Genomic DNA, 144,179 nt, shown 5'->3' with positions numbered 1-144,179 from the left:
AATGCATGAAACCAATGAAACAGTTATGTTCATTGTCTGAAAATGCACTGTTAATCTTAAATCTAAGGCAACACTATTCATTATTTTTATCTGTTCAGCAAATGACACTACTATGTAAAAATGTTAAATTTCATTTTGAATATATACATCCTTTATACCCTTATATGTGTGTGTGCATGCTGGCATTTCTGGGACTGTTTACTATGGCCTATTACTGCATAGTATGTTATGGATCTACACAGTACTTTTGGAATATGCACTATGGGCAGTATTCTGTATTTGCAGGACTGATCTCATAAATAGTTCCTTTTCAGCTGTTTTCCACAATAATGCTGTAGCTATAAGAACCACAAAAACCCTTAAGAAAAACTTAAGAGAGGAAAAAAATAAGGTCTAAAAACTTGTAAAAATTTTATTCCAAGACTGTCAAAGGAAGAAGCGAAATACATGATTTTAAGCACTTGCCTTTCCTCAAGAATGTGTAAAGAAGTTTTACAAGTTACTTCTGCTTGCCCAGAAGTTGCTCCCATAACTGCTCTCCAGAAGTTATGTGCTTGGAGTAATGATTCAGATGCCAAGTTTATTCACCTGGCATTTATCAAATAAAATCTCATCCAACATTTAGACAATCACTTTCAAGACTATCCATTTAAAGTTAGGTATCTACATCTGTGTTTAGATACCCACGTAAAACTGACAAGATTTTCAGAGCTTACTGTCCATGGGCAATGCAGATGCTCAGCACTCTTCAAAATCTACATCTCTGTTATTGCTCTGAATATCAGCCATTAATTCAAATGTTGGTTTCAGAGGATAAGGAAGCTCTCAAGCATGTAAGAAAGGGATGGAGTGATTAATGGGAAAGCAGAGGATGCTCTTGTCCCATTCAAGGTTACTCCATCCCTTTATTTTCCTCCAATTTTCATATAAATGGCCATCTTCTGCCCTTTCTTTTGGTTCATATCCCTAAGGGGATTACTTTTATAGAAGTATCTTTTTTTTTTAACTGCAACAACTTGACCTCCTTTAGCTCATCTTCAGGGTCCTACCAATTTGTTTGTCTTCCTCAAAAATCCACTTTTTTCCTGGTGTTCTCAGGAAACCACAGTGAAACCTCTTACTATGAATTCCAACATCTGCCTAGTGTCCTCAGACAGTCAGATGAAGTTTGGAGAATATTTACGATAAGGTGGTGCAGGAGTACAGGTAAATCTGTACTGCTATAAATAAGGGCTCTGTCATCATCTCCTTCCACTCTCACTCTGCAGAAGTCTGTGCTGAACGTATGAGAGAAACAGATCTTTGTTCAGAGAATTTAGTAGTGTTAACTTATCGGTAAAAAAAGCCAGATGCATCAGTCACCAGCCCAGCGTACAAGGACAGAGGAAAAGTCTCCAATTGGGGAAAACTTTAAAGGAAGTGATTTGTCTGAAAGAAGATTTGGAAGAGAAGAACAGAGATTGTCTATGCATGAAAGCAGGGCACAAGTTCATTGAGTGAAGACCTGTGTGCAGCTCCATTTTGTATTCCAGGGGTACAGTGACCATATCAAACAGATATCAGACAGAATGAATTTTGCTTAATATTAGGCACTCCTCTGAGCACTGTGAAGTAAGGAGCTTAGCTGACCTAGTCATCTGCCTTCCTTAGTCAATGGACAAAGACAGGCACCCTCAGGGTGATTCACATTGCATAGCATCCCTCTTCATTGCTAGAGAAGAAGCCTACATGTGGGTGGTAGGGAAACTGTGTCCAGGCTTATGATAGTATTCTCCTATATAGACAGATGCCTCCAAATTCCTCATTCTTGAAGGAGCTTTATAATACTAACCAATAAACTGCAGTTAATGTAACTGTCTTAGCATACTGCCTATTTCTGCTAGACAAACATTTCTTGTGGGATAAGATCATTTATCTGGAGTAGAAAAGTTTCTTTTAGTAACCATTATAGTTACTGTGGTTGCTGTATCGTGAGATCACCCACATGAAGAAAATGTTTATTGGATTGTTTGAGTGATTGCTTCCTTTCTTGCATTTTTGGCAAAGCTTTTGGGCACTGGAAGAAGTAAATGGACCAAAAAAAGTCTTATTCACCTCCCCACCCACATTGTCAGCCATGATTATATCAGCCGTGATATAATAACGTATTTTTAAACATTCTGTAAGTAAGGAAGAATTTTAATGGGTGATAATGGTGGAAGCTTATGGTATAGCTTGTGAGTAATTTTGCAATGGCTGTGGAAAAGGTGTTAGGTGGCTCAGGGAAGTGACTGTGGGCTCTGAATCATTTCACAAGCCAACAAAAAATAGCAGTGGTTTACAGTCCAATAACTATATAGTGATTTATCTGCTGTAGGTTTCTCTTCTAGTGTGAGTGGCAGAAGACCACAGCCATAGCTAGCCACCTTGTAGGGGAGGGAAAAGGCTGGACAGATAGGGAAGCCAATCTTCCCACAGAGCAGGTGTCTGGTTAAAGCTAGGTCTTGCTGGGACATTCAGAATATATAGGGGTTTATTGAGGTATATGGCTAGGTGATATTTACACACTGCTATGAAGATATGAAGTGCTGTAAGAGTGTTGTCTTTGTTATTTTGCATATGTTAGTAAATCTAACAGGCTATGAATCCTGCTGCTAATCTGATCTCTTTATTTTCCAAGTGCAAGCTCTACTTCCAACAGTATCCTCAGTAGCAGAATATTTATTTAGTCTGTAACAGAGAGACATTGCTGTTTGCTTTTCTCACTATTTGTACAGATCTGGTTATAAGAGGAAACCTTTCCATAATATGCATCACATTGGTTTTTTGAGCTAATTTTAGGGCTGCTCCTCACAACTTGGCTTTCTTTCCTTTTTCCATGGAGTTAAGAAATGTACTAGGACCAGCCCTCACTCCTCTGCATCACAGGTCAGCAAAAAGCCCTTGCACAGAAAGGAGCTCCTCTGATTTTGAGTGCCCTGCCTAGGGGACAGGGGATGGGGTGTCACTACGGCTGTTGCAGTAAGGCCCTCGGCAGCAGGCTGCCTGTCTGCTGCCCTCCACAGCACTGGGGACATGGTGCTGGCAGGCTGTGACTGTGCTTCAGGAGATCTCCCTCACTCCCATGTAGCAGAGGTTCTTGGAGAAGATTTGTGGGCAAGTGGTCAGACTGCTGAAGTTTAGATACCTGGAAACTTACCTCTCTGGACTCCCTTCAAAGCCAGTGAAGAGAAATAGGTCCTCTGAGTCACCTCCAAAGGAATTTGTTCCCTTCCAAGTACTAGGCAGCACACTCTTTGCAAGTAGGCAGTGACTTGATGTTGTGGTTTAACTCCAGCTGGCAACTAAGCCCCACACAGCCGCTCGCTCACTCCCCCCCAGTGGGATGGGGGAGAGGATCAGAAGAGTAAAAGTGAGAAAACTCGTGAGTTGAGATAAAGACAGCTTAACAGGTAAAGCAAAAGCCATGCACACAAGCAAAGCAAAACAAGGAATTCATTCACTACTTCCCATCGGCAGGCAGGTGTTCAGCCATCTCCAGGAAAGCAGGGCTCCATCACACGTAGTGGTTACTTGGGAAGACGTGCCATCACTCCGAATGCCCCCCCCCCCTTCCTTCTTCTTCCCCCAGCTTTATATGCTGAGCATGACATCATATGGTATGGAATAGCCCTTTGGTCAGTTGAGGTCAGCTGTCCCAGCTGTGTCCCTTCTCAGCTTCTTGTGCACCCCCAGCCTCCTCGCTGGTGGGGTGGTGTGAGAAGCAGAAAAGGCCTTGACTGTGTGTAAGCACTGCTCAGCAATAAGGAAAACATCCCTGTGTTATCAACACTGTTTTCAGCACAAATCCAAAACATAGCCCCATACTAGCTACTATGGAAAAAATTAACTCTATCCCAGCCAAAACCAGCACACTTAAACACCTAATTTCACTGCTTCAATTTAGTGAAATCAATAGTCCCTGTATGTACTTGCAAGGCCGATTTTGTGCCTTCAACCAGAAAATTCACATTATTAAGATCTAGATGACAATGACCAAACAAGCAGTTTGTTGGGATGCTGAGCTGTGAATGTGTGTACTGTTATTGCATGATCTTTTATTGATCTTCATTGGTCACCAATCAGTCCTGGCAGGGTAGCCAGGGCAGGCAAAAAGCCACAAGGAAGGTGAGGTGCTACTGGTATTTATCTTAATTCCATTTTACAATAAAATCTCTAGAAGTTGTATGCCTCAGGACTCCTGGAGGCACTCAAGTTACAGTAAAAGTCTCCAGCAGCTCAAGAGCTCCTTTGTAAGGATGGACTTCTTTTTCCACTGCTTTGAAGCTACACATGGGCAAGAGAAGAAAGGGACTGCTTGTAGAGCATTAGAAATTCATTCTAGCTTTTGCCACTTAGTGGGAGCCTAGGCCTCTGTGCTAAAAAACTATCTTCCTTTTCCACTCCACAGTTGTCCTTAGTGCGACCTCCACTCCTGTGGTGGTGGCAGAGGTCCTTGTCTGACTTGTCCCCATCCATCTCTGTGGAGGGAAGATGTCAGAAGGGATGTCTGTACCTGGGAATGGAGCCCAGTACTGAGATTCCCCAGCTCCCAAGCCAGGTAGACTTGACAGTTCAAGTCCCAAATCATGCTGAGTGAATGCACGTAACAGTGCATCTAAAACAAGGGTTGTGAAACTGGGTGCAGTGCCATGTGAACACAGACTGCTTTTGGACCCGACTGTTCTCATATCCAGATACCTTCCTTCCACCTGCACAGCACTTCTGGTTCATATTAAGGGGTTCTCTCCAGGCATCTCTAGCTCCTTTAAGGCTCTGACTGAGATTTTATCATGCTTATGAGGCATAGCACATCCCTAACAAACTGGATAATCTGGCCCTCAGTGCCAGAGAATAATCAGAGTCCGACCCTTGCATGGGTGGTCGCATGGTGATCATTCATGTTACTAATGAGAATGTTCCACCTAATCTGCTCTGTGTTTTCTAGTCTGTCTAGTCACCTCCTTTTCCACATGAAACAAGAGCAAGATTATGACTGAAAGTAATTTTTTTTTTCTGAGGAGAACCTAAAAAGCTAGAACCAATCTATAAATAACTGACATCTGACTGCCCTAATGAAAGTAGGCTTCATGTCTATATAAACTAGGCTCTTTCTCAATAATACTTAGTAATGGTTTCCATATAATCAAAGGCAAGTCTACATGACAGAGGGTATTGTTCAAGGTGGAAATTGCCTGTATCTACACCTCTGTAGAAAAGAAACAGTTGTGCGAGGAGTGTGTAGGTGTGACATCAAACTTGGCATCTTTGACCTTGATCACAAACTTGAAGGGTGAGTGAGGTAAGCCATTATATAGCCAGAACAATGGCCAAGGAGGACAGTATGCCGCCCATTCCAGTAATGACTTTGTTTCAGCTGAACTAAAACACAGCTTGGAAGCAGGCTGATAGAAACTAGGAAAAAGAAAAAAAACCACAAAAATGGAGCCAAGTTGCAGGAAGAAAATGGAGAGAAAACTCCTATGCTTAGGAAGGCTGCTGCAAAAAGTGTAACATGTTAGGGGCTTTTCTGGGGATGTTCAAGTCATTTGAGATGAGTTCTCACTTGCTGGGAGACCTCATTCTGATCTCTCCTTAAGTTCTCATGCTAGTGCCTACGTAAGGAAAAGACTCAGACCTGAGGAGCACAGCAGTTCATGTCTTTCATTAGACCAAGTTGTTCCTTTTTTTTTGTAAAAAGTTCTCTGTCCACTCCCAGAAAAATCTACTGAAATTTGTAGGAAGTGGGAGTACTTTGTAGGACAGCTGCCTACAGGCGTGAGAATGCAAGGAAAGCCTGACAGTTTTTATTTCTAGAAATATCCTTCTAGCCACTGTTGTCACTGCTGTTCTCTTCTCTTTGACAGGAAGGGCAAATATGACCATGGCTCTGACTCCTGGGCACGGAGCAGTTTGCCTGCATCTCTGCACTCCAGTGGCTTCATGCTGTTAACCTAATTGTATCAGACATTGGAACCAGTGCAGCCTTTGACTTATATCTCTGACTGGTAAAACCACGTTAAACTTTGTGAAATTGAGCAATCCAAAAAAAGTTTTCTGTGGACACCTTTATTAGTAATTAGATTAAGGAACAGATTGTGAATCTACTGAATTGGGTGAATGTCTCAGCAGTGGCTGGCTCATTAATGGAAAAAAAGATTTAAGCAGTTTGGCCCATAAGATGAATGTTCACATGACTCTGTTATAACTATAGATTAAAATAAAACTCAAGTCAAGTATTAATTCAAATTTTAGCCATCAGACTGACATTTTCACCTCTTCCCATACACCAGGCTCCACTCTGTGTATGTGCATTTTCCGCTTGCAAAATCTGAGGCATCTGCAAATCATGGAAAACTGAAAATGATTAGTATAACAAAAAGGTGCTATTTATAGAAGCTTACCACATATTTATTATTTACTGTTTTCCATTCAATAAACACAAGTCCTACCACAGAAGGCAGTGATGAAATACAGTGACATTGGTCTTCATTCCATGCTGATACCATTATCAATGAGACTTTTGCTTCTTTTCTACAAATGGCTTTCACATTAAATGGTACTTCTTAAAGGGACACTGGCAACCTGAAATGGATTTGGTTTCAGAAATGAATTCAAAGTATTTTCAGATATTACAGCCACTCGTGATTCCTGCCAGTTGGTGCTTTTTTTTTTTTTTTTTTTTTTGCATTCAACTATAGCTTCTTCTCTTCTTTGTTACTATATAAGAGTTGTATACAAGCTGAATATTGTTAGTTCAAGCTATCATCCTGTAATGGTGAAGCTGATGTGAGCTTAGCCAGAAAATCCAGCTGGTGCAGGACCATGCCCTAACCCATGTAGTATGCTCCACAAGGAATGAATGGGAATGTGTACACAAAGAAACCATGCCCAAGCCCAAGGTTTTCCATCCCTTTCAATTACAATAATCTCCAGTGTTACTTGTGGTAACACCAAACAAACAATTTTCCAGGAAAAGTAATCTTTTGTACAGTGTCTTTTTGAAGTTCAGACATACTACATTTAGACTTCAACTGTTTTGTCCCACTGAGATAACATGTATATGGTGTGGACTAGGACATACACATAAGGCATTCTCCTTGTAATAAGCAATAGTATTGCTTGTTACAATGCAATTGCTTTACAGAGATGGTACATCTTCCCCTTCTTGTCCAAATCCACAAAAAGGACACCCAATGAGACCAAGCAGGACTATGAAACAGATTGACTGAATAGAAGGGATTAATGACATGTAGATTAACGACAGCACAATCCTAACCCCAAGCAGAGCCCAAGAGAAAAGAGCTGCCTCTGACACCCATGAGAGGGTTGGTTTTGCTGTCTCTATTACACACAAATCATTTGCAAATGGCAATGTGAAATTCCCAAGTATGTTATGATGAAAACAAATCTACAGTTTTTTTCCTAACCTGTACTGATCTGTGCTAGTGTGTACCAAATCCTTGACTACACTGAATGTGTTTAAGTAAGTCCTTCAAATTAGGTTATCTATACCAGCTCAGGGCCTAGACTTTAAGAGCTATGCCTATACTGGTAGATGAAACAGGTCCATGGCACCATGGAATCATGACCAGCCTGTGATTGTCCGCACTGGCTACATGCTTTTCAGCAGTTTCAGCTTGTATCAGCTAGCACTCCATCAAACAGCACCCATCACAATTTGGGCAGCAGCACAGACTAGAGATCTGACTGTCTGGCATTAAAGACAAAGCCATATACTCTGGGGGAAAAAGAGAATTTATTTAGGTAGATGTAATCCATGCTATGTCTGTTGCTCTCAGAGCCAGAGGTCCGACCTTTCACTATCTGATGTACCTGCGCAGATGTAACCTCACATGCCACTGGTTGACATGCACACCACCTAATCTAAACTGTTCTGCAGTTTAGTAGCACTACAGACGTAACAGCTGTAGTGCTGTGTGTGAGAACAATTATAGGGATAAACAGCAAGATCACATCAGATTTTTGCAATTTTATTAAAAAAATAATTGAAGAGCAAGAAACAAGAAACTTCATCCCTTTGCCCCTGGATCTTTCCATAGGCTTATGAAAGTAAGGACTACAGACACATGAGCATCAGAAATTCTTTTCAGGAATAGCCTTCTGAGTTTCTGAGCAAATTTTTATAAACTGTGTTTCCTGTTTGCTTTGTCTAAGTATTGAAATGAATTTGCTGTCTGCTAAAACAGTAGAGTTCTCAGCATCTGACTTGGCACTCAGGAGCAGAAATATCTCCCATTGATCTCATTGATGTTGGCTAACAGCCAACATCAGTTCTCTTCAAAAGCAAATTCTGAGTTCATAATCGTGAGTATTCAGCAGTTCATACCCCATTACTAAGAGCTACTTCCCTAGTCAGAGAATGATCCCATGAGAGCCGTATGTCCTGAACACCTTGAATGCTGAATATAAAAATGGACAGTGGAAATAAGATGTAAAAAGTATTCGTTCATAGGAAGTATTTGGTGAGACATTTCTTACAGTAACAATTGAAAACTCACTTTTCATTCATGTGGTGCTTGCAACCAGCAATGTTGTAGAAAACTCAGACTATATAGCCACTATTTATGTTATGTCCTAGGACCTCAGTACTGTGCTGGGAACTCAGTGCTGCCCAAAGGAATAGCCTTCAACAGGCTTTGCAACCCCAACTATATACCACCGGTGACTACCCCCCTGTGCTGAGACCGATGGGAAGCTGTGATCCCGTTCTCTTCCCTTTGCTTGTCCAAGGCTGATCCAATCTAGCTCCATATCGTTAGTAAAGATTTACCTAGCCCTAGTAATCTCTACAGTTGTATCTGAGAATGCCACCACACCTGGGAGGTTTATACCTTCCATGTACGAATCCGTGAGCGACAGAAATGCCTGAGTCCGGAGAGTTGTTACTTAAATTTCTGACTCGGTGTAGATAAACAGCTCACCGAGAAGCTCGAGTGTGCAATTGAATGGTCAGGAAGCTAACAGAGGAACTCGGGAGGTCAAGGCTTCCATCTAGTGGTAAAACTTAAAGGTGCAAAAGGAGCAGTTCATGGGAATGAGCGTGGCTGAGGTCCTTGTGAGCATCCTCCTTGTTCCAAACTGTAACTGAGGAGAAGAGAAAGAAAATACAAGGAGGAAAAAACCCAGGCAATCCACAAATCTCCGAGGTTTTGGAGGAGCAGTGTAGTTCAGGCGGGACGGGAGGACAGTTCACTGGGATGGGTGTTGTCTTTTACTTAAAGCCAGGCAGGACATTCTGCAGATATACTGGGAGTACTCAGGTGTACTGGGGCCCAACCCATGACCTCAGACGTGGCAGAAAGCAAACCCTGGTCTCTGCACAGTAATATATATTTTCAGATTTCATTTTTCAGAAAAAAATGTGACTGTCATAGAGGGTGAGCAGAACGACATTTTCCAGGTTGCGATCATCCTGTCAAGAGCTCTTGATGATGTTTTTTCTCCCACATGGTTTAGAACTGTAATCTGGCTCATAATCACTTCTGCAAGGACATGCCAAAGAGATGGAACAAATAGAGCCCTTCTTGGAAACTCTAATGACATTACAGTCTCTGCAACAGCAGAAAACTCCGTAAAGAAAGAGGTCTGTGACCTTTTGGACGTTGCTTTTGCAAGATTAGCCTACTTCTTTTCCCCCTGCCCCCCCTCAAAAAAACCCCACCAAGACCCAAACCAAATACCAACCACCACAGAAACAATTCTTGATATCCACAGGCACAAATCCAGACACACTGTGGAAGAATCTAAGCTCATATTTCATAAGTACATCAATAGCCATAACCATATTCACTATGCAAAAAAAGAACAGTGACACTTGAGTGATAAAAGATAGTGTTCTGCATACTGTTGAAGTCAATAAGGTGAACTGAAGTGAATTAAATTGAAATATCAACTCGGTTTCTGCTGCCTCATGTTTTCAGACAACTGGATTTCACTTTATGCAGGAAGAATTACGGGTGATAGATTGCAGTTCATTTCCACTGCAGCAAATTCTTCTGGATGTTCCTGTTGTATCTGCTTAGCTCCAGTGGATGTGTAAAAGATCCTCCATGAAGTCCTTGCTGACTGTGTTTTGAGTCAGAAATGCAGTGACCTTTGCTTGCTGCCAGCTCTGGCCACAATTTGATCTATTACTTTGGCCTGTGCACTTTTGTAACTACCACAGTTTCCTGGGGGTGCTTTTTCTTAATAATGGTTTTAGAAAAAATCACAAGACGAAGGCTGTCTACCTCAATCCTTTCCTTTCTGATGGCCCCTTTCAGTTTGTGCTGATGCCCAGATTACAGGCCCGTAAGACTCGGCTCTTTCAGTTCACCAGAGTTAACATATTTACTTCTGTTTCAGTTAACTGGCTTCACTTCCCTCCTGCCTGATCTGTAGGTGTCAGAGAAAAACATATTTTGCACCTCTGTATTTTGCCCACCTTGGGTCCAAGGCACATGTTCTGACCGATTTCAGGGTGCAGGCATAAGTCTCCATGATCCTTCAAGCACAGCCTAAGTTGACTTGCAAGCTTTGTGAATTTAATGAGTAGCTTAGCCTAGAAAGTGTCTTTTGGCTTTGCAGATCACTGCAAACATCTTGCTAAGCTGCAAACCCAGTCCAGCATACATGTGCACCTGCACCCATGTCTTCTCATGTTTTTTATGACCTGACTGAAATCTTACCCAGGTACCTTTCCTGAGACTTTTCAGGTTGCTTTAAGAAGATGAATATGTAAAGGTTATTTTTGTCTCACTTCCTTTAGTATTATTGGTGAGCCATCTCTAAGTTTCTTAAAACTTCTGAACCTCCTGCAAGCAGTGTCTGTCCCAGGGACACCTCAAGTGTCCACTTCTGCAAGTTTCCAAAGGGCTTCATGCAGCCTTTTTGAATCCAGATATTCCAGCAGCAGCTACACTGTACCCAACAGGCTGGCGGCAGGTCTCTTCACAACTTCTGTGCAGCTACTGCTTTGGAATGGTATTTTTTCCCTCATATGTAGATCCCACACAGTAGGTCAGCTACTGTGGAGGATGATGTTAATTGATTGAAAATTCCTGGGAGGATGTAAATGAACTCTCTTTCCCCAGCAAATAGCCACAGCTCTAAGGAGTGTATGATTTGACTGTTCACAGTGGGCATAAGGGAAATGCTTTTTGAAGTTTGGACAAGCTGGATCGATGGGCTGAGGCCAGCTGTACGAGGTTTAACAAGGCTAAGTGCCGGGTCCTGCACTTGGGTCACAACAACCCCATGCAATGCTACAGGCTGGGGGAGGAGTGGCTGGAGAGCTGCCCAGCAGAAAAGGACCTGGGGGTGTTGGTTGACAGCTGCCTGAACATGAGCCAGCAGTGTGCTCAGGTGGCCAAGAAGGCCAATGGCATCCTGGCCTGTATCAAGAATAGTGTGGCCAGCAGGACCAGGGAGGTGATAGTGCCCCTGTACTCAGCACTGGTGAGGCTGCACCTCAAGTGCTGTGTTCAGTTTTGGGCCCCTCACTACAAGAAGGACATTGAGGTGCTGGAGTGTGTCCAGAGAAGGGCAATGAAGCTGGTGAAGGGTCTAGAGCACAGGTCTTATGAGGAGCAGCTGAGGGAGCTGGGGTTGTTTAGTCTGGAGAAGAGGAGGCTGAGGAGAGACCTTATTGCTCTCTACAACTACCTGAAAGGAGGTTGTAGCAAGGTAGGGGTCGGTCTCTTCTGCCAGGTAGCAAGCAACAGGACAAGAGGAAATGGCCTTAAGTTTTGCCAGGGGAGATTTAGATAAGATATTAGGAAAAACTGCTTCACGGAGAGAGTGGTTAGGCATTGGAACAGGCTGCCCAGGGAAGTGGTGCAATCACAGTCCCTGGAAGTGATCAAAAAATGTGTGGATGTGGTGCTTAGGGACATGGTTTAGAGGTGGACCTGGCAGTTAGGTTAACGGTTGGACTCAATGATCTCAGAGGTCTTTTCCAACCTTAATGATTTTATGATTCTATGATTTTTCCCCAGGGACCTTGTGATCTGAGCAGAAAAATAGTTAATAAATCTCAAAAAAACTATTAGGAAGTGCTCAAGATATATTTCTTCTCTTTCTTTCCATCCTCCCTAGTGCTCATATGATGTCTCACTTGTACTGAGTCTTGCTTTCTCAGATATCTCAGCCAAACTGCTCCTTCTTTGCTTCTCCAGTTAAACTAGTCTTTGCCCTGTTTCATTGGGTTAGCAGAGTAGGAAGGAGATAGAAATGGGAATTAGGGACCCAAGGGTGCCTACAAAAATGTCTGTAGGTATCATGAGTGGGCCTTGCCTGGAGATGACTGATATAGTCTGGCAACTCTGTGACATACCCAAAGATCCAGACCATCCCCTCTCATAAATCCTCCTATGGACTTCCTTTGTGGGAAGGATAAATAGTGTATTAAAATTTAATTGGAATGAGAAACAGATGATCCAGTTAAAGATCAAGACAGACAGGTCATTTGAATGTTTGTCTTCTATAAACTAATTTGAAGAACTGCTGCTTACAACATCCATTCCTCATTGAGCTATCATGAAGGAATCTTAGCTATTTATCACATTCTGCTGGCAAAGACTTTATCAATGGGTGATGGATGTGACAGGCAACAAGCTAGACATCACAATCATTCTTCAGCCATCTTTGGAACAAAAGACTCAAGAGGCGAGACAATAACTAATTCAACAAAGACTAACAAAGCTTTGAAAGGTCCTAACAGTGTTTCTACTAAAAGGACATGAATTCTTCCAATGAAACAAGCAAGGCCAACTGGTTGTCCCTTGACCCTGTGTGACAGAAGACAAGACAAAGTTCCCTTGTCAAGCTTGTCACAGAGATGGAGTTTTTAATGACAGCAGGGTTATTCAAGGAAACAAAGGGAAAGAGGAGGCTAGATACAGCAGGGGATAAGTGTGGTAACCTCTCACCCTCTGAAAATGCTGCCAGGCATCCCTATAGAGATAGCTCTAAAGCAGGGGGTGTTTCACTAGAGTGCATTTTATTGCTTTGTCATAGGATGCACACAAAACCTTTCCCAACAGTGATGCCAGGATAACAAATTAAAAAAAAATCAAAACAAAACAACAAAACTTGACTGATATCTCATTTCCTAAGCATTTCTCTGTACATGAATGTCATTTCTTTATCTTCTCATGCCTGATAGGAATGCTGTCACTGCTTTGGTTGGTCGCAGTCAGTGCTTATGCTGCAACAAAACCTATTCAATGAATGCAAATTTTGCATGTGGTGAAAATTTATGGAGAATATGCAGGGTCTAAGTCAAATGGAAATACTCAGATTCGAATTTAGATTAAGCGGAAAGATGACGCTCCAGATTTACAAAAAATTCTATTCATCCTCTGACAGGAGCCTCGATTTTCTGACTCAGCTGCTTTTGCAGGTCAGTGTTGCCTGGGTGACAGCACGGCTCAAGCATGTACCCTTAAAAAAAAAAGATCACCGTTAAATCAGACATGGGCAACACATTTAGATTCACTGCATTTACATCTAAATCAGCTCAAATGAAAATCTTTATCTTCATTCTTGGGAAACTGATTTCCCCAGTTTCATGTCTCAGAGAAGCAATCATAGCTATTTCAAATGCATGGTATCAGAATTGCTCTCCTTTCCCATACTTTGAGAACTTCCCGAAAGAGGAAGAATATCAAGCAGTTGCTGATAGCAGTTCTGGGGAGGCAGAACTCCTCCAGACTGTTGCCTTCATGGGCTGAAAGAGATGAAACAACCATTCCTGAGGATTCTTCTTTGCTTGATAACAACGTCCATTCTTCTTCCATCTTCCCTTTTAGTCAATGAAAGGTAGGAGTCCTGTGGTATTGCACCTCTAATAGTGGATGTTTCTTGCCACCCACCAAAAGCACTGACATTCAGCACCTGATCTATGATTTGGGAATGCTCCACCATCAAATCTTTTCAAGCATGTGTGTCATGACAACCACCATATGCAGATATCAAACCTTGGGATGTTATTTTTCTTTAATATTGAGCTGTGGTCTCAGCATTCCTGCATTTGTTGATTTTCTCTTAAATCTCTGGGAGATTGTGTATTTTTTTTGTGTGTGTCTTTGCAGAACTTCAAGGGAACATATGAAGTGGTAAATAGTAAGGGACTAGGGAGCAAAGTGTAGATACCTGTTGTGATGAATTGTTTGCTCTGTTTTGCTCTGTTTTGGACTGTTTCAGTTAGCTCTCTCCAAACAATCTACTCTTTTATGTAGCTATATAGACATAGCAGAGTTCAACAGAGATTGACAACTGCACTTTAGTTTCTGAATTATCTAAAATAAAAGAAAGCTCAATAGCTTTACTATCCACTCACATATTTTATAAGAAGTGTGGATTTTTTTATTTAAAAGCAAAGAAGGTGTTTTCACTTTACTTTTTAAATATAATAAAATATATTATCCTGAATGAGATACAACAGCTTCATACAACGTTATGATAGAGAAAGAATACCTTGTCATCTACAGTTTGTCGAAGGTTTTCTTCTTTGGTATCCAAGCTTTACTTTGTTTCAAGGATGATTTGACATCCCTTTGTATCAGTCACTTGGGTGAAATGTAACTATCAAGTACATAGATTTGTATGCATGATACCATGTTATTCTGGAAATAACAATGCATTCTAACAAATCAGTTATTGTGGAAAACTTAAAAGATTAGTGATTTTCTTTTAATTGCGTTTATCTATGATTTTTTTTTTGGGGGGGGGTGTTCAACTGTATAGTTAATTTAGTTAAATATAGCACATACATTGGATATTCTAACTTGATTTTCCTACCCAATCATGATGGCTCAGGAATTGCCGGAATGCCAGGGCTAGATAACAAAAGCAGTTTGGGGAGTGATTGGGTGGTGGTCTATGGAACTTAGATCACTCTGCTGGCTACAAAGAAAACAGAAACATTGAAAGCAGTAATAGAAAAAAAAAGTCACTTAAAATAAAAAAAAATATTGAGTAAGTGAAGTCAGATTCAAGTAGCCAAATGAACAAACAAGGTATGAGCATTGCCTTGTCAAAGTTAGTAATCTTAGATGCCATTAAATATTTAGTGTGGTCTATTTGATTAGTGTGGTCTATTTGATCTGCTTCTCACAAGTTCCTTCCTTGGGAGGTCTTTATTTATGATTTAATACCTGCCTGTGAATTTGGTACTTTGAATTAACAGACTAAATATTCTTCTTCAACCATATTTGCCAGTTGATGAGTGTCTTTGTGCAGAAGGAAATAATTCTTGAATAAGACCCTGGTTTTTAATTACCAGCCATCTCAGATAATGGTAGCATATTCAGTCCCCAGCAGTAACACTAGGGAAGAGACCTGTGATCTGTGGTGGCTGAATTATAATTGCCCTGCTATTTACTTAAATAGAGACACTTAAAGGTACACAGGAACCAGAGTTTGACTATAAATAAATAAAGCACTACTCAGGAAACATGTTTCAATGCAAATGCCTTATAGGAAAATATCTTAGAAAGGCATAGGGCATCCCTCTTCTCACAAAACACACTAGAGACATTTGTGACCTTTAAATATATCCATTATTTTGTCCTTTAACTTTCTAAATCTATGGAGCTATTTAAATTAAAGAAGATACTCTGAAGAAAACAAATTCATATTCATTTTTACAATAGGAGAGGAAGATTGTGAATTCCCACTGCCCATAACCAATGCATAGAATAAAATATTCATGTCTGAAATAATGACCCTTTATTAGTCTAAATGAAATTCTAGCATATAATGCAGCTACTGTATTGTCTCATGCTTTATTAATCCTTCCTTATTTTAACATCACTGTGAACAATGGAAACCACACATATTGGCACAGAATGAATGTGGCCCAGCAAGCTTTTTTAAAAATTGGGAATGAACGTGCTTGAAATTGAGAACCCTCTTACGAGCCTGAAAGTTTTTTTTTTAAATTAGTGAGATGTCAGCATATGTTTTATGTACTTAGTTGAAGCAGGATAAGAAAATCTATGGCCCATATGAAATGTTTTTCAAAGTGTATCATCAGATTTACTCTTCACAGATATATCTTTTTCTGTGGTTTCATGAACAGAATCTTGGGGGTTTTGTTTTTCTTTCTTTTGCTTTACCCTGTAGCTCTCTGTAAGTCCAGATGAGCTTAGAAATCAATCTGCTATTGAAAGGCAATGTCTGATCCTATAAGCAGTTGCTCAGTGGAGTTCCTATTGACCTTACTGACTCAACTCTTTGTCAATAATTCCTTGAGCTCCCACTGATTTTCTTGAATTACAGGTTTTGTGACTATGAGGTCCCTTAGAATGCCTCTCTGAGGCTCACTAGTATTGTATCATGTCTATAACTAAAGACCAATATCCCGTGTAGCAAATCTAAGTAATTTTTAATAGGGCTATTCTGGAACAATCTCATTTTTGTAACTTAGTTAGTGAACAGCGTCTAGAATGACTATGACAGATATTTACCTCACTCATTCAGACAATAAATTAAAATCCCCTTGTAGCTTTTTGCTCTGAAAATGAAATCAATCTGTAGATGGAATTATTAGTATTATTATTACTATTACTATTGTTGTTGTTGTTGTTATTATTATTATTATTATTATATGCTAGTATTGATGACCAGAAACTTTCTCCATCTTAGACATGTAATTTTATGGAGAGATCTCATTTTTTGTCATAGTTCTAATGGTCAATGCTAGCATAAAGTCAACTTAATCTATTACCTAGCTGTGGGATTGAGTAGGACTTTGGAGATAATCAATAGTGGAATACCTCTATACTAGTGCTAGATCTCAAACAGCTGAATGTATTTCAGGACAATCTCTAGGCTGCTCTCAGCTGCAGTGGGAATCGTGTCTATGCTAATATTAGAAGCCTGAAAAAGTAGCAAAAAGTTAGTTTGCCTCAATTTTTAGTTATGTTATAAGGACTTTTCAACTTCAGCTATAAGTAAAAGGAACAAAGTGCATATTTTAAGATGGTTGTGGTATATGTTTAGTATCCTGTAAATCCGAGTTCCTGAGGGAATGGATGCAAATTTATATTAGAACCTATCTTTCCTGTTGAGATCCTACAGCTCTTAGGATGCTTAAACTTTCAGTTGGCACTTCCAGCGGCATTAGGAGAAATTTACTCAGTAGAGTCTGCAGGGTGATATCCATTGGCTTTCAAAATAATTATTTTCTCAAGCACTCAATGCTTGAGCAGGATGAATTATGAACACTCTTTTGAACATGGTAAATCTGGACATTCCTGCTTGCTTTTAAAAAGTTGTTGATTGTCTTAGTCATGAGAACTGACCAAATTTCGCTATCTACTTATCTCTAAAGCATACATCATGTTGTCACAGAGACACAAATACTAGCAATGCTCGAATATGCCAATAATAGTCAATGTTCTCAGCAGCTTTCAGACAAAAACCAGTGATCCAAACCACTGTCTTAAATGTTCTTGCATTAACCTAGGAGAAGAACTAATGTGGAAAGATACAAATTCATTGGTTTCTGTCTGCAATACTTTGCCAGGTGAGTACTTTGGAAGAGTGTTTTATTTTACAGCATCCCTTACATGGGGCATCTTTGTATTGAGTGTAATAGAGCCTGACATCTGAATCCACTTTGTTCCTAGTAGTGCTGTGGTATCAGGTAGCTGTAGCCATCTCCTGGTTACCGTCGGGTGAAACCCAGAGCGACTTCTTTCAGCAGCTGAACTTCACCCGACAGAAACTATTCTTCCCCACTCAGGCTTTTGTCCCCGTCGAGGCTGATCTCCGCAAACTCTTCCAAAAAAAAGCCTCCGGCAGAGGCCGGCCGGGCTGCCGCTCCGCCCTGGCGGGAGGCGGCGGGATGCTCGGGGGAGAGCGGTTCAGCACCACGGTCAGCGCCCGGCGCCCGCCGGCCGGCGGCGGCAGGCGGTGAAGGAGAGCGCGGGGCTGACAGCTCCGGCCCCGAGCAGCGCGGGGGAAACGTGGAAGAGGGGAATTCTGCCTCGATGCTGATGGGTTTTATGGGGAGGGGCAGTCAAATAGAAGGTCAAAGCATGATATTTGACCTCCTGTACTATATTTTAAACCGAGGAAAGGATAAAGCTATTTCGCTGACTCCAATGGAATAGAAAACACACTTCGGCGTTACCATCATGCTCCTCACAATGTATTAGACTGAAAGCAATTTGTGCAGCAATAGGGTTTTTTTTCTCCTCGTTACAGTAAGTGGCAAAATTGTCTGTCTGCTGAGGGCAAGAGTAACAGCTGCTGATTACCAGATCTAGGGTTAAATTAAGGTGCTGAAAGAGAAGAGGAATAAAGGGGAGGAAGTGACACACTATGTTCAAAAAGATCCATTCTATATTTCATCCCAACTCCCACCGAAGAAATGTGACAGATGACATCCCTTACTGTGACGGCACAGGTTCTGCAGTGAGATTGATCCGCAGCACTTCTATGTACGTCCTTGGAGGTGAGCAGGAAAAAGTTAGTGAACCACTAAAAAAATGCAAAAGTACAACCAGCATCGACTCTTGCTTCCAGCCAAAAGAGGAAGACAGAGACTGGATGTACTCTAAGACTCAGGACTGCTTGAAGTACTTACAGGATCTGTTAGCCTTGAGGAAAAAATATCTTGACAACATCAATAACTTGAAATCCATGCATGTGGCTGCAGATTCCCCAATGTCCACAAAATCATCCAAAACTGGAAAGAAGTCATTTCTTCCACTTCCTTCCGAAGAGTCTTCTAAGGTAATTCCTAAGAACTTTTGCCATGTCCTTGGTCTTAGGCCATGAAGCAATTAGCTGTTTTACCTATGTTGATTTACTGCTTTATTGGTCTCAGCTGGTTGTCTTTTTACTGTTACATCATTTGAAATGCTGCTAAATACCTTAAGATTCTTTCTTAGTAGTGAAATTAAGTATGAATGACTGGTCATGGAAAGAAATGTATATATGTCTATGTTTGTGTGAGGGGAGAGAAAATAGGAGAAGGAAAGAGGTATGAGAGTACGGGAAGTATCTGAAAACATGTTATGAAAGAATAAGCTGTTCTCTCGATACTCTGACAGGCTACTTAAGTGCCTAAGAATTCTCCACTCTGGTTATTCATAGCTGTTAATGACTGACAAGCACAGTAATCCCTAAGTTTACTGACAGCCTTTTTATTGGCATAAAACTATGTACAGAAAGTAATTGTAAATTCATTGAAACAAATAGGATTTTTTCTGACTGGTCAGATAGCTTGTCAGTGCTACATTTCACATCAGTGCAAGCTCTACTGATAGGCTGTAGGGCATGAAGAATTCTTAAGGGTTCCTTTCTCAGTTAATTAATATGGCAGGTCATTTTTAGACACTGTAATTCTTCACCTTTTACTGTAGTGGTACCACAAAAATCAAACTGAAATATCATCTTTGGGGTAGACTATTTCTATGTATCCTTTGCATTGCAAAGCTTCCTCCTGGTTGCCATTCATAGATTTCATCTCTCTAGACAGTTCAGTCATTAATATGACTCTGGACTTGATTCAGTGAGGACAAAGGGAAGGACTGCAGCAGGTAGGGTGATCTGTTTAGGTGACATGACCAAACATGACTTTGACAGCAGACTCACAGGTTACCCAATGCAGTCTTTAAACTGGATACTAATGGGGATGGTGGGAAGAAGGGATGTATGGCTGACTTACTGATTAGGCCAGGTAGACTTTACTGAAAAGTTATTGCCACATTTAGATGTTCTGTCACAGCAGAATGTCAGAATGGCTGAAGCTGAGCTCCGTTGCAAGCATTCCTTAATGAAAGGACAAGGCTTACATGTTTAGGGCTAGATACAACTTTTTTAATTTTATGTTTTGATCTAATACCCATTCAGTCAGTGGGAATTTTTCATTTGATTTTATTGAGCTTTGTGTCATCTTTTTAATGCTTTGAACGGTGACTCTCAGAAGCTAGGAATAATAGTAAGAAACAATACTCAGCTCAGTGGGCTGAAGAAGATAGATTTTATAAACACATTACTATTTAGGGCCAGGGAAACATCCAAAGAGAATGACTGAGATACAGCAGAGTGGCCTGGTGGTGCTGGGTGCCAGGAGATTAATCTCAACACTATAGATACAGTCTGTGAACTGACTTTGTGCACTGTCACACAAAGATTGGCTTGAGGCAGTGGAGATTTACAGCATGCCAGTTCCCTGATGAGCTGAGCAGTGATGTAGCAGAGCAGTACATGACTAATCATCAGCCAGGTGGAAAAAAATGAGTGCAAAAGGGTACTAAAACCAGGAGGTTGGGAGATTCTGTACAACTAGGTTTCAGGCAGGTTTGTGAATTTCTCAGATTTGCCACAGAAAATACCACTTAAGAAAAATGCCAAAAGCTTAACTTGGGTTTGGCTTGTTTACTTGGCTTCACTTGTTTAGTGAATCTCCCACAGGCTGAGGCTAAGGGTGCTGTCATCTGACTGTGGCCAGCTAGCTCTTACATATGAACAGCCCTGGTACTGGCTGCCATGCTATCTCCACAAGCTGTCCTCTTAGGAACAGACAGGAACATCACCAGGATATGCCACCCATATGAGTCATTCTTGCCGACACAAATGGTGGGGTCACAGCCGCACAGCCCTGGCTTTGCAAAAGTTAGGGAAAGGTCAAGAAGACTTCTAGAATAGCCAGAATACTCTGCTTCGTAACTACAAATTTTATGTTCACAGATTGCAAGGTTCATCTTATCAACAGGCTTGAATGGTTTTGTCCCTAACTATCTGTTTGTGTTAAATTACCTGTCAGTGGAAATTCACTTCTTTCTCCTACCTGCTGCATGATTAATGGGAAGGTACATTGTCCTCCTGGGAGGTTTAATCCAAAGATCCCTGGGGCATGGACTACAGGCTGACTGTGGATTCAAAATTCACCAATTGGGTCTAGTGAGAGAGAAGAATAGAGAGGTGTGTCAGATGCTGGAAGTATGTAGGCATTTCTTTAAAATGTCTTCTAACCAATAAGGGCTTAGTGATAATAGCAGTCACTATTTTCAGTAGATGTGTGGTAGCAGTTATCTTTTAGCACTTGTGAGGCTGTCAGTCAACCAGAATGTCAGGAAGGGAATAAGCTAGCTCATGTCTCTGCCTCCACAGAATGGGGAGCAAGCTGGTCGGTCCTTCAGAGATGTGATACAGCATGTACCTTTTGCTTGCACGTTTGCAAACCAAGGTAGTACTTTTCTGACTTGGTATTTCTGCCTGGCAATACACCTGCCTTCGACTGGCAGGGAAAATATACAGCCGTTCATTAGGTAGAGCCTGACAGGAAGTATTCATCCCACATGGACCTACAGAATCGCTAACTGAGGCTTTACGACTGCTTCAGCATTTATAGACAGGCATTTGCTTTTTTATCAAGACAAGCTCCTAATTTTAAACCCTGTGGCTTTCCTGTGGGAATTATCACAGTGTTGAATGACTCATATTTTAGCACACACAGTCCTTTCTCATTTCAAAAAGACTTTAGCAATTTAGATCTGGATTCGTTTCACCTAACTTAGGCATTTTAATAAGATGCTTAAATTAGTAACCAAGTTACCCCACAATCCCTTTGCAGCTAAGAGAAAGAGCTGCCTGTGGAGGGGAATTCAGCCTACCTAAGGCCTGACTCATCTTCTGAAGGTACTTGAGCCCTGCATTAATTACAGAAGGAACCCTGCATGACTACATTTCTAATGTGTGTCTCATTAGGTGCCTACTGCTAGGTAGAATAAATTTGGCCACAAAGCCCAGCTGTCACTTAGCCACCTAATTAAGTGGCCTGATGTGGGGATTCTGAGGGATTTTATAACACCTGGCTAGCAGTGCCCAAGTGGAAGATGTTAGGTGTTGAGCACATAACAAGATGAATGTTTGTTAGACTGCTGTCCCGCATTCTTTGATGACTACAAACTGCGGAGTAATCTGGACCTGTGTCCTTTTCTGACAGCTTGAAGTATGGAATCAAATACAATTTTTGCAGCTGCCTTATACAGTTTTCTCATGAAGAAGTCATTGTGCCCAACCTTTAGCTAACTCTTTTATCCCCCTGATGTGATCAACAGGCATCCATGGAGAGAAAAGGCCCACAGTCCGGTTCAGATGTAAGAGAAGCAATAGCTTTCTTCGACTCAGTTATTGCAGACCTGGATTCAGAGAGATGGCGGAGAGTTCCTGACGTGGATCTGCCAAATGTGGATGTTGATTTTGATGGTGCAGTATAAACCAGCCGAAATACGATTGTTTTTGGTGTGCAGAGGGTAGAGGAAGAAGTGGCATTATAAGACCATGTTTGCTTATTTAATGGACACAGTTTTTCTTCCCAAATCTGGGACCATTACATGCAGTATGTGAAACTACAGCAATACATTGCTTGTTCCCTGTTGAAAGGGTGCAACTATTTTATGTGTGGCCATTACATGAGCAAATGTAGCATGTGTAGTGCTGGAATAGTCCTTGCCTTCTGCCCGGGGCTGAATTCCACCCTTGCATCTCTACCCCGAGCTGTCTTTGGAGGAGAGCTATAAAAACCATAAAGATAATTTTTTCTGCATCTGGTTTTCATTTTTCTCATTGAGAAATGGCTGGATGTTTTCTCTCCAACTAGCAAAAAGAAGTAATTTAGAGATTAGGCTAAATAACAGTACGTTTCCATCAGAAAAGATGGCATTGCCCAACTAAATAAAGATGTGCCCATCTGAGTTCATTGTCTATCCTGTATAATCAGTGAAGAGAAACAGAAATTTCTCTCCTTTGTCTTAGGCTAAGGTGGGTATCTGAAACAGGTCAGATTAGCTGTGCCCTAAAAATGTGTATAAAGGGACTAGCTCTGACATATGTATTTTACACTGAAGACATCGAAATACTAGACAAGATGAATCCCATCCCAAGCAACATCCTGCAGTGAAACCAGGCTGATTTCTCAGCATTATCTCCAGGAAGGACCCAGCAGGCACTCTGTTTTCTCACTGTGCATGTAAAAATATCACTGGCAAACTGTTAACACCAGATTATCTTCTGTCTTTCAGTTGCTACCAGCACAAGTGAACACAGTTTACATTCAAACTGGATACTTCGTGCTCCCCGGAGATACTCGCAAGATACTGCCCAAACAGCAAAGGCTGCAAATCAGTCTCAAAGAAACAGCCAGCGGAGAACCACTGGCTCTAGGAAGAGATTGGAAAGACATCCCATGTACTTGCCCAAAGCTGTGGAAGGGGCATATAGCACTTTAAAATTTAAGCCCAAAACACGTAAGAAAGAATATTGAAAGAATATTCCCTCTTCAGCTGAAGATAGAATATATGAAATAGGGCATGTCAGATTTGCTTCTTTTTTTTTTTTTCACTTCTGACCCAACTCTTACACTCTAGAAGTGATGTGTGCAGTCACTGAAGGTTCTTTGTGTGGGACTTATTTTAAGCCATGGCTATTCCAATGTTGAACTCATGTGAGGGTTTAACTCATCGAGTTCATTGTGCCCAACAATACTGCTTTGTCATTCAGCCTGGGGGGAACTCCAACTTGACAAACCTTTTTTTAGTGCTTTTATTGAAAGCAGTGATTCAGAGATTGCCTGGTGCAGTAATTTTTCTTCTAAGTCCAGTACTGCAAAGCAATTCAAGCAATTCAGCTAATATGTTGGAGCTTTTGCACCAGTGTTTCCAACTTCAGAGCAGTGAAGCAGAGTTTTCTCCTTTTTTTTGCATGTGAAAATTTGTACGTGCCATCATTGACTCTGTGATCTGAGCGTATACAGCAGCACTGAGGTACAAGCAGGCTGTGGTACAAGCAGAAAAAGCTTCAGTGAAGGAATCAGCATTAGAAGCCTGTGTTTTGAGGAATTGCTCCAGTGCGTTTTGAAGAAACAAGCTATCTTGTACTCTGCTTGCTATTGGGAATGGTTCTGTCCTGGGATACAGCATCAAGAGATTCACTGCATGCACAAATGTACACAACTTTTTTCATATAACTACACCACCTGTTATTTCTCATCTATTTTAACACCCAGTTGCTGAATCTAGACATACCAGTGTACATTACAAAAGCTTAACGTCTTGGAGAAGAACACTTTGTGAATAAATTGGAGAAAAGGTTGTTCTCAAGGGTAGAAGACAATTTGCAGACAAATCCCCTGCATGAGCCTTAGATTATACCCAATATTTGGAATTCTGCTACTTCATCATTCAAGACTATATATTAGGAAGAATGCAGTCTAGAAGTGTTCCTCTTCAGGCTCTTGCATCTTAGAGGTGATATGTCTTCCATGTGATACTTGGAATTTTTAAGCCCCATACTCTGCCAGTTTTACTGATGTACAGCGATGTAAAAATGTATAGAAAGTGACAAGGAGATAGCACCCTATGGAAGTACTAGCCTATGGCCCTTCAGATAGGGCAATACCATTTATATCACAGGCATCAGTCTGAGCCACATCCCCCAGCTCGTGCTTTGTCTTAAGAATTCGCTAAGATGTTTGGGATCAAGCCTTTGCTTACTCTGATTTTTTTCACCTGGTGTTCAATCGGTGGTTCACTGTGACAGATGGATCATGGCAGCACTGGTATGACCCGCTGGTGATTCATTGGTGATTTCTTGTTTCTATGTTCAGTAGTTTTTGTGTCCACAGGCTTGGATAAATTTCCTAAGGCGCTGGCCATCAATGTAACCCATCTGATATATCATAACCTCCATAGACTTTGTGCCCACCACACAGAACATCTGGCAGGTGGCAATTCTTGCTGATTTGTGTTCCTAGTCTTTGGGACTGAGTTATTCAAACAGCATTTCTGCCACAAGGTGGAAGTACCTCTCTCAGATCTCACCAATCTAGGACACTTTCTGTCATGAGATAGGAGAGTGCCAAAAACCCACATGTTCCTCCATTCAGAGCTGGCATCTCCTGTTTGATTAAAGCATTTTGTTCCTTTTTTTAGTGGTGTTCGTGAAGGGGAGAGGTGAACTGTTTCTGTAGCACTTTCATTCTGGAGGGGCTTTTGCCACTCTTTGTCTAGTCTGTATCCTCTTCAAAATGACTGGTTTAACCAACGTTATTGATACATTTTTGTGAAGAGTTTAAATTGAAGTCTAGGCTTTGCTTCCTTGCTGTTGGTGCTTCTCATGATTAGTCTGTATTCTCTATAAAGATAGTGTTGCTGCCTTTGTACCTCCTCAATTCTGTCCTGACTGCCCTGGACTGAACATCATAACTGTCTTTAAAACTGTTCTGTGCTTGACATATGATCATTTAAGGCCAAAACCTGCACATTTTTGGCAACCGTGTCGCCCTGAAACCGCTCTCCAAGAAGAATCTCACACTGAAGTTGCCGAGGAACATTTTTACTGAGTGTGTGGTCACCTTTTTGCTACTAGAACCTGCAACATGAATGGATGCTGACAGAAAACCTCACCGTCTTTTAGAGTTACTATAACAGAATTAGGCATGTGCATAATTAAAATACTGATGAAAGAAGAAGAAAAGGATTCCAATGGTGTTCTACCCTGGGCTGAGCTTCATGTTCATAGTGCCAAGGTTTTACTCATTGGAGTAGCTGATCTTTTTGCTGTTGTTTTAAGGATGCACTGTGATGTGCAGAACCAGACTGCTTCAGCATGTTTGACCTTCCCCGTCTGTGACTTCTTGTCTGTTCTTGTAAAACGGAGGTATCTCTGGTCATCTGCTGTGACAGAGGGTAATTGTCCCCCTGCTGTCCAGCACACAAACTCCAGTGTGAAATATGTGTTTGCTTTTATGAATAAGAGACAGAGGGAGAAAAAAAGATTTGTAATTCTGATTTGGATTCTGTGTTTATTTTTTTTTTCCTTTTCTTAAAGCTCACTTCAAGCCTATTATCATCTTAGGAAATTTTAATTAAGCAAGTAAAATAAATCAGTTTTTCTCTGAGAACGTTTTCTACCTCCTATCTCATAAATGCAGGCATCTTCCTTCTCCTAGCATATTAGCCCTTGCGAGCTCCTCATTGGACATGTCTCAGCTCCAACAGACCTATGGAGAGTGGCCCTGGCATCTTAGGGCACTCTCTGGGGAAATGGGAGCTGAGGGTTCAAGCCCAGAAGTTGGGTGTTGTGCTACCTGTGCTAGAACAGGACAGTCAAGCAGAAAGAGGAAAGAGAGGAAAGGGAAGCATTTCCATCCCATGTTAGCTGCCTCCTCAGAGAAGGGTTTAGTGTGGATGGCAGCACCCTCTGTATTGCCCTGAAACAGAACCATGTCCCTGCCTAACACCAGCAGCTTTCCACACAGTTTCCAGGAGCAGTCGGTTGCCCTACAAAGGTGCTCCTCGGCTGCTCTGAATTGTGTGCCCAAGGCCTTTGGAGGCAGGCCTCCCTGCACTGACACTAAATGGACTCTATCTGCCCTGGCTAGGCCCTCTAAATGACCTTGCTGCAACATGCAGCTATTTTCAGGCATTGCAACGTTGAAATTAAGCACCCACTATAGGTGCTCTGATAATGCAAATTGTACAGAAGAATTATTCATGACCAGCAGAGCTCTGTATGACCTAGATCCCTTGCAGAGATTATTAGTGAGCTCTTTCAGTCATGCCCCCAGGCCTTGATAATGAAGTGCATCAACTAGGAGCTGTATTGATGAAGGCTGCTGTGTGTGAGCATTCCCCGCAGCACTGATCCCCAAAAGCTCTTTCCCAGAGTGCATTGGAGTAACAGGCAAGATCTTTAGGAGAGCATCTCTTATTTTGTTTTTTCAAATTCAGCTCAGCTGAAGTACTGGGTATTTCACATTCCTCTAGCTAGTGTGATTGCTGAGCACTAGCTCTGAAGGGGCTCTGAATTTCTGTGACGCCACATCCACAGCTGTCTGTGAGAAACTAAAGACACTGTGTACAAGAATCCAGTAACTGAAGAGACATGAAGTCTGTTGAAGAAATCATGTCCTGGGGGATTCTAAATAATTTTGTCATTTTGTGTTGAGCAACTCAGAGTAAACATGATACACATAAGTGAGCTGAAATTGCAAGTGTCTTTGGCAGAAACAGAAAAAATGTAAGCAGCTAATGGAAAGTTGGCAGTTGGACAAGATGTGCACTCTGATTTGAATCTTTCAGTGCGATAAAGTTACAACGAAGGCAGAAGGTGTCGGCACCGCATTAAGTAACGCAGGAAGTCCTCCAAGGTAATGCATAGCAAAGATATACAGTTATCTGCTGCTTCAGACTGAATGGAGTATATAAAAAATATTAGATTATCACCTAGTGGATGTCTTCAAAATTTTCACAGCTGTAGGGCCAGTTTGTAGTTCTGCTTGGGCAAATTCAGGAGAGCACCTGTTCTGTTTCTGTGGTGGAGCAGGTCCACAAGGAGATGAAAGCAGCACAAAGCTGGCCAGTCACAGCAGGCTGTGTTGAGGGAGCTTTTGCCACCTTTTGGGCCTGTAGCTCTGAGTTATGCCCATGGTAAAGTGGAACCAAGTTGCATCAAGTCAGTGGAATGACTCTTGACTTATCTTGAGTTTAAAGGCTAGAAAAACATGTTGTTCTGCAAGAACTTTGGGGACAAATCAGAACATATGATCCCAGCCGCTTCAGACTGGGCTGAGAAGTGAAGAGTAGCGTCTGTTACTTGATTAGCAGTAATTTAGTGCAAGGTAAAGTTTTCTGCTAACAGGCTTGTCATATTAAAAAAAATTATCCATCTATTTTAAGGCAAGACTAGGTATCATCACCTGAATGGCTCTGTGATTATGATACCTTGACCCCTGTCAGAAGATGAGGTGACCTATTAGAGAAAACAGAAAAAGAATTTATGGAATTAAAAGTGATGTGTTCCACCCTTTTATTAAAGTGAGACTGAGGAGGGAGCAAGACCTCACCAAGAATCCTATGGCCACTGCTAGGGATGCACTGCAAGTGCTGCCACAGCGAAATGTGTGATCGAGCAGAAAACTTTCACTTGTAAGAGCTGGGGACTGTCACTTATCTTAGAACAACAGCTCTTGAAGGACATTTCTAGAAAGGTAGCTAAAACTGTGCCTTGGCCACACGGTGGCAGTTCATTCCTAGCTATTCTGCAGCCCTCCTATTTCTCTGATCAGCAAGAGAACTGGGGATGAAAGAGAAAGGGAAGTGTTTTGTCCTGCTTCATCAACAGGTAGTCAGTGTTTGTATCTGTTATTCACTTCTAGGCTCCTTAATTCGCAAGCATTTGTTTGGCAGTTTCCAATTAACATTAGTTTTTTAAATGAGTTTATTCTTCCAGGAAGATGATTTCCTTAGGAAATAAATAACCATGACATCATAGGAGACACTGAGAGCTCAGTAAATCACATCTGACATGCTGACCACTTGCCTCTGACTCTGTCTGGAAACAAATGGACAAAGTAATGTCATTGCCAGAAACAATGCACTCTTAGGCACAGAAAATAAAAATATGGATTAAAAATAATAAGTAGAGGATTTGACGTTTCAGAAGTTCAATCTTGAGACAGGCCTGAGCTAAGAGTTTCTGACTTGATTCTGAAGTTCCTTCCAAGGCCCAGGAGAATAAATATATGAGGTTTCTAGCTTCTTGGGGCCTGCAATGCTGTTATTCCAGACTTTGCTAATCCAAGCAGCTCAGTTAGTCAAAAGCTAACCTGCTCCTGCATCAGCTACTCCTGTGTCTTCCAGGGGTATGTTTATATATAGTGCATGCACTCGAAATTTCTTGAGTTTTTTTTGTTTTGTTTTATGCCAAAATACTCATTTACAGAAAAAAAAAGGAATATGTCTTTGCAATGGTTATGACTACACATCAGCAATGGGAACTTTCATTAATTTAGATGGTTGTATGGTCCCAAAGTGTTCAGATTAATGACGTTCCCTGCATTAATAAGGCCCAGGTGTAACATCAGCACTGGGACTGCTCATATGCAGGCTCTTAGGCTTGTTTGTGGTTTGATGTATGACACTGTGTCCTTGTTAACTGGCAAACGCAGTACCGTCGTCTCCAGATACTTGTATGGGGAACAGCAAAGGGAAAAAGGGGGTTGATCAACAGTAAAATACTCTGTGCTGTTCCTAAGTTAGAGCTAGCTTTAGTATCACATCACTGTAGAGAACTGATTCATCACATTCTTACCCTTCAATAGCTTCACTTTTCAGTTTCCAATACACAGAATTAATTTTTGTCCCCCTCACCTTAATGATATAGGTCTTTGCTGTGCCAGAAAAGTGAGCAGTTCAATGCAAGGATTCCAGTGTGAGCAGAGCTGACCTGTAATTACAGCTGAATAAACTGAAGTGAGTATACTTGGGGCCAGATTTGCAGTCACCCTTAGTGGGATTTTCAAAAAGCACGTAACTAGCATCAGTGAGACTTAGGTGACTCTGACAATTGTACTGGTGCCTGACTGCTTTTGGAAAAGATGGTCTGGAGCCAAGCTTGAGAGGACACAGCTCCACTTCTAGGAATTAAATTAGACTCACAAGAAGTCCAGATTAGCCCAGTCTGTCTGCCTCTAAGACTACTAGCTTTAAGCCCTCAAGTGGCATAATTCTGAAGGAAAGAATTGTCCCACACCTTTGTCAGATTTCCGCAGCCCTTGCTGCTGTCTTCCTGCAGGGCTGTTGGTTCTTACTGATGCTCCCATGTAACTTGGGCCCTAAGGATTTGTTGATAATGTTCCTGGAATTGCAATTACTCACAAAATGAGAATTTCTATGAATGCTGTGTCAATATGAGAACTGCTGGTGCTCTTCTATTCACACAAGTATATCCAAGGGCTCTTGCGAAAAGTACCCCTCTGTCAAGGGATACTTGCACATGACAACATGGCATTTTCCACAGACAAGCTGTTATGGCAACATCCCAGCACACTGCCCGTTCTTCAGGAGAAGATTTCAGACTTGGTTTACCCTGAAGTGAGATATGAAAGATCAGAGTCTGATCTCCTTCACTATGGTAGTTCTGGAGCTCATCCGTTGACTTTAAGGGGCTGAAGGGAAACAGAGGACGGGAACAAATGAAATAACCTAAGAGAGATCTCAGGATGAAGAGATTCAGTGCAAGTATTGCCTTTTTAAACACAGTCTTTCTACTTTCATATGGTATGATGCCTTACGGTGACAAAGATCAGCAGGACTTGCCAGGTGTGGCTGGTATGCAATTTGTGGAGAGTACCTTGTCAGCCAAGAGGCTGGGCAGGCAATGGACTGCACTTGGCTACCTCGACATACGCTGAGACGCATACAGATGGATGGCGTCTGAGCTGGCTTAACAGGAGCACTGAAAGAAGTGAGCAGCCTACTTCCAGAATCTATGGATTTCAAAACTGAGGCTGCTCTATTAGAAATAACACCCCCTCCCTCAACATCTCCTGAGCAACTTCAAGTTTTCACCTTGAAACACTTAATTCAGACTCAGACCAACAAAAATACTTTTTGTTTTCTTCAGAGCAGTATGCCCTGCTCTCCTGGGAAAGGATATGTAGAAAGACAAACACCGGGCTTTATATTTCTCTGTGGATCTCTCAGTCCTGTGTACAATGGCCTCTAGACATTCAAAACTGCTGTACTATAAAAAAAGAAATGATGAAGAAAAGAAACTCACAGTTGGTGTGCCAGAACAGCAACAAGCAGGAGCAACTTTGTTGCTGCAAAGAGCCGAGAGCACCTGCCTTGCAGAAGCTACAAGCAGACAGCCAAACCATTGGTAAGCTTCTTTCAGTATCACTGTTTAAGATGAAAATATGCGGTGAGAGAACACTTTAAAAAAATTCAATAGCAAGCTTTGTAAGTCAGATTTAAATGGCAATTGCTGTGTGGTTTTCCCAAACAAAACCATTGCCTTTCACTCCAGTCTGATATGAGATCCATTAATTTCCCCTCTTTATTCTGTCAATAGTTTAGCCATATTGATTTTGAAAGGATTCAAATTACCCAGAGATTATTTTCCTGTAACTGTCTTTAATTACACTGTGGCTTCAAAATTTACTATGTTTTCTTTATGGAAACTTGAATTACTGATGTGAAGAGTTTAGGACCGAGGGTCAAAAGGAGAAGAGCTATTAAAAAAACAAATGTACACAAAAATGAGGGCATTGTTGTTTTCTTTAGAGGCTTGCCATTACATTTTAACTAGCATTTCAAGAAGTCTGTTTTTCCCCTTTTATTCCATGAGGTATAATATGTTAATGTTTTCCCTCCCTTTAGTATGGATTTATCAATTCCTGTCTGAAATGTTTTATTATAGAGAACTTCAGTAAAGAAACCTGGGAAAAAACTCAAGTAAGTATTTTATCCTCCAAAAGAGAAGTACTGGTCCTGGATGGGGACTTTTGTAATGGGGCCAAAGGGGGTTAAAATCTGATTATGTGGTGAGGAGGATCATCAATAGAGTTGGGGCCCCCACAGCTCTGCACTTCACCATTATAATTAATTCTGAGCAGCCTGTGCCAAAATTCAGTGCTGAGTCATATCCCCATACAAGTTGAGCGGCTTGTGCTCAGTGTAAATCAGGAAACAACTCAGAAGAGGCAAAGACATCCCACATCAGCGGTGACAGATGCATTTGTCTGTGAGATTAATAATGCCTTTACCTATTCCCAGGTTCACCTTTCCCCTCTGGGATTTCATGTGTTGCATATCATAAACCAGACTTGTTCATTTGGATAACCTGTGTTAGAAAGCAGTAAATGGCTGACTGAGACCATCTTGGCTCAATGGTGACCCACCGTTCCTCTCTTGGGTGGAGGAAAGCTGTGAGCCAAGGCCACACTAAATGCCGACAACCCTTTTGAGGGAGGTGGCCATTGACTGGAAGGGTTTCCTGAGCCAGTGAAGGGGCCTCTGTGCAAATAACCCTGTGCTGTGGCGTGGGCTGGGAAAGACTCCATCAGGGGAAACTCATGCAACTCGCCTCTCCACGGCCCTGTTTCATTGACAGGAAGGATGATTTCATTAACAGACCGCAGAAAGTACATTTATAGCTCTAAAAACCCTCACAAAGTTCACAGCATGTTATTAATTGAGCCCATTACTTTTTGGGCATGCTCTTGTTCAGCAGAAATTTTAAATAACAGGCCCATGGCAATGGACATCCTAGAAATGCTGATACTTATAGAAAAATGAGTAGTGAGCTTTCTCACTAGTAATTTTTAAAACAACAGTTTCAGTGGCTGCTAGGTGGTTTGCATGGCCCACAGCTCTGTTCCTCAGGAAAGAATTTGCATCCCAATCTGCATTGCTTGCCTTAATTATTAATATGAAGACTAAACACAGACAGATGGCAAAATAAACTCTGCTAGGTTGGTGTGAATCTGAAGTTCCTTCCACCAACATAACTGGGAGGAGATATTGAGCCAAAACATATAGAAAACTCTTGATGTGAATCTGAGATGTCACAGTTTGCACAAAAAAGATCCGAGAGTCAAGTTCTTGGCCTCTGGGGCCAGTATATCATACCAGAGTGGATGGTGACATTTGTAGAGATTTTCTGGCTCTCTTCAGCATGCACACACATGCTTAGGTTGGGCCTCACACTCATTTTTGTCTGGATCTGGCAGCTTGCTTTCTATGCTGAGCCGATAGTAGTTTTGTCTTTCAGATGTTTACTTGTGTTGTGCCTGCAAGCACGCCAGAAACACTCAGGCTGTTCTGCCTGTGCTCTGATTTTCTGCTCTCAGCCTCTGAAATGGGTTTGCACACAGTGTGTTTTATTCCTCCTTCTTCCCCCAGTATAACTGTATTTCTCTAGTAGTGTCTTACTGCATTAACGTCAGGAGAGCAGGAAGAGGAATGTAATGATAGATGTAGCCAAGAGGATGCAGAGGAAGAGAACTGACTGATATAAGCATTTTTTATTAGATATAAAGAAATGCGTACATGTGAACTCGTCTGGACAAGGTACATGGGCTTATAATCAACCTGTGTAACTCTGGGTAGGATGACTCTTAGCATCTAAAGACTTATGCATCTAGTATAAGGCATACCTTGGCTCCCTGTGTAGTCACTGGAGGCTGACAGCCATTCATACAGGCTATTCATCTCTGGGGTAGGATGAGTAGGATGAATCACCTTCTGAAAATACCTTTCTCTCACAGTCTATAAAAGGACTCTAGGCAATTAGCTCTGGCTACATGCATGACTTTTAGCAATCCAAAGGCAGGTGAAATGAATTGCAAATCTTTTTTTTGCAACATGTGTGATATCTTAGAGTAATGTGCCATTCAGCCTGCCTGCTATCCAAAGCTGCTCGAATCCAGTGGAAAGGAGTCATATATTTAAGCACACTGTGGGTAGCCTGAATATACCTCTGTCCCTTCCTCTGTAGTTTTTATGTGGCTTTGATGAGTTTATAGGGCCATCAGAAAAGGATTGCAAATTAGATCAACCTCAGTAGCTGCACTAGGAAGATATTTGAATTTACTACTGGCTGCTTTATGCCATTAGTATCTCAGATCAAGAAAGCAATCATGACAGGACCTGTCTCTATCAGGAGTTTCACTAGGTAGATAAGAGTGACATTTAAGGTGGGGAAGGACACTAAGAGATGAGCATTCAATCCTGAATGTTCCCTGTGTAGACGTAAATATTGTTTATCATAACACAGTGGTACAGGACAAGGTTTTCCAAATCTTCTAGTGATTTTAGGTATTCAGCTTAAAATACTTGGTGATCAGGTCCTTTGAAGTATTTCAAACTGGGTATCCAAAACCTAGTTTTGAAACCTTGGTGTTAACCACTCCTCTAAACTCAAGCCATCTTTCTTTCCTTCTCAGCCTTTGCCTGCTCCTACTGCATCAGAGACTCTTTCTTATGCAGGTTTTTGTAGCATCTGGCACACCAGGGTCTTGTCTGGGCCCTCTGGAAGTTGCTCAAGTGCAGGAGATGCAGAGGGACGCAGGCTACACACATGATCTGAGGAACAATTGTTTGTGGTCTTCTGCCTAGTTTTCTTACCTAGAGCATCTATGGATCTTCTTTATCAACAGAGTAGGAGGAGAGAGCTCTGCACTGAGTTGAAAATGCTTAGGATAAACAAACATAAAGAGATAAGTCTCACTAAAGAGATAAGGCTAAAGGACTACATTTTCTTTTCTCACATAGCTTTTTTTTCCATTTGCATTTCTGTTTGAGGAACCATACCTCCCGGAGAAAGCACAGAGGAACCCCTGCATGCCCCCTGCGTTCTGCTCAGCCCACCGCTCCAAAGACCTCTTGACAGGCATTGATTCAATTTCTTTATTGTTCCTTCAAAATTGCTTTTATAAAATCAAGAAATTTAGAGAATGCTGGGTCTTGCTTTCTGGTTCTCCTGTGTTCAGCCCTGTCACTGGCAGGATCATTTTCAGAGGGAACTAGATTAGATGATTTTCCCTGTTTGTTACCTGAAAGTCATTATACTCCGTATTTTTCAGAACACAGGCAGGAGTCAAAAACACCTTCATGACCCTATGCTGTGTCTGATGATGTTACTGATTCGAGAAGCTTGTGGCATGCTAAGTAAAGACAGTTTGCTACTTCTCTATGGCTTAGAGAGCACTGATGTCTGTCCCAGTGCCTCCTGACAGACCTTGCTGTCATACCAAGATGCCAGATTGTGGCAGATCTGCCTGTAGCCTCTCTCTCAGGGCAAGAGGGAATAATTTCCTATCCCAGGGTAAGCCCTGTGAGGATTTGTCCTGCAGATGACAGGGTCTTTCACCTGGGTTCGGTGAAAGGACATGCAAAGGGCATGTGTATATAATCTACTCACCACCTTTGCACTAGACTATGTCCCAGGCCTTTCCCTCTGATGCCAAAGTGACACTTCCAGATGGCTAGATCTAGTCTCCTTACAGGTAGACTTCACTGGGCATCAGCACGCCTGTGCAAAACTAAGCAGTGACATGTAGCCCCCATTCAGATCCAGACCGTAGACACTGTAGACACTTAAGTTCAGGTGTCTGTATGTCGGTGTCCACACGTAAGTCAGATGTCTAAGCTCCCGTGCAAGACAATGGAGATCTAGCCAATGGACTAAATGGAACCTGTAGTTATTCAGTTGACCAGGTACATATATCTGCCTCCAGGAGCTGAATAACTCTACAGACTCTGTTCAATCATTCATGCGGAGCTCAGTTCAGGTGCCTTCAAACCCATCCTAGAGGTTGTCCCTACAAAGTGGTGGGGAAATGGATACCACTGCTCAGGCTAATGGAGAGCATAGCATCTCTGCGTGAAGATGCAGTGCCGTGTTCTCTGAATTCACATTTGCACAAGATCAACAGCCCTCTCTGTTTCTCCCTGTGGACAACCAAAGCTCATGAGAGACAGGTAGCACTTCTGTGTGGCTTGCCTCAAAATAGCCTTAGTTTTCATTAGTCATATCTCAAAATATAAATACAAAACTCCATGAAGCAAATAAAAAGGGATTCCTCATTTGAGTAGGTTAGGTTATTTTCCTGATCTTTGCTCGAGGTGTATCTTTTAGATCAAATGGGTAGTATGCTGATTTCACCAGCAGCTGATATGCCTAAGGTATTTTTAGTGTCTGTAGGTCTTTGGAAATGCTATGAAGTTCTGCTCCAAAAAAAATCTGGGTATTCACCTTTCTGAAATGAATGCACCATCCTTTTGTGTGGAAAGGAGGACAGACAGCGTAATGCTTCTTCATTCTTATTTTGCCAGGAGAGGCCTTTGTCATGTCATGCCAGGTAAGACAGAAGTGCTACCTCATGTGCACTGCACCTGGTCAGACAGGCCCTGACAGTCTTGCTTCAAGGAAATGTGTGAATAGAGGACACCTTCTGAGGAAGTGTAGTCACATGCAGGGATTCATAATACAAAATACCTCAGTTTTTCAACTCCAGGCCCCTCCTACTCCTCCCTATTTTTTTCCTCTGAAATGGCAGTGTGTTTCTACATGCCAGGCTTTGGATGAAATAGATGGGGAGCAGTTATGCAAGCAGCACAGCTGGCAGAGCTGACCAGTAGGCAGGGTGCTGACATACTTCTTGGGCAGGCTGGGAATGGTGTTCCTTTTACCAGGGAAATCGAAGCTAGAAGAGGCTGTATGAACAAAGCCTAAGCTACTTGTAAGCCACACCTGTGTGTGTCTAGAAATGCTCTGCATTAGATTCAACACATGATTTGCATTATCTGTGCTTAAAAGTGCCTGAGATCTGAGATCTTGGTTGATGTTTAAGACTTATCCACTTGCAAAGAGACAGCACTGGTTGTTCATTTGAAGATCAGGATTTATTTTCTGTACGTGTGTATGTATTACTCTTAGCATCACATGGTTGTGGGCAGTGGGAATCATAATAGAAATTAATGGCTGCCACTCTTAGTCCTATGGCTTTAACTTGATCATATCCAAATAGCTGTGGCTGTGCAGCTGGTGCCTGTATGCAGTGACAGATACTCTATAAATATCATAGACAGAAAACAATTGAGATGATAGCATTTAAAGGGTCAGATGAACATCGTGTTTTTGGGTTTATAATTTTATGTTGGGTGTGGGAGACAGAACTTGCTTTCCCAGCTTTTAGTAATATAATTATAAAATTGCCTGGTGTTTCCATTTCAGAAAGACACCTGTTTTCTTGCACTTCCCGCCCCCCACCAGCACATGCACACAGAACCTTCACAGTTTGAACCATTTTTACTCTGGATGAAATTCTGAGCCAGATGTTGAATTCAGTTCTTCTGGTGTAAATCTGGAATCATTATGCTTTGACTAAAATTCTTTGAGATGTACAAAGTTGCAGGAATATAAATCATTATTAAATCGGTTATAATTGTCCCTTATATGGCATATTTTATATCCAATAGTCTGTTGATGAGCTAGTTAACAGCAAGAATGCAGTTGAGCCAGAGGGAGAAGAGAAAAAATGTTTCATCAATGAACTTAAAAAAATGGCAGGATTTGATGTAGAATAATTAACTTAAATCATTAGGCCAGAATACAAAGCTGTGACTGCTTTTGAGATAACCGAGAGTCTGTTGCCAGAGAGTTCTTCAACAGTGAAGTGACAATGGAAATTTTAAATCAAGGAGAAGAGGAGGAGTGGAAAGGGGGAGACAAGCATATAGCATTCCTTGTGCTGCAGAAGTTTAACAGCCCAAAGAGGAAAACAAGAATGGACACAAATTCAGAAAATGGAGCCTTTCATAAAGATAATGAGGTGCATTCAATGATTTACAGAAATGAGGAAAATTGCTTACCATTTTCTCTGCCAGTTTGGAGGTTTTTTTCATCTACTGGAAATATCTTAGCAATAACACACATTACAGCCTTGAAGTTTAAAGAGGGTGGAGATGGATGAGTTGGATTGTCCTTTATCTTGCCATTCACACAGGGCAATTGTCTGTGAGCTAAATCAAGCCAAGTGGCTGTATTTTATACAGGTGTAAATGACTGAAGGGTACTTCTCAAGTGTGATTCAGCTGTCATGTTTTAGATGTCTATTTTCAGATGAGATGAATTGCACAGCAGAAATGCCTGTTTCTTCTTATTGACTATAAAGGGAGCCTGGGGTGACCAGCTTGGATAATGGGAAAATATAACAAAAATGTGTAAAAGAGTATTTGAGAAAGGGCGTATGAGCATGTAATGAAAGAATGCATCATCACTCTTTCACAAACTGAAGCAAAATGAATATTGCATGCACCACTGCCATCTCATGTTTAGTAAGTGCTTATCTTTCAACTTTTGTGTCATCTGAGTGTATCATATTAAAACAGTCTACCAAGATGATTCATGTCATACACAGGAACATGAGCACACTCACATATGTTCTTCTCTATGCTATTCCCTAGACAGCACAAGATGAAGCTTCTCAGGAGACAGCTGTTTAATGTTGTTGTGAAATTGAGAAAATAAATCCTACTGGGATATTGTGCAAAGTGTGTGAAATTAAGGCAAGGTGAGAGAACATCCTCTTTACCTCCTGTACAGGGATCAGAATGAGCTATGGGTCTCAGCAGTACAGACACTTTTCCACGAGGGAGACAGCCTGCTGAATATAAATATTGTAGGCAGTGAGTCACCAAAGATGATGTCATTGATTTATGCAAGGATTGCAGAGTTTGGGTTTGGTGGGAGAGGTTTTCTTGTCTAAATGCAGCCAGACCATGATGTGCAGTGAGTTTATTTGCTTCTGATTGTAGCAGAGCTTTTGCTGAACTTTTATTTGTATGGTGGGATGCATTGAGTTAGCTGCTCAGGAAAAATACATACTCTGGGTGTCCTTTTGTTTCTTTCAATTATTTTGTGTACATTTTGTCCTGAAAGGAGGTTGGTTTTTCAGCAGTTATATAATTGCTGCGGTTGCTTACACAACCAGGGGAGGAGACAAGAATTGTTTTCGGTTAGCTTTCTAGAGAAGTGTCTGAAGTGAAGAAAATGCAACACATCTTTGATAGATGGTGTCAGATGGGACATTGATGTTTGGAAGGATGACAAAGAGGAAGAAACAGTTCATTCTTTATCAGAATGATAACTTATCAGCAGATATGAACTGCTGATGGCTGTCTACTACCACCACTAGTGTTTATACATACACAAACACACATATATGTATATGTACACCAGCTAAAGACAGGATCTCAGTTTTAAGGATCATGGATCTAGAACATGATAGATTTCATATACAATATGTATTCATATACATTCCCAGATGTGCTACAGTTCAGTGTTTTTTGGAGGACTGTCTTTGGCTTCTTTTTGAACTCTTCCACTAGCAATTAGAAAATAACTGCACTTTGGTCAGCCGCAGAATTTCAATGGGCTGAGGCAGCCAAGTTACTGCCATTTCTACCAAGCCACATGAACTGCAACTATTACTTTTCTGTGTTCATAAGAATATTTATAATGAAGAAAGCGTCATCTCACAAGTCACTGTGGTAGCCTCCAGTGCTACACAAGGGAGTTTTGTATAGCAATAAAAAACATGATTGCATTATTATGTGCAGGATCTTTTTCTGGCAGCATTTTCATAAAACTTGTTTTCTGGACTTATTATAGTCTCCATAAAACCATGTTGTGGGCAGAAATTTGGCATTGGAGAGCAGTTTCAACATAAAAACTAAGGTTTTCTGATGTTTTGCTTTTATATTTACTTTGGGAAATTAAAATTAATTTGTTATTGCTAATTTGCATGTGACAGTACCTGGGTTCAGACAGGCAGATTTCATCTTCCTTGTGATGCTTTATGGCTGTCCCTTGGCACACCAGTATGAACCTGTTGCTTTTGCTTTGGTAAGGTTGTATTCATCAAGACTAATAAAATGTATGTGCACATTGTCACAAGAACTGAAAAAAAAAAATCACTTTAAGCCTGCTTCATAGAAATATTTCAAATTACTGCATTACCTTATGTTTCTTTCCTTACCAAAATAAAATAGCTAGCCACATTTTCAATTCATTCTTTTGATGAAAGGTGTAGCAAAAACATTTCTGCAGGAAAAGTAAAATGAAGGTTCACTGAAACAGTTCAGATTTCCTTGAAAATCTAAAACCAAAACTATTTTCTGTTTCCCCATAAAAATCACCCCATGGAAAAGTTTGACAAGTTTCTACAAATTAGTTTTGTTAAGATATTTTGTTTTGTGGAAAATAAAAATAATTTTTTATTAATTGACTGATGCTCTGAGACCAGTTTATTATAGATAAAGAAGGTTTCTGAAGGTACAACGAGCAGAAAGGCATCCAACACCTTCAGCAAGACATTTTTTGTTTCAGCACCACTTCTGCCTCTTAAAATCCTCTCCTTGGTCTTAGTGTCTCTATTTTGTCTTGTTATGTTCTTTTACAGAGAACTTGTAACTTATTTTTGATCCAGTTTATCCAGAGAAGCTTTGGGCTGAAGACAGAAGATTCTGCTGTGCATTTCCTTCCCGTGCTGTGTTTGACAAAGCAGTAAGGCAGTATACTTGGTTTGAACATGGAATTAAACCTTTATTTCAGAGAAATAAGTCTATGGGCTGACTCCTTACCTGGCACAAATTGCCCCAGCCTAGTATGAAATTGATGCAGATAGATAAACTGGGTTTTTTTTGCAGATTCTTTCTTACCTAATGTTGGAAATCAAGGAACACCACATTGTTGACTTGATGCTTGCATTAATATACCTGGGAAATGAAAACCAGCTTAGTCAGCATTCCCGAAGTGAGATGTACTTCAGGACTGGGTGACTGGCGCTTTGTGATCTTCATCAAGAGTGTTTCTCAAGGGAAGGGGCTGAGACTGAAGCAGAAGTCTGGCATCTGCAGAGTCACAGATTTGTCAGAAATTGAAGCACAGAAGTTAAGAGTTTGGTCAGCTCAGGACCCCTCTATAGTCAGTGGGGAGACGGAGATCTCCCTCTTCAGAGGTTCAGAGTTCAGAGCACACATCAGACTCTTAGAGTGCCTGTCTTTATCCCTTGACTACAGAGGGAACTTAGAGTGATGGTGTCCTTATATTAAGTGTGATGATGGCCCCCTGAGATCTTTCCTCAAGACAATAGTAGCAGCAGGCCCTTCTCCCAAAGTGGGGATGAGAAACAGGGTTGTACATCATCTAGTGTGTCTCTTTTTCCCTTTTTGCCCCCTCTCTCACCATGATATCAGTCTTTCCTTGTCTCCCTCATCCACACGCATCTGCAGACACACATTCTGGCATTATCTTACATTTCTTTTGAAAGAGGGCTTTTTTTATCTTTTTTTGTAGCTTTCATTCCTTCCTTCAGCTATGGATCAAGCAAGCAGATATGAATATTCAGAAGTTCACATCAGGAATATGGAACCCAGGGACCTGTTTAGATAAATATTTTGTCATCATCCAACTACCAGTTACCTTCCTCATTTTCAGCGGGAGGAAATGTGTCATCAACTTTTGGTCTCAAAGCAAAAAGAGAAAATTCATCTAAATCATGGAGAAACCACTCCATGCTGAAGCTCAGAGGTATGTTTTTAATTCTGTCTTTGTGGAATGAAAGCAGGCAGAGAAAAATAAAAAAAACAACAAACAGCCCCATAACTAACAAACAAAAAATTGAGCAACTTAAGCTTTTGTAAATATATGTTTTATAGAAAAAAAAGTGTGATACAAAATATCAGCTCTCCTGGAGATTTTTTTCCTGTTAGCACCTTCCATTCGCAAGCACCCAAGATCCTAAATGTCATTTTCTGGCATGATCAGATTCTCTTTGAATTGTCATAGCTGCTCCCAGTGAGAGCTTTAGTGCTGACTTCAGTGGGAACAAAGATGGATTGCCAATGAAAGCATTTAAAAAATCTTTTCATTAATGTATCATTACAATGATGTTAGCTCTGTCCTTGTTCCTAACAGTTTATTTTGAAACACCTTGTCCATCTCTCCATGAAGATGAGTTGTTTGTTAAAATGTCTGGAAAACCTTTCAAGTGTCTTTGATTCTGTTCCATGAAACAAGTCCTGCATTTGTTGTGTCATAGGGCAGGGACTGGAGATGACAGGTTGCAGCAAGGGCAGAATATGTTTCCTAAGAAGCCTTTTGGATGTACAGAGCTCTTCCTAGATGGCTAGTTATGGTCTTCTCCTATTCTGTGGCCAGATGCAACAGCCAAATTCATAGGGGAGCTGATTATCTACATCTAGGGCATGAAAATAAGGGGAGAGCATAGTGTTGCCAATGAATAAGGTATAGCTGTCTCTGTGGGGGATTGTGATGAGAAGAAGCCGCAGTTGTACCTCAGCATGTGCAGGAGGCTTTACTCAGTTGTTTATACTAGCCTATAATTGCAGCTTTCCTTCCCAAGTGTCTTGGTATGTTGGGACAAGTACTATTAGATGTGTCTAAAAAATATTAAGTGTTGCTAGATTGTGTTTTTTCTATCACAGACTAATCCATGGGTTGGGGAGGTGTAAAGGAGAAAAATGTGTGCGTTGGTAGTGTCATTGGCCCACGCTTTTCTTTAAAGGATGGATGATCTGGATGGAGTCCATGCAGTACATGATGTACTTGTGCTCCGCCAAGCTCTGTAGCTTGGCATAACTAGAGGAGCTGAAGATGCAACTCCCTGACACTGCACCTCACGACATCACAAGGAACCTTATGCTGCTGAACTAGTGGCACCTGGCAGAGATAGAGCTTTCAAACCATTTGGAGAGGACAAAGGAAGAGCTCAGGATCTTTTCCAAGAATTTGGAGGTAGAAGTGACACAGAACTTGCTGTATGCCATGCTGCCAAAGTGCATCAGCTTAAGGAAGCTTAAGGAATCAGCTTAAGGAAGGGGAAAAGGTGGATGTAGGTACTGCAGGTTTCTTTCTTTTCCTCTGCTTATGTTTTTTCTAGTACAACTGGTCTTAAACATTGCAGCTCCCTATGTAACAGTGTATTTACCAGAGCAGTCCCAAGGTATCCTTTTTCTCTATGTGATGAATTACAACACCCAGAGCATACAAGCATCATCAGGGACCCTTATGGCTATGATGATGGGGAACAGATGGCTGCACATGAAGAACAGGCCTTGCCTGGGAACTCCAGCTATGAGAGTTGCATCATAAATTCATGCCTGAGTAACACTGATACGAAGCTTTTCAAAAGAGAACCCTGTTATGAAGAAGTAGAAGTAGAACTAGAAGTAGAAGTAGAAGTAGAAGTAAAGTAGAAGTAGAAGTAGAAGTAGAAGTAAGTAGTTCACAGCAGGAAAGGCGAGCGTTTGTGGCATGTGTATTGCATTGTTTTCAATCTGGAATATACCAACTCAGCAAAGTCCCATCCAACACTTGCTAAGCAAAAGCTTTTTAGCTACTCCAGTCAGAGGTGTCTTTACTTAGTACACATAATTTGCGACTCACTTTGCATGTGTTTATTTGTATTAGAACTCTGAGCTTCAAAACTTGGCTGCACAAAATGGTGACCGTTAATTTGGTGTTACGTCTACAAATGCATGCCTTTAATTCTTCACTGAAAATAGGGGTTCAGAGAGATTCTCTGATTATGGCTAAACGGGGAGGCACAAGAGCACTCCTAAATTCCTGGATGCAGATCTATATCCTCACCCTTCCCAACTCCACAATGCACCATCTCCCTTGGCTCCCCACTCTACCCCAGCTCACTGCTTTCCATAGGCAGGAAAAAAAAAAATCACTGAGTGGGAAAGGAGCTGAGGTATCTTGTTAGAAGGTCGCCAAGTTGTCAGTCCATGACTCCACAGCACACCTCCACAACACAGGATATGTTTCCTTTGGTCCCATCCTGCTGTTTAGCATGTCTGCTCTCTGGCTCTGTGCACTTGAACTTCAGAAAAATCCTGTCTGAAGAAATGACTTTGTAAATAGATGCAAAATAGAAAGGACTCAAATTCTGCCCAACATGGCTGAGGATATTAGCATACTCAGGCTTGGAAGTCAAAAGAAACTTGGAAGTGAGGTGTCCAGACCACATGTCAGTGTAATTCAGCTACCAAGCAGAGAAAGAAGGGAATCTTCCCTATGCTTACAGGGAGCTTTTCTTCTGCTATTAAACCAATTAATAGGATTTTGGAAAGTTACAGAAATCTGTTGTCAAAGTCTATTACTAACTCTTAGTCAAATAAGAATAGAAGCCTGTATGAAGGAATATACATCTAAGAGCCGACTTCTTCCTCAGGAGAATTTGATTCCTGCACAGTACTCTTCAATGATGTTGTGACATTCACAAATATCTGCTCTGCCTGTGAGCCCATCCAAATGGTGAACATAGTGAATTCAATGTATTCCAAGTCTGACTGATTAGGCAATGTCCACAGAGTTTATAAAGTAAGTGTTTCTATTACTGTTTTCTTTGGTGGTGGTTTTCTTTTTGTTCTTTTGTTTGTTTGCTTGTTTGTTTTATTTTGGTTTTATGATCAATTTTCTTCTGTCTAACCAAACAGAACCTGTGGTGATCACAGAAAGTGAAACTGGCTGAAAATTTGGGGTGGACATTGTTCCTTCAGAACTTCAACCATCAGTTCTTGTAAAGTGACACTCTCTTGCTCTTTTCAATACTTTGAGATAAGAATTTAGAGATCTTTTCAATTTCCCTTTCACTCGTCCATGTAGAAAAACCCCAACTAAAAATTTGTCACTGGGCAATCTTTGAAATTATAAAAAAATGATTTGCTTAGCCATGATAAGAGTCACTATTTATCCTTTCAATGGGTGAACATCCATGCCTTCAATGGAAATGGAAGCACTTAGCACCTCGTAACATTGCATCATTATATGAGTCCATTTCACATCTATGGGAGCTTTTCCATTGACTTCAGTGAGTTGCAGGGATTGGGCATTTTATGACTGTAGAATTTCCTGCTGTCAGGATGAAACAATAGGAGATGAATACCTGGTGGCTGGAAGCATCACAGTCCCCATCACTAGTCACGCACTAAGAACAGCCAGTCTTGCATTTGGTATGGGATTTGTCCCCCAAGAGATCATGACCCCCATGACTGAGGAACCCATTCAGGTAGGGATGACTGAATTCTTGCTTTGAAATAGATGTTATATATCAGTAGATATTTAAGCAAGACCTCAAGTTCCAGTGAAAGTCAACATACTTGCACTTCGGGTTTAATATTCATGTTAAATGCTATACTGAATTCAGGCTGTGGGGCTTTAATTTTTCAGCAGCAAGAACTCTGCAGTTCAGAATCCAGTAATGCACCAAAATATGCATTTAACAATAGCCAAGTAGTCCATTCACTGACAATTCAGAGAAACGAGTACTCAGAAACAAACTCTATCTTTAATGATGTTTGTGTTTAGGGATAACTAGAAAGTCATTTAGTAACTCATGCACAGACACAAAATAATTGACGTAATGATTTATTTTGCACTTGCTCCTTGCTTGAAAGAGCTGCTTATACAAGGGCATGCGTTAAATTGTTCATTGAAAATATGGAATTTTACAACTCTTTATTGGCCAGCTACAAAAGCATAACATTAATCGTATACACACAGAACACTAACTTTAGCGTGCTGGGTAATGAGGAGGAGAGAACAGTCCAGTGGAGAGGTGTCCAAAGTGATATTTTCCATAGGTACAATGGGGCTGTAGTCCCTTCTTCTCTTCTGCCAATTGCTATCATCATCAGTGTGACAGTCACAAGATAGGAAAGTAGATAAACAGCTATGCATCATAGAATCATAGAATGCTTTGGAATGGAAGGGACCTTTAAAGATCATCTAGTCCATTCCGCCTGCAATTGGCAGGGACATCTTCAACTAGGTCAGGTTGCTCAGAGCCCCATCCAGCCTGTCCTTGAATGTTTCCAAAGATGGGGCATCTACCACCTCTCTGGGCAACCCCTTCCAGTGTTTCACCACCCTAGTAAAGAAAATTTTTTTTCTTGTGTTTAGTCTAAATCTACCCTCCTTTAGTTTAAAACCATTACCCCTTGTCCTGTTGCAGCAGGCCTTGCTAAAAAGACTATCCTCATCTTTCTTGTAGGCCCCCTTTAAGTATTGAAAGGCTGCAATAAGGCCTCCCTGCAGCCTTCTCTTCTCCAGGCTGAACAACCCCAGCTCTTTCATCCTTTCCTCATAGGAGAGGTGCTCCATCCTTCTGATCATCCCGCTGATCATCATCCTCTTCTCCTTCTTACAAACAATGTACTCCCTCTCATCAGCCCAAGGCTATATCCTTGCTTCTGCAAGCAAGTGCGCAGGTTCCTGTAGAGGAACAAGTTGTTATTTAGTCCCTAGAATGGGAGGTGGGGGAGAGCCTGTTCAAGGTTATGCATGGCATGGTTGTTCAGGAAGGATGGATAAATATTCTAGGTAATGACAATGAGAAGCTGATATGATGTATCAGATGTAATTTTTGATTCATACAGACTGATCAGACTTGGGATCCACTCCGGACCAGTGCTGGCTGGGGCTGTTGATGCCAAAGTACCACTTGTTTGGAGACACTGTCAACACAGCTTCACAGATGGAGAGTAACAGTTTTCCCAGGAGCATCCACCTCAGCTCAACAGCTTTTAGGTAGGGAAAAAGAAGTACCAAATGGAGCAAACCAACCTGAGTATTTTCTTTCCCATCGCTTTTGGCTAGAGCAGTCATACAACAAGGGATGTTTTGGTATTATCTACTTTGGAGATTTCATTTCCGGGGTGTCCCTAGGACCAGTCAGTTCAACATGTGAGTCAGTGGGAAAAGGTAGATGCTTCAGGGGGATAATCCAGCATGTCTAAGAGAGACATCAGGGGAAGCTGTAAGTGGAGGTGTGAACACTGCCACCCACAGACACACATCATGTGAACAGAATTATTTTCACATTACTTAATATTTCCATCCACCACCTAAAATCCAGGTGCTTAAATGGAGAAGCAAGATTCTTCTAACCCTCACCTTGTAAAAATCCTAGCAAGTGCTTTACTCACACAAGAGTCAGTTGTTGGCAGACAGATCCAGACCTCTCGGCAGTAGCGTGCTTCCCTGCCTGGACAGGTTTCCATGGGCTCAAGGCCTCTCAGAGCAACAGGGTGTACTGAGTGAAGTAATAACTTGGAAAGGGTATAACATCCACTGCCTTCCATGTTTGGACTTTTTTCTGGCAAGCTCTCCTTCTCTTTCTATTCAGGCTTTTACCTGAAGAAAGTTGAGCTGCAGAGGATCTAAAGAGTTCATGAGCATCTCAATCTTGTCCTCTCTAGTACATCTCAGAAAGAACTCTGCAAGATGGGTTGCATTGCAACAGTGCTAGATGTGGGACAGATAAGCTGGAACCAGGTTTTCTGTGGACACGCGATAAAGTGAGAGCACAGAATAGAGGGCAGAAGAAAGCAAAGTATACAAAGGATGCAGAGAAGTTGCTTGGGCACATAAACGTGTTTTCTTTGCAGGTACTTAGAGATTTTGCAGAATAATTGAGACAGGCCCTTTGAAAACTTAGGCTCAGTATTTATACTTACCTGTACCTGCAAAAGAAAAAGGAACCTATTTCCTAGTAGTCCGGATTCTGGCTTCCTATTTTATACTCAGGTTCTCCAGCAGGGACGTGTTGGCTCTGATTTATGGTTCGCACATTTTTATTGGTCATGGTCTTTCAGAATAATTCACAGCTAAAGCAATTTTGGGGGCATCCAAAAGAGCAATGCTTAAAAATAAAATTTCCATGACCTGCAGTGATTTAGTACCTGGCACAAATCCTAACCAACCCCAAACTCAGCAATAAATAACTTACAAGAGCAGCTTTCTTACTGTGGCATTACTTCCTCCCCTAGTGAACAAATAAAGCGTCCTACTCTGCATTCCATACTCAGGCAAAATTTCTGTTGGTTTTAATGGGACTTTTGCCTCAGTAGTCTAAAATCTGCTCAGCAGTTGTCAGTCATAGTGGTGACACAGTGGATTGAAGCTAGTCTGCCCTACTCCCTGTGTACAGCCGAGGTTCTCAGCTGGCTATCTTACCTCCTAGTCACTTTGGGCATCACTTCATATCATGCAACCCAGAATGATTCTGGTTTTATCTGCAGGAAAAACAATGCTCAGTTTGTGAGATCAAGACATTTACATGTTCTTACATAAAGCAGGAAAAAATGCTCTTGTAATGCACTTTAAGAGTGGAGCACCATAGAGTCTTTTTGACTTGCATTGTGCATTACCAACACATGCTCCCACGAGAACAGACAGAAATACTCATTAAATATAGAGTCACAAAATGCCACTTGCTGTGCTCTACATATAACACCTTCACATATTTCACACCATCAGTAACTATTGTAAAGTGCAATAACAAACAGCAAAATAAGCGTGCAAATGAAGTCTTAAAAGCCTAGAGCAGATCTGTTTCTGAGAAGTCTTGCAAAGCTCTTTTCTGCTCAAAAAAATTGCTAGGAACAAATAATTTTTATTAGCACTGCAGAGCTAATGGAGCTGTAGGAGAGAACTCTGGATTCCTTTCTGATTCATGCCTCGCAGTGGAATTGTTAAGTTCCAGTTGCAGGATTTTTTTATTTCTGGTGATGATGCACGAGCCAGAAAGGAGCAGAGGCCGAATGGTTGCAGAACTGGCACTCATGAAAAAGATTTCCTGGTAAAACTGAGCAAATCACATCAGAAGTCACAAGTATGGACCCTCACACTCCTTTTTTTTATAGGCTCATTTTTCCCGTTTTCTTGTTTTGTTTTCTTTTCTTTTGTGTGTGAGATTTGCATGCTTAAATGAAATCCGGCATTACGGAAGGTTTCGCTGAGCCCCAGTCTTGCAACATGACATGCTTGGTCAGAGTGCTACCCCATGTACAGGGAGGCAGGCAGGGGAGCTCCATGTGGTTTAGCTGTCTACGCACGTAGTGTACATTATGAACTAGTTTTTGAGGTGTTTTCTGTTTGAATTCATTTGTACAGCTATGTAATACCTAGACAACCCAGCCTCCATCCAACTTTTTAAAAATTGTCGCCTTTCTTGAAATAAATGAGCTTTTAATATCTCTTCCAGTCCGGGTAGACCCTTATCAGAAGTAGCAATCTGTGGTATATCGACTGCTTGGAGGATTGGGGCTGGCACTATTAGGTGCTTTTATATAATGCAATATAAAAGGACATAGTACGCAGGGAGCTGCTTATGCCCAGAACCAATTACAGCACAAACTCACCTAGAACAATAAACCATTGCTTTGGGTACTATTGTTCTGGCCATCAAAATGTACCCAGCACTAATGAGGCTGCACTGTCGTTTCAGTTTTGCATTTTCTTTTGATAGTTCTTGGTCCCCATGTTCAGGTAGACCTCCTTGTCCTAACTTCCACATTTTCTCTTGTGCAGAGCTCTGCCAAATCAAAACTTCAAAACAGACGAAAGTAGAGAAACTGAAGAGGATGTGAAAAGGGCCACATGCTTTTTGAGAAAGAATCTGCATGCAACTAAGGATAAAAATCAAAGCGTCACTGCAGCCAGGCTGAGCAGAAAGGCACACACAGGGTGCCTGCTGGTCCAATGTAAAGCACATAAAACAATATTGCTTTGAATTCTGGGAAAAGGTAGCAAGATCAATTTATTTTGAAGTGTCAAGTAATTCAGCCATTCTTCATTTGAAGCCCAAATAAAATCCTTCAAGAAATTCAATTTATATCACAGTGCCCAGTTATACCTTCTTTTCCCCTTCCCTGTTGGCTGTCAGTGAGCACACTGGATGATATGAAAATGAGATAGCGGGATGTCTTTTGAAAGTAGGTGGAGAGGAAAATTTAAGCAGTAGACACAGAATTAGATCTATGCCTCCCCATGCTTGGGAAACCATACATGTAAAACAGGGAAACACTGTCCTGGCCCAAAACAGATAGCGACCAAGCACTTGGAACTGGAGGACACAACACAAAACCTACGTGAATAGGATATCAAATGACGTAAGAGCTAAAGTTTTCTTTGTCTCAGTTACTTTAATATTTTTGGAGAGTGGAAGAGGGAAAGGAGAGCCAACAAGCACCCAGAGGCAGGAATAGGGGAATGTCTTGACACAGTCTGGGCAGACGAGGAGACAGACAGGCAGAAAGATGAGGGAGCAGGGGAAGAGCATTGCAAAGGGTCAGAAGCACAAATAGAAGCTCTCTCTGGGGTGTAGGAAAGGGAAGTTTGAGGGATGGTCTATGTTTAGAAACATGACTTAAATGGCTGGTTTTGAGCCTTGTTTCTGAACAAAATTACCCCAGAACATGGAATATGGGCTGCCCCCCTCCTTCACATGTGGCAAGCTATGCTTGCACAGAAAGGCGTGTCTCCCTGGGCCATGTACCACTCTACCTTCTGCCAGCAGGAGCCAGACAAAAGCTGTTACTAACGTGCCTCTGCCCCGAGAGGAGGGGATTTCACTGCAACATGTGCTTAGCTGCTTGTCTTTGAAGTGCCCATGGATGGGGTGTTTGTTCCTACTCTGCAGTAAACAAAGAAAACAAATGTCAGCAATGTACCATGAAGTGGCCCGTGAACCTCGGTCCACATGCAAGTGCTTTGCCTGTTTGTTGGCTCATATATCACTGTGTGCAGGGATGGGACCTCGCCATAGAGAAAGAGTGAAATCCTGACAGAGCAGGAGCATCTGTGGCAGAAAGCGAGTCAGCAGGATCTCACTTCCCATCTAGCGAGACGAAAAGGCTATTGTTTCTGGCAAAGGCATTTTGAACCTCAGGAGTGTGAAAACAGTAAAAGATTTATGAATTCCTCCTTGATGCATGCAGCCGCCAGCCTTTAGCCAGCACATGCTAGGAGTGCAGAGCCTACGTGCACTGGGCATGCTGGGGATGGTGCTGGGATCGAGGAGCACAGCTGAGCTCATTTCCCACTTTTGTGCCCAAATTACATACGGGAATAACAACGTGAAGGCGGAGGAACACGGTCAGATCAAAGGTCCGTCTAGTTCAGCATCCTAGCACGGGCCAGTAGAAAATCCTTAGGGAAGATCCTTAGGAATGGGAAATGCAGAGACTGAGGCTCTGCTTGGCATCCTCTCCTGGCTTCCAGGAACCAGCAACTTAAAGGCTCTCTAGGCCCAGGGTTGTGTCCAGACCACCAAGTTAAACAGCCAACACAGACTTACCCTCTCTGAATTTGTCTAATCCCTTTTTGGACCCATTACTCTGTAGCTCTGTGATAGCTGCACACAGTAACGTAGCTTGGCAACTACACACACTCGTGTGTGGACGTGAGGATCCAAGCAAGCCTGCACTCATTAAATGAAAATAAAATGTAAGAAAGCCTGGCCCTTAAGACCCTTCCTTCCCTCCCGCTCCTCTTCCAAGTCCTTGGTTTCCAGGCTCCTCAGGGCACTGTGTATAGTCACCTCTGCTTTCTTCCTCTTCTAACACTTTCTGGAGACAGATGCTGTAGGAAGCCTGGGCAGCGAGGTGGTCACTGTTATGGAATACGCTGATGACGAGCAGCTGCTCACCACAAGCAGCACTGCCAGCAATGAGTACATTCACGGCTCGTTTTAAAATGGTCCTGACACTTTATTTCACAGAAGGGGGGGTGAGTCAAGGATCATCCAGATAAGCCTAGTAAAGCCAGGTCATACCTCATCTGGTTCCTATGACAAATGGCGGCATGAAGGACAGATTTTTTTTTTTCCACAGCATTTATGTGCTTCACTCTTCCTGATTGCCCTGGGAGCAAGGCAACAAAATCCCTTTAAAAATCTATCCCTTTGGCTTTGCTACTAGAGTCCCCGTGTCCCTAACAATTTACCCCTGCTTGTTGCTGGCAGAAGCTGTGGCTTTGTTTGCTGACCTGTGTTTGCACCCGGTCCCTGACTGTTCCTAGGGCAAAGACTCATGGTGACCAATGCCAGTGGAAAGTTATGCTCCAGCCTGGTGGACTTGCACAGCAGCAACAGGATTTGGCAGCAGGGATTTATGTTAGTGCTAAACCCAACCATAGCTAAAGGGCATCACTACTAGGTTCCCACCACAGCAAACCACGCTAAAAGCCAGATTTCAAATTTTGCGCTACATGGGACCCTTTAACACAAGTTGAAGCAGTTTTATAACCTGGTTTGGCCTTATTCACTCTGAATACTGCTGCCATGAAATACAGTACTAATCTGGTCTGGTCACAGCAGAGTTCACACTTTTATGTGTTGATGATAAGTTACTATGAGGGTCATTTACTTTGTGTAGAACAAGCCATCACCTCCCAAGCTCTTTTGGCAACCAGTCCTGCTGATGCCAAATCACTGCCTGTCCAGTAGCCATTTGTCCTGCAGCAGCCTCGCTTCAAAGTCACGAGTCACCTTCATCACTGAGATTTCAAGAATGTTTTCAAGGAGTTTGGAATCCCCTAGGGACATTGTAAAATTGCTATTGGCTTCATGGAGAAATGCAGGTAGATGAGTCAGTACAGCTCCAAGAAAGAAAAATGGATATAAGAACACAGACACCCTGTGCTTCTACAATGTCGCTCCCTCAGCCCGTCATCCTCACCTCTGGTCTGCTGGGTAACAGTCGCAAAGCAGAAGGGGATCGTTCCCAGAAGGGGATGCGCTCCACTCCGTTGGTCAGATATGTTCCTTCAAGCCATGTCACGTGCATTTGCTGTGCCTGGTTATGTTTCATCCCGTCTGTCTTCCTCTGTCTCCCATAAGCAAATTTCTAGCACACTTTTGCTCTGAGGTTATTGGTTTTGCTGCTTTTGCTACATGACCTGTAGAACTTGCAATATGGCAGATGACAGAAGAAGTCAGAAGCAAAGCAGCAGCTCTGTCAGACAGAGATGGATGCAATGCACAAGCCCTGCCCAGGAGAACAATCAAGTCTCATGAGACAGCACAGGCATCTAGGCTTCTTAGCTTTACCAGAGTCTCCTCCTGGGGTGGCTAACAAGCTAGATCTGTTCACACTGAGGACTGCTTGGAGATTTTCCTGGCACTTTTTTTTAACACCTCTTTTTGTTCTCACTTGTTATCTGCCAGCAGCTGAAGCCAGTTGGCTTAATGGAGAGTGTACGAAAGGGAACAATGAAGAGTGGCTTTCCAATCAGACAAAGATGCAGTGCTTTAGCAATGGCAATGGACATCCTAGGCTTAGTGTTTTGTTGTAATACATGGAAAATACGGAACAATAAATTGCAGAAAGCCTGATATTGAGCACTTTAATGAAAAAAGATGATGAGTTTTCAGTCCAGACTTTAAGAATGCCAATACTGTGTAATAAAAAAGGTAAACAGAAGTGTTCGGTGCTTTTGCTATTGAGTCCCAAAATGAAAAGAATGAAGTTTTATTACTTACTTTTTAAAAATCAAATACAGTCTAGAGCCTTTCTCTTTGGCTGCTAATATAAAGATGATGATGAGATATAGTATCATGACACAGTGACTGCCCTTTAAAAGAGGAAAAAAAACCCCAAACTTTGGTTTGCTAATATGACATTCACTGAGAGACTATTTTAATAAAAAACATACAGGATGAGGGCAGGTATCTACAAGCTGGATCTGGAGCCATAATTCAAATCCTCTGCACTATACAGAAGATTCAGAGGTAACATTGACGAAGGACTTTGGCTCCCTATGCTTGATTTCATTCACAATGAAGCGCAGCACAAAGTTAAGCACGGGGAGCCAGAGATCCGGCAGTAGGCGGCCCATGTAATACTTTGGCTAAGAAACCGAGATTGTGTTGTCCTCTAAGGCCTGGAACAGCAAGTACCTAAGAGTTATTACTTACAGCTATAGCAGATATTTTCAACCTGGGGTCTCTGTGACATATGGAGACCAGGAATGCCTCTTGTTAGTGGACTTTTACTTAAATTCACTAAACAGTGATGTGTCCTTCCCTTAGAAAAACTTTCAAGGGTCTGCAAACAGAGAAGAAAAAAGTTGGAAACCATAAATTTAGAGAACTGAGTAAAGCTGTGATTTCTGGCCCTGACACCTGCTTGATTCTCATGGTGATGGGCTCAGTCCCTCCTTGATGTCTGTACACACCTGCCTGAATATTTTGCCTGTGATTTCTTCCTTTTCTGCTTCAGGCATTCCCAAAGTCAGACCCCATAAACAGCTCATGGTAGCTTGGTTACTCCTTGACACAATTTAGCCCCTTCATTGCAGGAGCACCAGATGCCTCACTGAGCCTCATAAGCACCATTTGATTTCGCTCAAGGGGAAGCAGCCACAGAAAGACAAAATGACTTGGCAAAGGTCAGGATGTGAACAAGAGAAAGCTGGAGCTCTCATCTTCCACAATCCCTTCCTTTCTGTTAGGTCATGCATAGAAAAGGTCCCACAAGCACTCCCAGGCCTGTCCCTGGGAGATATAAGAGCACAAAAGTGCTCATGGTTCCTGCAGAGCTGGCAAGCATTAACTCACACTGTCCTATCTCCATAAGTGCACTTCTGCCCTCCCTGACTGGAAGCCAAGTGAAGGCAGTGCTGAGTTGTGGTTATTATTATGGCCTGTTTTAGCTGGCTGCGTTAACCACATTCACACGACTTCCAGAGTTGTGTGCCCCAGCAGCAGTGTGCAGACCCAGGTGCTCCAGCCCACAACAGGTCACATAGACGTACCCTCATGGATGTCATGGCCTGCAGTAGGCTGGGCATTCAGCAGCAAGGTATTTACCTGGCCCACATGAAGGATACAGAGAATAGGGGACAGAGGGAAAGTCCCGATGCCATCTCATCCCTTTGTGCTTCTGGCAGATGCAGAGATGAGCTAAGAGAGGAAGAGGGCAATTGTGGGGCGGCTTAGGGGCTCTGATGGGGCTGGAGAAACAAGAGACCTTTCAGTAGCATTATACTGGATCATAGCAAGTCCCATGTTACGGACCAGCTCAATGGGACAGGGGAGGAAGGAGTTTGGAAGGAGGCTTTTTGAGATGCCTCAGCTGGCCCAGCACAGACAATTTCCTTATTTGTTTGGATTTTTCATGGCTAGTCAGTGTTATCACACCTCACAGGCTCCCTCTGGAAAGGAACAGCAAATGGGACCAGTTGTGGTTGGATGGCCACAGCTGTATGGTGAATAAGCAGCCAGCAAGAGGAAGGAAGCAATGGACTCTGAGCTTTAGGAAGATGTTCAGCTCTAGCAGCCCAGAACTTCTAGCTCTTTGTTAGGTTTTATGCCTGGTTGTGCCATTTCAGATAGATAGGTGTTAAATGAAGCAGAAGCATTCGCGTCTTCTGGCATCCAGTGTTAAGACTAGAATACCTTTGAAGGATATTCCAAGGAAGTTCTTCAAGCTGTTCCATGATCTATGAAAAAAGAGTTTTGCCTCCTGTCTTTGCAGGAATGTTGTCTGCATCCAAATGATACAAGGGGAGAAGATGAAGATTTCATAGTCACCAAATCATTCAGTTCTTCCTAAAGGGAAGAACTTTCAGCCCCAGAGTTGAAGACGGATATCGGTTTTGAACCTTAGGGGTATTTTACCTTCTTGGATACCCCATTTCTATCTCCTGCTCACTGTCCTACCAGAAGGTGCCACTATGAACAGAGAATTAGTGATTAAATGCTTGGATTACTTCTGCTAATTGTAAAAGTGGGCAGCTAAGCTGCATTTCCTTGCAATGTTAAATCACCTGTGATTGTAGGCATGAAATCTCTCCCATAGGACATACAAGGGCCTTCTCCAGTGATCAAAGTCAGATGGTGAGGTGACAGGACAAAGGCTGCAGCCTTAGACTGCAGGAGGACTCCTTTGGGAGCAGGGGACTCAGTAACAGGACCCCCCTCAGCTGTTTTGTGGCCACTAGGTGATGAGTAAGCTGATGACAGATGAGGCCAGCTAGGTGTCCTTTGAAAGAGAAGTCAGAGAGTACTACAGAGTGAAACTGCAGATGTACGACTGCAGAATGACAAGACCCCAAGGGGGAAGCCAGATGTGGGATTTCCCCGCTCGATAAATGAGATACAGTATGTGTGCACTCAGCAAATGTACTCTTGACCCTTCTGAGATGGTCTTAATCAAACCAGGCCCTGCATGCAGGCAAGGGACTACAAACCTTCTGAGCAGAAAGGAGTCGCTTGAGTGCCTTGGGATGTTCTCTCCTCAGGAGAGCAGGATGACCTCCTTCCACCTATCTCCCTCCTCCATCTTATGGACCACATCTGATCTTAAAAGGCCTGGTAATGAGCGTGCTTTGATTAAGGCCACTGAGAATTATTGATTTTCCATTTGGGGAGGAGACTATGCATTGAACTGAAACAGAAAGAAAAAAATTCCTAATATTCAGCATAATGAAACAATTAATTCTGGCTGACTGAAGCATTTGAAGTGACCCCAAACAAATGCTTTCCTTCCATTGCCTTGAGGCTTTAAAAAAAGCCAAGAGGCAAAGAAAGGCAGTCAGATAGGGAGTCTGGGTGTCCTAGCCAAAGCCATTGAAAGAAACACTGCCTTTCTCCTCACTTTGTGGCTGAAGGTCTTAAGCAGTAGTGAGTGGGGACTCTTGCCTGGGATGTGTACAAATAGGCTTCAAACCTTTGGTATACCCAGTTCAGACTAATGGACTTGCATTGACATCTTATGAGAGAGTGAGAGGATAGACACATGCTCTGGGTGTTGATGTTGTTCCAGTTTCTAAAAATGGTAACTGTGCGGGCAAGAGGAAGTAAATGTGTGATGAGGAGGACTTGAGGCTGGAGCTGAAGGAAGCGAGCTCCAGCTGCAGGCAGTGAACACCCATCTTCTTGTGCCTGACATTGAGAATGACCGAAAACCACAAATGAGTCAGGACAGCTTCAACCAGGGTCCTGGGAAGAACATCCTGATGGTGGGGAGATTCAGGGGAGACTCCCCTGTGCAGAGCTGCTAATCAAGCAGCAGGGGTATTTGAACTCAGGTCAAAAGTATTTGAACCGATGGCCTGTGTACTACATAGGGGGAAGCTCCGAAAACAACCCCTCTTTGCAAAAGGGGCCCAAGTCCCCCTGAGAAACCATCCCCTCCAGATGGAAATTGTTTGTATCAGAAATGTCAGCACTGAGCATAAATAATACTGGCGGCCACCCAATGTTGGCTTTTGGCAAATTAAAGGTGTGCCCAACCCCTCATCTCTGAACACATTCCTTTTATCAGCATTGCCACAGGTACAAAATGAAGGACAAGCATAACATGGGAATTTACTGAGCCTTTGAATACACAGGATGATGGCACATTTGTTACCTAGGCTCACTGGATGCTGTGTCATTTACTTGGGTTGCTTGTTCTGCCAAGTCCGCATAAGTCATCAGGAGAAATGCAAACACATTTCCAATTTTTTTACATGACTTAGAGTCATGGCACAGGTTTTCTTATATTTTGCTTCTATGGAAAATATACTTTTTTTTTTCATTTTGTACCCGGCAGTTTTCCTCCTACACATCATGCAGGCAAATAAACAGCCCCACAATCTAGCCAGGGAGGTTAGCAGGCTTGATACTGTGCTGTGTCTAACCGAGCCAGTCTTTTACATATGTTATATATTCACCTTTTCTCTGGCATCTGCATTGCACTTGGGAAAACACTCGCACGCAAAGGGATGGGCTCTGGGGAATGAAGAAACATTATCTAGCACGGGAATACTCAATTAATTTTCAGCAAGCAGCTTTTATAATACATAACATACACTTAACATAATACACTTTGGTCTTGTGCCAGAGATTCTAAATGATTAGGCTGTATCAATTTACTCTTGAAACACTGATTAAAATCTCAAAACTTTCATAGCAAATGATGCATGAACCAGAATCTGAAATGTGATGAGTGAAATATCGCAATGTCACAGATTCATCACACAGCCTTTCCAAATCCACTCTTGGTTTCAGCTGGCCCCTTAAATGTTCTGCTCACACGTCCTAGTGATCAGCTTTTTTCTCTCACTCTGTCTCCCCCTCCCCAACCCTCTGCCTCTTGGAAAGATAATAGCCAGGCCTTAATTGAAGCAAACAGGTCATTAAAATAGTAATTTTGTAGACATTCGCAATGACAGACATTCATTCACTGCCAAAGACAAGCAAAGAATCAAGGACTGGATATTCCACGCACATTAATTCTACCATAGAACCAATCAAAGTTAAACATCCTCCTCCCTTCTTACTGTGAGAAATTTCCATTGGGCACAGAATTTAAACAAAGAAAAACGAAAAATCACTATTCAGCTCTTGCCCTGTGAATCGTGCTCTAGCCTCGAAGCAGGTCTTGACAAATGGTGTCACACCTTCTCCTATGAGAAGGAGGACTCTCATGTCCTGTTTCTTGGTGCACAGTCACATCTCATCATTTGTTGCAGATAAGAGAGGTCAAATCACCCCAATTACTTTTACAACCTCTCTGTAGGACGACTCTTATCACAGTGTCACTAAAATGCACTTAGTTCTCAGTGGGATCCAGAAACTCCAAGCCAAATTGCCTGCTGTGTGAAGCACGTTATCCAAAGAAGACGCCTGACCTAGGAACCATTGTACAAGAGTTTTCTTGAAATGATACTTTAGCAGCAAGCCATTGCTATAAATCTAGTATTGGGTCTCAAAAGTCTGTAAAGATAAGTACACTTGGCCTTCTTCAAACTGCTAGTTACAGGTCCCTTATGTAGCTGTCAAACTGCAGTGTCTCCAGGCAGAAGCGATGTGCGATTCAGATGGTCTGCTGGTGAGGATGTCCTGACCTGCTCCAGCAAAGGAGAGCAGTCATCACCCTGAAGGTAGATGTCTGAGCCTGGACTCATCCCATTTAACTTCAGGCCAAGTTGAGAGTCTTATTACACTAGGATTTTTTCCCACAATCTGTAGAGAGAGGCACCACCAGACCCTTTGTCAGCACTCAGATGAAGACATGTTTCTGTCTCCAGTGACTCTGGAGGAAAGTGCTCCTAACAAAATGTTCAGTTAAATGCCTAAAATGAGGTGAGGTGACCTGGACCAGGCAGTAGCCTGGTGTAGCTGCCTCCACTTGAACTGCCTGTGTGCTCCATTGCCAAGTCCATTGGCAGGTTAGGACCAACATACCTTGCCATGACTGGCGTCACATTAGCACCTAAGGGTGCTAGGAACTAGGGCCTGGGGAGATGACCTCTGTTCCAAACATTTTAGGGGCCACACAAGGGAGGGAGAAGTCAGAGGAAAAAGCACATCATCATTTCAAGGTGCAGCGTAGATGCCTCACTAGAACCAGTGGTAGCCCCCTGAGGGCTCCCCTCCTCCCAGCTGGCAGTGCTCTCCGCTATGCTTTCTGCATGCTTGAACCCACGTCTGTGAGCTCTCCTGGTCCATCACACGCCACCATTAGGGGACAACTTCTGTGTTCTTTTCAGAGCTTTTACTCTGCTCCAGCTCAAGCTGTATGTATGCAAGAAGGAAAAAAAAAAAAACAACCAACTGAATGAGATCATTTTTCTCTTCTCATCTCAGACATTCAGCCTGCTAGCCAGGGTTACTGGAATAAAGCAGGGAAGCTCTTTTTCCATAGCAAGCCATCTGGTTGACATAGACTCACACTGATGCTAATCTGTTGGTTTCTTTCTTTTTATTATTTTTTTTTCCTGAGGAACACTTCATCTGCAGCTGTAAATTCAGACCTGCTCCCTCTGTGTGCGGAGCATTCATTTTGCACACATATTTATTACCGCATTATGCCCCATTGTAGGTGTCAGGAAATCATTGTTATCCTTGGTGTGTCTACGTTGTTCTAATGTCAGGGATGTACTTTCAAATGGAAATTAAGCAATTATGTTTCACATGGGGAAACCTGACAGACTCATAGATTTTTACACCACTGGCAATGTCGCTGTCACAAAAGCAGACATTGTTCTCAGTGGACTGTCAAAGAAATATAATGTATTTCAAGAGCAAAGCGGGGAGGGGGAGGGGAGCAAGGAGGGGGAACGTGGGGTAATTAACTGTGTGATTGGAGTTCATAGATCACAGAGCTGTTTAACTTCAAAATGCAATAACGACATGACAATGAGTCTACTTAACTCATCCTTGAAAATGAGGTTTTGAGTAGTCTTTTAAAACACAAATAAATGCTGTCCACCCTATCTTCACCTCCAGCCTGGTTAAACCAGGATGATACCGCGTGTTTACTATTTGCACTTTTTATTCAGGAATTGGTTTAAGTAGCCACCAGGACAAGTGATGTAGGAGCGAAGAGCTATGCTGGTTCCCAGTTTATTAAACATCAGCCCTCTAGCTGAGCTGGCTGGGCAGTGTCCTTGGGGCAGGGAGCTGGGGGATCCTTCGCCTGGCGAGAACCGTGTGCTGCAGGTTGGTGCCGCACATGAAATAGGGACGGGGACCTTCTGCTCGGCCCCTGTGGCTCCGTCGTTGTAATGCAGCACACAGCACCGGTCTAAAGCCTCGTGCAGTACAACCTGCCTTCCCTCCTCCTCACCTCCCCCCAGTTATTTTTGGTTTGTTACAGGCTTTATTCAGCAGTCTTTTGTGTAACTCTCCTCTACCCTTGGTCATTAGCTTCATAGTACTCCCCCGGGTGTAATAGACCAACAGCAGTCCAAAGCCAGCAGCCAGTGAGCTGAGGCAAAGGGCTGTACTTGTGTCTAGTTGAAATCAACAGGAATCTGGGGCCCAAGGAAGAGAATATCTGAAAAAATGAAGTCTTTTAAAAATGTTTCAATCAAATATTCACCAGTAAATACACATGTTTTACAGCAAGGGCTGTAAAGAAGTACAGTGGTATACATCAAAAACTAAGCATCCAGTTAAATGGATTTCTAGACAAGAATGGAGCACTTGGCTCCATTCAGGGAGAATTTATTTGTTTAATGGATATTTTAGATGGGCAAATCCTGTAGTCTTTGCTAAGGCAAAATTCTTATGATGGAGATTGCAGAGGGACAACTGAAGATCAGGACTCCTGAAAGCCAAGAGCTGCGTGAACATGGCTAAGGAAATGGGCCTTGCCTCAAGGAGCTCACATTAAAAACACAAGGCATCACAAAACCACTGACAGGGGGGAATAGCAGAGATTTCTATCCTTCCTCCCCTCCATGAGGCAAAAAAAGGTATATATCTCACCCCAGGACTCAGTGGGGTTTTGGAGCAAACCAAGAACTGAACCCAGACCGCTCAGATGCCAGTCTGGGCTTTTAAGCTCCTCCTCTGGTCAGTCAGGTCACCTTTACCTGTGTGAGAGGGGAATAAAACCCACAGCTGTTGGTTTGGGTCCAGCTGGGTGCAGGTGTCCAGGGTCTGCTGCTCCTAGAGATGCAGAGCAGAAGCACTTGTTGGCACCTGGACACATCTGCTGAACGTGAGGAGACCCTACCCCATCCCCACAGCCCAAGGAGCCTCACTGGGAAACTGTGCTTACTGCCACCCATAGCTCTCAGGCTGGGAACCAGTGCTGGTGTCATTGGCTTCAGGACATGAACCCTTTTGTCCCTGTCTTCTGCTGCTCCCTGCTCACTTTTCCTGACTACTCACCGACCCTGGTTGCAGGCTCTGGTTGTAATTCTTTTCCTGGTCCCCCAGGGAAGGTATCACCTGTTCATTAAGACACCTTCCTCCTGATCCTTCCTCCTGTCTCATTTATTTCATTCTCAGCGCCTTGCAGAAGATAAACCACATGAAACCTGAAAGTGCTCCTTGAGGAGATTAAAGATCACTGGACAAACAAGTGCTGCTGTAACACCAGTGGATTAGCACCACATGGCTTCTTCAACAAGAGACAAAAATCAGTGCTCCACAGGTTAGGTGGGTAAAATGAACAAAAAAACAAACCCAAATGATAGAGCTTCCTGTAAGTGCAGAAGGGGCATTAGTATCAGCATCAGCTGGGCTTCTGTCAAGCAAGACTAGGGCGGAAGATGACCTTTTTTGGCCCTCTGCAAATACATATTTTACTTAACTTGGCAAAATGCACAAAATCTTTCCTAGGAATATTTGCAGCTGATAGGGTGCTAAAGGAGAAAAACTAGTTAGTGACACTGTCAGGACAGTGAGCCACAAGCAATCTATATGCATGGCAGCACTGCCGTGCCTAGGGGTAAAGAGCAAAAGCCATCTCAGGAAGCAATGAATCTGAGAAAAAAGCATGGTGTGGGCCCAGTGTACTACTGATGGACCACTCACACCATCTGCAACATTGTGGTCAAAAAGGAGAATGTGATCCTTGGATATTGAATTGCAAAATCCCAAGTAGGATCCAGATTTTGAAAAATTCAGACTTGACCCAAGAGAATGGGAAAGTAAGTCTTATGATGGAAGACTCCAATCTATTCAGCTTCCCCAAAAAATGCTGAAGGGTGACAACTCAGGGTACAGAGGATGGTTATGTTCTACACCCCACAAAGGAGGAAAAAATCCAGTGGCTATAAGGTAAAGCCCAACGTACTTTGGATAAAAATAAAGTACATACTTTCAGTCAGGAGGATACTTAAGCACAAACACCTTGCCAAGGTCTGGATGAGCAAATCAATGCTGCGTGTTTCTTATTCTCCTACGAATGGTGGTCTGCTTTATATGGGAGTTCACCTAGGTTTTCTATTATCATAGGACAGTAGAATAATTTGGGTTGGGAGGGACCTCAGGAGGTGTCTATGCAACCTCTTGCTCAAAGCAGGGTCAGAATTGAGATCAGACCAGGTTGTTCAGGGCTTTATTCTGTCAGGTCTTGAAACCTTCAGTAATGGAGACAGCACAACCTCTTTACTGTGACACTGCTGGACTATTCTCACAGGGAAAAAGTTTTTCCTTATTTGCAGTCAGAACCTCTCTTTTTTCCACTTCGGTGTGTTTTCTCTTATATTGTACTGCTGGGAAGAGCTTGGCTCCATCTTCTCTGTGACCTTCCTATAGGCACTGGGGGACTGCTGGTGGGTCCCCCCAGGACATCTCTTCTCCAGGCTGAAAAAGCCCATTTCTTCCACCCTCTCCTCACAGGACAAGTGCTCTACACCCCAACCATCTCAGTGGCTTCCCCTGAGCTCTATCCAGTTTATCAATGTCTTTCTTGAGCTAGGGGCCCAAAACCGGACACAGTATTGAGATGTGGTGTAATGAGTGCTGATCAGAGTGGGATGACCACTTTCCTAGACATACCAGTTCTGCTTCTGTCAATGCAGCCCAGGAGGCTGTTGCCCATCATTGCTGCCAGGTCATGCTGCTGGCCGCTGTGCAGCTCGCTGACCCCAGGCACCCAGGTCCTTTCTGCAGAGCTGCTCCCTGGCCAGGCAGCCTCTGGCCTGTGTCACTGCAGGGCTCCTTCCTTTCCAGGTGTAGGATTTGGCATTTGTCCTTATTGAATTTCATAAGGTTCCTGTTAGCCCATTCATCCAGCCTGTCTCAGTCCCCCTGGATAGCAGCCCTACCCCTCAGCATATTGATGGATCCCACTAACTTGGTGTCATCTGCAAACTTGACGACAGCACACTCCTCACCTCATCCAGGTTGCTGATAAAGCTGTTCAACAGGGCAGATTCTAGGATAGACCTGTGATACCCCACTAGTCACATGCATCCAGGTAGGGTCTGACCAGTAACCATGACCCTTTGAGCTTGGTCATCCAACCAGGCTTTTACCCATCTGGTTGTGCACTCATCCAGACCATAATGTCCCAACCTGGGTACAAGAATACTATGGGAAAGTGTGTCAAAAGCCTTACTAAAATCAGTGCAAATGACATCCCCCACTCTTGCCTCAACCACAAATCCAGTCATTTTATCGTAGAAACCAATCAAGTAGGTCAGGTGTGATTTATGGTCTTGTAAATCTGTGCTGGTTTTCTCCTTCGTGTGCCTGGAAACATGCTCCAGAAGGACTTGTTCCATGCTTTTCTGAGGGACTGCAGTGAGGCCAACTGTCCTTTACTTCCCTAGTTTACTCTTTTGGCTTTTTTTGCAGATGGGTGCTCACCTTTCTCCAGTCATCAGAGACCTCCCTCAGTCTCCATAACCTTTCAAAAATGATAGAAAGCAACCTAGCAAGGGCATCAGCCTGAACTGTCATCAACCTTGGATGCAGCCTGTCAGTCCCATGTACAGGCTGGATTCACTCAAGTAGTCCCTGACTCAGTCCTGCACTGCTGGTTGTTGTCCTTGAGCCCTTTCAATGTGCACAGAGGTCTGGGACACCTTTTTTGGTGAAGACTGAAGCAAGAGAAGGCATTGAGCACCTCAGTCCTGTAGGTGTCCACCGTCAATATATCACCTGCTCTGTTCAGCAACAGGCTCACATACTTCTTGTTCAGCCTGTTACTACTAATGTAGAAGCCCTTCATGTTGTCCTTCGTGTCCCTTGTAAACCTCAATTCCATATGTGCTTCAGGTTTCGTAACACCATCCCTTCATGCCTGGGAAATGTCTCTAAATTCCTTCTCTGTCATCTAGCCATGCTTTCACCTCCTGTATGCTGCCTTTTTGCACTGGAGCTCTACCATGAGTCTTCTGCTTTACCAAGCTGGTCTCCTGGTCTACTTGTTTTCATGAATTTTGGGATGACCTGTTCCTGTGCTTGAAGGATGCTGTCCTTACAGACATGCCAGCTTTCATGAGGTCTTTCGCCCTCCAGAGCAGCCCCCGTGGGATCTCACCTACCAGATCCCTGACTAAGCTGAATTCTGCTCACCTGACGTCCAGGGTCTGCATTCTGCTGCTCTCCTTCCTGACTCCCATCAGGATCTTAAACTCCACTATTTCATGGTCATGATAGCTAAGGCTGCCATTTTCACATCCCCAAACAGTTCTTCTTTGTTAGAGAATAGCAGATCCAGCTATGCATCACTCCCAGTTGGTGCATCCAGTTACCCGAGAAAAGGAATTATCTCTGACACCATCCAGAAATCTTCTTGATTGCTTGTGCCCAGCTGAGTTACCCTTCCAGCAGATGTTAGGTAGGTTAAAGTCTCCTGTAAAAATGAGGGTCTGTGATTCAGAGACTTCTTCAAACTGTTTAAAGACTTCACATGCTTCCTCGCCCTGGTCTGTGACACACTCCCACCGTGATGTCACGTTCACTGTCTTCTCTTCTGGTCCCATCCCACAAGCTCTCAACCAGGCTGTTGTTGGTCCTGTAGAGGAGCTCCATACATCCAAACTGCTCCTTCATGTAGACAATAGTCCCTTTCTTCATCTTCCCTGCCTCTTTCCTGAGCTTGTAACAGTCCATCACAATGCTCCACTTGGGCAAACTGTCCTGTTATGTCTGTTATACCAATGGTGGTGTAGCGTTGTGGCTGCATGCAGAGCTCTAGTTCCTCCTGCTTGTTTCCCAGACTGACTGTATTTGTGTAATTATGCTTGAGGCAAGTGTCCCTTTGCCCTGCTTTAACATTTATGAAGTCTTTCTTTCGTCTAACACACTGCAGCCTCTGCTTTTGACCTTGTACTACCTCACTTAACTGGGTCATCATCGCCGCCTCCCTCCCTTGTCCTTCCTAGTTCAGCTCTCCTTACCAGGTTGGTCAGCCTATTGGCAAAGTTGCTTTTGCTTCACTTTGTCAGGTGGATTCCATCACTCTGTAGCAGGCCTCAGTCCTCAGAGTGGGTCCCATGGTCGCAAATTCCCAATTCCTGTTGACACCAGGTGTCCAACCAGGTGTTGACCCACTGGAGCTATCTGGTCCTCCCCAAGCCCTTCCCTTCACTCATGGAGACCAGGTATTGTGAGCATAATGGCTTAGGCTCTGCCAACAAACATAAGTATGTTAATACACACTGTTCATTTAAACTCAATGCTTCCAAACCCCAGGACAGAATTTAGCTACTCCCATTCTGCTGAATAGGATTTGTGTGGTTACACTTTGGCAGAGTTGAAAATACACACACATAGAGCAGAACACATGGACACAAGTATGAGCACATCTGAGAATGTCACTATTTTTAGTTATTGTGCAAGTCCTCTGGGACAGATACCTCATCTCTCAGTGGTCTTCAAAGCCAAGTAGAACTTCTTTGTACACTGTGAAAATAAACAGTCTTCTATAAAGAACTGCTGAAAAAGGTCCTGGAAAACTCTGGACCCAGAATCTCTCTGATCCTTGGAAGTGCTACTGGCAAACTTATTGCTGTGGTGGTTTTCTCTTAAAAAGGTCCAGTAACATTTTCTTCTTGCCATGGAGTAGCATGTCCATTCTAATGAGTTACTGCTTTTTAGTAGCTGCCTGCTACCTAGTGGTTTTCACATACCACTGGCACAAGTAAAGAAGAATATTTACTGCACAACTCCCAGACAAAATGAGAGGATGGAAAAGTGCTGAACCACAGTCCTCGTTGCTCCCCTGTGCTGTCCAAGCTCTCTCTCTTCTCTGCCCTTCCTACCTCTTCTCCTTTATTTCCCATCTTGAGCCTTTTTTCCCCCGTAACTTCCTACAAAAAAAATACTCTGATCCCTGTAGGAGATCATTTGGCCCATGCTGCTGGTCACTAAGCAGTAGCCCTGGAAGGGAAATGCCAATCTCTTTGAGTCCGACATATGCACACAGGGACAACTTGCCTTGGAAATAAAAAATACAGCAGACAATCCTCCCTGAAGGTCTCTGCTCTGCCAAAGCTGCACTCTCTAACCAACTGGCTGGGAAAAAAGGACACAGCACACTCGCTGTGGCAGCACATCCATTACAGATTTCATAGAACAGCCCAGGTTGGGAGGGACCTCAAGAGATCATCTGGTCCAACCTTTTGTGGGAAAGGGAGCCTAGATGAGATGATCTAGCACCCTGTCCAATTGCATCTTGAAAACCTCCAGCGATGGGAGTTCTACCACATCCCGGGAGAGGTTGTTCCAGTGAATGATTGTTCCTACTATAAAAAATTTCTTTCTTATGTCAAGATAAAACCTCTCCCAGTGCAACTTATACCTGTTGCCCCTTGTCTTCTCCATGTGACTCCTCATGAAGGGAGAGCCTCATTTCTCTTTGTAGCTGCCCTTTAACTACTGGAACACTGTGATGAGGCTGCCCTTGAGCCTCTCCAGGGAGAAGAGATATAACTCCTTCAGTCTTTCCTCATAGGGCAGGTTTTCCAGCCCTTCGATCATCTTTGTGGGCCTCTCCAGTCTGTCCATGTCTTTCTTGAATCGTGAGGACCAGAACTGGACACAGTTCTCCAGGTGCATCCTGACAAACACTGAGCAGAGTGGGATGATCATGTCTCTCTCTCTGCTAGATTTCCCCACTACATTCAAATTTGTTTCCTCATTTCGATCTCACTCCAGTTCTGCCACTGCCTCATCTGCTTAGAGCTGCCGCAGAGCACACACTTATGCCTGTGCTGGATGTGGAGCACTTGCAAAGGTTAAAATCCTGTCCTGCCTGGGAGGAGTGTCCATGGGGAATCTCTCCTTGTCTTCACAGATCTTGCAGGTTGCCCAAATAACCCGTCATTCAATAAGTTATCCTGAGAATAACTATCCTGCTAAAACCCATGAACATTTTTTTTTGCTAGGCTTATGGTATAACCAGACTCCAGGAAGGCCAGAAGTTACAATTTGTACTGACTAAGGGGAAAATCATACCAAAGCAGCACAAAAACTGTAAGGGCTTTTGTCTGTGGGAACAAATGGCAGCATTAAATCCTCCACAAAGCTTTTATTCCGGAGAGCCCAACCTAAACCAACAACTCATGGCCTGGATCTAGAGAAAAACTTCCCTCCATCAACATTTGGGAGCCTGGGTCAGGGTCCAGTTACTCTACAGCAGGTTGTCTGCCTCACATGGTGTTACGAACCAAGTGGTAATCTCACATTGCTTTTCCTGAAATTGGAGCAAATCAGTGTCTCTGTGTAGCTCTGGTCTCCAAAGAGTTATTCCTGCTTGTGGTAGGCATATGGGAATTCAAAGAAGTTCAGGTTGAGTTCACTGGATTCAGTTTTAAATGTATTTTTATTTAAACTGTAATCCTGTGAGCTAGTAACTGCCACAACTTACTGTGATGAGGTAGGGAGACATAATTCACAGTTTATAGATTGAAGGCTGAGGGACAGAGAGTTGAAGTACACTTGGATATACTCTTTCAGTTGAGCCTTAACAGCTTAAACAGTTACGACCCTCTGGCTGTTGGTTGCTGTTTTAATTCACACTGAAAGGCTGAATGTGACTCGCACAATAAGTCACAGCATCGCAGCCAAAGGGGCAGGGGGCAGTTAACAGCTGAGAAACAATAACTGGAAATTAGGGGGCTAAAACTCCTTAAAATCAGTCACAAGAGTACATCTGGAAAGCGGAGGAGAGGCCCAGATCAACTTACCTACCTTCATTGCTTGCAGATAAAGCAGATAGTCTAGTCCAATTCCTCAGTGCTTCCTTGTGGGCTGATGGGAATGTTTTAGGCACCAGAGTGGACTGCACAATTATTACAAACAAATTTTGCCCTCTGAAACACAGAAGAGTAATTTGGGGAGGGGGGGAGTAATAGGGCAAAATGTCAATGATTGTTTTAGTGGGCTGTAAGGGAAAACAATATGGCAATGCTGCAGAATACAATCTGTAGGGTGGAGAGGGGAGGTTTCCCTTCCCAACAGAACAGGTAAAAAATTAAGTTTATTACGAATTTATAAAATGAGGAGAGAGAAGAGAGACAGAAACAATATTTATTGGAAAGCTAAAGAGATCCTGAAAGCCTGACCTATCCTGTCTAGCCTGGAGGTTAAATTCAATTCCTGAAATACAGGACTGCCTCCAATTCTCGAAGGCACTACAGGCATACTGAAGACAGCCATCTACAAATTTTGTGTGCAGGCACACACAGTGTCTAGGCTCATCTCGCTGTGCATGAAAAAAGCCACAGCTCCAGTGGGCGATCCTTCCTGGAATACCAAAGTCACCTTTTCAGGATGCTCTCTATTAATAACAGAGAAGCTGCGTAGAGGTGTATAGAGACCTAATTTTCAGGTGGTTAAAATGAGGTGGAATGACTCCTTAATGACTTCCTTCACGGAAGCTTCAGTTATCCCGAGCTACCAACCTCTGTAACCATTCTGCTCAGTTCATCCGATGTAGGACTGACTACAAGATCAGAAAATATATTAGCTATTTTTTACTTTCACTCCTACTAAATCGAGTTTGAACTGTTTATGAAGAACCTCTAGCAACGCCAGCTGCACAGGGAATTCAAGAGGAAGCAGCTGGTGGTTCCATTCCCAACCAGGACCAGCTTCACTCATTTGTAGGGTTGCAGAAAGCTCCGATTTTGGCTGTCTTCATGAACGCGGGTGCCTGTTGGGAAACAGTTTGCTTGGCTGGCCTGAAGTCAAGGGGAGGTGGGCCTGTACCAAGTTAGCATCTTTTGAAAAAGATCTTTTGAAAAAGAATCAGGCCCTCAGAGTGAAAAGACAACGGGTGAACATAACCCCAAATTAGAAGCCAGAGTTTAACAGCTTTTCACTTTTCTATTAGCTTCCCTTTTTTAAAATTGATGAGCCTTACCGGGGCATTGTTTTACCTGTGATAACATTGCTTGCTTTGCAACTATCTCAGGGTACCAAATGCATTTTAAAAGGGAGCTTTGGAAAAATTAGGGCAATTTGCAATGTGACAGACCCTAAGAGACATAACAGTTGTGCACACAGAGGGTACTAGAGAGCTAAGCTTAGACACTTGAGCTATGGCAGCTCTTTAAAGACATAAAGCAATGTGCCACCTTCTTTAGTCTTTGCATTACTTTGCAAATTGACTTTATTGAGCTAAGCAGTGTAAATGCTATGTCGTATTTAAATAGAAGCTGCCTTAGTGCTTTGTTCTTATCACTGGTAATTCTACAGATAAGTGCTGGTGAGTGACGGGTTTATGAAATCGTACAAATCTTACTGCTTTTCTTGCTTGGTTCTCATTAATACCAATAAACCAACTTGACCACCAAATAAAAAAACCACTACCTTTGCTTTGCCCCTTGTTCTCTGGATTTTACAAACGAAATGGCAATAACTCTCCTAACAGCCCTGAAGCCTAATGTCAGCACTTAGCACAGCATCATGGTGATACCAGTATGCTTTGGCAGAGGAACAGCTTTTCCCTTGTGTTTGATTAACTGACTGCTACGAAAAACAGGGAGAAGAATTGTCTATCAGTTCTGTCTAAGTCCGTGACAGAGCACCTGTATACTAAATATGTGATGGCGAAGAACACGAAATATGTAGAAAATGACATGAATATCACATCATTCTTTTCACCTCGACTCTCCTCATCCTGCCATCACTCAGAGATTCGCCACCACGTTCATGAAAATCAAAATGGCCAGAGTACTTAGGCCAACAACTACACGTACACCGAATGAGTTTTCACTAGAACATCTGTACAGTAAGGTCCTCAAGGAACAGCCTAATTGCTTCACTGAATCTGTCTTAATGAACTTTTAGATGCATATCTATGTCAGGATTCATTATTTCCTTCAACTCAGTCTAAGGATTACTGACTAGCTTGTGGAGGCGAGCAGTATTAGTAGTCTGACTGCACTGCATTTTTCTTTGTATTTCTCTGTGAAATTAAGGAAGTAATCATCAAAAAGTTATTCCAAAGGTATTTATTTCTTTCTTGTACAGGAATTAAAATCTTACAAAAAAATGGAACCACTCTTTACTAAAATATATAATCTTAATCATACATCAAGCATTTTTTTAATATAAGCTAGAAAAATAGAAATTTCATCTTGGACCCGTATAATATTCTTGCAGTACTGCCTAGAAAACTCTGTTAAAATAAATATTTTTTCCTTGAAAAGGGACAGTGCACATTGCTTAACCAGACAAGCATAAAAGTAACAAAAAGAATTCAATGCAAATTTCTAAAAGAAGCATTCAGATTACATTTCCTTTCATACATGATTTCTAAATGGTTAACAGTTCAGATTTTTCATGTTCTGAAACAGAGTTGATCAGAATCAGTTGAAAAGAAAGTTGAAGAAGCTATTGCCACTTTGTCTTGGAATTTAGTTTTCAGCAACGTCCTAATAAACTCTTCCTGGTGCTCTCGGTTGACATGAAGTTAGGCAGAATTTGCCAGAGTGGAAGCAAAATGTTTTTTTACTTCTTACCTAGAATGCTTCAAATATATTCAAGCTTCACAGAACATTTTGGCCCTTTGCTGTAGGTGTCTGCGAACTGGGGTCATCATAGTTAAAATTTACAGAAGTACAGATTCGCTACGTTCAAAATCCTGTCAATTATTACTTTTAAAAAGTTTTGTAGCAAAGAGCTAGATATTAATGGTAGTTTGATAAACAGGTATTTAAGTTAAAAACATCAGATTGCATCTAACACAGATCACTTAAGGATCTCATTAGCATCCATTTTCTGCATGTTTTATGTAGACTCAAGTTGACATTTTGGTTGAAGTTCACTCCGCAGAAAGTGTCTCTTACATGATTAAAAAGAAAAAAAATAATCAGGTCTTTTTTTTTTACCTGGAGGATTAAATAGCTTTTGGTTAGTTCTCAACACAAAACATACACGTTATTTTATACATGTTTCTAAGGTTTCAATCCCTTAGGAAAAAAAGAAGTAAAATCAAAATACAACTTCCCCATCTGCCCTTGTGAACACACATCCTACCTCAAGTTTTAGCACTTTGAGTCAGACTGTCCGCACAACCAGAGCTAGGTGACATCTTCTGGATAAAAGGTCAGGTTGGACAAAATGATTTAAATAAAACTCAGTGAAATAATTTAAAAAAATATAAATGTCCTAAAAAAATAGCATTAACTTTTTTTTATTTTGGATGATTCTAAGTCTGAACAGTGGGCGTCTCGTCCAAAAAGGCCATTTTGCTGAATTTGGCTAGATTTTGAAAAAGAATGGAGAAAATTGCACACAACGTATTTTTCTATGCAGCTTCTAAAACTCGTCATTATGGCCACTAAAATCATATACTCTGTTAAAAAAGGAGTACAAAAAAAGAAAATTCATACAAAATCAAGTCATTATTTAAGACTTGCCCAAGGATGCTGTTGGTCTGACCTTGCAAAATACTTAGGCAGGTGCTTAATTTTAAGCATGTGAGTCATTATGCCAAGAGAGATTTTATGGTGAACACTAATGCACAAATATTACTTAGACTGGCTCTTCCACTTCAAGATAAGCATGGACGTAAGTGCTTTGCTGGATATGGATCAGGATGCTCAGCACCTAACAGGACTTTAGGCGCTGATCCAACAAAGCACTTATCCACGCGAACAACACTGCTGACTTTGAGATCACTGCTCATGTGCTTAACATTAGGCATGCTCATAAGTGCTTTCCTGGAAGGGCCCGATAGACCAATAGTGTATAAGCTATAAAATTTGAAGCAGTGTATGTTTAACACACCGTGTATTTAACAATGTTAATCTGCTGAGATTTGCTTTTTCTTGGAACAGGGCATGTCTAACTTCAAGCATTTATTTTCAGAAAGTGCGTAAAAAAAGCCTTTAAAAGCTGCTTTGAGATTATGGCAAGTTAAAATAATATTAGCGAGTCTCCTTATGCTCCTTTCATTTCTTCTTTGCATGTCTTTGTGCAGGCATCTAAAAAGGAAAGAGAAAACCCTAGTCATAATCATTAATCTATTCAAATAAGCATCCATGCATTTAGTTTCCCTCTAAAAAAACATCAAGTCAGATGCAACCGAACACCTGAAAACAAGCATCACTGAACTCTTCTAAATTTCAGATCTGAATGCAAATTCTGCCAACTATGCCGCCTTTTCCACTGAAAATATTCAAATCACCAATTGTCACTTCTATGAATAGAACTAAGTTTATTACTTAAGACTGAAAACGGTGTGTGCAAGTCCAACCCTTACATATCCCTAAGTCAGTGCTGGTATTTCCATATGAAGTTTTCCATGCCCACTGATGCCAATCCATTTGCAACATGAAGTCTAAAAAAGTGGAAACGTAAGAGCTGCTTAATCCCAAAACAACAACTACAAAAGCATCACAACTTATCAGATATTTACGCGAGCATGTAGAAATGGCATGTTAATGCCAAAAAGAAAGAAAGAAAGACCACATTTCTATAATGGTGCTGGCATATTGTTTCATACTAAGCTAACCAAGGAAGAAATAGCAAAGCAGCACTTCATAATGACCTACTGCTACTGCTGGCCAGGCATAGTAACTATATTTAAATCCTCGTTGTGGTAGGAAATATTGTTTTATGTATTTGGCACCACTTGCTCTTCATAACTTGTTACAGCTACATGTTGAGGAAGTTTCAAAGTTACTAAATGTATTTCATAAAGGGAAAAGTTTTTATTTTCACATGAAAGCTCTAATGGCTTTTGGAAATAGCTTAGTTTTTTGTCATGCACTAATTCCTGCTCAACCAAAAGCACAGTCACTAATAAAATTACTATTGTTGTAAGTTACAGCATAGCTGACCGCTGAAGTCGAGATGTGACACACTAAAGCACAACGCATCTATGCACAGAGGAAGAACTCTAGACTTAAGTCCTCGAGCGCAGTGGCAGATGTGAAAGTCATGTACAGAGAAAGAAAAAAACCAATCGGTACCCCAGATCAGAAGTCACTACAAAGGCCTCCCATCTCTATAAGAATTGTCCTCCTCTCCTAAATTCTCACCCTCTGGTGACTGGGACTGTTTCTTAGAAGAAAGGTTCTTGAACTGTTCAGTCGATGAAATGACGCATTTCCAAAATACATTTCACACAACTTCTGAACTATTTAAAACCAAACCCCTAAAACTAGCAGAATTAAATATCCAGAAGAAGAGCTTCTACCATGTATCTGTCCTACCTCATAGTTCCCGTTTCTAATGTAACTCTCTCCCACTCTTGGTTTTCCACTGAAACGTCCATCCCATGCTTGTCTGCCTTCTCAACATCTTCTAGTGCTGGCAATTGGCTTTCCATTAATAGATACATAATTCCTCTCCTCTCATTTACCAAAGTACTCCCTAAGATGTTGCTTACTGCACAAAACTTCGCCATTAACATGACACTACGTGCCTGTTCTTTTTCTTTTTTTTTTTTTTCATATCATTATCCTGCACTTTGAGTGGTGATTTTCGAAAGCTGTCATCACTGGTGCATCCCTTCTCCTACTGAAGTTGGGGGGTTTGACTGTCAAATAAACTGCTGGGCTAGGCTGAATGTTTTTCAAAATCTAACCCTTCCAGTTCATGACTGCAATTGCTCATTCCGGGCTCATCAAATGCCAGTTCTTTCCAATCATAGCAAGGACCCATTGGATAAACCAATACGTGCTGCTACAGGGCTGGTCTTCACTTACAGCCTAGACAAGTAAGGTAGGAAAAAAGGAAGACGGCAATTCTAAAGGTGGGGCATATAGAAATTGTCACATACGCACCAAATGACTTGGGATAATGATTCCAACTGAAAAATCAATAAAGTCTCTGCATCACACACTTCTCAACCTATGTTCAAACACTAGAACTACGGGCTGATTTTCAGAGATAAGGAAGCCCTACAGTAGTGATTCCTTAGAATGCCTGAAGAGCATTTTTTTCTAAGGAACTTGATTTTGGTTCTAGATAATCCACTTCAGACAAACATTTTTAGAACTGGGAACATTAACTGTACGCTATTGGGAGACCATCCACATTTGTTAAATAAATCTCTCTGTAATCAGAGATAATAATTCCATAGATTTCCAAATATTTTCCTCGATCTGGAATTCCAACCACACTGACTTCCCCACTTACAAACGATGCCTGAAACTTTGAAAAAAACATTGGTTTGAAAGGCGTATGAACCCCAACAGCAATTGCAAAACCGCACACAACACACAGCAAGGCTTCTCATTCATTTCTGGTTGGAAGAGAATGCCACAGAGCTCTTTAACCTAACAGACAGCAAGTAAGTCTGGAGTGGAAAAATGGCATAATTACTAAAAATGAAGAAACTCCTGGTTTCTCTGAAACTCCCCGTTACCAAGAGATAGAGGCAGATTCTCTACTGAGTTGAAGTAGCAAAGAATGATGTATTTTAAGAGTGTCTTTCTAAAACACACGTTGTAGTTGATCCACAGCAATGGCTCAGTGCAACAGCTGGTGGATGAAACTATGAGTTAGTGTCGTGCAGAACTGGCTAGACCTATACAAATGATCCCAATGACTCCATCTCTTTTTCAATTCGTCGAATCAGGGAAGTTGCAACATAGCAGACAGCTATCCCTCTGAACACATAGGAATACTCTGTAATGAGGAAAGAACACACCCAAGAGTGAGTACTGAGTTTTAAGTAACAGTCCTACCTTGTGCAAAACTTTGTAACACTAAACCTTATCCAAGACACTCATAATTAAGCTTTTGAATTACGCATCCAACTCCAAATAAGCTTCTTTAAAAGCCCCAGTTTTGCCTTTAAATAAGTCTTTCCCTAATTATTTTTGCAAAGACCTATTGACCTTGGAACTGAACATAAAAATACCCCTATATTGCTATGTGTTAAGAGATTTATCATGTAAGCCCAAAGTGATGCTGTAATTCTTTAAGGATTAAAATTTATACACAGAAAAATACCAAAACCCCTTAAGAAATGTCCTGAAGCCTAATCTTCATGTTATGTAGAGCATTTCATCTTCATGAAACGTACAGCAAACACAACAAGCACAAATTTGTTACACAAAGCACTTTATTGCGTTACATGCGCATTGACATTTACTGCAATTTGTTTCTAGCGTATTCAAAACAACCAAAATCCCCATGTAGACACTATCTTTGACTCGATAAATTGCCACCAATGGCAATGCTTACATCAGCACTTAGATTTGGGTCAGAATAAAAATCTAACGATGCCATCCTACTCTGGTGTTATACTGGGTAAAAACCTCCAGAAAGTCTCAAAAAATAATGCTCCTTAAGAATGAAAAAACTCTCCTTAAAAACTCATCAAAGGAGGGCATGTCTCCAGCCCAGAATGGAGTGCAACAGAGAAAACTCTGTGGTGGGCTTGACTGAGCTTGCTCTAGAACAAGCAGCACGCCAGTATGGTACCACGCTAAACCTTGCTTCTCAGCTCACAGGACCCTGCCAGTGCAGCTAGGCTGTCTTCCTGACCCAGGCTGGAATATCTGCCTGGTACTGCCTTGCTCCACTGAGACTTAACAGCTCTGTCCCACACTAGCTCACAGATGTCTTCATCACACTCCACTATGTACACAGACATGCCCTGCATATACTATACTAACAAAAAAACCCAGGAGACATCTTTAGCTTAACATAAAAATAACCACTGTATAGAACTCTTTCAAGAACAAATCTTTATTTTGATGCTTTAGGTTTGGAGCTGAAGAAAGCAGAAATGGATTTCATTCCACTCTTATCAACTTTGGCCAGAGCCTTCTGTGCTGCAGACATCTTGCTGTTTGCCTGTTAGTGAAATGATAAACAGAAAAATTTAAGCAGCATCTCCGTAGGAGGGGCGTATAAGCTACGAACTCCTAAATACAGAAGTCAAGCAAGAAGTTGAATTGCTTTTTTAGTACATAGCAGTAAAGCTAATGTTATGCAGGCTTTAAATTGTTGGAGAAAAACCTTACTAAACAAATTTGAGATTATTCAAACAGAAAAATACTTGTCACAAATTACTTAACCTCAGACAAAGACAGAGAATCAATTACAAGGACAAGGAGGTGAAACATCTTTCCTTTCTGCAGAATGAGGTATCCCAACTCAAACGTTTACTTTGGGATAATCCCTGAGTGTACATTAAGAGGAATAATGCATGCAATAGAACAGATGCATACTGTACCCTCCGACTCAATCTCATGATTATGCTGTCAGCAGGCTGAATTACAGCCTTGCATTACAGATGATGAATAATTCACACTGATTTATTATCAAAGACTATGCACGGTGAAATAAAGGGAAAAGAGATGGAAGAACTAAGAATGAAGAAGGTAACTAACACTTGCAAAGCACTTCGAGGCCACTGGGACAACTTCCCAGACTTTTACACCTAAAACACATTTTATGAGCCACATTTTATAGAGCTGACCTCTTTTCTTTCTTACATTTTCAAATGTTATGTTTTAAATCTCTAGCTGTTTTCCCTATTAAGAAAACTTTGCATTGACCTTTCTTTATGATACTCCTCAGTCTGCAGGACTTCACAATTACAATACTTGAGATCAGCTAGAAGGTTATGGATAGGATGAAGATATGAAACAACAGTATGATCGTCTGTGTTACAACACAAACAAAAACACTGCCAAAATATTTAAAAAAGAGTAGTATACTGTACAGAGTCCAAGAGCTATCTTTTCTTTCCCAGATTCTCTCATCAATGTGCTTCATTATTTCAGAAGTAAATCATATTTAATGTTAAAATGATTTCTCTCTCCTCAGTCTGTATCTTTATGCTCAGTTCAAAAGCTATAGGTACATAATGGGGGAAGGGGGGAAACATGTATTTTAAACTATTTATCACGTTCAATTAGGGGGCAATCCTCTTCTTACTTCAAAACTAGCATGTGCCCTGAATACAAAAAATTCTGGGAGTTTTAGGGGGAGGAAGGAATGCAACTGTCACCAGCTGCTTTTCTTTGCAAAGGGATAAAGAGTAGTCAGCACTAGTCTGAAGGTCACAAGACCAGCACAGAGGGCCTTTTTGGTTCCCGATGGACTGGAGAAGGATTCATTTTCTTTCAGTGTTCAGAGAAATAAGCCAGTGCAAGCCTCACAACTTTGGCACACACAGACAGAATCTATTTCTTTTCACATCTCTGTTGCTCTCCTAGGAATAGTACAGTGGCAGGCACAACTGGACTCAGATTTGAATTGGCCTTCCAACCTTGGAACTGGCAATCAGCAAGTTCTGTGTTGATTTAACTTCATTAAGTTGACATAAGTAAGTGCACAAGCAATATTTCTAGGTAAAAATAAAGCCTGTCTTAGCATCCCTTGGAATTTAAGTGAATGCCACCATCTTTGTTTCTTTTTCCAATAACTGTAATTTAACAGTTGTTATCACTAAGCCATAGGATTTCTCATCTAAAGATCTCAAAGAGCTTTGCAAACATTAGCTGAGCACCTTAACACGTGTCGAAGTCTGTGAGGTTCACTGGAATGTTCACTGATAAAATACAAAGTTACAGTATAGAAGAGTTCAGAATGGGACATCAAGACTATCAAAGTCAAATTAAACCTGAATGAAAAGTTCAAGAAGACATAACTACAGACATCTGCCATTTTGTATTTTTTTTTCTTATGTGTTTTGGAAGAGAAAAATAGGCACTCTGTGCTAATGTTGGATATTAAACTATGCTTTAGCAAAACATGCATAAATGCAAGGCTTGCTTACCTTTTTGGTTTTCAGACTGCTGCTGTTAAACTTAGTATAGTCTTCTCCTGCTTCCACAGGGACATCTGATAATTTCCTTTTCTGAAATGTTAGAGTGAGGAAGTTGCTCTGTCAACCACTTTTATGATGTACACACATGGAAGTTTAAAGCTTTGGTTTTATAATGTAACCATAGCACCAAAATAGGACTGGCAATCAACTGAAGAATCTGCAGTAACAGTGGAAGATTTCTCTCTCTGTAATTGTCTTCTTTACATGTGAATATATACCATCTCTACAGTATCCAGAAGAGATCATTCAGTGTCATGGGAAGCATTTTCTTCTTCCTAGCCTTCTGATGAATGACTTCTAGAAATCACTTGAATCCTGTTTTTAACTTCCATGATTGTGACTTTGGTGTCAGAGTCTATTTAGAGAACCTTTACGGAGCAGCTGTTGGAAGTTAGTGTCTAACAACCAGGGAACCTAGACTCTGGTCCCCATGGTCTCATGGAACTGTGGACCAACTCCAGTGTTATTGCTATCTGCCAACACAAGTGGATCATCATCTCTAGTCTATTATCTGTTTGTGCACAACCTTTAGAAGTAATTAGTTTCTACAGTTTGGCAACAGTGAAACACTGACATAGTTCTGCTGACTGCTTCATCGCTTGAATCCAACAGTATATTAGGAAGCTTGACTCTGCATGTGCGGGGTGCCTTCTAAATTCAGAAAAAATGGAAGTGAATGGTTCTCGGCACTTCACACGATCAGGCCGTAAGAATGAATATTTCTTTCCATAAACTGTGAGCATGTGTTTAGTTTAAAGGTGAAAACTTCCTGGTATGTTTCCAAAAGGGAAAAAAAAGTATATAGTATTTTACAACACTGTATTTTTATTATTATTATATATCTGATATTACTACCCTGTCCTTAATATCCTGTGAAATCTAAACTGTGGCCTTCCTAGTTTTTGTGCCAAAGAAAGTGATTTTGCAAGCAACTTGGATGGTACCATACATTTTAAGATCCTGTTTTATTCATTTTGTTTATGGTGCTTGTGATCTCTCTCTCTCCCTCCCTCTCTCTCTTTGGCACAGAAGCCAGGTCTGCAGCTTAGATTTCTCAGCTCTTAGAACCAGATCCAACAGCAGCCTTTTCTTTTGATTTCAAAGGGATCTGGATCAGCCTCTCTAGGAGGCTGTTTACTGTGCTGTGATTACATTTTCAAATGACAATCTAATGAATAATTACTATTCTCCTCTTTTTGGAATCTGATGAACAAGTTTTTAAAACTTACAACAAAATGTTTGCACTTCAGCAAAACATTTGGTGTTTAGTTGTAGCAGAGCCTACATATTCTTTGGAGATGTCTGTCATCATCTGCCAATGGCCAGACTCCCTATGCTGACAAACTGGACAGTATGACGATTACAACACAAGATCAATGGCTTACAATTAATACAAAGAACATGTAATTTTGATTTAATCATTAAACCACAGAGTCCAGACTGTACCCAGTTTACTCGTGTACTAAAAGAGAACCTGTCGTAGCTTTTCTGTTAACCACTTAAGTTTCTAAATCTTTCCTCCCTTCAGAAATTATTTTAACATCATTCCTAAACATGCAATTACTTTACCATAATAGGAAATACGTTAGACTCTTCTTTATTTGCAATAATCCTACACTATGTCTGTCAATACACCTTGCCCTCATGAAGAGAAATGTCAATGCAAGTGAATGAAAATGGTCTGAAGGAGACTACAGGTTCCAGTGTACAAGCCTGCCTTGCTCCTCTGCGATTGTGAAATAAAGCAGTATTTTAAATCTCTGAAGTTGCAAAGACTTAAACACAGAAGCATCATACACACCCTGGTCAGTGCTCTGGAAACTAATCAGATCCTCAGCAAGATTTCACTGCCCAACAACTGAACAGTTCTAAGCCTCATTTCCTCTGTAACCAAACTGCTGAAATAAAACTATTTTTAAAAATAGATTCTCAGAACTATCCCAATGGTATAAAAGCTATTCGTACATAATATGTAATGTACATCACATGTAGTTTAATATAGTTGTTGTAACATGCTTATATGGCTAATGAATATCAGTTGGCTCCTGATGTGTGTTTAATATTTCTTACAATGCATAAAGATAATTCTTAACTGAATCAAAGGGCCAAGTAACTGTGCAGCCAGAACAACTGTCCAACCACATGGAAATAACTTATATCCATGGATATACATTGGAGAACAAATGCTATTAATAACAGTAGGGCCCAATTATTCCTGCATGTGCTAGCTGACATACTGCTTAACAGAACAGTCACTGAACCAGCCAGAAATGAGGTTATTTTAGACTTTTTTTCGCTAAGTAGCAGGGACATTGCAGGAAAGGTCGGTGTAGTAAGTAACCTAGTTTCAGCAGACATAGGATGCCTCAGTTTAAATTAAATGGAAAGGATAATCACAAGTGGGGTTCTTGATTCTAGAGGGGCAACCTTTGCAAACCATATGCCTTACTTCTCTAAGCCAAAGCAAATGGACTTGATGTGTGAGGAGGACACTTGGAATGTAAAACAAAAAGACGGAAGATGTGATTTTGGATCTTTTACTTCAAATGAGGTGAAAAATCTTGAAGGAAAGAGATTCTCAGACTAAACCATATGAATGCTCCCCCTTGCTCACACAGATGCACACATATTCCCCCCCTCAAAAAAAAGATACTAGGAGTAAGCAGAATTCTACAATGAACAGGGAAAACAAGACTGCCAAAAAAAAAAAAAAAAAAAAAAGATTTGTTTTAGGGGTCAGGTAATACCGGGATAAAGTGAGAACTGCAGAAAAGTCAAGCTGAGTTACACCTTGGAAAGGAAATTAAAACAAATAGTAGAAAGTTGTTTAGCCACAGAGGCAAAAAGGGAATCAAAAAAGTGAAGCTGCTATACAGTAAGGATAGGATAGATATTAAAGCTAATCTATGTATAGCCCCAAAATGGAATAAAACCTTTGCCTCAGTAAATTGTTTTCAATAAAGATGAAGAGGTTAAACACAGGGGCAGAAAACAGAAATCACTCTATTCAAGACAGAAGTAAAACTCAATATGCTGACACTGTCGGGAGACTGCCTCAGAAATCAAAAGTCCAGAAGCAAAACCTGGCAACTGTTCTATCAGGTAGGGACCATATGGCTGCAGAATAGCCAAACACCAATCTATATGTAAAGAGCAGGAAAAAGTGATAGTAGGCCTCAGCAGAATGGAGGGGGGAGAAAAAGTGAAAGAAAAAAGAATAATTAAAGATATAGAGGAAATAAAAACTAAACATAGGTAATGCCTACTGACTTATCTTTTTTTCTCAAAGATAACACATTTTCTGGTGACAGAAAATGTGAAGGATTGCCAGAGGACTTGACATGGTGCCACTTAAGCAACTGAAATTACAGAAAACAAAGACTGCATAAGAATTTTAAGGTAGGTAATAAACTGGGTAAAAGGGAAACAAAGGCAAATAATGCAGGAAGGGATGTCATTGGATCAGATGGAGATTACTAACGGAGTGCCATGAACAATAACTATTCAAAATGTTCATTAATTGTTAATTAAAGATAACAGCATGCTAACATTTGCTGAATGTACACCACTGAGTAGCATTATGAATACCTAAAGAGCTTTTAACACTATGAAGGAAAAGCCAGAGAACCTTCAAGACTGTAACCATTAGAAACGGATGAAACGTACAGAAGTACAAGGTCATGTACACAGCAGCTAACTGCATGAATTTCTCGTAGATCTGAATGCTGATCAACTAAAGATTGCCCTGGAGAAGAAAAAACAACTGTGTGTCTTAACTGTTCACGGCATGACTGTGAGCTATCTGGTACATCACACAGTAATAGAGGCAAATGGGATTCCAAGATGTAATAAGATAAAGTACTTCCAGTTAAGACAAGAAGGGAAGAATGCCATCATATTGTACCAATAAAAGTTTTATCATGAATAATTATATATGATTCTGGTCACCTGCTTTGAAACAATTGAATTCATCTTGGAATAGGTGTAAAGAAATGTTCCTGCAATGATGAGGGAACAGAGAACCCATCTTACACAACCAAGTTTGGCTTCACAAAATGAAAACAGAAAGGATATATGTTTTCCCTTTACACATTGAGAGAACTAATGTTAGGGAGGGAAAAGAGCCATTTCAATTAAAAAAAACAATGATAATGTTAGCACAAAAGCGCAGGGGAATAAATTGGCCATGAATAAATTCAAGGTGGAATTTACAGGAAGGTTTCTGAGCATCAGAGGAATGAGGTTATAGAACAGTCTTCCAAGAGAAGTAATGGAAATAAAAAATCCTAATGAGACTTACAGGGCAGAATGGTCAGTGTATGAGAGATTATCCAACATGGTTGTCTGGGAATCCATGACCCAGGAGGTCCCTTTCAGGGTCCTCATAAATTACATATGAAAGAAAACCTATGAGGTCATATTGTCCCATCAACCTCAATAAAACTAAATAAGCAAAACACGTATGAAAAGACTGCTGACCAAAAATATAAAATATGTCTCTCTCTTTCCCTCCCCTTTTTTAAACAGGAAAAGCAAACAAAATATTCCCTACTAAAAAATATGAAGTACCTGGTAAATTTCTTGCGTTATTTCAGACGCCTTTCACAAGGCCAACTTACTTATTGCACTGTACCCAGTGCTCGGCCTAGTCTAGTTTTAATAATAACTCAGAGAAATTAGTTTACAACACAATGTATCTGTGAATATCTTAATGTTCTCCTACCTTCGATGGTGGCTCTAGTGCTGGGCTTTTAAGTTCTGGGAGCCTGTAGAACAAAAGATTTTAAGTTATAAATTAAGACAGCTGGATTGCACAACCGAAAGCTTATAATTCCTTCCCCACAAAGGCTGCTTTGGTTATCAGCTGCTCACACATGGCATGCGTTTACAAAAAAAGCAGCTCATGGACTTTGTATTTCTGACTTAGATAACTAAAACAGAGCCCGGCACTGTACAGAAACATGGGGTCTTTTAAAAGTTCTTAGATCTGGCAACCAAAACAGGAGAACTCCACCTTACTTTTGAAAACCTTGGCTATTAGTAAGACGACGTTATAAAGCACATACCATCTCTTCAATGAAACTGTTAAGCTATGGGACTTCAAGCTGAAAATTGCACATTTTTCCACAGGCCACCATAACAGAACCCTTTGAACAGAACTGAACAGAGGGGCAGGTGCAGGGTCCCAGTGATGCTTTAAGCAAAGTCTGCTGCTGGCAGGGAACACCAGGATGAGGATGCTGGCTCACCTTCCAGATTTAAATATAAACTAACACAGGTTAGATATGTGAAGTCAAACCCCAGCAGCACTGAGTGAGTAGGGAAAAGGAAAGAGGACTGGGGATAAGGATTCTACTCCTGGCTCTGCTGCTCATGCTTGATAATTCTGGACAAACTGCTTTAACTCTTTGGATTTCCTTCCCCGCCTTGCTTTAAAATGGGATACATGGCTCAGGGTTTCATGATGCAGCTGTGATGACAGACATTATCAGACAAATATATTACACCTCCACTCCAGCCTGTGGTCCTTAGCATCACAGGAACAACAGAAAGGCATAATCTACATTTGAAAAAATCATATTTAAAGTGTGGCAAATATAATCTCATTGCATCATTCACTGCAACCTTGATGAACAAATCTCAGTATTCAATATAAATGACCAAAAGGACATTAATGCATGCCATATAAAACTAGCAGCTAGCTGGAACAATACTTACCCTAAGTATTTTAACAAGTCCTTACTCAGATCTTGAGGAATATATTCTGATATTAGCCCATGGGCATACCGGACATAGTCTTCACGAACAGGGCAGGGAGTGGGAAGGAGAAGAAAAAGAACATCCACATTATATAGTCACGTTGCCTTAGCCATGTTGCATGTGCTACCATAAATCATAAGGTTGAATTAATAGTAAGAGACTTCTAATGGATACACTGTGATGGTTCTCTGTGTTGAGTAGTTTGTTATATGACACTTTTAGGTTTATTTAAAAAGTAAAGACTTACTACGCTCACTTTGTCAGCACATGTTATTAATATCTGCTGTATGTACTTTACAAAAGCTGTTCACTTTCTGAGAATACTAGATATCATGTATTTTTCCGAAGAAATTAAATTTTAAAAACCTGCAAAAGTAAAAAGCTGACTCAACAGAACACGCAATCATTAATTTTAAAGCATCTGGATCTTACAATTATTTGGCAACGGCTTCAGTACTAAAGTACATTTTCTGGCTTCAACTGAAAACAATTAGATGAGACAATGAGGCTATTTCAAAGTCTTGTACTTAATTTCAGTACTTTACGGAAAATGCCAAGGCCTATCTAAACATCACTGGCAAGACGGGATAATCATCTGTGGAAATATGAACTACTAGAAGCTGTTTTCAGTACAGGGCACTCCTGCTATAAATGTTTTTCTGAGAGACTGGGAAAAAAAAAGTGACCCTTTTATAACATGAAGTCCTAAACCAGATCTTTTCCTGTCACGTTGTACACAACCACTTACTGATCATGGGCCGGACCTTTTAAACTTGCTGTGTTGGGGTTGCTAGGGAGTAACTGCACCCATGCACAGGAAGTATTTGCCAGACAGACATTAAGCTAAAATCTCACCTCTGAATTCCATCTGCAACAGGCCAGCACTATCTGTTCACATGCCTACACACTTTGAGAGTTCATAAGCAAATGGTAAACTAGTCTCAGGGTGGTAAAGAACTATTTCTTCTGTACTAGTTTCCTCTTTTTTTTTTTTTTTTAATCTAAAAAGCCCAATGCAAACTGGCATTGAAGCAGAAAGCATTAACAAACTGACACCAGCATACGCATTTCAACTATACTGACATCAAATTCTTAGTATCTCCTATCTGCACTTCTTCCTCCACTGCCTAGATTCATCAAGGATTTGTCACTCCCTAAGCCCACTCAAGGGTCAGGAGAGAAGAAGAAATAATTCCAATCCAAGGCAATTTCACCTCAACACTTAATATGTCCAATTTATCGCTTAAGAAAAATATTCCCATCATTTCACTCTTTGCATTATGATACTCAATGGTGAGTCCAAGTCAACTGCCATTATTTTGTACTAAATACAAAATCCATTCTCTCTGCATTTCTGCCTTGAAGCAATCTTCACTGACTTCCTTTAGCAATTTTAAAATACCACTGTTTGCCTTCTAGGGAGTCTGTGTTCTCACCCTAGCCTTGCTTTGTTATTAACCTCCTGTCAAACATCAGGAATACTTGCGCACCTCCCTTCTTTGTCTTCTGAATGAAGTATTCAGGTCTCACACGTTAAACCTCCCCTCCTTCCCCATTTGCACTCATTATATCCACCCAGATTTTTGCCCTACAACATCTGTAGACGCTAACTACATATACCCATCTATTTATAAGGTACTGAAATTTCATAATAACCCTATGAAAGCAATTCTCTACAGAAATAAATTGCACTGTCATGGCAGTGAAAGGATCAGACAAGAAAATTAGTCTTATTAAAAATAAGTGTTGACTAAGGTCCATTTGACTTTCTGTCATTCACCTTGCTGCATACAGTGGGACTGCCTCCAAAATGTACCCACTTATAACCCCCAATATTCCCTACTTCAATGCTGCTCTTTTAAGTCTAAAAAAGGCTTTTTAAAAGACTATTATATCCATGTTACTATAAGTAAGAAGGAAAGTGGAAAAAACACTGCAGATGAGCTATTTCATTACAAATTTCAGATATAAAGTATTTAAGCATAGTCAAGATGGTTGCTGTCAGGACAATTTTCCCTTTCTTTAAAAAAATGGGGGTGGGGAAAAGGATGAAAAGCTACTGTAAAGTTAAAGTCACTTACAAGTTTTGCAGCTTTGCCTCTTTTTAAAAACCATGTATTACAATCTCTGTTCTATAAAACTGTCTAGTTGCCTCTTAAATCTCATTTATGTTGTTTCCTTTGATATCATTACTTGGTAACTCATTTTCCACTTGGTCAGCAAGTTGCTTTGTTTCTCCTTATTTTTCAACAGCATGCAGGCTTCTGAATGTGTTTGTAATAAGAAACAATTTGCTTTTGTTCGTCTTATTTGAAACTTTTCTTAATTTTCATTAACACCTAAAGAATGTATTCCAAGTCCATTTTCAGGTTTCTCTATACAACTTCATATCCCAGTAACATTCAGGACATTGCCCTCCCCAGGGAAAAGGTGACTAGAAGCAAACAGGATCACTCCAGACCTTTTGGTACCAGGATTGTCAATTTCAGGGCAATTTAATACACATATTATTAAAGTTTTTGCCCTTAATAAGCACACACTTGTGTATTCTAACTATTTGTCACATAAAGACATGTTTGGACGAGGAGCTTTTACTCTGTGACTCTGACTTCCTAAGATCTCTTCCCTTTTTGGAGAATTCCATGAAGAGCATTTGCATGCTAATAAAAATAATAATAAAAAAGAAGTCTGTTTTAACACAGAAACACTTATTGGGTGGATACTCCTATATATTACAAGCCTGTGTCCTATTGTCCAAGACAGTCTCAGTTCAGCAAAGCACTTCAGCATTTATTTCACTGAGAACAACGTCTTCTCCTTGAACTAAGTAGAAGCTAAAAGAATCCCAGCTGAGACCTACTGTTAGTTACAATGTCATCCAATGAAGATACCAAAGAACTTGGAAAAGTCAAGGCACACAGTCACAACATATATGGAATTCTCTGTACAAGGAATACATTTACTGCAAAGGCCAATTTCAATACATTTTAAATTCTAATAATGTGTTTTATCTCCACGTATGCGATTTCACAAAAATGGAATTCATCACAATGTTTGGTTTTCTTACCTTCTTTAGTATCTGTGATCTGTTTACCGCTGATAAATGTAGCTGCATGTACCCTTTCACCTACACATATATTGTTGCTTTTAAGTGCTTTCACTGTTTGATTGACCTATAGGAAACCACAGAATGAAATGTCTGTATCAGTGCTGTTATGCACATGTTAATGCAGTGACAAAGCTCTTGTAATTTTGTTTCAAGCATATAAAACACTCAAGTTATGGACTGTGGTGAAATTTAATATACATTTGTAATGACTAGCATATGAGCTCAAAAAACCCAAAGAAACTAGCATGTCTTTGAACATGTTGCCTTGGCAACACAGCACCAGTTTAGCAGCACCCTAAGATAAGCTGAGCTACTCAGATGCAACAGCCATGATTATACAGGTGAGAAATACACCTGCTCAGAGAACAGAGAATGCCTGAGCTCAGCTGGATTGCAAAGGTGGTCCTGATGGAAATCAAAGATTAAGGACTTCACAAGGCGCTGCTATAATGGATCTAATAGAGAGGTAACTGGCAGAAGATATTTTCAACAACACAAACAAGTACCTGTTCAAATGTAAATATTCAGGTATTCATTGCAAAATAGATATCCCCATGGCTCATCACTGCAGAAAGCAGACCAGATTTTGTGCTTGCATTGACTAATTTAAATGACAAAGCTTCCTTGTATCACATTGATACATAGTAGCGGCACATGTGTGTGTGTAAAACGAGATTCACCTTCTTTATACCAAAATACAGACCACATCAAGCTTAGCTATAACACTAGTTTATTTTCTGCATACTGTACAAACCTCTTGAACAGCGTGATTGGATCAGTATAGCAACAACCATACCCAGGACCATTCTGAGAGACACTGCCAAAACTTCACGAGGAAACCCACTCGTAGCACAAAACCAAGGCATTTCTGTCCAGCTTTAAAGCATGGCAGACTTTAAAAATTGCAACAGTCAAAGCTCTCCTCTAGCCCATCCGTGAAGTGGATGAAGCAAAAGACAAACCCCTCACCTTATGCAAGCCTACAGAACACAGCGATCAGCTGAACTTCAGCTTCTTCTTCTGCCTCCCCACACTCCACGAACCCCACTCATGCCAGCCCCATCAGAAAGAGAAACATAACAAACTTGTCATTTCTCTAATACCTCATCACATTCCCAAGTGCAACAACTTTACTGTGATGTCTGTCCTTCTTGGACAGGACACGTATCTTGAACTGAGACACACCACATGGCTCAAATGCAGATATGGACGAGCTAGTATTTTCATTTTAAACATAAAGCAATTTTGAAAGCAAAAGAGAAACACAATACCTTTTTCTTTAGCCACTTCAGTGTCTTCTCTTGGCTGTATTTGTAGAACTTCTGACTGCCAATCTCTAAGAAAAAACAAGTAAGAGGAAGAAAGTCATGACTGGTTTGGATTGCAGTTTCAAGACAGTTAAAATCTTTTATGTTGTAGATACAGCATGAAAGTTAATTTGTGGCTTGCACATGTTTGATATCAGGGCAATAAGTTTCAAAAATATTGAAAATGTGGAAAAATAAACAGACTAAGCTGATATGCACAAGTCTGAACAACTTGACAATTCTTTAATTAGGCCCTAATCCAGCAAAGCACATATTTTATTTATTTATGTGTAATTGTGGGCTGCCTGAATTCACTAAGACTCCTCTCAAGCCCCTGTAGTTTGCCAAACCTTCACTGCCCTGTGTCACCAGACTGGTAATTTTAACTACATGGTTCACAACACAAAATGCTGTTTCCATGACTGTTTGGGCTTTTTTTAAACATAGTATCTTAAATCTTTACTTATTGAATTCCAGCACCTAGTAAGGGGCCAGGACAGAGAGTTGGTTAGTGAAGACAAACCATCCATCCTTTCAATAAACCCTTTTCCTATCAGTTCTCCCAGTTCTCCCCTCTCACTTCACAGGGTAACTAAAGCAAAAGTTGTACTTCTATCCCCCCTTTCACATAGCATCAAATATAGCGTCAAAAGAAAATACAGAATCCAAAACAGTGAAACACATTCCTTGTAGGAGGAAGTACATGACTCATTTATGATTTATTGAGCAATATAAATTAACTCAATGGTATAAGAACTTCAGAAAGTGTTTCCCCTGTGATAATTAGGGTATCATGAACACTTGCTATTCACATGTGATTGGTTATCTGGAAGTATGTAAGTTCATGATGCTGAGGCAAAGGAGAGAGAAAATTACAAAGGCTCATGGAAATTTCAGTATAAAAATTCAGTATTAATGCACAGAAAGCTACATTTTGGAAATTGAATGAAATGCCTAATAAGATTTCACAGGAGATTTTAGGGCCCACTGTGTTTCAGTCTTTAACAGGTATTTCAATAAGTTTTAATCTCCTGTATACCATTCCCATAAATACCTACATCTGTTTCATGTAATTTACTGATCCAGTATCGTATTCCAACACTCAGTTCATGGAGTTTCCTTCTCCCCTTGCAAACAACAACATATTATTTATGATTCCTTCAGCATTTCCTTCTTTGGGGTTTATCTTGGCTCTTTCAAATTGCATACAAATAGCTAACTATTATGTGCTCTTTGCGTATGCATGGTAGGGGGTATGGAGAGGTCGAGGAAAGCTGTTTACAAGATAAAGTTTCAATCTATCTCAACAGTTGTAGAAAAGTCAAATGCAAAAATTCATCAGAGCAAAAAGGAAAAAACCACTAATATACACTTTGCTTCATGAAGTTGATGAGTTGCAGGTAAAGTAATTAGCTGTGACATTGCTGGCTACAGCCTTTAGGACTCAGATGCTTCTAAATGGCTATGAAAGAAAAGAAGCAGAAAATGGGGGAGACGCTCTGGATACTTGAACCTGCTTCTTAAAGAGCTGACATGGTTTGGGTCCAAGGACAGCGAGTACGATTCGTGGATTCCTCTCTTATCTAAGAAAGTTCGAGGAAGGGACATCCTCCGGCCACCAGCCCCGAACCCATGCTGAAAAGTAATTCTAGTCCGGATTCCCAGGCAGACTCCCCCACAACAGCATGATTCAGAGTGACTCGGTTAGGGAAAGGAAATGTAGAACTGTGAAGCCATTTTCATTAAAACATGTGAAAAATAATTACACTGAACCCTTCAGAGATCACTTTGTTTGAAAATATTTTGTGAACTTGACAGTTTCGACTATTAAACTCTAGAAACTGACAATATTTGAGACCTCTGAAGAATTAAAGTGAGTTATGAAAGTCACAAACTGCTGACAAAAGGATTCAATATTGGAACGTGGATTTAACATGTGATGCACATTTGATATTGGTGAGAGTTAGCAACTATGTTTGATAATATGAGTATATATTGGAAAGCCTTTTGTTCCCTAATGTGTCTGGTGCCTATAAAACTGGTCTGAGACATCTGGAAAGATTGGGTTTGAGAAATACAGATGGAATATAAGTGGTTCTACAATTAAATAATATGTTCAGCGATCGGGTAATCGCTATGTAGACTTGGAAGTTTCCCTGATGTATTGTTGAGCAAACTGCCTAAAGCACATTTTAACATCCATTTTCTCAGTGTTTTCCATAACTCTGAAACTCATATGGCCCCTTTTTTCCTACCTTCTGGGAATACAAGCTTGGCAATATTACTTAGTTATTCTAATCAGGTAAGTTTTCTTGGCTCTTCATGTTAATTACATCAGACAAGATCACAGTGCAGTTTTTGCCTTGCAAAATGAAACAGAGAGTAACACTCTAGAACTGGAATTCATAACCCTTTCTTAAACCTCCTCTATTGTACTTTCTATCCAATGTCTGAATTTATTATCAAACAACCTGCCTCATCCAGATTTAGTCAGCTGTAACACATCCTTTCCCAACTACTAAACCAGGTAACCAGGAATTTAATCCAGCAAAATGAATTTTCAGTGCCCTTCAACACTGAGGCCAGGGAAGGTGGACTTTCTGCTAATTCAGTAAGTGTAAACTGTGAGCGCTCTAGGGTAAGAATTTGCTAGACAGATGTTAAATGCCTTAAGATTAAATTAAGAGTGAAATAATTATGTTGTTAGGTTCTGCCAAACAGATCAGAGCTGCAGAAGACTCAGTGCAACAGATACTTCTTGCCGTAAAGCCCTACTCCTTAAACAAGAAAGGCCACAAAGTAGACAACAGGTCTTAAGAGCTAGAAAAGAGTACCTTAGTCATAATATTGGTATTTTTTACAGGCAATAAAAGACATGAGAATATGAAACACATAGAAGTGGATTGAACAGAAAGGTGATCTGTGCATGACAGGCAAGCAAGCGCCAATGTGTTTGTTGCATAACAAGATGTTTGGTGTTCTAAAAAAAGAAAGAAATCCTAAGAAGAAGCCCCACCATTATTTCCGACCCAACCCAAACCTGAACAGGAAAAGCAGCAGCAGGTACACACAGGTACGTGCCTAGGGACATCCAAGAACACCACAGACAGCTGCTGTGTGCATGTGTGTACAGCTTTAATGACAAAAGCAATTTTTACCTTACATTTCAAAACAAAAACCAGGAAGTGAACATAACTTCTGTAACAGTTAATATAATTTGTTGGCAAAATGACACAAACTTATAGATGTACGTAATACATTATTAAAAACATCAATGCAAAAAACCAAGCAGTAAAGCATCTTCACTTCTGTCTAACAGAATACAGTTTATCAGAGGATGCTCTGATGAATAACAACTGCACATACAATGTCTGAATGGATACAGAGGTTAGACCAAGATATAAGACCCTGTCTATAGCAAATACTTTACTTTTTTTAATTTTTATTTTGCTGTTAAGAAGGGAACATAAATACTGCCCAAAGGCAGCACCGTTGTTTGGAGGAAGTGCCCCTTCAGAAAAATAATCCAGATCTTGTCCTACATTCCTATACAGACTTCTTAGTTTGACAGCCAAGAGGATCTGTCATGATTTTTCACCTTCTCAGATGGGTGCAGAGAAGTTTAGTACCCCTCCTCTCACCCCTAGCTCCTTAGCCAGTGTTAGACAAGTTGTAGGGCACAACAATTGCCTGAAAGCTTAATAATACTTTTTACTGGAAGTATTTATCACTTCATGGGAAGGCAAAAGCAGTTTTGCAGTTCAGATGCACCTGTCTTGAAGAAGCCTTCTCAAAAGTCAGAACTCAACCAAAGAAAAAGGGTGCAGACTCCCAATGATACTGAACGCAACTAAACATTTTCCAAAGGTTCTTTTGGAAATCCAGGAGTATCACAACAGCAACCACATAATTCCAATCACCCCAGTCCCAGCAAGAATGTAACAGTGTTGCTGCCCAGATTTCCTGCTCTCTTGTTAAAGTGATCATTTTCAATGGAAACATGTCCTGCCCTAAAGTTTAAATTGATTTTCCGGGGGAAGCAACTGCCCTACGTTACTGCATATGCTCCATTTCATACAGGAAATACTTAAACTTGTGCATCTAAATCTTTCAGGAAAAACTCACAGCCCCCTCCGCCCTTGATGTTCTATACAGCAATAAAGAGGTCTGGTGTTTTACTTCTTAGCAGTGTTTTCACTCTTCCATCACCTTTCCTTAGCCACTTCTCAATTACCTGTAGATCACCTAAATATTTCTTCTTATATATAACGACAAGGCCAGAGTGCTTTGTGAAAGCAAATTCCTAATATATCTGGGTTTTAATCTGTGTACCTCAACTCCTTGGGAGGAGCTCTACATGCATAAGGGTCAGACAGCTTAGTTATTTTGCACTTGGTGGTAGATTCCATGTTCTCAGACTCCTGTACATCCTCCTGTAGATCTCCATCTGTGTGTAGGTCAACCTCCATTCTCTATCAGGAAGTCACCAAGCATAAGGAGACTGCTCTTTAAAGGACTGAATATAAAAACTGAGGTCTTGCATCTTTTGCAGGTCTGTCAAGCTGCAAAAAAAATATGTAATCCTCCTTCCTCTTCCCTAGAAAGCATGTATTGCCCTCAAATAAAATAAAAGCCCCCATACCAAAGGGAATTCTGGGCAAAGGTTGAGGAAACTATGTACAGAATTGATACTTTGCTAAACTTTTCCATTTAGGTCTTCTCTCTCATACGCTTATGCATCCCAATCAAGTTTTCTATTTTTAAAAAAATTGAGTCTTTGAACTTAAACCCACAACACTAAATTATGCAAAGCTAGAAAACTTGTGCTCTCCTTTCTCAGCAGCATATTCTCTCTTCTCCAGCCTTTTCCTACTTATTGTTTGAATGCTTTGTGACAAAGGGAGAAAAAAAGCCAAATGGACAACGGTTAACTTCTTCCACACCAGACCATCCTACACTAAATGAAGAACTTGGAGAGATGTAAAACTTTCATCAAAAGGCAAAGAAAGTTCACAACACATACAATCATGTCAAGAAGCCAGCTCTGATAAGTTTATCATTTTTATGACACCTAGCAACAAGACTGCACAAGTATTTTAGAGTTACAGCAGATAATCTGAGATCCACACATTAGTATTCACAATACTGCAATGATGACTTCTAAGCCTAAGCTTCTGTTTTTAAAGTACAGCTTCGTCCAACACCTTGGGTGTTTGGTAAAGCAAAAAAAAAATTTAAATCTATCTTGTAATGAAGTGACACTAACAAATCCAGTCTTTTTTTTTGCTCCCCAGCCCTTTTTTTTTCACCTTTTTCTTCTGTTACATGATGTATGTGCTGTTTAACGTCTGCGCACTTCAGCAGCAATGGGCAGCTAGGGTACTCTGAGTCTAGCACAACTTGATCCAGTGGCTGGAACTTTCCTTGCTGCTGAAAATACATCAAAGGGATTATAAAAGCATTATTATAATGCTAAGACACATATACACACTACACAAATATAGAAATATATACGCATGTAATCGCCATAGCTTTAAAATAAGGGATTTAAAGAAGATCATATTTTGAATGGTAACACATGACATATTCAGAAACTGATTACCAAGCAAGCTATAAATATTTATTTCAAACCAGTAAATACCTGCAAAATGCTGAACTCTTCAATTACTGCACTTAAAAGACCAAATTTAAAACAACATGGGGAGAAACTAATGTGAAGTACAGCGGGATTTTTTGGAAGATGACATAAGACACAGTAGTCAGTGCGTGCCAATAGTGTTTTAGACCAAAACCTGCTGGATTAAACCCAGTGTCATAACTTCCATTCAAATTTTGCTTTTCCTTCCATAAAGATAAATCTCAAAGGAGCAGGGCAGCTTCTGGAACACAGTATTAACCTTTCACCTCTGTAAAGTCAATTCCAGTTTGGCCAGAGTATGTATATAAAATTATTTTGGCACAACTTAAATAGCCCCACACATGACAGAACCATCAAACAAATTTTGCCGTTGCCAAACAATGCATAATCATTCAGCACGGTTTGGCACAACTGGCAGCCTTCCCTTTGGAAAGATCCTTTAGCGCATCAGTACAAAGACTCAGTGAGCTCTCCATCCTTAGAGAGTGCATGGTCTCAGGAGCCAAAGCTGAAGTCATTATACCGGTCACCATGAAAAAAAACCTACTTGGGTATACTGCTTTCATTATTAATTAATCCTCTTGCTAGACAGTCAGAGGCTTAATAAAAGTAACCATCCATTGTTAAATCACAATAAAAACAAGAAAAAAATCCCAACAACAAAAAACAAAACCAGAAAGGATTTAAAGTTTTTTTCTCCTGAAAAAGAAAAGGCACAATAACAATGGCAAAAAGAAGGTTATGAGATGCAAAAATAAAGCTGCAATAAGCTGTTTCCTATAGGTAACACAAACCTGCTTGTGTCCCAAAGCAAGACAGCCACATTTACATCGTGCAGGGGCACAGAGCCTAAGCCACGAAAGCTTGCTGGATAGGAGATGGTTCTGCTCAGAAGACACATTAAGCAACCCTGCACCACACTATCAAAACCAAAGGATGGTGCAAAGGATGATCCTAAGATACCCAGTGGGTACCTCGATACTCATTAGTTCAAGCCAGAAGTGATTGTGCTGCATTCAAGCTGGCCTTGCACAAGGTATCTGCAGCACAATCCTCAAGATTTCCCTTTACTGAAAAATACGCTGACTTTGGCAGGGCACTGCAGGAATGCATTTGCCCTGATTTAGGACCCAGAACAGCTCTATGCATTTACCTGGCATCATGCCTGGCCTAGAAAACCAGAAAACCTAGAAAACAAGGTACCAAGAAAGTAAAGGGCAGTATAGGACTCTTCCCATGCACAGAAACAGCAGCAGTAGTTGTCCTTTACTCAGGCTACCTCAACACTCTACCACACAGACAGAGGAGATATACTGTTTCCCTAATTTAAGTTTGGTATAAAGCTTTCAAAGGGATGCTGAATTTGAGCTAAACTATTCCTTGTCAAATGACTTCTTCTGATGGGCCACCCTGAAGCAGGAACAGACCACAGAAATACAGAATACGTTTGCACACCCTGTACCATAAATAATTTAAAAATAATTGCAGAATAATAGGATACTATTACAAACATGTAGTAGGACTTTATTTCTTCACCATACAAAAATTGTTCTTCTGCATTCTCCACTTGCAATTTAAAGCAGAAAATAGTAAGCAACCTTATAGGAAACGCTCTTAGAGCAAAAACTCTTAGGATGCCTCCATGAAACAAGAAACAAGGATCAACATTTACATTTTATGCCCTCTTTTCCACAGGCAGATTATAAACAATAAATCAATAACTTTGCCCATGCCTTTTGATACACTTCAGAAATTTAAGTGAGGTTTTGCCACACGCATGATAAATCAATTAAGCCATTTATTAATTATCCAACTTTTGGATACTTGATCATCCCGATGCTGTTCTATGATACAGCATCTCTACAAATACAGCTTCTAAAAAGGTAATGTTTCCTTTCAAGTTCAAACTGCCACAGAAATGTTCCTTATTCCTCCACCATTACATCCAAATTCTTTTTCCCTTCTTTCCCAAAATGACTCATCTACTGATGCCTCAGAAAGGACACTAGTTTGTTTTACTCTGATATCATTTAAAATTCAATAGTTCTTGGATAGGCTCTCACAAAAGGACAAAAGAGATTCTCTGCTTCTCTTAAAAAGGAGATGATTAGAGTTTGTTGAGATTGCAAGCTGACTCCTGGAATATACTTTACTGACCAAAAAACTTGATGCAAACAAAAATACTTCTAGGGTGGAGATGTCTGCTTTAAATGCAAATTAAATTTCCATTATTATGAAAGCCCCTCTTTGTAAAATTAACATAACTTATGCAGAAATTGAAGTCAGAAATAACATTTTCTCCTGAGAATTCCAGTGAAAAAATAAAGCATGCTTACCTCCTTGTCTGCCTTTATGAGGTAGTAAAGTATCAGAAATAAGGGGTCCATTGGTGTAACAAACAGCAGGCGCCCATCTAAGTGACAGATATGTAAAAGTAAGCTTAGTACCACGAGGCACAATATATTGACCTTTTTTTTTTCCAGGATGTTTTTCAGGAGTGTGGGCAAGAAGAAGAGAATTTTTGTTTCAGTAAGTATCCCGATATTTTAATAAAATGGGCAGGAAAATAGTACTTGTGATTTTATATCAAAAATACAGAGAAAACTCAATTCTCAACCCTGCCAAACCAAAGCACAAGTTCCACTGCATGTCTGCTGTCTTCAAGCACTCTTAGTTTTGCCTTTTTCTGAACTATACTAAAAACAGCAAAATTGAAACTGCCCTCTATTGGCAGATTTGGGTGTAACAGAAACTTGTCTGGGGATACCAGATACGTCCAGTATACTCCACCTCAAACACAGGGCAAGGCAACACTTGGCTGGCAGAAGAGGTAGGCAGGGAAAGAAAGAATTTCAAGAGCTAGCTAAGTTAGAGCTGCGTCTCATCTGTAAGGGGAAAATCTGCATGCAGACTCCTAATAGAAGCAAATAAACTTAAATAGATCAGAAAATATGGCTCAGTACGTTGTAGTCAAAGTTACACACAAAGGAAGAACTTGGTCTCCCATTGAAACAGACACCTCTGCCCATCTGGAGCTCATTGGAGGACAATGGCTTAGTCAGGCTTTTTGTATAATTGTAGATAATTGGGAACAATGTAACATCAAGGAAATTCACTAATGAGACCCAATAATTGACGACAATTTGACATTAATTAGCAAACCAAAAGCAAATAAATGTTTGGGGTTTTTTTTGTTTTAAATCACATGATTAAGACAATTAAAGAAAAGGAAATCCTATTGCTATAGCCCTAAAACTAACAAAAGATGGGGTGGGAAGAACATGGTTTGGACAAAGCTGGTACCCAATCTAACATCTGTATTACTAACATGATGCATTGCGTGAGGCAAAGCAAGCGTCAGGACTACTTACAAACATGAAAGCTTTGATAATAAAACTTGAGGCAAAAAAACCACTAGCCACTTTCTCAAAGCTTCCATTTACATGTACCTCCAGGAAGCTTCCATTTCCACTGTACCTCCAGGAAGAGGTATTTTTATTTGTTCTAACGAGTTTATTTGTTCTAACGAGTTTATTTGTTTATTTGTTCTAACGAGTTCAGACTCACTGTAAGTGTATAAAGACCTCTGCACTTCTCTGCAGACAACAAGATCATTTGCTTTAACTGCAAACACACAGCTTTTTTGCGCTGTTCTTCCGCTGACCATTTCAGAGATGCAGCAGCCCTAACATTCAGGAACAATTTTTCCCCCTGTATCTTTTAAAGAAAACTGAGGCGATGATTCCTTAAGGCAACTGTTTCCCAAGGGCCAAAATAGAGGTGAGAAAGGGAGGGGGAGAATACAATGTGGACATAATTGGGAGCAGGGAGCAGACCCAGCCTTTTGGCTCACTCCCAGGTGGAGCAAGGAAAAGCTCACAGACATACCGCTTGCATTGCTATATGCACCTGCAGAGGATGTTTAAAAGTTAACACACGCTTTGGGATATTACCATTGAAGAAGGCATACGTCTGGTGGGGTTGCTTTTATTTATTACTATAAATGGCCTTTTTCTAGTTAAAAAAGGACAAAATAAATATACCTTCATCTCTTGAATTAATACTTATTGCTTGGTCTATGAACACGCTGGCAGAGAAACACTACTCCAATGACATCCTTACTGATAAAGGATTGTTAAAGCTGTCACAAGCAGTTACCTAAGTTTCCTTCTCATTTTCAGAAAGGTGAGCTAGGACCAGAGAATGACTGGGACAGTATAGAGGAGCTCACTTCAGACAAAACACCGAAATGGCACCTTCAGACAGCAGGCCTATCCTGAGATGCCAGCACTCACGCAGGGGACTACAGAGGTAATTAAAAGAAAGCAAGACCAGACATTCCAATGCTTGGAGCTCTAACACCACTCTGCTTAGCTAGCTAAGGCCTTCCAGCCCTTTTTCCCTCCCAGAGGATAGCACATATTTTACTTACACTGAGGACTTGCTGGTCTGATTGACAAGGCAAGCTAAGTATTTTACGGCACTTCAGTTTAAATACAATTGAATGACTTCCACCCCCCCACCCCCCCCTTCCTCAAAGACAAATGAACATCTGTCTAATTGAGGCTGCCAAAGGCAGCCTTTTAAAGAGAGACCACAAAGCCCCCAGCCCTGGTTAAATCCAGATGGCAAATGAGTGTTTCAGAAGGTAGGGATGTGATGCAGCATGCCTCAAACAACTAGGAAAAACACCTGTAAATTTACTAGAAGAGAGAGGGAAGGTCTGTGTATAAACATTAGTTACAGTTGGGGGAAGGACAGGTTATATTACTCACCTTGTTGAACAGTCTGACCTATAAACCAGGAACGATATTCCTCATGGAAAGCTTTTACTTCAAACAGCTGCTGTGCACCACTATTGAATAAGTAAAGGGTTGCTTCCCCTGTTGAAAAGAAATCTGGTTTGTGTTTGTAAGCTTTCACAAAAATCAAAAGAATACTCAATATGTCTGAAGAATGTGCCTTATATACATACAGACACACAAACATACACACATTCTACATAAATTCACTACAAAGAAAGCTCAGACAAAGAAAACTATTATATACAGATGTTCATTTACCAGCTCTATAAACCAAACTGAATCTGAATCAATAAATAAGATGTGTGAATAGTTCGTCTTACAACACAAAGCCTTTGATCCAAACCCAAATCAAAATCACTCAAGAGATCAGCTTTTGTCTGTACTGAAGGGGGAAGGTGGAAAACAAGAAAATTCCCTCTCTTTCCGTCATGTCTGCCTCCAAGATATCAGACTCTGGGTCAGGGGAACAAAAGTCTCAAACCTTCAAGTGACAATCTGAAATACCTTTTTTTTTGTTCATCAAAATGGATTGCTGATGACTCGGTATGGGTACACAAATAAGGTGAACAAGGAAGCTAAAAGAAGTTGCTTCGAAGTGCCCATCAGAACCTTGATAGTTTGGAAAAGGAAAGCTTTATTTTAGGCCACCCCATAGCACAGCTCTGCCGTTTCACATTAGTTCTGGGTTATAATGAAAGGGTGATGAATATGTTGCGAACAGGATTGGCATTTTCCACATTCAAAACAGGAAGTTGCCAGAACTACAGAAGGGGACACTGAAATTTGGTCACCTGACTCTTTTGGCTGGACTGGTCCTGTCTTGGTTATCAATCCATCTTCAAGAGACAAGAGCAACTACAACATCGCAGTCCTGCTCAAAACACATGAATTGCAAAGCTGCATTGACTTGCAGATCATGGGCTGGTTCAAAAAAGTCTCAGTGTAAGCTCCTGCAAGCTGGCATCAGTCTGGCACTGCTGTTCTCAGTCTGCAGAGATCCCTAGGTCAGCGGAGGGAGGTCAGCTAAAATGGGCAGATACATCTCTTCCCAAAAATGACTGATAATGCGTTTTTCCCCCTTTATCCAAAAGGCAGACCTCACCTAAGGATATAGTTTCAGTTCTCTGATAATTTTTCTTTTGGGGAGAGGAGGGGAGGAGAGGAGTGAAGAGTAGATATAAGGGGGAGCAGAGGTTGCAATCATTACCATGTGCTTCTCAACAAGGGTCTATACCATAGTTTGATCAGCGCCAGACGTCAAACTACTCACAGAAGTGCTCACTGAAAAACTTAAGACTCCTACCAGTCAGCACATGTCGTGGTTTAACCCGGCAGGCAACTAAACACCACACAGACGCTCACTCACTCCCCCCCAGTGGGATGGGGGAGAGAATCAGAAGAGTAAAAGTGAGAAAACTCATGGGTTGAGATAAAGACAGTTTAATAAGCAGAGAAAAAGCCGTGCATGCAAGCAAAGCAAAACAAGGAATTCATTCGCTACTTCCCATCAGCAGGCAGGTGTTCAGCCATCTCCAGGAAAGCAGGAGACACATAACATCACACATAACAGTTACTTGGGAAGACAAAACGCCATAACTCCAAATGTCCCCCCCTTCCTTCTCCTTCCCCTGGCGTTATATGCTGAGCATGATGTCATATGCTATGGAATAGCCCTCTGGTCAGTTGGGGTCAGCTGTCCCAGCCGTGTCCCCTCCCAACTTCTTGTGCACCCCCAGCCTCCTCACTGGTGGGGTAGCGTGAGAAGCAGAAAAGGCCTTGACTCTGTGTAGGCACTGCTCAGCAGTAACAAAAACATCCCTGTATTATCAATGCTGTTTCAGCACAAATCCAAAGCATAGCCCCATACTAGCTGCTATGAAGAAAATTAACTCTATCCCAGTCAAAACTAGCGCTAGCCAAATGCAGTGGTGAGCTATGAAATCTTGGGAAAGGGATCACTCCTATTGCCTAACTCCAGCTCCTTAATTTATTTCCTTATGTTAAAAGGACAGCCACCACAGGTTCCCAACAGTGTTGTTAGAAACTCTAGGGTATGGAGAGAGAACGTAAGCAGCTTTGCTCACAACTTTACCACTTCAATTAGTTGCTTAAGTCTTGTGGTATGGTTATTTCCCGTCTTCTAGTTCAGCACATTGAAAAATGCTTCTTGTGGTATTTCTGAATTGCAGGCTGAACCCTAGTTTATAGCCTTTGTAAGGGATAGAAATTTTGTCCTTTTTACCCGTCTATAAAAAGGGCTGTGCATACTTTTATTTAATAAAGTGGTTAGCATGAATTCTATAGCGTGCTGAGTCCTTCAGTGCATGTTTATACGGTATCTGGCATCAACAATTCATCTGTTAGACCCAAACATAAGGAAAATACATTAATAGGGTGTTCTCAGTCCTTCAATTTTCAGACCCTATACTTCTAATATGCTGCATAACTGAAAGTTTATGCAGGTCTATAAATAAGCTCCTGTAAACTCTAAAGGAACACACCCAGGCAATCATTGTACTTTAGGTTTTCCCGAGAAACCTTTCCCAAGATCTCCGATTCTACAAGGTAAACAGATCTCTTCTTCCACAGATGAAAGCAGATTAATATCTATGCTTTTAAAAACATAACAAATTAGAAAGACAATGTAATACAGCAGGTGGAAAATATCTGTGGCTATATATTCCCACTGTAAATCTGAGCAATCAAAAACCAGGTATCATGATGAGTGTTTTCACATTCTGTATCTATTGTTTTAAATTATTTTCCTCTTTCAAGAACAAGCAGCAGTTACTATATTGTGACATTAAAATGTACCTGAAAACTTTAGTTACATATATAAATGAGCAGTGAATTTCAAAACAAAAACATACAACTTAAATCTATAGAAAACAAACAAGCTTATGAAAAGAAAAAAAAACCGGCATGAAATGTGTTTTTCAAACAAAATATGTTAACCCTAACAAAGGCTTACTGCAAGTTTCTGTTGCAGTATCTGATACTCCAATTATTATATTATTCATATAATAATAGCAAATCCTTGACAAAAAGAACAATCTGACTAGAAGAAAGTAACTGCGGGATGGTGGTGTCATTGTATCACCTGCATTTGCTGGGCTTTCCAATGTATTTTCAATTCAAAGTGCCTCATCATCTATTAATGAGGAAAGAGACACCACCACTTGGACTAGGGAAAAAAGAAAATTAGATTTAAAAATGAAAAGACTCAAATAGCTTGGTAAGTATAACTGAATCTCTTCTTCTAACTCTGACTATTTATTTTATAGCATAAGATGAATGCGTAAACTTAGATTTTAAAAAAGCCCAGGCTCAACACCCAACACTGTAAGCTCCCCAAAACTTATGCACTCTAAAAACATAACTTAAATTACACCTCTTTTTTGTGGTGCCAATATTCCTGATGAATAAACAGTTCAACCAATTAAAATTATAAAAGAAATCCTAAATGTTTGCACAGCATTAACTATCTGGCATCACCAGCAGTATCTTTGGCACGTAACACTTATACTATCATCATTATTTCAGCTTGCAAAATATGAATCTTTTGGTGGTGGAGGGAATCAACCAGAACATTAGCAGGCTCATGTCACAATTCCAGAACTTGCCTGTGCTTGGATTGCGCAGCTTTGTAAACAAAGGTTCGCTGTCAGCTGTCTTAGGGGGGTCAGTAGCAGCCTCTGTAGGGGGAGAAGAAGAAGTTATGAACTTGTAAATTGGGAAGTATTCCACATTCTGCCATGCTTCTCCAAAATATTCAGAATTAATTGGATTGACGCTTTTTGAAAACTCACATATTTTCTGCCTAGAAGTTATATGCCTCAGCCCAAATTCATTCTACCTGATCAAGGCACCTAAATTGTGATTCCAGACTTCCTGGCACTCTCTGTCTGCCACAGGAAAGATACGCACCTGGGGATGATTTAGATTTTGAAAACTACTTCCCCCTAGAGAGCCTCAGGCAAGAGAGCTCCTAAATTTGACATCTCAGTTAAGTGAGATGAACTGGTATGTTGCCCTGATTAGTCACAAAGACAATGAGAATCCTTTGGTAAGTTAGGCCAAGCACAGCGTGGACTTTAAAAAGTTAAAAGTGCAAAAGGTAAAATATTTGTGGGAAGAAACAGTGGTTCTCTAAAGCTTTCAGGAAGTCAGATTATGGAGGAATATGGGGCAGGAATTGTCGGAGTGGTTGTTACTTCCGTGAAAAATATGCACACTTGTTTATCAGTTATGTATAACTTGAAAAATAAAGAGCGCATTTAATTCCCCCCACAGGAAAAAGAAGCTGAGAGAATACAGCACCTCTGGCTTAAGCCTCTGACAGCTGTTCTCTTTTCTGTGTCTTTAAGCAAAAAAAGACAAAAGCAGAGCCATTAAAGTATGATTCCTCGGTGAACTTAAAAAAAAAAAATTAGAAAGAGAACAGCTCCCACAAGGATGCTGATTCAAGTCTGAAAAAATATCTATAAGGGACCCCAGCTAATTATATTCTATCCAAGTTCTCTTTGTAGGGAAAGTCTAACTTATATTTCTGAAAACAACTTCCCACATCTGAGTGAAGAGCAACATGACAGCATCATCCTTCTTTCCTTGCACACTGCCAGTTCTGTCCCAATTCCTTTCATATAGGCATTCATCAGAGCAAGGAAAATTACCAAAGCATTTCACATACATAACCAGTATCCAGACCTCAGAGAATGGACTGACAGGGATCAGGCTGACGTTTGCATTATGGTGCTGCTGAGGAAAACAGAGAGGAGCAGCAGAGGCGGGCTGCACATCTATTCACAAGGGAGGCTGTTGGAAGGAACAGAAGTGCCACATCGTCTTTCCCCTTTCAGTAGCATCCAGAAGGTTTGCGGAGAGGGAGATATAGCACAGTTCTTTTCTATGGAAAACAGGGAAGTAGGAACCTCAAGTACAACCAAAAATAGCTGTCCTCCACTCTGACTGAAAGCCTATCCCCAACACGTCCAGAAAGGACAGTGGACTTCTCACAGGCTGTTCACTGGCATCTCAGTGGCAAAAAAAGCCCCAAATTACCCTCATCTTTCACATCGACTCCTGGTTACTCAGTTGTGTCACAAACAGAAATTGCCCAGATACAGACATAAGTAGGGCTTAAAAAGCAAGTGCGTTTTGTGATAAAGTGTTGGAGGATAATAGTTCTTAGAGCGGTTCAGAGAATTCACAGTCATTTTCTTCCCCTGAATTTTTAGCTGTCTTCAGGTGGCTTGAAAAAGTGCTTTAAAAAGTTCCAATATAAGTTGAGGGTTTTAAATGGAAAAAGTCCGTATTTGCTAACCGGACTTGCTTCATATGCTGATACATAAACACACACGGTTGCCAAGCTACATTTGCCCTGGCAAAGGCGAACTTCAAATTTCTAGAGCTGTGTGTATTTCAATTCTTGACCACAGTTTAACATTAGTGTATTTTTTGTTACTTTTTAAAACACTACAGTGATTAATGACAGTGAAAGAAACACACTGCATTTGTTTACTTTGATGTGTTTCACATGAACATGTTAAAATATACACACTAAATGTGAGCTTCAAAATTTAAAACAAAAAGCAAAACAAAAAAAACCCCAAAGGAACTTTTAGCGCTCACTTGCTCCGCTTTCTTCATGCAGAGATTTATGAATACTGGGAACGAGTCCAGCTGAGCCCTAGGTTGCATCTTGTATAACGTGAACAATTAAGTAGACAATCCTTCCTAATGTAGCTGTTTTTAATGAAGTTCACATCTTTATTTGATATGCTCTTTTCCTAACCTTCTAGTAACACACTGAATTTATCCATCCCCGCTAAGCCTGGGAGACACCTGCACATAGGGAGCACTCGGTGTAAAAAACCAAGGGATACAGTGGCCCATCTCCTCCTCATCAGTCCTCCGTCTTCCCAACCCAGATAACTGCCCTCCATCACTAAGGCCTGCCCCATGCTACCCCAGGCTCAGCACCTTCTGCTCTGCCCCTTTGTATATGCAGCCTGGCCCTGCAGCTGCCTTGGCTCAGCCGGTAGCTCTTCGCCATGTGAAAAGAAGCACAGCTCTGCCCATTTAGTTCTTTGGTCCTCCCCAAGCTCCGTGGGGTTCATCACTGCACAGAGGACAGCAGTGATCATACCCTAATGAACAGCCCAAGCTGCAGCCTTCAGTCCCAGGATCTCGTGCTGATGGGACCAGAGCATACGTCACAGCTGCCATAGAAGATGGTTTACCAGAAGAGACACACACATGTGCACACACACAAGAAGAAGGGAGGAGCGGGCAAAGGCAAAAGTGGTTTCTCTGAGTTTCTTTTACTTCCAGTTTCCTTAAAATGTAGGCAATGCCCCACTCCATTTCCAGGGGCACCTGAAGTATATTTTTGTTACAGATTGGCTCTACTAGATGTCAAGTCGGCAGATAAAAAGAGGCAATTGGGAGAATGACTGCTTGGAAAACTGGATGCAATATTAACACGGCCTTAAGGGTGAAGAAGGCCCTATTTATCTGAATTGAAATACTTCATGACTAGGAAAATGCTGAGCAAGGGATTTTTGAAGTTAGGTGTCCAAACCTAACTTGTGTGTGTTCTGGCCTTTAGCCAGGAAAGGTAACTGGATTTCTTTAATATCATTACATTTATCAGTCCTTGTATTTGGGCAAGGATCTCTTATAGCCAAAAAAATAAAGAATTCTTAAAAAACAGTGCTGTAGCAATTTTCTAGCAAAACTAAGAGTTAAACCCAGTCTTTTTTTTTGTTTAAGATTCACATCCAGGTAAGAAATAATCTTACAGAAAATAAGCAGACAAAAGAGACATTACAGGAAGAGCCTTTTTGTTAAATCCTAAAGGAAAACATCAGATGATTGCCACTACGCTTACTACACAGCTCAGCCCTGAGAAACTTGTTCATCTACAAGAATAACAAGTGAGAGAGGTAAGACCTTTCTGACTGAGTATTATACTCTGTACCAACCGTCTTGCAGCTGTAAGCCGCAGGTAACACACAGTCAGTACAGGTCAGCTTACTAACAGATGTGCCAGTACAGCATGCTATCCTCCTAGGACAACATTCACTACAAGGATACAAAAAAAAATGACACAAGGGTACAGAGGGGCTCAATTAATCTTGTCCCAAGGAGGCATCTCAATTAGCAAGCCACTGTCTAAACTGCCAGGGAAGACAGATGACAGGCACTTCCAGGAGGCAGCTGAACCCACCTAAAGCCTAAAGCCACCTGTATCATCCCCTGCAAATACATGCCTCTGTCTCCATTGAGCTTTCAGGCAGCTCCAGCAATGCAGAATGAATCCGGATGCAGTACCGCTACAGCTATACCAGAGGAGGGAGTTCTGAGGTAAGCACAACGCAGGACAATTAAATGCAAACACTGGGCTGATACGTATGTCTACTTTGCTTAAGTTATAGTCTACTGTTCATTCACTATTAACCAAATCACACAAAGTCCATCTAAAAATGTGGGTGATATATTCATCAGTTGTACTGGAGTCTACAGACAGAACCTCAGAATCCTGAAGCTGAGCAAAAGACTATAAAAGCTTAAATGAAGCTTTCCATTACAGAAAAGGAGAAGAGCCTATCGTATTTTGTGGAGGTCAGACATACAACAGGCAAATTCTATAAAACATATAAACAGAACAAAGTGAAAATGAACCAGCTGTCAAAGGATTTCTGGCAATAATTTCTTCTATAATGGATAGATATGAGGCACTAATGAATATGGCCATTTAAAAAAAGAAAAAAAGTGTTAGCTGGTACAGCAACATGAATAAATTGGAAAAGATTATAAAACTCCCACTAAGATCTAGGAAACTGTTATGGATGATGCAAGGTCTATTCACCTTTTTTTTTTTTTAAAAAATGCTTATAGAATACTATATATAACATACTAATATCAAGTTATATGGAATTCCCATTCAAAAAGCTGCCAGCCAAGCAAGCAAAAAGGCTGTAAATATCTGTCAATTGCGTAAGAGGAAAAAACCCTCTGAGAGCACAAATCTCCTTACCACCATCACCCTGCAAAAAAACAGGATTATTTAAAAGTCTGGAAATATAAAGTTAAGATTTCATTTAAAAACAGATATTAAACCATACGTCACCTACACAAGTCTTTTCCATTCCCTTCTTAACTTCTAACCATGCACAAAAGGTGTGTCAGATGGAGACATTATGATGGAGCCCATTAAATGGACATTTTATGGAAGATCTTAAACTATGTAGCCTAAGGGTACAGATATGTTAGATCTAATAATAATTTTATTTATGTTCTTTTTAGAATCAGTCAATCCCAAAGTAAATGGTTTTAATTCAGTGCCTGTGTCCTCTGTCCTGCAGCATGCCCTGAAAAAAGCCCAGTGAAAATTAATTAATAAATCCAGTACTTTGTATCACTGAAACTTTCGACAATTTTTATAAGTTACAAGGTAATTAACTATTACCATAATGAATGAATTCAGGTATGCACAGACTGAGGATACAGTTTCATGAACGGCTTCAAGTGACCAAAGATCACAGGCCGCCGAAAACCGCAGTCCTGAGGTCCCCACCTCTGCTCCCTCCCTGCTGAGCATCTCTGCTTCCTTATATCAAAATTTGCAATCTCATGGCCACACAGCAAGTTGGCTCAGCACACTGATCCAGCTGAGAAATAACCAGTCACAAAAAAGAAGTATTAATTTTCACCCAGATCAGTAAGCTATTCTCACTCACCATACGGTTACATGATCACCGGAACAAAGGGACAGAACCCATGGCAGGAGCAGACAGCATAGAATATAACCTACTCTATATGTGACACTGACGTCTTTGACCTGCGTAAGCTAATAAGAAAACTAGATTGTATGTGACTTTACAGAGGTGGGAGAGCAAGAGATGAGCCACAAAACTACATTGTTGCTTCCTTGGCTCACAATGCTCTCAGGGGAGTACTAAATGGCACACAGCTCAATTTGCAAACAGCCTCTTTTGCAGGTGCTTACATATAAGGTACAGCTTTGCACTTGTACACAATGATTTTTGGAAATATCTTCTTAGTTGTTACTCAGTTACATTAACTTGATATTACCTCACCTCCTTACTCTCTCCTTGACTATACATAGTACTAGCTTCAGTGAGAGGACTTTTGCAATGCCTGTTGTAAAAGATAGAATGGTTATCAGTTTGGTAATCACAGCATTTATTATTTGGTGCCCTAACGAAATAATGTTTCACGTGACATAATTTACACCCCTTAAGGTCTTTCTGGCTCCCTCTTCACCTGCAAATCCTATGATAAAACACAATGATATCTAAAAATGGCACTGTTTTCAATCTTGAGCAAAACTCCACATGGAAATGCTACCAGACAGTTTGAGCAGTCTTTTGCTCCAGTACACAGCTATGCGATACAGCTAAATATTAAGACTTCTGCCTGAGAGCATCTATTGGCTTCCCCTTACACTGGCACAGTTCATTTCTTAGGCCAAAAAAACATGTTCATGGACTCACTGGCAGCAACGGACAGCACTAATTCATCCGTTACTGAAACCTAGATGCTAGGCAGATCATGAGGGGTTTGAGCTGAATGAAGGAGAGGTCAGTCTTGAGAAGTTCAAGAACAGGTTATCACTGGAAAGGATAAAAACTTCAGACTTCCCTTCTCAATATTTATAGGGTCAACACTGGTGCAGCTGTGTTACTGGCTGAATCAGCCCTATTCCCATGTGCAGAGAGGCCTAAGTTGGCATAAGTTGGTCTCTTCCAAGCCAGATGGCAGAAAGCAGAAGTAGGAGATGGTGTTACACATTAAAACATCTCTTTTCAGTTATTTTATTTGCTATGCTTCCTTCTGGCTCCTTAGCTTGCCAGTTCTATCTGCTTTATACACAGCTGACTCAGTATGCCTTTTAAGAGATGACATATAAGAAACAGTGCAAATTACCTGCAGGCAAAAGGCTTTGTTCAGGAGATGCAAATGCCAATTTAGGGTTAAGTAAAATATGCCCACAGAGTGCTAACTTCTAAAATAAGTGTATTCACATTCACCTTATTAAGAAGGTATATAAATATGTGCATGTATTTTATATAATCTTTCTAATGTTTTAAGTCAACTGTTAAAAACCATACATATTTGTTTATTGTAAACATTATTTCCAAGTTCTTTATCTAAATTATCCTGGAAGTATTAATGTTCAAGTATCCTGCTCAATTTTGACATTCATTACAACTTCTGAATCAAGCTCCCTAAGAGCGCAGCAGTGTGGTCTATTCTGTAGCAGATCAACTGAACTATTTTTTAAATGCTAAATAAAAGCATGTATAAAAGCGTTAAGTGCAAGCTGTGAGAATGGAAAAAAAATATAAAACCTGCCTACTTCAGATTTTAAAGCAAACTACTTTTATGCATTAAGTATTCCACAGCTTCTTTTGCTATGATGTCTTCTCTCAATATGACCCAAAATTTTCAAGTCAAATGCTTCCTCTGTTGTTGCATGGAGACAAAAGTTCCTTAGTCTCATTCGAAAGAACGGAGGATTAATTTAACGTGTGCTGATGCCCTACGGTTTGGCATCACAGTCCATTTATTTCTGCCTCCATCTGACTTTTGGCATATATGAGATTTGTTCACACAACTTGCCAAGTCTAATGTGAAACTGCTCCTTTTATTTTTAAATAAGTAACTCCTAAAAATAATAGGATTGTTAAATTTCCCCCCCTTGCAATCCTTCCAGTGCTATTCATATGGCAGTTCCCATAAAACAATAAAAAAGCTAATCAATTTACTGTTTAAGAAAAACAGCAGACTGAAAAAATGTAGTCAACTGAACTTGTCTAGTTCAGAAAAATAAGGTTGAAAATAATTTTCAGCTTGCAGCTAACCCCTACTTCTTTTCCTAATACAGACAAACACAGAACAAATTAAATACAGCAGTCTTAATTTTAGAGGTAGAGCGGAACACCAGACTTAGAAAACTGCCTTTGATTCCTGACCTCTTTGCTAAAACCAGTGAAGGATATAAATAGTCCCAGTTCTGACACAACACCTATCCCTGAGAAAGTTTACTGAAAAGAGACTGCCCTTCACACCCATCCTGTTAAGCAGCTAGTGTGATTTTGGTTGCTATTGGTAAGACCAGTTTGAAGCCATTATGTAAGCATGTTTATTTGTTATACAGAGCCCAGATCAGATCTATGTCATGCACAGTGACTTTACTGCAGTACTTGAGGGTCTTCCAGAGCTCTGCCCTTAGAACCCTATGATTAGGTGGGGTATCAGTATTATTTGTCTCTCTAGAAAATAATTTCTAGTTCTCATGACTTTTAGAGAAAACATTAAAAATGGTAGTTCCATAGGCCCAGCTCACAAAGCAAGTAGAAATTTCCTATACGCACATAAAAAAAAAATCTCATTGGTTCAGGTAATAGGATTTAAAAAAAATGTACATGAATACTCAGTAAACATAGACAGAATCTCCTCTACTACAGCACATCATTAGCAACTTTCTGGCTGTGAGATGACCAGGTTTTAATCCTCAGCAGCTACTTCTTTTCCCTCGTACCTGTTCAGTAGCTAGACCAATACAATAGGAAGCCTGTATAGGAAGCTCTACATTCTCAAGGGTAAAGGGGGGCTCAGATACACGGGTAATACAACATTCCTGATTATCCAACTACTACAAGAAATGCAGAAAAGCACAATCTGGAAACTCGGCCACCCACCAATGGAAGTCCATGTGGGTCCTTCAGGACTTATTACCACTTTGGTGTCTCTGTACCATGATTCCTCCAGAACTCCAGATTCGGGAGGTCTTCTTAACCATCGACGTCAACTACCCTGCACAAAGCAGATCCGGATTTCCAGCCAAGCTAATAAAATCCCCTGGAACGTGGAGCACAGCACAAAAACACCCAAGTGGGTCTGCATAGAGCCAGCTTGGGTCCATCAGGACTTATTAGTTCAGACACTGTCTGAAAGCAGCTGCACTGCAAAGCTGGTCCTGGAAATAGCAGAGATGTGTTAACATGGCACAGCGCTTGAACTAATAAACTGTTAGTGCTGAGCTGAGTCTGCTCTAGGCCAAATCTGGTGCCTGTATATCCACAGCATAGTTAATCTGCAACTGGAGAAACTGCCCAAACAGTTGACTATTTTGAGCCCAGCATGCACAGCTCTCACCCACATGCCCAAGTTTTCTGTCCTCATCACCTCCCTCCATATGACCAATCCCTCCATCTACCCTCTTCCTGTTTGTTCATCGTTTTCTCTCTTGACTAATTACATCCATTTCTCCACCTTTCTCTAAATGTCCATGATAAGGCCGCGCAATGTACACCCGCGGCTTCCAGCCTTTCAGGAGTGATTAACATGGTTACCACCCTCTCCTCATCTTACCTTTTCCACCAGACCAACACTTCCCAACTCCTCTCCCCCTGACTTCTGGCTTCCCGCTTTGTCCTGTCCTTGGTGTTTCAATCCCTAACATAGGAACAATTATGCTTATAAAAACAAAACAAAACGATTATTGTATTGGGGTATTAAATCATCCTGCGTCCATGGAAAAAAAAAGTATCAGCAGAAACACCATCACAAGAGCTCTCACCAGGACAAGGGCAGGCTACCATTTCTAAAGGTAAAATTTGATACCTCGCCCAGAAGTTGCTTACCAGCCAGCCAAGATATGACTGTCTGAGGCTCTCCTTTCTCCTTCCTACTCAGACTTCTCTTGTGTGACTCTCCCATGCCAAACAGCCTGAGTGTCTTGGTGTGGCAAACAGCTGGTGAGAGCAAAGACTGTCATCAGGCTGCTGCTAAGAACGGTGAACAAGGAAAGAATGCCATAGGAAAGGATGAGGGTAGGCAAAGACTGATTGAAATGAAGCACAAGGTGACTGGCCTGCTGACTGAACATCAGCTCTGCCTCTCAGCTCAGGCTACTCTGCTCGCCCTTCCCACCTTCACCCACCTCTATAATCCATGCAAAATACCCGCTGAGCTGCGTGGTTTGTAGCTCTGTCCTATGATGGATAGGCATGAGATGGACACTAACGATCAAAGTTTTACAGCACCAGAAATATAATGATAGAGTTAACCACTTGCAACAGAAAGTGACAGTCTGGCCCTCTAGAACAGTTCAAGTGGGCTGGCATAACACACATCATTGGTAAAACAAGCACTCCAACTGCATTACTCCTCTAGCCATAATCATGACTTCAACAAAGAACATGGGCAGTTCTACCTGACAGAGGAGATTGTTTCTGAGCTGTTTCCAGAACACTGAAATCAATATAAAAATTAAGAAATCAGAAACAAAATTGAAATTTATCTCCTCAGTCATCAAACAAGCTCTGAAGAGCAGAGCAGCAATTTATTGTCTATGCAATATAACATAGTGCAATATAAATGTGCACTGAAACAAGGAAATTAGTAATAATTTTATAACCTTCAATACTAAAGCAGACAAGCATACTCTACTCACTTTCTATGGCAATTAGAAAACGAAATTTGCCTGCCTTTTAGCTGCTGTGTTCCAGATATCAACCCGATGTTGTCAGTTGCCGAAGTCCAAATAAGAAAGAATCTCACCTCTTACATGTGCTTTTTACACAGTTAAGTGTTTCTACATGTCACGTAAGCAGCAAAACTGCAGTCAGAAACTTGTGCAAAATCAGATAGATTCTCAGAACGATGTAGTAACTAAGGAAGCAGAGCAACATATGCATCATTGTTCAGAACTCCAGCCATATCTTTGCCTTGTTCTAGGAAGCTACTGTTGAACCTCCAACAGTCTGAATGATTGAAAAATACCGATACTTAAGAAAGCAAGTTTCAGTTCCCATTGTTTTATTTCTATACTTCTGACAGACCTCATTCTTTTTTAGACTAAGATATCTAGCTTCTTTGCAGAACTAGTCACCATCTCCATCCATACAGGAACTTTTAAGATGTTACAATCAAAGCAAGATGAATGGCATATATCCAAGTGGAGATGCTATTAGGTTGTGTAGGATGGTATACATTATTAACCCCACAAGCTGTTCTAGGAGGCAGACTATCCAGGTGAGTAGTTCAAACTAACTTAAGCACTTGAAACCAGGAGCTTAGAAAATGCCTTTATTACAAGAAAAGTTTTGGAGCTTCTCGCATAGCATTAAAACACACCTTGGTCCTTCCTCCCACTATGCACAGGATAATGGCCACAGATACAAGAGATAAATAGACTATTTACACCCAGAAGGTGTTGGCAGACTTATTCATAAATGGTATTAAACTCACATCCAGAACTAGATTCTGCAACTATTTACGCCAGTTGTTTTTATGCATGTAAGTAGCATAATGCCATGTGGGTATTATGAACATATGGATTGCCGTATAAATAAAATTTAACATAGTCAAAGAAAAAGCATTTTTTGCTATAAATCCAACTGCATCCATCTTCATTTCTAAAAGTAATCAGGTCTTCCCACTACAAATTCTGCTAAATGGCCAATGAAGAACAACTGAGATCCATTCAACAAAGCAGTTAAGAAATACAAAACTTTGAAAAGTGATAGACGTTAACTTTAAAAATCTCTTTTCTGGAAAAAAAGTTAAAACCAAACTAAAATCATTAAATCTATTTCATTTCAGCAGTCCTATTCATATGATTGGCAAGTCTCATCAGCTGCAGAGTTCTGAATTATCAGCCACAGACTTTTTTTAAAATCACTATGTGATTTGAGGTTCTACTAAGGCTTAATAAACTTTCTTGCAGGTCTGGAGTACTATATAAATTTTGTCAGAGCTGTGCTGGCATAATTGGTAATACAAACTGTCTGGCTTCACGGAAGTTACAAGCTCTGGCTCCAATCCTGCAAACACTTACTGAAGAATTTAACTTACTGCACAGAACTGACTGCTCATGCATAAGTTAAGCATATTTGTAAATATTTGCACAGTATGGACATCTGTTGGCATAGCCAGTCATCTGATACAAGATTCAGCTTTAAATCCTCGTCTGCAGAGAGTCAATATTAAAAAAAAGGAATTCCTCACATATAAATTCCTTTCTTAGGCATCAAGCATGTCAGATACCAAAGGGCAGAATTGAAAAGTTAAAACCAGAGGAAGAGAGGAATCAGTGAAATCATAACAATTGGTTCTGTTTCTCATGTAACTAGAGAAGCCTGGTTTCTTACAGATGCATGTCTTAAGACTGAGATCCTGCCTTGTTTTCAACCTTTGCTAAACTAAGCTCCTGCTATACCTTTCCTTCAGTCGTGCCCTTAATAGCATTTCTCACATCATTTCAGACATTTTCACAAAGCTCATAAAACTACTCCGAAGAGCTCCTTCTTTTTATCAGGTTTGGTTAAAATTAACACTCAGAAGTTTTGGGTGGGGTAAGAAATAGGCACAGTACAAAGCTGACCCAGAGATAATTGTGGAAGTTGCATTTCCTTAAGAAATCAAAATAAAAAAAGCACTCATGAAACGCCCCCTTCCTCTAAAGTGTCTTGGGGTTTAAGCACATCCTGTTTCACTCATCTGTAACACAAAAACCTTTTGTGATCTGTGAATTTAAAATTTTAAAACCTGATCCTAGGCAGAAATATGTGTAAAGGGGGAAAGGCATCTTCCCATTTATTCAGCGCTACGTGAGAGAAACAAAGCCTACGCAGTGTTTAAGGCCTTGTGCATACTGCATCTACACAGCTGCCATGTGGAGGTCTGGCTTCTTTAGCCTGTAGAGAGGAAGAGCTGAGGAGATCTCACTCTGGCTTAGGACTTATGGCTTCCAAGGAGTTTGTTTTAAAGCGGAGGCTTAGGGCACTAAACAGTTTCCTTCAAAAAACGCAGGGCTGGACTAAGGAGATGGAGGCAAGGTGGGCTGCCAGCGGCAGGGAGGCTCCGTCAGGGACCTCGGTGACCAGACCTCTCTTCTACAGCTCCTCTCCCCAGGGCTCACAACGCCGTTTGCAAACCAGGGGCGAGCAGACCTTCAGAAAACCTTAATGACACACAAAAATAAACCGCATAAATGCAGTGAGGGAAACAGGGTCCCTGGAAGGCGAAGGGGGGTACTCTGTAGGGCCTTGTGTAAAGGCTGTGTCTCAAAACGTCCTTACTACACCAGGGCTGGGGCTGGCTGCACACCGCAGCCCAGAGACCTGCCCCAGCCCTCGGAGGAAGGCAGCCGCCTCCTGCCCGAGCGACGGCCCAGCCCCGCCGCTATGCGATGCGGGCAAGCACCGCCAGGGCCAGTCAGCGGGGCGCGGCGGAGAGCGAGAGACGGGCGCTGCGGCAGAGCCTGTCCCACCGGGGAGCCCCGCTGGGTTACCTGGTGCAATGAGCACCCACTGGCCAGGGTGCGCGTCCGCGGGACGCCGCTTCGCGCCGTGCATGCTCCGTACGCCCCGGCCGCCGCCCGCGCTCCCGCCGCCGCTCCCGCCGCCGCCGCAACATGGCGGCCGGGGCGGGGCCGCGCAGGGCGGGAGGAGAGGCGGGAAGAGGCGCCGCGCAGGGCACTGAAATGGCTGGGGCTGCGCCGCCGCTTCCCCTCTCCCCCCCTCCCACCCGGAGGGAATGGTACAAGCCATGGCGGGAGGGACAGAGAGCGGCAAACCCTCTCCTCCCGCCCTGCCCCGCCAGTGCTCTGCGGGATGCTGGGCGTGGGGGGCGGGAAGCGGCGGGGCGGGCAGCGCCGCGGAGCCCCTCGGAGCCCCTCTCGCCCCGGGCTGCTTTCCCACACGCATCTTCCCCCTCACGCCCTGAGGGCTGGCAGGCGACGGCTCCCTTTTAGCCCGGTCCCATCGCAGGCCGGGAGCTGACCGTTTGGCGGGGGTCTGTGGCAGACGCGCGGGCGGCCATAGCTGGGCGGTGCCTGCCACTGCTCCTCCGCCGCCAGCCCCTGGCAGGAGGCGGCACCTCTGCCGAAAGCTTTGTGTTGAGGGGGCCGCAGCTCTGATGAGCCGTGATGAATTCGGACCTAAAGGCAGAAATGCGGGGCCACGGAGGTGGTTGATGGGTTTTGATGGGTTTGAACGTCTGACGTGAGGGAAGGCCGAAAGCTGGGGCTGTTCTTCCCGGAGGAGGCGGGGATCTTAATCCCTGTGCAGAAATACCTCACGGAGAGAGTAAAGAGGATGGAGCCAGGCTCCTCTCAGTGGTGCCGAATGACAGGGCTCGAGGCAAAACTGAAACGCGGGAAATCCCATTTAAACGCAAGAAAAATGGCCTTTAGTGAGCAGGTGGTCAGACGCTGGAGCGGGTTGCCCTGAATGACCACGGAGCCTCCACCCGTGGAGATGTTAAAAACCCGACGGGACATTGGCCCGAGCAGCCACTGCAGCTGGCCCAGCCCTGAGCAGGGAGCGGGACTCGGCCCTCTCCAGGGGCGCCTGCCAGCCTCCCGCTTCTGCGGAACGGCGGTCCTCCAAGGCCGGGCATGTCAGAGCCGGAGTCCTCCGGTAACAGCCAGCCTCCCCGGTGTATAATGTGATCCTGTTAAACGGGTCCTATACCTACAGGTCGCACCAAGGAGCCGTAGTCACAAAATAAGATCCACGCGTATGAATATTTTCGTACATATGTACACAAACTTTTAGCTTTACCGACACAAGAATGGGTTGATGGCCACTGTCCCAGAGATTTAGGAGACAAATATTATATGTTATCAAAAGTATTAGAGTATACATATCAATTGTAAATCTCAGAGATATGAAAGAAATATTAAAAACATACTAACATCTATGCCCCAAAACAGAGCAGAACTAACCAAGGCCAACATATGCAAAACAGCTGAGTTGATGTAAGGCTGAAAAAAATAATCTCCTGAAGTTTGAGCATATACATTCATAACTCTGAGATTACATTAATCTAAATTTGTTTTATTTTAATTTTCCTGATTTTTTTCCCTGCTTGAAGTAGGGCAAGATCTAAGTGCCAAAGACCACACCACACCATGTGTTTTGAAGAAGTCCCCACTGAAATTACTTGCTTTCAAAGTGATTGCGACTTGCCGTAGCATATGCCTGGATTGTGCAACATTCACTGATGGGTCTTGTAAAACCCTCCTCAGTACTTGTGTTAGCAAAGAGAGAAAGAGGCTCCCGACTGTTCCGCTGTAATCCATACAAGAGCACTGGAAGAGCAGAACAGAGTTGGTTGCTGTCTTTGAAATGTTCCTGGAAGGAAAGCCTTCCATATGGAGAAAAGGTTCTCCATAAATAACAGCATCGATTTGGCCTCCAGTCCTGAAAATGACAATAAGTCGCAGGCTGTTGTATACCACTGAGCTTAACAAAGCTCTGGAAACGCCAGGGATCCAACCCTGCAAGCCTCCAGATGCCGTGTGTGTCAGGGTCAAGTCTAGAGGCATAACCTGCAGTTGTTCCAGACATCCCATTTCCTCCCTGACTGTGTTGCGTGATGGAAATGTTATAGCAAACATCATTGTACATTTACAAAACTGACTTACTAAGCTCACATTTTTTGAATCACTGATCCATCCTTATTTAGGCACCTGGTAAGCACGCTAATTTTCACAGGTGCTGAGTACTCCTAACATCAATTGAACTGAATGGACGTTCCAGCTGTTCATTCCGTTTGATTTATGAGCGTCTCCCACAATCCCTACATGCATATTGGCCCTGGGATCTATAATGTCCTTTTCCAGGAACTTTCAGATAGAAATGTTTTTCTCAGATACTTCAAAATGCCCCAAACAGAAATTCTCAAATGGGCCTGGATAAGGCTGTAGAATGACATCAGTTTGGGAATAAAAATAATGCAGTAATTTATACATATTAAATATTTAAAACTTTCTGTTGTTACTCATGCACATTTCAGATGTACTATCTGTCTTTATAAACAGAGGATATACTATATCATTATAAACAAAAGATATACTAATTAGGGATTTCTGTCAGGAGCTGATACTAAAATCTTATTTGCTTAAGAATTAAATACTTTCCCTCCAGGCTTGCCAACACTTTTAAACCCAGAAAGAAAATGCTGAAGTTTAAAACACTAGACCGATCTGAACTGCTGTGGTGATGTCATTGCAAATACTCAACTCTTAATTTTACACACATGGGTATTCCTCATTTGGGTCTGCACGACTCATCACGTCCAGAAAGCTAAATGCATGCAATATGGGACTGCATCCTATCCGAGGACAATCGTTTTACACATTTCGGGGCCATTTGATGTGCATTCAGACTTCACCTGCACGGTGTCCATTCATTCATTTCTGCTAGGGCTGCTTCTCATAATCCAAACGTCTGTGCAAATGCAAGCATCCCTTTTTGCCAAACAAAACTGACTTACATTCTGCTGCCAAAGAAATGCTACCTTCGTCCACCTTCAGCTGCAGAATTTACCCCTTCCTCCTCCCCTACACGAGGTTTAAGTGAAGCAACTTTTAAATCTTGCTTGGAGCAAGAAATGAAACCATGTTTAGAAAGAAGTATGATTCATTGTCAAGTCGAGGTTGTCATTTAAAAGACAAAAATGTTTCCACTTACGATTATGTTTCATTTTACGGTGTTTCAACAAACAAATTACATTTATGGGCCAAGTTTATCTATTTTATGCTTCAGTGGTTCAAACATTTACGTGCATAACTTTAAATCCATTGATCTGCACATTTAAGGGTCAGCTGTATGTATGCGAGAGTGTTACATTTCATCCCGGTAAAAGGCCTATTGATATGTGTAACTTTAGCTGATGTACCAGCGTAATTACAATGCATTTTAAGTTAGCTAGTTTGAAATACTGTTCTCTGTTCATCACAGGTCAAATTATTGGGGTTTTTTGGTTTTATTCAAAACGTGTGGCATTGAAACAAATTGAAGATATTTTATTCAGTCTTCTTTTTCCTTATTTTTCCTCCTATTAGACAAGAATCACACCCCTTTATCCTCACGACTAATGGTGGATGCAAACAAAAAAAGAAAACCCACAGATAAATATGAAAACTGAAAAGCCTAATAAAACTGTATAAGGAAAGATGAATCATGCTTCATTATACAGTAGAATAAGCTCATTTAAATGACAAATGGTATATTCTTAGAGCACTTTAACAGAGCATAAACCAGTGATGAAGTATCCGTGCTCTGACCCACCAAAGCAAATCGCAGTGCTTCCTCTTTGTGTGACCAAATATACTCTCCAATGTGACCGAAATGTGGCATCCACCTCCCTCAGTTCAGGTAACACGACCATCTCGCCATGCGTGCCTTGGCACGGTCTCATTCTGTGGCAGGAAAAATTGCCATTTTGGTCACATGAAACACACACGGGCTGGCCCATAGGAGGGAACAGGTCCAGGTGTGCAGTCTTCTTGTCCTCCAGTATAAATTTCCTTGCCTCACAAAACAGTTTCCCAATCTCAGGTTTTTTTAATTCAAAAATACTTAAGACCTGGTTAATCCCTATATTTAAATCCTAGTGACCTTAGAAGGTTCTGCTGTGACTCAAAAGAACATGTGGAAGCCTAACACAGAGATGGCATTGACCATAAAGAACACAATACAGGCATTACAAATCTCTAAAACAACTCTCAAAACTGTGTTTGAATTTCTAACTGAATTTCCAAGCCAATTTTTCAAGCTGTAAAATAATTATTTTAAACAGTTCTACATGACAGTATGCATCTAAGCAAGTACTTCTCTTATTGAAAATAGTCCATTTTAAGAAAAATAATTCATTTAAAAGCATTCAAGCAATGATGAAAAAGATTCTAACCAGCTCTGCACAGAAAGTGCTTTGTCCTTTGCACTAAGCAAGGTTGTGTCACACCTATAGGTAATAATGATCAATTTTTGCCTTAACAGAAAAAAAACTGCTGGGTTCCAAAGTTTGCCTGTCTGTCAGGTCATATAGGAATAATAGAGACAAAAGGAAAGAAATCAGAATTAGATAGGGAAATATAGGCAGACCCACAGAAACCATGGGATTCATATTGCCTAATTTTATACTGTAAATATCTAGCTTCAAGCTGATTATTTAGTGTCTTTTTATAGTTAATGGAGAGAAACAGAGTAGCATTCATCTGAGCTGCTTTGTAAGTTAGCCCATCTGTCTAGAGGTAGATGTCCGAACTGCAGATGACTCAGATCAGCAGGTAAGAACCTTTCTCCATGACCTTTTCTGTACTGGGATGGGCCCCATTTTACATACAGCTGTTATCATTACCTTATACTATTTTTCTCCATCTTTTGTGCATCCATCACACCTTAAGGATGGATGAGGACCTTGTTATGGGGTTAGCACAAACAGATATTTGTTGTCCCCAGTATGCTGGATCTCAAAATTTTCTTTCAGAGCACCTAAGAAAGATTATTTTTGCTCTGTTTAATCAACCAGAAAATTCACTTATCGGAGGTGTGTTGCTATAGCAAGCAGAACTTGGTCTGTTTATAGAAGCTGCTCAGAATGATGTATACTGTTTGGAGAAAAAAGTTGAACGAGTATACAGATTGTGAACTGGCTTAAAGTGAACAGTAGCAACACTTGTTTAATGTGCATAATACATTCATCCACAACAGTAAGTTACTGCGAAATATCCTCCAGATTATGACTCTGACACTGGGGGGGGGGGGGGGAGAAAAAAAAAAAGAAAAAAGACGACACTAACATATTTTTTAAAAAAACACCAAACATATGGAGACTTTTCTGAACATTTTCAGATTAAAAGTTGTTGTATCAAAAGTGTTATAGCAGCCATATTAGCCCTGCCTTCCTGTACTGTGGATTTCAGGGGATTTCTCAGCCCCATCAGAAGAGTCTCAGAAAACACATGTTCACTTGAAAAGCAGAACATGAAAAAACCCTGTGTAAACAAAAATGTCCAGGTTGGTAAGAAAGAAGACAATACTTGAGTTTGAATGTTACAGTGAACCTCATAAGTGCCATGTGATGGTATTGTTATTATAAGCCAACAGTATTTTGGCAGTCTTGATGCTGCCTTTTCCTTCCACAGTGACAATGGTTAGAAATGTAGTATCTGTAAGGTAAAAAAAAACAGAAACAATACCTTTCTACCACACTTCATACACATAGGTACATATATATATATGTCTGTGTACACAGACACAACCATTTAAAATATATATAGATATTTTCCATATAATATATATATATGTATATGTCTCTGTGTGTGTGTTTGTGTGCACCAAAATGTTTCAGGAGTCTATGTGCCAGTCTGTTGGACCTGAGGCTTCATTCCTTTGATGTTGAGGAATAGAAGCCTAGATTTCTCAGAAAAATCAGTACTACTTATCCTAGAATGCTATCTATCTAGTCCAGAAAATGCCTCCTCTTCTTCTCCTCATCCATCTTTAAACAGCTATCATTCCCTTTGATCTTCTGTGTTCCCATTTTTCCCCTTTGAGGAATTCTCTCTGAACAACCACTGTGTGTTTAATGATTCAACTTCTGCCAATTTTTTTCCTCCTTGCTTTTTACTAACAGCAATCCGGTTACTAAAGCAACACATTCATAATTCTAATATCTAGCAATAACTAAGACAGCATTCTGTGTTCAGAAATCATTACAGAGGTCCATCACAGTTAATTATGAAACTTAAATGGTTAACTTCTGCTTCCAGTCATACAAGTGAAAACCAACAGACTTATCCTCTTGCAGAAAAACCTCCAGGTGGGATCTCGAAGAACAGAACTGTGCTGTCTTCAGAGATCCTTCTATACAGGCTCAGTTTCTTTTCTAGCAAATACCATGTGCCAATCTGCCAAGCACAATTGTTGCCAAAGATGGTCAGTCCTGTGCTTCAAACCCGGACTTAGCCCCTCAGCAAACCCACTGAATTTCTTGCACTGGGGCTGGCATAACATTCCTCCTCTAGATCAGGTAGGTCTCTGTCCTCTACCATGGGTAGAATGGGATAGGGAACAGCAACAGAAAAATAATTGTGGAAGCTCTGAGTGGTGTTTATAGTCTAGTCTCCTAAGGAAGCGGGACTTAGGGGAGCATATTGTGTGGATGTATGCATGTCTGAGTCCTCCCTCAGTAAGTGGTCACTGACTTCAGCCACCTTTGATGCAGGTTCATATTTTATGAGAACACACAGCTAGGCTGAGGAGAGAAACACCCTTCAGGTGACATTCAGCTCCTCCTAAAACAGATGCCCATCTCTGGACAGCCCAACGTTTCTCTAAAATCCATGGTATTTATTGACTGCAGGCTTGATTTGGTTGCAGAGTGGGAACACCTGGCCACCCACTTCTAGTCCAGCAGGGCACTGGTCTCCCGTAGGTCTTTCGTCATATCCTCTAGCTCCATATGCGTATGTCAGATATCTCGAGGTATCTTAGATGGCATTAGTGACCTTTCTGGGGGAGAAAAGGATTGTGAGAGGAAGAAACACAAATTTTAAATGCCCTAGCCGTGACTATTTTGACATTCAGGCCCCACAAGGCAGTGGAGTATCAAGATCATAGCTGAGGTTTCTTTCTTCTAAGAATTCTTCCATGTCAAACTAGGTGTGAATACTACTGAAGTCTTCCCAGCTCTGAATCACAGCATTCATAAAATGGCTAGCATCTGCATGGGTTATCTGGTATCTAATAAGAACCTGAGCTCATGCCACAATTCAAAGGAAAGTTCAGTCAGCTATGGGACACAAATTCATTAGAAACCAGGCTTCACTGGTGAATTTGGAACTATCGTTTTGTTGTTGTTCTTCTAAAAGCCAAATACATTAGGAGGGGTGATCTGCCTACTCTCTACTTGTATCCCATCTGTGGTTATGCCACAGGGCCAGAAATGTGGGCTGCATAGTTGCTGTGGGAGAGCTGAACATTACTTGTAGGTGGAAGCAGGGTGATCTGTAAGCAGAGGGCACACAGATGAGCGGATTTAGAAAGAACAGCCAGGTCTATAGCAGTTTGAGACATGAGTTTTAAATGCAAGGAGCCTAATGTAAAGCAGAACACAAACACTGCCCTCACAGACAAAGAAATGTATTTAATGTATTAAAATGTATTTAAAACAAGTTATTGGTTCCTCTTTTGGTTCCATGCAATTCTGAGACAAGGATTCACTATTAGAGTGGCTCAGTCCCCCAGGACATAGACTGCCTCGCCTGCCTCTTCTGTAATTCCTGGCTGTGGCTTCTTTACTGCAACCGTGAGTGACATCAGGAGAAGTAAAATAAACAGGGTTAGAGTATGGCCTCAAACGCTGTCCAGAAATTATCTGTATTTTCGAACTGGTAGCAACTCCCGGCGTAGTCCAGCGCCAACTAGTAAGCACCCAGACACTGCCCCAGCACGATGTAAGGGACAACATAACTGTTCCAATAAGCAGTATGAACAGGGCCACCCTGTTTTGGGGAAAAAGTACAGCATCAGCATCGTGCTTCTTCCCTTGGGGTCCTGGAAGGCACCCTGGCCTGATTTAGAATCATAGAATCATCAAGGTTGGAAAAGACCCTTAAGATCATCGAGTCCAACCGTTAACCTATCACTGCCAAGTCCATCTATACCATGTCTTCGAGCACTGTGTCTATCCGTTCTTTAAATACCTCCAGGGATGGAGACTCAACCACTTCCCTGGGCAGCATTTATTTACTAGTATAAATACAGCCATGCTTCAGTATGGCTCACAATGTGGCCAGTAAGAATTTTTGCCAAATAGGTCTACTGCAAGCAGACACAAGAGCTCAATATTCAAATAAATCGTATAAGGCTCATCTGTTTCTAGGAGTTGTGGGGGAAGATTGCATAGAGATGGCCAGTTCATGCACTGTGAGCCTGACATTTCTGGAAGTATAGGGTTTATTGCACATGCAGAAAACATACTGTATATCTGCATCTGTAATGTGTGCAAATAGACTATGTAACAACTGCAGGCGAGTGCAGGTACTGGTGCATGCACAGTGGCCATTTGCCTAGAACTGACAGGCCGTGCAAAGCTATTGCCATGGCTCCAAATGGATAGCCAGACATGTAGGAATCCTTGACAAATGACCATGTTTTTCTTTTTCTGACAGTACAAAATTTTGAGGTGGAAAAAGGGGTCTTTTCTGTGGAAATGTGCAGATATACGTAAGAATTTTTTTTATACCTAAGAATTTAAGATTTTCAATTGCTTCTGAGTTAATGGTTTCAGCTCCCATACTATATAAAACTTTTCATTTCACAGCAGTTTTTCATTTATCTTTTAAAAGTCTTCTGAATTCATGTGCAAAATGAATCTTACTGGTAATTAAGTATTTGGTGAATTCTTAGCTTGCTACATGTGTTAATCATGTTGAAACTAGCTACACTCTAAGGTTGCTTTTAAATCAGACCGAAAATCAGAATTCTCAGTTGAATTATATATTGGCTTATGAAGTGTTGTGTCTCCGCTAATGCAAGTAAGTCTATTATTTTGTGAGCACTGCAAAGAGATTATACTGTTAATATGCACAAAAATTGATTTCAGCTGAGTATGTTCTCAAGGGAAATTCTAGAAGGCAAAGGGTCCTTGTTATTTGGAACATCATTAACAGTATTTTGTGACCTTCAAAGCAGATCATTAGAAAAATGACTTGTTAAGGTATATGTACCTTCCATAGCTTTATTGAAACAAAGGGCCTGCGTGAGATGCTATATCAAAGATTCTGTACAGATCAAGAAGTGTTGTCTTTTACATAACCCTTATCAAGAACATCATACCAGAAATGAAGAATTGGCAATAAAACATCCCCTGTACTGGATTTGGGAAGTAACCAAACTGATTACAAAGAAAGATTGTAAATTGATTTAAAATGTGAAAGGGTGGTATTAAACTTAAAGACTGCTGTACTTGTTCCATATCTTTAGAAGTGACTGGCTGAAGACTGACTTGCCTATAGTCTGAAACAGACTTTTTATCATCTGTCTGCTGGATGGAACAATACAGGCATGTTTCATTTATTTAGAAAATGGCCAGAGGCCAAAGAAAGATTAAAAATGTAAGCAAGAGTCAGTGCAACGGTTGTTCTTGTAAGAGTTAGGTATTTGGACTGCAATATCAGCAAATCCTCCCACAAAAGATATATCCCTACAACACAGGATTTGCATTTGATGTCCTGGAAAAGTAATTGGTCCAGTAAGGACAGGCTTACCCGTTACTCCAGTAGTTGAATTTGGAATGCATTTGGCATTTACAAGAGTAAACAAAAGCAATTGACATACTTGAATAAGTTGTTTTGTGAGCAGCAGAACTAATGAATGCAAACAAATTCTAAAAGGGACAAATTGTTTCTTATGGATTTCTTTCTTTGTTCTTCAGCCTGCCACATCATAACCCCAGCTCCCCTGCCCAGGTCCTCTTCACCATTTCAGCCAGCTGAGATTCATCATGTGCTGCAGCTTATCTAGAGCTGTGGGTGTGCTGGTTGATCCCCTGGCCGCAGCCAGACAGACCATGCAATAGCTGAGCTCAGCGTGTCTCTGTCTCAGTGAGGGCAAATTGTCTGAGGACCTCTATCCTCCAGAAGATCTTCTTTGATCTATAGATGCCTAAGATGAGATCAAGCCTGCCTAACTGAGGGACCTAACTTGAGTTTAATTCAAGAAAGCTAGGGAGCCAGCCTTCTTTCAGTGTTTCTGCTCCTACCACAAGCCACAGAAGATTATCGCTGCCTTTCTGAGACTAGGCATCTAAATTTCACAGACAAGGTCTGCCTTCAGAGACATCCAAAGGCATTTACCTGTCTTCACTGACTGTAGAGGGAAACTTTACTCTAAGAGTGCTGCTTCTTCAGTTCCCTGAAATGTTTGTTCAAGATAAGAACCTAAGATAAGATTCCAGTCTGAGCCTTACTCTTTCTAATTTGATTGAAACTGGCCATGGAGATCAGGAGAAGAGGACAGACAGACTGCCCCATTGCAGGAATTATGGGAAACCAGGCTGAAAGTAATAGCAATTAGGGAACATGTGTATTTAATATAGTGATTTATCTGCTTTAATATTGCTATAGATAATGTAAAAATATATTGCAAAGAATACAATAAATTTTCATTTAGTTCCATTAAAACTTTTAATGAATAGGTGAATACCAGTCCAAAACTTGTGTCTACCTGCAACACTTTAATTCAAGAAACACAGAAGTGTTCAGTCCAAGATTTCATTTCTGGTAAGGGAACGATTCTGCTGTGTACATCATGAGTGAGTTGAACAGAAGACTAGAACTTTTTGAACACAAACTTCTATAGAAAAGCCATAATTTACCAGTTGAATTCAGGTTTATTAATATTCCTGAGTCTTCTGAATGTACTCAGACTGGTGGCTGATGTGATTCCTTAACCTTTCTCCAAAATATGTTTTTAATTTCTCCTTGACACTCAGGTTCAGCAGAGATCCGTTGTTTTATGATTTAACTTCACTCAACTGTTTTGGAACACGTACAGCTCATTACACAAAGAGAGCAGAAGAACAGCTAGTTCAAAAGGACAGCAACAGAACTTGAAATAAGTCAGTTTGAATAAAATAAGAAACAGGCTGAGCCTGTATCCAAAAATCTGACTGATTTCAAGCTGAAATATTTTTCACATTTGGATAAACAGAGAATACACTATGAAATTAAGTTTTGTGCCTTCTCACTCGGTTGGGGTGAAGCTGGAATGAGGAAATACTCTGATAGCACTTCCACTGCTGTGCTAGCTCGACCGCAAATGCAACTGGGAAGTGGATGAAGTCTCATAGGAAGCCCATGTCGAGCTCAGTTGCACAGGCAGAAGTGAGCTGTTTGGGAGTGAGTGTACTTAGTTTTCTTCAGTGAAGGACTTTACTCTAAGACCCTGAAATTCACAGTACGGAATGTTTGTCTGTTTGTCCACCCATGCTCACTTTTTTTTTTTAAAATTGAGTGCCAGTTTGGCCAGGATATGCATTCATGAAAAATGCTAATGAATCTCTAATCACCTGGGCTGGCTTTGTCTCAGAGACAGCATCCACAGCAGTGCTGAATCCTCTTTGATGAGCAGTGACATTGGCATAACGAAGAGCAGTTCTCCCTGCTACCAATAACCAAGCTCCCTTCAGAGGGCAAGCGGGTGAGTTCCTTTGGCTCCTTCCATTCATATGCAGTGAGGCCTTGCTTTTTCTCTTCTCGGATGTGCGACACAGAGTCTGCCATGGTCTGCCTCTAGACCCATCTGCAGTCACATTTCTCTTCACAGAAATGAAACAAAACTTTTCAAGTCAGTTTTGCTTGAAGCAGCAGAATGCTTGGGGATCCATCCTGGACTCGGAGAGAGGTATTTCCACTGAGGTACTAAAGTACTAAAACCATTATCTGAATGTTTCTGAAAAAGGAGAAAATCTAAGTAATATGGAAAACATCTCTGGTTTTATTTGTGCAATATATAATTTGTGAATTATATAGAACACATCTAGAACAGTATCAGTCCTTAGGAGGATGTCTTAGTTCTGCCTCGCAGGATTATCACATTCGTGCACTTAGAAGTAGAGTGGTAAACAAAAGCTAACACCTTTTTTTTGTTGAACTAAGACTTTTATGCTCTATTTTTAAGTGATTTAATGTGGAAATCCTGAGGGACAAAAAGCAAAAGAAGGAAAAAGCAATTGGAAATAAAACCACAAGAAACAAAGGGGACTTTGGCAAAGGAGGATAAAAAGATATAGAAAGAAAAAGAGAAGTTAAATATGTCTAGTGAGAGAGGAAGAAAAAGTAACTGCAGGGAACACTAGAAATTTCCTACCCATGGGACCATATCAGTGGCTCAGAAGGAAGCAGCTGTACCCAGCAGAGACTCAGATTTGTCAGAGACCCTGGGGCTCTCTTGCCAGAAACCAGACCCAACTTCCAAATGCCAAGGAAAACAGGGGTAGAGACAAAGAGAGCTTTTTGCCTTAAATAAAAAGCTTTGCCTTAAATAAAAGCTTTCAAAGGACTGTCCCCCTTTCTCCTCTACTGTATGAAAAATAGCAAGCTTTAGCAATGGCTGTTGGGCTCCATTGTCAAGGACTTGGTTATAATGCAGCTTGGACAGCCACGGTCGATGAGGCCGAAGGGTGTTACAAATTGAATGACTTTTTTGTTGTTGCATTTTGGTTTTTAGTTTTTATTAGAAAAAAAGCTCTTTAGCTTAGGTCTCTACCTAGGCTTTTTTCTTAACATAGATATAAAACAGTTTGGCTCCATCCTAACTGGCCAGCCAAACTGTGTTATAAGGTCAGGCCATAAACAAATTTAACAACTGTTGTTAATTAAATAGTTATTGTAGTATAGATGGGGTCAAACAAAGGGTATGTGTGGGAGGGGAGGGGAAGAGAGGGCCTAAGTGGCAAAAGGTGGGGGGAATCTTGGCTCCTGATTTAGAAGGCGTGAACAAGCAAGAACTCTGTGGAAAAGACCTCTGGGACATAACAATAATAGTTAACATTTCAAATTTTGGTTCAAATATTAAGCAATTAATAGCAAAGAACAGCTCGTATTCCCTCATTCACACTTTCCTATGCTCTGAAACCATCTTGGTAAGTCAGACTTGGCTTTCCTCAAGCAGAAATCCTGTATCTACCTCTATCAGTGGTATCACTTTAACAGCAATACTTCATCAACATGTTAATGCCTCCCCGTACCAGGATGTTGTCCAAGTTCCAGCTGGTTAAAAGAGTTGTTATGGAATGGGAATTCCAGTTGGAGATTTATAGAAGAGCAACAGAGAAAGAAAAAAAAAAAAGGATTACATTTAATTTCAATACTCAGAAATGTGCTTTCCTTGTCATGTAAGTGGAACCCTGCCTGCATGTCTGCAGCCTGCCTTGCATACTGATTTTGTATGTGCCTAGCTAAAACCGTTGCCTGTGATATGATCCGGTTTCGACTCTACAGAGGAAGGCAGGAGGAGCAAAATTTATGTTTTGGGTCTGTAAGGCATTTTAAAGTTTGTCATGGTTTAACCCCAGCCAGCAACTAAGCAGTGCACAGCCACTCGCTCACTCCCCGCTAGTGAGATGGGGGAGAGAATCCAAAGAGTAAAAATGAGAAAACTCATGGGTTGAGATAAAGGCAGTTTAATAGGCAGAGAAAAAGCCGTGCATGCAAGCAAAGCAAAACAAGGAATTCATTCACTACTTCCCATTTGCAGGCAGGTGTTCAGCCATCTCCAGGAAAGCAGGGCTCCATCATGCATAATGGTTACTTGGGAAGACAAACGCCATCACTCCGAACGTCCTCCCCCTTCCTTCTTCTTCCCTCAGCTTTATATGCTAAGCATGAGATCATATGGTATGGAATAGCCCTTTGGTCAGTTGAGGTCAGCTGTCCCAGCCATGTTCCCTCTCAGCTTCTTGTGCACCCCCAGCCTCCTCGCTGGTGGGGTGGTGTGAGAAGCAGAAAAGGCCTTGACTCTGTGTAGGCACTGCTCAGCAAAAACTAAAACATCCCTGTGTTATCAACACTGTTTTCAGCACAAATCCAAAACGTGGCCCCATACTAGCTACTATGAAGAAAATTAACTCTATCCCAGCCAAAACCAGCACAAGTTAATCGGGTCCTTTGGGTCTGATATAATTTGCGTAAGATTGCTGTTGATGATTAGAATAGCTATTTAAGATTTTTGTTAATAGTCTGTTACATGGACCCAGTGGAAAGATTCCAATAGCAGTCTGTTAGTTTTTCCCTGTCACATTCAGGTTACAGACCCTTCACAGATGTTGTAAATAGACATCAATACTAAAAGGGAATATTACACAAATTAAAATCATAAGTGTGCTCAAACTGCCAACACAGACATTTTGTTAAAAACATCTGTCACATAAAAGCAAACATTTAAGGCCATTATATTTATAACAATTGTTTTCATTTTTAGTGTGTACTACATATTTTTCTTTTCTTCTCTTATTATTGACTTGAATATTTTTTCTTAGACTTTAACACTTATTTTTTCCAACATTACTTATGTTCTTGACCATATAAATAATAATGTAGACTTTTAATGAAAAGAAATAAATCTCAATGGTTGGAAATCTAATAGATACCTGCACAATGAATGAGTCAACTGAGAATCCAACACCATGTTCTCCAAAAAAATATATAGTTATCAGATATTATAAAGACAAGTATTAAGCTGGATGTCTGTTCAATTACATCCAGTTATTTCATTCTGTTCTGAAATTAATTTCTCAGGTGAAAAGGATAAATGACATATAAATGTCCTATTCTGGGCTTTTTAGTTGCATTACTGCTGATGCAGCTGTTCTAGTCATACCAGTATTCACCATGACACCGTGCAATACAGCCCCCTGAAGCTGGACACCCCTGGAGCGCTTTCTTCCTGGCACATCTACCACACTGGTATTATCCATCCCTTCCCTCTCCTCTTTCACTGCTGCTTGCAGTTTCTGGGTACAGGCTCTGTGATATCTCTTAGCCCAAGGAGCTCTAGGCTTCTCTCACCAGTGTTGACCTCTTAGGCTGTTTCTACTACAAAGTAAAAGAGGGTTAGGAACCATCAGTGCCCCCATTTACCCTGCTTACAGCTCTTCTCTCTCTCTCATAGGTTTGCTTTGGGGAGAGCTATTTGGAGCTAAGACAGGAAAGGAGCTAACAGTGAAGAAGTGGGGACAACTAAGACCTTGTGCTCAAGCTCACATCCTTGTGTCCTTCCATTAGTAGCAGCCCACCTTCACACTTCCTAACAGCTCGAACATGTCATTCAATGAATTGTCACAACCAGGAAGGTTTTGCTGCTCATAGAACAACAGTCTTGGTCTGGTTAAAATCAATACTTGCTGTTTTCTTTATTATCTGTATTCTGAAAACCACTTAAATATATGATCAGCTTTAAGTTCACACTTAGCTCTTCCTTAAGTCAGTGAGATATTTCTTGATATAAGGCCTCCATATAATTAGACACAGCTGAAGAACAGTTGCAGTCTCTTGAGACACTGTTTTTTACATGGCAGAGAGGGTGTGCTGGACCCTTTACAAATGTAAATAGAGACACAGCCCATGGCCTGGGAAATTGTTGAACCAACTCAGACCTACAGAAAAGCCATGAAAAATGTAAATACTGGCTTCTGGTTCAACTCAAGAATGGAGCAGACCTCATGAAGAGATTAGAAAGATGCTCTGTTGTATAGGACTGAATAAGCCAGGCCCATAGCATCATAGAAAAGTCAGTTGGAAGAGGTGTTTGGAGGTCGCCTGGTCATCCAGTCCAACCTCCCATCACAGAGTATCATTACCCTTTAAAAGTCTTATGTACAGCTTCTCTAGAATTATCCTGCACATCAGGATCAGGCCCAGGTGACTCAATAAAGGCACTATACATTAAAAAGTGCAATTATTAAGATCAAAGTAAAGCCAAAACCAGAAGTCACTGGGCTCCATTGAGTTTCTGAAACACAGTCAAGAATCATTTTAGATAGTAAAGGGTATCCCTGTAGCATCCTGCTGCTACTGCAGCAGGGTTCTGGTTTGCCATAAGTCCCATTATAGCTGTCTGTCATATCTGCCAGCCCTGTATAGATGCCTCCTTATAGTACTAGTGAATCTCAGCTAGACAACTATATTTAGGCACCTGAATGAGCTCCGTTGACTGTACTAAATAGATTTCAGCTGACTACAACAGGAGCTTACACAACATGGTCACAGATAAACACCAGCATATAAACTGGAGCCAAATCCTACCTTGAGTGGCAAGTCAGGAGGTTTCTGGAAGAAAAGGAGGTTTGAATACTGTGTTAAAGAACAATATGTTCATCACCCATCTTTATTGTGGAGATGCATATCCCGTATCCTTAATGTTGCAAAGAAAATGATTAGGAGGCCATGCTGTATGAGCCTGGACTCTCAGTCTATGCAGTAAAGCAGCCTTACTCAGCCTAAAGTATCCGTATCTGAGCTTCTCTCATATACTCTTCAGGGTTTCTGTGCTGTCTAACTAACATTTAACTGTATAATCATTGTATTTTTTTTTTATTTGACTATTTAATAATATTTGTTCAATTGTATTCTGTTGTTATTTTTCATTTAACAGAAGATACCTGAGAGAAACAATATGAAAAGATAGTGAACGTATATAAAAAAAGATGAGCTATTACAATTTCCCTCACAAAAAATGACATAATGTATTTTTAGGCTTTTTTGGTGGGAAAATGGGAACACAATGGGTCACAAATAAAATGTTGCTCTCAGCATTACTGCTTTTATGAACTGCAAACCAGAACCACCAGGCGTTCCGGCAGCGTGTAGATAAGAACCATCAGCGTCAAGGCACTAAACTGACAGATTCCTGTAAAGCACGTAGCCCCGAGGTACGTGACCTGCATGGGATCCTGCACTGGAAAATACACAATTCCTGCAATATGTCAGTTCCTCTGTTTTCCGCTCATCTTAATTTTTGTGTGTGTCTTACTTTGAGATGCCTTATTTGCTGTGGTCTGCATTAGTTTAGGCAATCATTTCTCAGTCTGCGTGTGTGCCTAGTTCCTTTATTTCCATTATTTTGCTCTGCGAACACCGTTACTGCTGTTTGTGGTATGAGTTCTGGTAGCATTGTTCGTGCCTGTTCTTTATGAGCTTAAAAGTGCATGGATTCAGGTATTTCTCTAACTGTCTTTCCAAATGAATGCCAAATTAAGCTGTTCTCTAGAATTTACCGTGTATGTTAATAGAAATTTCAGAGAACTGGTTTAGGGTGCATATACATCCAAAATATTTATTTACAGCTGAAGCAAAGGAGTTTTTCTTTTCTGGGGTAAATGAATTGGAAGGTTTAGCAGGAAACAAAATGTGAGAATCAAACTGGTAGGCTATTTTTTTCAGACAGAATGAAGCAGTAGTCTAAGTCGAGAGGTAGCTGAGGGACAGTGTAATATGTGTAGGGGTTTGAGAGGGATTTTTCCCCTAAGTGATTTTATGTTTAATTGCATTGCAGCTTTGCATTGCAACTAGACTCTGCTGACACAGAGGTAAACTACCATGGGGAAGAGTCAGCATGCGAATATTAGCTGCAAATCCACTGGCACATGATCTCTCAGTAGCTCCATGTGCTCTCTTGCCTTGCAGAAAAGTGGTCCTTTGAAATCTTTTGCCTCTCAGTCAAAGACAGGTTGACAGGTCAACAGTCCCTCAGCACCAGAGGGGAAAGGCTGTGCTGGGCCAGCAGACTGACAAACCACATGTGGTAACTGTGGGCAAGACCTGACAGCTTGGGAAATTGTAACCTCTGGTCTTTGGGGCTTGTTCTAGGTCCTTCCAAAGCTCAGTAGGAACTTTCACTGCTTTTTCTGAGTGCTGGCTGAGATTATCTATGCGTAGATTTTCACAGTACCCAGTTCAGATCCTACTTCATGCACTCCCTGACGAACATGGTTTTGTAAACACTTCGTAGCATGCTGCCTTTGTGCTTAACTGTTGTATCTATGGCTGGTCTCTTCCTTCGAGCACACAGCTGCACAGGAACCTGTATTTATTCTCATATTCATTGTGCTTTCAACTGTGTTCAGCTCTTACAAGTGCCTTCTATTTATTATTTTTCTGTTGAAGCCTTTGTTTGCCTAAATCTTTGATCTCATGTATCCAAATGTAAATATTCTCTCAAACACTGTACTCAGATGGCCAGAGGAAGGAACAGTCTTTGCAAATATGCATTGTGTCAGTATCTCAAAAATCAGGGAAAGTCACATTCACAAGGCCAAGCTTTATCCTCTGTTTATAAGACAGTAAGAAGTAGGGAAGCTTCTTATCACTGCACAGGGCAGCTCTGCACGGGAGGGGAGAGGCCCCAGAGAGGGTCAGTCCTGTGGTGGTGCGGTATTGTGGTGATATGGTGGGGATGAACAGATATGTGGGAGGGCAAGAGAGTCATGCAACCCTTTTCTGTTCCAGTCTCCCAACAGAAGGCTCAGGTCCCTTATAATCCCCATACTATGGCCTTGGGGTGGAGGGTGAGCTAAGGCCAGTCAGGTGTGGCTGGGGACCGCTATGTCTTCCAGATAGTCTTCATGGTTTCTGCAAGGGAGGCTCTTAGAGCCAGCAAGGTCTTTGGTCTCCCCCACAGGACAGCTCTCACGTGGAGTGGGAAGGTAGAGAGGTGGCTAGTGCCACTTACTTTTATGCTAAAAACTCTCTTGAGTGAGAGACAGACTTACACCTTGTCTTAAAAATGCCTGGACACCCTGGGAGCTATGTAAATGGTATGACTGAGCTGTCATTTCATAGGGGAGATTCAGAGGATGGGTTATTCCAGCCTCATGAATTCTGCTGTGTCACATTTATGCTTTCCAGTAGAGTGTCTCCTACAAAGATGACCTCCCAGTTTCTTTGGAATAAACAGAGCATCAAATATGACTAAAAGCCCACCCCCACAAAATGTTACCTGATTAATTCTGATACAATAATAAATTAAATGTTTAACAAAGTGAATATTTGAAGTTTCATGTATGTGTTTTTTCATGCCCAGAAGCATAAGCTGAGATCTGTTTTGTTAAGGATCTCTTTAAAATGGCTCAGATTCTAGACCCAGTCCCTCCTGTGGCATGAATTCCCACAGATGCTTATGCAAGCATGTCTGCTTCCATAAATTGTGGATCTGTCCCTGGCATTTTAAAAGATAAGTTTTAATTGTGGAGCAATTAGAATATCTGTCCTCTCTGGGGAGATCCTAAGTCCCTGGGTTTTATATGTTTTCAACACCTACAGATTCTTTGTCATCCATGCCCTGGTAAAAGGCGGGGGGGGGGGGGGGGGGCTCAGTGGCTGTGGTCAGAAGGCAGTGTTTGCAACAAGGAGATTCTAGTGATTTTATTTTCATTAAAAAAATACTAAAACATGATTATAACTTGGTTGGCAATGACAGTGCCCAAGGGCATTAGAGAAAATGGACTCTGGGGACCTTCAAGACTTACAGTTGTGGAGGGCATTTGCAGGCCTGCGTGCTTTTCTCTCAGGAGGATATAGCCCCCACATCAGGGACCTGCTCTCTCACACAGTGTCTTCCCCAGCCCTGACCCAGCAGGCAGGACATACTGGGCAGTACTAGTGCACTAGCCGTGAGGAAACTAGTTGTGAAAGAGAAGGCAAACTGTGTTTTGTTTACCAGTATACAAATTTTCTAAGTATGACTGCTACAAAAATGACTGACAGCTACCTCAGGAGTTTGTCATGCAAAGTGAATAAGAAGTTTGATCTTTATTTTGTGTCAGTGTCCTGAATGAACTGTCTTTCTACCATTACATATGGGATCCATAGGGGAGTATGTTAGGAATCTGCATTGCCTGCCCATGGTGCCTCAACTCCCCTAGAGAATAATTTAATCTCTGTTCTGCCCTTATTCACATGCTGCCATTCAGGCTTTCCCTGAGTACCTCATCAATGGAGGGTAAGTGCAGCACAGGTTTTGGTCCTTTCACTTCAATTTTTACGGTTTGTTCTTATATAAACACATTTCAAGGAGTTTTACAAAAGCCGCATAATTCAAGACAGCTTTTGGCATGATGATAAGAACTGAAAAGAGAGCAGAAAAGGTCCTTTCACTTTGATTTGAAAATGAAAGAGTAAAAACTGCCCCAGACATCTGAGATGGGAAGGTCCAGAAAAGACTTCTTAGCAGCCCCCATCTACATAAACAGTGAGACAAATGAGCCAGTATGAAATGCTGTGAAAAGCCACAGTAGCTCCAGCCTGTACTTTTCAGGGTCTCAGAGGTTGAAAAAAACCCAACACTTTTTAAACCTAGAGCTTGTTGGGAATTTTCTGCTTGGGCTGACCTTCCAGGTAAGAAAAGGTACTCTCTGCAAAACCAACACTGAAAAACACTGATTTTGTTAGAAAAATAAAAAAAAAAAGAAAAGACGTTTTCTGTTTGGGAAATTCTAATTAAATACTTCATTTGAGGTTATTTATTTAGCCAGTTAAGAGTTATTTAAACTCACTTGGAAAATTTAATTACAGGTCACTGTAAGAAAATGGTAAGGAGTCCACGTCATTGCTTAAATGTAACCATGCTGTGTTGTCTGAGATGTGCTGCTGTATCTCACCTGGTTTCCAGCTGCTGCCCCAGACGGGCACTGGTCTGCCATAGCCCTGTGTCTCGTCTGTCAGCCCTATGTGGATATCTTTGGATACTTTACAGCACCCCATCCTCCTTGGAGGGTGCCTTGGAGGCCATTTCTTCCTTGCCACCTTTTTGAGGCCCAGAACTGAAACTCATTCACCAATGTATGTTCTGTGGAAGTCAAAGGTGAAGTCAGAGAAATCTGGCATCCATCTGGCTGTTCTGTCTGGTTTCCCATTTACCTGCTGCGCTAACTGCCCAGTCTGGTTTGGGAGCCCTGTGTAACTAGCTCTAGCTCTACCACGAGAATGACCTACAGAATTAGCTTTATATATATTTCACAAGCTCTGGATGGAAAATTCAGAGCATAAGCAGACAGATACCTGGCTACAGTCCCAGATCTTTGGGAGGGGGTAAGGGGAGGGAAGATTTCTGCAAGTTTTTTCTACTTGGGAAGAGATAGACTGGGTATTGTATCCAGTGCACAAGTCTTTTTTTACAAATGTTCTTGCATTAAGTAAGTATAACCATCCATAATATAAACTCTAAATAACCCACCACATGGTATGAATCTATAGGTAAGTAAAATTAGAAATGGTTCAAATGAAGTCTGCCAGAACCTAAAGTTTCCTTCTTTTTTTTTTTTTTTCCCTGTAATGGAAAGTAGAAAATTACACCCCTGGACTTTTTACTTCTTCCAGCTAACTTTCAGTTTGCCCATCGGGCATTCAGGTGAGTGAAGATACAGAGGATTCATTGTAAAATGTCCAATAGACCATTACAACTTCAAACATGTGTGAATGAAGATCTACACAGGAAAATTAACCACTTCCTCCAACTATTTAAGAAAACGATAACATCTTGCCTATATGAACAGGACCAAAACATGCATATGTGTTTTACCACCCTGTTACCATATCTAATAGAACCTGATTCTTTTTAGGCACATTGCCTTAATAGAATCATAGAATAATAATAATCATAGAAAAATAGTGAGACATTGTGTTTTGTCTAAATTTCCACACTAAGGAACTCAGCGCTCTTTGGTCAGGGACATACCTTAACTGTGGCAGTTTAGTTGAATTATGTTTTAAATGCTTACTTGCCCAAAACATATTACATTAAATTAACAGAGCAGCAAAAAGAAGATGAAATTTGGATTAATTTTCATATTATAGTAATGGGATGTTAATTTATAATGACATTAGAAAGCAAATCACCTACAGCAAGCACCAGGAAGTTGTCAGTAATTGAGATTTTTTTTTTTCCATTTCAAGGTACTTTCAGTGTCAGATATAGCTCTGATCTGGGTGGGGGCCAACAATGTAGCTACACAAATACTCCCATGTCATGCTGCTCCTCTGGCCAGTGTTAATGACAGCAGGACAGCCATATCATCTTTACCCTTCCTTGTAAGCACATGCCTGACTTCTGCCATCAAACAGTTCAACAGTTTTGTGGTTTGTTTTTTTTTTTTTTTTTTGTATTCACATTCTTCAATTTGTCTGTAGAAATCGCACATTTGATTGTCGCACATTTGATTGAAAAACACTATGTGAAAACAGGTAACGCTAGATTTGGGAAAGGGTTTGCATGTACTTCCATGGGTCTAAGCCCAGTCCTGCAAACTGCAGGCTCTTACTTAAGACCCAAAGCCACGCTGAACTTAACAGCAGTCCATGACAATGTTTGGAAGGTAAGACCATGGACTGCACAGGCCCCTCTTTCTAGAGAAATTAGCTTTGTATTTATGGTCTTTGCAAAAGAGCTGTAGTCTTCATTTTTACCTTTGGAAGAAAAACCAAAACCTGAACTTCAGTATTTCCAGCAAATCTCCAAGGAAACTCCCATCTAAATTATGCAAACCATCAAGGTTATGGCTATGGCTGTTAAACTCAGTTGCTGTCTAACTGTATTCATGCTTCAGCTTGAGCTGTAGGAAAGGGACTGAGCCATATTATAACTGGATTAAAAATATAGCGTGCCCCATGTAAAGACCCTGGTCCTTTCCCAGGACTAGATGACAAAGGGATCTGGATGGCAGTGAACAGGCTGTCATCACTTCTTCCTATACTGAAAAACTAATTCCAAATATAAGACTTTTCTCCCAGGCTGACCCTATTTTTGCCTCGCATCCTCATCCTGGATTCTTCCAGCCATTTGTAAAAGATAGAGCCTTCCTTCTTCTCTGATTAGGCAATGGTGAGACCCTGGAGTTCAGGGACTTTCTTTTCTGGAGCTTCTCCAGCATGGGCTGGTCGACCTCCATAGCCCTATACGGTAGTCACCAGCATTGCCCCAGCTGTAGGGTCTGTGATAGGCTCCCAGCAGTGACAGCAACCACAACTCCAAGAAAACCTGGGATTCACTTGAAAAGCACCCTAAGCTAAAGGGAAGTCAGGGCATGATCTGAAAGTTGGAACAGATATCATCTTTTCCAATTTCTGTCAATCTGGACCCTGGCACAAGGTTTAACTGGATCAATAGTGCCCATTTAGCAGGCACCACCTGGCTTTTGTCTACACTGCAGGGGACAAGCCTCCTCCTGAGTAAGCTGCATCCGTACCACCTTGGCTCAAGATCTCCTGCAGGCTTCATGTGGTACGCCTTGCCCTCAGGTGTCATTGTTATTCTGTGTAACCTTTTCAACTCAAAGTTTCTAAAATAGTGCAGGCCAAGGCTGTAGCCCACCAGAGTTATGTTTTTACAGCAAGACTGTGAGGTCCATGTTTCATGCCCTGGACTGTGACATAAAAGCATATGGGGGAGTTTGAGGATGAAAAGCCTGCTGCAATAGCATTAGGGAATGGTATAAGATGGAGAGAAGCAAAGCTGGCACAGGCTTGACTGAAACTATGCTTGGGCACTGTCTTGGACAGAGCTATTTGGAGAGTTCCAAAATAGAGCCAGGGAGAAAATAGACCAGTAAGTAGTGTGGGTAATAGAGGGTCAAGTACTGGAGCTCACTCCTGGTCCTCCTTTCCTTCGCACCACAGAAACACTCAGAGATAGCATTGCACAGCTTGTGTCTGCTGCCTGCAGTTAACATCTGCAGGCAAGGACAGCCTTCCTGTAAGTCACACTGGGCCAAATATTCCACATCACTGCTAAATTTAAGCTGTGCTGCTTGTACACAGGTATGAAGAGAGCTTATGCTGCCCGCTGAGCGCCCTGTGCTGCCCTCCCAGCTCAGAGCAGTTCTCCAGCAGCAGGAGCAAGGGTGGAAGGGGACAAAGTAATTTAGCATTTCCCTCTGCCTGAAAGGGGCAGTTAGATATCCACCATGATACTACCCACTGGTTCATGTTCCCCAGGGCCAGAAATTCAGGCTTGTACCCACCTTCTTGCTGCTAAGGCTCCTGCTTCCCCAGGATGTGCCTGCTGCAAGTCCGGACCCCCTCTTTCTGGCGTGAGGGCTTGGCAGCAAGTGTGACGCAACCCACATGTATTTGGCTGAGCACCTGATTAGCTGTTGGTGGTTTTGGCTTTCACCTCTGATGAGTGCAGTGCTAGGGTAAGAGGGATGGGCATGACAGGGTTCAGGAACTTAATGTGTACGTATATGGAGCTATAATCTTCCTTGAACCCATTTCTGTGGGTTCAAGCAAACACAGCGTTTGTGCCCTCACTGCCAACAGCATCGCTTTTCTACTGTCTTCCATTTCTTTCACACATGGCTTTCTGAAAGGACTGAATAAAATTAATTATATTACAGTTGTATTAAATAACTTTGTTTTATGTTAGTATACGCCTCAGGATTGCCAGCATATGTCCCATTTCTGGGTGTTTTTAAGCTGGAGCGGATGAGGCCCTATAAAATACACATGGGAAACCATCAGAGTTGGCAGAAGAGATGTCTTCCTGTGCAAAATGGTGACACTGAGTGCTATCAAAACCAGCCTAAAACCACCTTCAAAAGGGCAGGATTTTACCTCAATGGTTTGAAGAAACCTTTCCCATTTAAATGTTCTCTGATTCTGTAAATGAGCAATGTTATTCATCTTAGGTCTGTCACATACAGAAAAAAAGTACATGGATGAGTTTAATCCCTTCGTTGGTTTATAACCTTAGAACTCAGGCAGGAGAGTCACAAATCCACGTAGACATCCCCAAGTGCTGACTTTTGCATTTGGATTTCTGGTTTAGTTGAAAAATACATAAAAAACTTGCGTAGCCAGACAGCTCCCTATTGGCTACACATCTGTAAGGGCTCAAGAGCATCGTATATTTCTGCAAAGATCTGGAATAAATTGTGCTCAATGAATTGGCCCCTCGTATGCTTGTTTCAAACAGCAGACTTGCATGAACTCATGTATCGTGGGAGCATCAATGGCAAAACAATACCTCTTTGGTCAAATCTAGCGGGAGCTGCCATCATAAATGTGGAAGATGTGTAGATGCAGAAATAAATAATTTTGGGGAGGTGGAAATGTACTTGCAGATCAATATTAGTGACTGCAAGCTACATTCAGCTTCTCAGGCATTAGTTTTGCATTTTGAAAACTCCACAATGACTCTGAAGAAAAGTAGTTTCTATGGTTGGGATTCACCTACCTGACCTCAACCATCTAGAAAAGAGGTACCTAGACTGAGCCATCCATCTAGAAACATCATTTATAGGGAGCTTCATGGCAGTTTGACGTGGAATATGTCGCCCTGTGAGGTTGCTTCTTTTTCCATTGACAAAAGGGAAAATATACAAGACTCCATTTAGAGTGGTACACTTAAGTTTTATCCAGCTAAAATTAGGAATCTACTACTAAGTGTGTACTCAGTAGACCCCTTACCCAGCCCACATGCATAAACAGCAAGTGAGTGTACAATACTGACAGCAGATTTATCAGTGGTTTTGTTTATGTAGCTTCATTCACACCTCACTCTGAAGGCCTGACTCAGTCTTCTTCATTAGACGAACAATGTGTCTTATCCATCTTATTCACCTGACCTGACCTTGTTTCTTTAACAGTAGGATATTTGTACGCCATTTTTCTCCTGTGAACATAAACAGCTCTCTGTTTGCAGTCACTAACTCTTAACCAACAGCCAGTCTCTCGTTCGGCTGCTCAGCTGAGCGTTCATCCATATAAACTGCTCACATGCTGCTATGTAGATTTCAAATGTGAGAGTTTGGTTTTCTTTCGTGACTGGGATTCTGCGAGAGCGGGTAAAAACTGCACACAGATTTATGAATCCTGCTGTTCACCCAGCCTAATTTTTGGCTCTGCTTCAACCTCTTTCTCTTCCTGTTTTCCCAAGAACGTTCCCCCTTTGGAAGCCATCTTCGTTAATGCAAAGTTCAAAATTATCCAGAGACTCCCTCCCACCTTCCTAGCCAGCTCACATCCTCGCTAGAAGCCTTGCAGGTCTGTCCCTACCAAGCCAGGCTCCGTTCCAGGCCCCTCTGGTCAGAGTCGGTTCCTCCTCCTGCCACCTGATATCCTGTGTGCAACACAAGCTCAAGTCCCTCAGCTCTTTTAAGCTCGATTTCCTCTCTCTGAACTCCTTGCTGAATTTAGGTGACCCATAATGTTTCCCAGAAGGTCCAATTATGAGTCGCTTGCTCTTAACATGTGAACCATCCTTCAGCACATCTGCAAAGTGAACTGTAGCTAGCACAGGTGAGACTGAGCCTGCAGCAACTCCCTTCCATGCCAAATAATGTGTATTTAGACTTTCAGAAAAACGTAAACCATTCTTATATCCCCGCTTCTAAAGACACAGGACTATTTGTGGTTTTTAATAAATAAATAACTAGTCCCACTTATTCCTGGCTAATATTAATATTGCTACTGTTAGGTTAGTTGTGGTAGCAGTCTGATGAACATTGTAAATTGGCAAAAGTATTGCTAAGAAAAGTAATCCCCGATCTCCCAGCACTTGTTCCTGCCTCACAGCATCCCTCCCTGTGCAAGCACAGCAGCCTGCATATCTGCAAAACAAGCTTCCCTGGGGAGGGAATCCATCTGAAGATTGGTTTTTTGCTGGGTAAATTTAAACGCAGGTCAGATTCTCACTCCAGTTCTCTGCACAGCTACAAAGGAGGAGGCGATGCAGAAGCAGGAATGCGAGGTGAGACTGGGAGAAGGTGGGACTGTGTCTTTCAGCACCAAGGCCACTTTATATTGACTTTTGGTGTCCATTGAACTGCAGCCTCAATTATTTTACCTGACGTTGCCCCTAAGGAAAATGCAAATTGCATCTCTTTCAGAGACCCAGAAAATTTAAAAAAATAATGCCATTCTATGGTAGAAACTGCTCTGAAAACAAAACTGTCAGTTCAGGTAATTGCATTTTCTTCAGTTCCTGTCAGATTTTACTCCCCAGATTTTATGTGGAGCTCTTAGTGGTTTCAGAATTTTTTAAAAAGAAGCTTTTGTGACTTACAAACTGTCAGAACACGGTTAGTAGTTAAAAAAAAAGTGTATACAGAATCTGAAACAGTTAATGCAGAATGATAAAGCTGTATTTCACTCATCCAGGAAAAATACCAGCCCTTTCTTTACTCCAACATCAACATGTTTACCACTGGGCTGGAGGGAAGACAACACCCTAGGTATACTCTTAAGAATAAAGTTATTTTGACCTGCAGGAATTTTCATTACTTTTACTCTCACAAATACAGTACAGATGTGGATATTAGGAGAAGGCATTTGAAAAGCCATAAAACTGCTACTCATTTTATCATCTACTTACAGTCTCTATATGATTACCCTGTCTTTAGCTACAGCAGCACATTAGTCAGCTGTGCTCAGCACTGACACATCGCAGATGAACCGCTCTGTGCACTGCTCCTGTGGTGCTCTAAAGCTGATAAAACTCAGCAGCTGTTATTTTCACTGGCTTATGCAGCGCGTAGTGGGTGTTCTGGTCACTTTATAAATATCACCTTTACACTTCCAAATGCTTATAAGCACATTTATTTCGAACAGAGTATCTCCACTTAGGTGCAATGTGTATTTAGTTGGTGTTATATAAAAAGGTCGGTTCTGAGGGCAAAACGTCTCCCCAGAATGACACGTACGAGAGGGAAAATATTTTTGTATTTGTATCCTAGGAACATACACCTAAGTCTGGTCAAGTGTTCACCGCAGGAAGAGCCACACTGGTGGAAGAGGTTGCAGCGCCCAGAGTCCCGACCCCAGAGCTGAGCCAGCAGAACCGGCCACGTGGGTTGTCTCCACCGCACCAGTGCTAAGCCACCCACGCTAGTTCAGGTGTTCATCATTTTGTAAGTGAACTGGGCTGACTCCATGCTTTCAGGACAAGGGACAAACCCAGCTGGGCCTCTGTGGGGACACTGACCTTTAGCAGGAGAATGGGAAGAGGCTGGAAAGGAGCAATAGAGGAAAATGTGATAGAGATCTGCAAAATGCTGGCAGCCATGGAGAAGGATTGACTACTCACTTGTCCCTTTCAGTACAAGACCGATGGGCTGTAAAGGAGCCAGGTTGAAAACAAATGTAAGGAAGTGATTCTTCAAGCAGAAAGCAGGCATGAACTTTGCTACCAGAAGACACTGCGGCTGCATGGGTTCAAAGGGAGAGTGGACAAGCACTTGGAGAGGGATCCACTATGGGTCACTAAACAAAAAAAATATCACAGGCACAAAAAAACACCTCTAGTTGAGAATGGTCAGAGGCTGTGGAAACACTTTACAGCTTACTTGCCTGTTCTTATTCATCAACAAGCATCCCATTGTGGCCACTGTTTTCCTTTTCCCTGGGGGAGACCATGAATATGGTTCCCCATTGCCACAATTCAGACAGACGAGTTGCCTGTTTTGTGGACAGCTGCAAGGTGAGTACACCCAAAATGCTGGGGATGAGTCTCATGCAGGGAAAACTGGGGGTATCCCCTGCTACTTTTGAAGTCAGAATATGGGCTTGGGGTACTCTGATCTAAACCAGTACGGCTGTCCTTAGGTTCAACATCCAGCCAAAGCAACAGACAATTAAATGGCAGAAAACGCCTGCCTGTGCTCAAAACTATGCTTCTGAAAACCTCTGCTTGTTATCCATGAACATTTCACATGTGTCTCTGAAAGTTTCTTGAGCATCTGTAATTGCTCAGCGCCTGGCTTATGCCTAAGCTCCATTAATATTCACTGTCCAGGTATGTCTCTGCCTAAATATCCATGGGGCTCATCCCCATGGGCAGTTGCACAATAGCAAAGCACCCCCCAGCACCTCCATGCTGGGCAGCAGTAGCTTCCACCCTCCTTTGTATAATGATGGTAGCTACTGGTAGAAAACTGGTAGCTTTTTGGGAGGTTTTACAGCAGAGCTGCTAGTGAGGAAGAACCAAGCAGCAGTTTAGCAGTGCAGGTGATGAGGGTTCAGTGCTCAAGCTCCACCTTGAACCTCTTTCATTCACCAGTGTTCCTGCCCTGCCTTGTTGATTAGTCGGGTAGTTAATATCCCCACCAGGAAAGGGAGGGACCAAGGTCTGGGTATATCTGGGTGAGGAGATTTTAACTCCTATTTCCCACAGTGCAAGGATAAATGAAATGGTTATTTCTGCTGCCCACCTCCCCACGTGGCAGCAGCAGCAGCAGAGCCCAGGCATATTTGCCCTTGGCAAACAGGAATGTCTCACTTGCTTTGACCTTGAGAGAGCTCCAAGGAGCATGCCCTCCACACCACTCCATGGTCCTTCCCCCTCCTGCTGCCACATTGCTGGAAATGCTTTGCCAGTCCAGAAACTAGTACAAGTAGAGAGCAAATAATCATTTGTGGCAGCCAGCTAGGGTAGAGGGAGGGCAGTATATAAGGAGGCTTCAAATCCTTTTTCCCATTACGCCGGATAGACTATACCTAATTTTTTGTCCCAGGCCAAAACAGCCCTGGGACATGGCCAGGAGCCCAGCACCTGCTTTTCCCAGAATGGCAGGGATACAAAATGATGTTCTCTT

At 41.4% G+C, this 144,179-nt stretch overlaps 2 protein-coding genes and 1 long non-coding RNA gene across 5 annotated transcripts; 2 read left to right on the top strand and 1 right to left on the bottom strand.

Annotated features, from left to right (window-relative positions):
- The first annotated feature begins 18,354 nt into the window (after positions 1-18,354).
- CUNH13orf42 (chromosome unknown C13orf42 homolog) lies at positions 18,355-23,308 on the top strand. The gene is made up of 3 exons (XM_087758758.1): positions 18,355-18,792; positions 22,131-22,251; positions 23,067-23,308. The coding sequence occupies exons 1-3, from the start codon at positions 18,355-18,357 to the stop codon at positions 23,306-23,308; spliced, it is 801 nt and encodes a 266-aa protein (XP_087614884.1).
- A 46,553-nt stretch (positions 23,309-69,861) lies between these two features.
- Positions 69,862-114,719, bottom strand: RNASEH2B (ribonuclease H2 subunit B). 3 transcript variants are annotated; one of them, XM_009463072.2, is made up of 11 exons: positions 114,589-114,719; positions 101,882-101,953; positions 98,229-98,336; positions 95,790-95,866; positions 93,125-93,245; positions 87,780-87,844; positions 86,467-86,572; positions 83,358-83,436; positions 82,363-82,405; positions 77,589-77,669; positions 74,901-75,655 (listed from the first exon to the last, which is right to left on the bottom strand). In XM_009463072.2, exons 1-11 carry the CDS (start codon positions 114,650-114,652, stop codon positions 75,548-75,550), a joined length of 924 nt encoding a protein of 307 aa, XP_009461347.1. In that variant the 5' UTR covers positions 114,653-114,719; the 3' UTR covers positions 74,901-75,547. The 3 variants fall into 3 exon arrangements, with proteins under 3 accessions (XP_087614392.1, XP_009461347.1, XP_087614391.1); XM_087758265.1 differs by having other exon boundaries at positions 93,125-93,242; XM_087758266.1 differs by lacking the exons at positions 74,901-75,655; positions 77,589-77,669 and adding an exon at positions 69,862-71,826.
- Positions 114,720-126,233: 11,514 nt separating this feature from the next.
- Positions 126,234-130,549, top strand: LOC148055897 (uncharacterized). The gene is made up of 3 exons (XR_015705099.1): positions 126,234-126,295; positions 126,422-126,513; positions 129,767-130,549. It is a non-coding gene; the product is annotated as an uncharacterized LOC148055897 (long non-coding RNA).
- Positions 130,550-144,179: the final 13,630 nt, after the last annotated feature.

This window comes from Nipponia nippon, unplaced genomic scaffold, assembly GCF_047370975.1.
Source record: "Nipponia nippon isolate SJK-2023a ecotype South Korea unplaced genomic scaffold, ASM4737097v1 scaffold_2, whole genome shotgun sequence".
Lineage (NCBI taxonomy): Eukaryota > Metazoa > Chordata > Aves > Pelecaniformes > Threskiornithidae > Nipponia > Nipponia nippon.
This window is presented reverse-complemented; position numbering and strand designations above follow the sequence as displayed.

Coding starts and splice junctions, on each gene's coding strand:
- CUNH13orf42 (XM_087758758.1), top strand. CDS start 18,355: ATGTTCAAAAAGATCCATTCTATATTTCATCCCAACTCCCACCGAAGA. Junction 18,793..22,130: donor TTCCTAAGAACTTTTGCCAT/GTCCTTGGTCTT, acceptor AAAGGCCCACAG/TCCGGTTCAGATGTAAGAGA. Junction 22,252..23,066: donor TGTGGATGTTGATTTTGATG/GTGCAGTATAAA, acceptor TCTGTCTTTCAG/TTGCTACCAGCACAAGTGAA.
- RNASEH2B (XM_009463072.2), bottom strand. CDS start 114,652: ATGCACGGCGCGAAGCGGCGTCCCGCGGACGCGCACCCTGGCCAGTGG. Junction 83,437..86,466: donor GATCACAGATACTAAAGAAG/GTAAGAAAACCA, acceptor CTGTTCGTGAAG/ACTATGTCCGGTATGCCCAT. Junction 82,406..83,357: donor GACTTGTTAAAATACTTAGG/GTAAGTATTGTT, acceptor TTTGTTCTACAG/GCTCCCAGAACTTAAAAGCC.